Source organism: Anolis carolinensis, unplaced genomic scaffold, assembly GCF_035594765.1.
Source record: "Anolis carolinensis isolate JA03-04 unplaced genomic scaffold, rAnoCar3.1.pri scaffold_13, whole genome shotgun sequence".
Lineage (NCBI taxonomy): Eukaryota > Metazoa > Chordata > Lepidosauria > Squamata > Dactyloidae > Anolis > Anolis carolinensis.
The window spans coordinates 14,547,013-14,691,191 of NW_026943824.1; the positions used below are offsets into that span (position 1 = coordinate 14,547,013).

At 41.4% G+C, this 144,179-nt stretch overlaps 3 protein-coding genes and 1 long non-coding RNA gene across 6 annotated transcripts; 2 read left to right on the top strand and 2 right to left on the bottom strand.

Annotated features, from left to right (window-relative positions):
- The first annotated feature begins 248 nt into the window (after nucleotides 1–248).
- Nucleotides 249–40,175, top strand: gga2 (golgi associated, gamma adaptin ear containing, ARF binding protein 2). The gene is made up of 15 exons (XM_062964528.1): nucleotides 249–792; nucleotides 10,879–10,963; nucleotides 16,346–16,421; nucleotides 18,244–18,342; nucleotides 18,454–18,577; nucleotides 18,885–18,988; nucleotides 20,351–20,431; nucleotides 20,632–20,763; nucleotides 20,999–21,080; nucleotides 22,321–22,428; nucleotides 22,593–22,703; nucleotides 31,474–31,581; nucleotides 31,727–31,896; nucleotides 34,986–35,096; nucleotides 38,517–40,175. The coding sequence occupies exons 1-15, from the start codon at nucleotides 750–752 to the stop codon at nucleotides 38,625–38,627; spliced, it is 1,545 nt and encodes a 514-aa protein (XP_062820598.1). The 5' UTR covers nucleotides 249–749; the 3' UTR covers nucleotides 38,628–40,175.
- Nucleotides 14,042–15,185, bottom strand: LOC134294207 (uncharacterized). Its single transcript, XR_010001179.1, has 2 exons — nucleotides 14,622–15,185; nucleotides 14,042–14,536 (listed from the first exon to the last, which is right to left on the bottom strand). It is a non-coding gene; the product is annotated as an uncharacterized LOC134294207 (long non-coding RNA).
- A 1,334-nt stretch (nucleotides 40,176–41,509) lies between the features above and the next one.
- Nucleotides 41,510–75,405, top strand: cog7 (component of oligomeric golgi complex 7). The gene is made up of 18 exons (XM_062964524.1): nucleotides 41,510–41,701; nucleotides 44,903–45,087; nucleotides 46,888–47,036; nucleotides 47,145–47,261; nucleotides 49,035–49,203; nucleotides 51,298–51,380; nucleotides 52,830–52,952; nucleotides 60,506–60,704; nucleotides 65,003–65,130; nucleotides 66,782–66,936; nucleotides 67,026–67,142; nucleotides 69,304–69,369; nucleotides 69,499–69,682; nucleotides 71,967–72,104; nucleotides 72,239–72,322; nucleotides 72,577–72,694; nucleotides 74,703–74,846; nucleotides 75,007–75,405. Exons 2-18 carry the CDS (start codon nucleotides 44,922–44,924, stop codon nucleotides 75,171–75,173), a joined length of 2,307 nt encoding a protein of 768 aa, XP_062820594.1. The 5' UTR covers nucleotides 41,510–41,701; nucleotides 44,903–44,921; the 3' UTR covers nucleotides 75,174–75,405.
- Nucleotides 75,406–88,989: 13,584 nt separating this feature from the next.
- scnn1b (sodium channel epithelial 1 subunit beta) lies at nucleotides 88,990–137,730 on the bottom strand. Of its 3 annotated transcripts, none has more exons than XM_062964527.1 (14): nucleotides 136,423–137,730; nucleotides 130,368–130,667; nucleotides 118,500–118,830; nucleotides 114,721–115,021; nucleotides 109,766–109,956; nucleotides 102,187–102,290; nucleotides 101,000–101,163; nucleotides 99,441–99,539; nucleotides 98,413–98,523; nucleotides 94,793–94,910; nucleotides 93,942–94,017; nucleotides 93,691–93,810; nucleotides 92,695–92,770; nucleotides 88,990–91,316 (listed from the first exon to the last, which is right to left on the bottom strand). In XM_062964527.1, the coding sequence occupies exons 2-14, from the start codon at nucleotides 130,411–130,413 to the stop codon at nucleotides 90,897–90,899; spliced, it is 2,157 nt and encodes a 718-aa protein (XP_062820597.1). In that variant the 5' UTR covers nucleotides 130,414–130,667; nucleotides 136,423–137,730; the 3' UTR covers nucleotides 88,990–90,896. The 3 variants fall into 3 exon arrangements, with proteins under 3 accessions (XP_062820597.1, XP_062820595.1, XP_062820596.1); XM_062964525.1 differs by having other exon boundaries at nucleotides 136,414–137,730; XM_062964526.1 differs by having other exon boundaries at nucleotides 136,405–137,730.
- Nucleotides 137,731–144,179: the final 6,449 nt, after the last annotated feature.

A 144,179-nucleotide genomic window follows, 5' to 3' on the forward strand; every position in this document is an offset into this window, starting at 1 on the left:
TGGTTTCTGCCAGAGTCTTTGAAGTTCAATCTTGAGGTCCTGATAGCGGCTGAGTTTTTCCTGTTGTTTTTCATCTATGCGACTGTCACCTGGGATGGCAACATCAATGATCCAAACCTTGTTCTTTTCCACAACTGTGATGTCTGGTGTGTTGTGTTCCAGAACTTTGTCAGTCTGGATTCGGAAGTCCATTATTATTATTATTATTATTATTATTATTATTATTATTATTATTATTATCCAATCTGGACACAGAATATCGAGAACACAGATATTCTGGACCATGCTGACAACCATTATATTGCAGGCTGTTATGAATAATGTGAGTTGAAGTCCAAAACACCTGGAGAGACAAAGTTTTCCCATGTCTGCTTTAAAGTAAACATGAATGTTGCAGACTGAAATGAGTGGATGATGAAAGGAAAGGGACGGCTGCCGTCACAGACTGGCTCTCGACCCAAAAGGTCCAGCTGTTCCACAATCGCCTTTTGAGTGGGCAGCTTTGGGAAGTAGGGATGGCTTCCCACGAGCATCTGGAGAGGAAGGAAAAGGGAAACTATGACTCTTAGGGCCACCAAAGTGACTCCAGGGACTTCCTCATTGCTTTGCCAAAGAAGGAGGGCTTTTCCTGAGCAGCTGGAAGCCCCGCCTGATGTAGGGCTGGGCAGAGGGACAGTGGGCGGTCAGTCTGGGCCCGAGAGGGCAGCTGACCCCTGGCTCGGCCTCCTCCTCTTCTTCCTCTTTGGGCCATGGCTCGGGCGGCTCCTCCAGGGGCCCTGGAGCTCCTCCTGCGTAAGTCCCGGGAAGGGGTGGGCAGAGACCCCGGGGACCCCTTGGGAGGCTGGACCTCTTCCTCTCTCCTCTGGATCCTGGTTTCAGAGGGTCACAGAATCTCCCCAGAAGGATCCCATCTGCCCTTCTGTAGATTGGGCCCCCTCCCACTGAAGAAAATTAGAGTTGGAAGGGGCACCCAAAGGTCATCCAGTCCAACCCCCTCCTGCCATAAAGAAATCCTTGGATTTGTCGTCGAAAGCTTTCATGGCTGGAATCACGGCGTTGCTGTGAGTTTTCTGGGCTGTATGTTGGCGCAGTGTGTTAAAGCGCTGAGCTGCTGAACTTGCATACTGAAAGGTCGCAGGTTCGAATCCGGGGAGCAGAGTGAGCGCCCGCTGTTAGCTCCAGCTTCTACCAACCTAGCAGTTCGAAAACATGTAAATGTGAGGAGATCAATAAGGAAGGTAATGGCGTTCCATGCAGTCGTGCCGGCCACATTTTTTTTTTCGTGTCAAGAGTAACCTGAGTTGCTTCTGGAGTGAGAGAATTGGCCGTCTGCAAGGACGTTGCCCAGGGGACGCCTGGATGTTTTGATGTTTTTACCATCCTTGTGGGAGGCTTCTCTCATGTCCCTGCATGGAGCTGGAGCTGACAGAGGGAGCTCATCCGCACTCTCACCGGGTGGGATTTGAACCTGGCAGCTTTCAGGTCAGCAACCCAACCTTCAAGTCACGAGGCTTTTATCCTCTAGGCCAGGGGTCTTCAAACTTTTAAAGTGGAGGGCCGGTTCATGGTACCTCAGATTGCTGAGGGGCCGAATTATCATTTGGAAAAAAAAATGAACGAATTCCTATGCACACTGCACATGTCTTATTTGTAGTACAAAAAACCCCAACAACAATCATTTATTTATTTATTTGCTAGATTTATACTCCACCCTCTCTCACCCCAAAGGAGACTCAGAGCGGCTTACAAGTTGTATGTACATACACTATATTATATTATTAGCATAGCACAATATTAGCATTATATATTACTACATTGTACTATACCACTGTACCATATTATTATTAGTAATATTACATTTAATATATAATATATAATTAATATTATTATATTATACAATATTATTACATTGTATTAATATTATTATTAGCCGCCCTGAGTCCCCTACTGGGTGGGAAGGTCGGGGTAGAAATACCGTAATAAATAAATATTATATTGGATTACATTATAATATTATTATTATATGTATACACAATATATTATATTATTACCATAGCACAATATTAGTAAATGAATGAACAATACAATATTTAAAAATAAAAACAATTTTAACCAATATAAACCTATCAGGATTTCAATGGGAAGTGTGGGCCTGCTTCTGCCCAATGGGATAGTCAAGTTAAGTAGGATTGTTGTTGTTGTGTGCCTTCAAGTCATTTCAGACTTTTGGCAAGCCTAAGTCTAAAACTGAGGGCGGGGGCCGGGTAAATGACCTTGGAGGGTCGCATCCGGCCCCCGGGCCTTAGTTTGGGGACCCCTGCCCTACAGGGTAACCTTTTCTGCTTGGGATTTCTAGAGGAACATATTTTAGGAAACGCCTAAGTCCTCCGATCTAATTCTATGTCCAGCTTCCAGCCGATGTTGATTATAAAGTCATGCTGCTTAAGGTCAGGGGAAACCTTTACCTTTACCTATGTTGCAATTAATCACATTGATTGGCATTGAAAAGCCTTGCAGCTTCAACGCCTAGCTGCTTCCTCCCTGGGGGAATCCTTTGCTGGGAGGTGTTAGCTGACCCTGATTAATAATCTGTCTTATATGGCAGCGTAGAAGGGCCCTAAGACATTTCCTGGAGACCAGGGTTCAAATCCCTGTATGGCCTTGGAAACCTTGGGCAAGTCACACTCTCTCAACCTTTAACGAAGACAGTCCATTTTGGACATAGCACTCTTGCATAAAAGCGGACCTGCAAATGTCTCAAAAGGGTTGGATAAACCTCCTTAAGGCTGCGTTGTTGAAGGCTTTCATAGCCGGAATCATTGGGTTGCTGTGAGTTTTCCGGGCTGTCTGGCCATGTTCCAGAAGCATTCTCTCCTGATGTTTCACCCACATCTATGGCAGGCATCCCCAGAGGTTGTGAGGTATACTGGAAACTAAATCAGTGAGGTTTATATATCTGTGGAATAATGTCCAGTGTGGGAGAAAGAACTTTTTTATGTTGCTGTGAGTTTTCCAGGCTGTCTGGCTATGTTCCAGAAGCATTCTCTCCTGATGTTTCACCCACATCTATGGCAGGCATCCCCAGAGGTTGTGAGGTATACTGGAAACTAAATCAGTGAGGTTTATATATCTGTGGAATAATGTCCAGTGTGGGAGAAAGAACTTTTTTATGTTGCTGTGAGTTTTCCAGGCTGTCTGGCTATGTTCCAGAAGCATTCTCTCCTGATGTTTCACCCACATCTATGGCAGGCATCCCCAGAGGTTGTGAGGTATACTGGAAACTAAATCAGTGAGGTTTATATATCTGTGGAATAATGTCCAGTGTGGGAGAAAGAACTTTTTATGTTGCTGTGAGTTTTCCAGGCTGTCTGGCTATGTTCCAGAAGCATTCTCTCCTGATGTTTCACCCACATCTATGGCAGGCATCCCCAGAGGTTGTGAGGTATACTGGAAACTAAATCAGTGAGGTTTATATATCTGTGGAATAATGCCCAGGGTGAGAGAAATAACTTTTTTATGTTGGATACAAGTGTGAATTTTGCAATTAATCCACCTTGATCAGCATTGAAAAGCCATGCAGATTCAAGGCCTGTCTGCTTCCTGCCTGGGGGAATCCTTTGTTAGGAGGTGTTAGCTCACCCTGGTTCTCTTGCCTGCTTCCCTCAGCCTTCCTCTCCTCCAAAGTAAACATCCCCAAGTACAGTAGAGTCTGACTTATGCAACACTCGCTTATCCAACGTTCTGGATTATCCAACGCATTTTTGTAGTCAATGTTTTCAATACATCGTGATATTTTGGTGCTAAATTCGTAAATACAGTAATTACTACATAGCATTACTGCATATTGAACTACTTTTTCTGTCAAATGTGTTGTATAACATGATGTTTTGGTGCTTAATTTGTAAAATCATAGCCTAATTTGATGTTTAATAGGCTTCTCCTTAATCCCTCCTTATTATCCAACATATTCGCTTATCCAACGTTCTACCGGCCCGTTTATGTTGGATAAGTGAGACTCTACTGTAATTATATTCTCCTGCAGAAGCAACATGTTGCATTCACCTTTTCCTTGTTGTGATCGAGGTGACCTCCCCTCCAGGACTTTGTAAAAGATAGTTCAAAAATCAAGACTTTATGTTCTATATTCCATATATTTATAGTAGAAGGTGATTGGGACTTTTTACTGGAGTTACTGTGGATTATCCCTGCACTCTGAGGCAAGAGATAACAACTTCATGAATTGTGAAATCATACTGTTAGGACTCCACTTCTATATTGGGTTCCCCAGATGTTGTAAACTTCGTTTTTATCAAATGTTTTCTATTGTTTATATCATTCATGATTCCCCTTTATGCAATGTCACCTACCTTTATGGATTCTCCTTTATTTCCTTGAAATCTACCTATCGGCTAATATGTATTTATACTCTTTGGGATCCCCGGAAAATATGTGTTTTTCCCAGCTGGGTTTATATTCCAACTTTATTTTTAATTTTCATTTTATCCCATATAATTGTCAGATCATGAAATCAAATGGGAAATATTATGACCCCAACCTGAACTCTAGCCCCATGACTCAGACCTCCCTTCCCAAAAACAAAAGGATAATCTGCCACAGTTTAATCCCATCTCATTCCGATCGCATGGACAATATAGGGCGAGTCACCAAACTCCTAAAAGTGACTCGCCCCCAAGGCAAACATTGTCACATCTCAGGCCAGGACGCCGCTGGAAGGCACCCTGTGGGGCCGTCAATGATGGCTCATCACCACCCATCACCACTTCCCGTCTGACACCCCAAAGACATATCTAAAATCTGTGAACGTGACAGGACCCCGGACATCCTTGATGGGTGTCATTAATTCCTTTAGAAATCGGCTGGGCCAGAATTAATCAGATATTTCCTGTCCGGTCACCCCATTGTCTCAATAGCTCCCGCCTCCTCCTCTCTGATTGGCCCGAGAGGGGACAAAAAGCGGCTCCCCATTGGGCCAGCAGAGCAAGGCGGGAAACGAAAGCCCGCCTCGTTCAACCTCTCAGCCTATCCGCGATCAGATGGGCAGGGAAGCGGGGCGGGAGATTCAAAGGGCTGTCAGACCGAAACATTGTATAAATATGGCTTTATTTGAAACATATGTTACGCTAGTAGATTGAATGATCACTATTAGCGTCCTTTTCAGCTGAATTGCTCAATAAAAACTCCTTGGCGGATTTTCCTTCAACTTGGCGGACCTTCTTCATTTCAGGCTTCAGGTTGTATTGCGGCTTATATTCTCCTTTTGGCTTCGCCAAGGTCCGTTCCCTCAGGACCGGATCGGCTCTCTCCTTAAGGGGCCCGATCCCCTAAAACGCGGTCGATAACATAATTTGGCTTTACCACGAAGGGACTTGCTTGGAAGTTCCAAAAACCAATTTTTTTAGGCTAAAATTCCAAGCGGCGACCTTGGTCCAGATATTCTGGGACAGGTTGGGGAGAGAAACGGCTGCAAGGAGGGCCCTCCGACCAACAATTTGACCTCATTTCACATCCAAATTTCTCTGGCAGTCCCTTTCTCTCTCTAGATCTGATTCAGGGTACTGAACAAAGGAGCCAGATAGGAGGAAGCAGATTTTTAGCTCCCCGAAGGAAAGGCGCCAACGTGAAACAGGGGACGCCCTGTAAAAATAAAAGGGAACCGGCCCCGTTGTTGAGACCCAGGTGGGCGGAGTCCTGGAGGTATTGCACTTCGGATCAGGGCTCGGTAACAAATTCCTGGTGAAACACGGGAAGATCTGGCACCCGGGGGACGTGTGAGAACAGTCTGGCTTGTAAGATTACAGGTTCAAGAATCGCGGGGTAGGGGAACGGTTGTGTTCCCGGGGCACCTGCGGATTCCACGGACGCCAGCCATCCAGTCTTGGTGAAGGGAACTCTCGGTAGGACGAGCTGACCTGGCCGGTTGGGTGAGTCGTTACTCTGTTAACTGTCAGGTACTGGGCAGGGGATGAGCCAAGAATGGGTGTTTGTTCAAGCACGTCTAGGGTGTCCCACCCCAGCAGACATCCCCAGGGATTCTCCATTGGGAAAGATCCTGGCCAATTGGGGTGGGCTTTGCATCGAAAAACATGGTGCAGGCCAGGTTGGGCTAACTCAGAGCACATAAGTGGCCCCTTGTGGCCCTTGAAGGGGGAACAGCTTGCCCCCCCCTTTTGCTCGAGTCGCCGAATTCGGAGTGTTGACCTAAGGTGACTCGCCAGGGGGAGGGCAAGTGGTCCCAACTTGCTTATGCTGCAATGTTCATGGCCCTAAGCCAGGGAGAGAATCGGAGGGGGGGAGGGGGGCCCACGTCTTCCCATGCAGAGATTTGGGCTCCAAAAACAGCCCCCCAAAGATTCCCCCCTAGACCCTTTTCCCCTTACCCCCTCCTCCAGAGGATTTTCTGGACACATTTGCTTGCCTTCTCCCCACCCCATCAGCCCCCTCCTCCAATCCCCATCCCCACCTTTTCTCCTCACCCTGAGTCCTACACTGATCCAGGACTCCCAAATTGGCCTTCCAAGGGAACCCTTACTTCAGGGATCCCCCCCCCCCAAGAAATTCCCCTCCAGAGAGTTCAGCCCAGTCTAACGTGAAGGAGGGCTCCCAGCCCCCTCCCCTCTCACCCCGAAACACACCTGATCCAAAACACTGTTCACACTCTCTCAGCCCCCATCCCAGCCGTTCCTTTGAAGCCTGATGCCCCCCCCCCCAAATTGTATCTGCCCCTGCCACTCAACTCCTGCCACATTCTGAGTTTTCCTCAGATGGGAAGAATCGCCCCACCATCCCCCTCCTTCTCTTGCCCCCACCAGGCTCTCTCTCTCTCTCTCTCTCTCTCTCTCTCTCTCTCTCTCTCTCTCTCTCTGCGCTCATTCCTCTCTTGGAGAGACAGGAGAAGGAGGGGCCGCGGGGAGATTGTGCAAAGAGGACACTTTTTTCCTCTTCCTGTTTTTGGAGGGGCAAAGGGGGGAGAAGATTCAGTCCTGAAGCCTGCCATCAAGATCTATAGTTCTCCAAGGATTGCTTCCTTCTTTCAAATCAAATCTTCTCCAACTTGATATTCTGCCTTGCCTACCCTCAAATTGTACCCTTTTTTTCTTTTCTCTCTCTCTCTTCCCCGGCCTGAGTGAAAATCTCTCTCTCTCCCTCAAATCTCAAATCCATTTCTCCTCTCCTTCCTCTCTTCTCACCTTTTAAAATCCCTTATTTCCCTTTGTTCCCATTTTCTAGACACTATCCCTAAGATTTTACCTCAGTGTTGTCTTATATTTCCTTTGGTCCTTACAAAAGGGGGGAGGGGGGCCATTCCTTTAGCCGCTTCTGTTTCTTAATTTCCCCTTTTTCTTTCTTTCCCATCTGGGAAGCATGGCAAAGGATTTGGGTGGGGGAAGGGGACTCCCAGAAAAGTGTTGATTAAATTTTGTGTGTTTATGTAATGTGTGGGCTGTAAACTCTTCTCTACTCATCCCTTTGCCTTAAAAGCCACCAGTGATATATAGTTTTCTGGGAAGGAGGGCTGGAATGGACTAGCTTAGTGCTATGCTCTCTCTCTCTCCCTTTTCTTCTGTGCCATCTCACCTCCCTATTTTCAAAGGTTCAAGCCCTAATATTTTGTGAGACCCCCCCCCCCCCAGAGAAAACCTGCTGCTTCTGTGGTTTTAACTTTTTCTTGTCTCTCTCTCCTCAAGCCTCCCTTATCTTAGAGAGAAAAGGGGGGGATGGAAGAATTGATGTATTTTTCTATATGTGAGTTTTTTTTCTCTCTCTCTCTCTCTCTTCCACTTCATGTTTTCCTAGGCCGAAATGCACTTCAACATTCTCCTTTTTCAAAGCTCCCCCCCCCTTCCTTCCCAGCATCCCCATTTCTCCTTATAAACATTCAGTCAAAATCCTGGTTTACTTTTATAGTGAAGGCACTCTTTCACTCTCCACAGTTCCCCAACAATCTCCTTTCTTCCTTTCGGGTCCTTCTCCCTCCCTTTCCCTGAGTGCATGCGTGTGAATGTTTTAAAAAATCCCTCTAACTGCCTTTAATTATGAGGGGGGTCAGTACAGAGTCCAGGGGACCTTCCAGGCACAGCTGAAGAGATCCAGAGGACCGGACCCAACCACCTGACTGAGGACATCAGACCAGACTGCAAGACCCATAATCCATACCTGCCATCATGAACAGTTCTAAGACCTGGGTAGGGGCTCTCGGAGTGCGCTGTGGATTTCATGCAGCAGCTAGAACCCAGAGGCCATTGGAGATGGTCCTGTGAGGGTAAGCCCGGACCCCCAGTCACCCAGAAGAGACAGCCCCACCTGTGGCTGATCTGAGACCCCCACGGGGGAAGCAGCCCCATCTGCCTGGCTCAGGGGCTAGAGACTAAGACACTGCTGAAAGGATTCTTGCACATGGCAGGCTTTTATGGCCAGACCACCGTATGGTGCCCTCCAGCTGGCCTGGTTCTGCCCTGGCAAAGGGCTACTGAGTGCAGGTCTGCCTTTGACGCTGCCAAGGAGGCCCTCATGACATCACCAGGGGACAGAATTGGCCGCCATGGCAGAAGATGTCCCAGAAGAAATGAACAGGATTCTACCAGTGACCACCATGAGGGAAGGATGTTCCACTTTCACCAGAGCTGTGCCAAGGAAGGACCCCAGGACTGCTGGAGCCCTCACAAGGTATGAGTGACTTCCCTGACTAACCCCACCACGGGAGGGAGGGGGGCTTATAATCTGTCCTTAGTTTCCCTAGGCACTCTCTCCTTTCCGTCTCCTCTGTTGGAGTGCTGGACCTGCCTGCAGTCACCAGGAGGCGCCGTGCTGTGAGGCGCAGAAGCTGTGCCCAGTTGCCCCCAGCTGCCAACTACAAAGGGGGGCCCAAGCTGCAGCCAAGAAAAGGCAGCCAAATGGGAGTACTGCATCACAGCCTCCATCATCCCCAGCCCTCACCACCTCCACCTTCATGCTCCATTTCCCATGACTCCAGACCAAGGGACATCTGTTTCAACACCATGGGATCACCCACCACTGACTGAACCTCAGCTTTCACCTCTTCAAGCTCCTGCCCTCCAACAAAAAGGCACAATCTGATCTACCAAGGCAGAGGCCCTGCATGCAGTGAAATGTCGGGGCTTTGGGAAATGTTCATAGCCATTTCCAAGCCCCGAAGGGGGGAAAATGTGATCGAGGTGACCTCCCCTCCAGGACTTTGTAAAAGATAGTTCAAAAATCAAGACTTTATGTTCTATATTCCATATATTTATAGTAGAAGGTGATTGGGACTTTTTACTGGAGTTACTGTGGATTATCCCTGCACTCTGAGGCAAGAGATAACAACTTCATGAATTGTGAAATCATACTGTTAGGACTCCACTTCTATATTGGGTTCCCCAGATGTTGTAAACTTCGTTTTTATCAAATGTTTTCTATTGTTTATATCATTCATGATTCCCCTTTATGCAATGTCACCTACCTTTATGGATTCTCCTTTATTTCCTTGAAATCTACCTATCGGCTAATATGTATTTATACTCTTTGGGATCCCCGGAAAATATGTGTTTTTCCCAGCTGGGTTTATATTCCAACTTTATTTTTAATTTTCATTTTATCCCATATAATTGTCAGATCATGAAATCAAATGGGAAATATTATGACCCCAACCTGAACTCTAGCCCCATGACTCAGACCTCCCTTCCCAAAAACAAAAGGATAATCTGCCACAGTTTAATCCCATCTCATTCCGATCGCATGGACAATATAGGGCGAGTCACCAAACTCCTAAAAGTGACTCGCCCCCAAGGCAAACATTGTCACATCTCAGGCCAGGACGCCGCTGGAAGGCACCCTGTGGGGCCGTCAATGATGGCTCATCACCACCCATCACCACTTCCCGTCTGACACCCCAAAGACATATCTAAAATCTGTGAACGTGACAGGACCCCGGACATCCTTGATGGGTGTCATTAATTCCTTTAGAAATCGGCTGGGCCAGAATTAATCAGATATTTCCTGTCCGGTCACCCCATTGTCTCAATAGCTCCCGCCTCCTCCTCTCTGATTGGCCCGAGAGGGGACAAAAAGCGGCTCCCCATTGGGCCAGCAGAGCAAGGCGGGAAACGAAAGCCCGCCTCGTTCAACCTCTCAGCCTATCCGCGATCAGATGGGCAGGGAAGCGGGGCGGGAGATTCAAAGGGCTGTCAGACCGAAACATTGTATAAATATGGCTTTATTTGAAACATATGTTACGCTAGTAGATTGAATGATCACTATTAGCGTCCTTTTCAGCTGAATTGCTCAATAAAAACTCCTTGGCGGATTTTCCTTCAACTTGGCGGACCTTCTTCATTTCAGGCTTCAGGTTGTATTGCGGCTTATATTCTCCTTTTGGCTTCGCCAAGGTCCGTTCCCTCAGGACCGGATCGGCTCTCTCCTTAAGGGGCCCGATCCCCTAAAACGCGGTCGATAACATTGTTATGCTTTAAAAACTATTTTAAGTTCATTGTTTGGCTTAAAACATACTTTATTTAATCACAGTTGCAACCTAGTTTTTGTTGTTCCTTATGTTGCCAGATTGCATTTCCCCCTTGCTACGTTTTCCATGCATTCTTGGTCCAGTTATTGTTTAAATATAACACTTTATGTAATTGCTATTGCTTTCTAGCTCAGGTTTGTTGTCTCCGATGTTGCGAAACTAGCAGGCATGGGCAAACCTCGGCCATCCAGATGTGGACTACAACTCCCACAATTCCTAACAGGGATTTCATAGCCTTGAGTTAAAGCACAACAAGAGGTTCCAAACTGCATTAATTGCATAGTGTAGATGCGTCTTTCAACTGCCACCCATAAACTGCCACCCCTTTTTTTCTTTGGCAGATAAAGTCACCGACCCTGGCAACTCCGAAGAGAACTGGGAGGCCATCCAACGCTTCAGCGACCAAGTCAACGCAGAAGCCGACGGGTGAGAAAAGCAAAACTTTGGATACAGTTTGCAAAAATAGCCGGGGTGCATCTACATTGCACAGTTAGTGCAGTTTGATGCCACTTTAACTGCCAGGATTGTATGCAACAAAGTTGTGGTTTGACACTCTTTGGCAGAGAAGGCTCCAAACCTTTTTTGCAGCTCTCAAAATCCCATTGTGCTGAGTCATGGCGACTCAAGTACAGTAGAGTCTCACTTATCCAACACTCGCTTATCCAACGTTCTGGATTATCCAACGCATTTTTGTAGTCAATGTTTTCAATACATCGTGATACTTTGGAGCTAAATTCGTAAATAAATGAATCAATCTGGAGATCAAGCCATAAGAAATAAGATACAAATGTTATATAGTATATAGGATGGAATGGATAAAGATACAGTAAAGTCTCACTTATCCAACATAAACAGGCCGGCAGAATGTTGGATAAGCGAATATGTTGGATAATAAGGAGGCATTAAGGAAAAGTCTATTAAACATCAAATTAGGTTATGATTTTACAAATGAAGCACCAAAACATCATGTTAGACAACAAATTTGGCAGAAAAAGTAGTTCAATATGCAGTAATGCTTTGTTGTAATTACTGTATTTATGAATTTAGCACCAAAATATCACGATATATTGAAAACATTGACTACAAAAATGCGTTGGATAATCCAGAACGTTGGATAAGCGAGTGTTGGATAAGTGAGACTCTACTGTATGTAAAAAGAAAACAATCCTCGTGGTGGTGGTGGGAATTGTAAATGTTTTGTATGTCTACAGTATGTATTTTTTGTGTTTTTAAAAAAATTGTATTATCAATGTTTTCAATACATCGTGATATTTTGGTGCTAAATTCGTAAATACAGTCATTACTACATAGCATTACTGCGTATTGAACTACTTTTTCTGTCAATTTTGTTGTATAACATGATGCTTTGGTGCTTAAGTTGTAAAATCATAACCTATTTTGATGTTTAATAGGCTTTTTCTTAATCTCTCCTTATTATCCAACATATTTGCTTATCCAACAGTCTGCTGGCCCGTTTATGTTGGATAAGTGAGACTCTACTGTAGTATCAAACTGCATTAATTCCACAGTCTGTCCACAAAAGGGAAGTCAAACTCTGCGGCTTTGATAGTCTAGGCTTCGCTTCCTTCAGAGCAAAGAAAATATCTTTGTAGCTGTTTGCAAGAAGGGAATTGGCTCTTTGGGAACTTTTTTGTCTTTAAAAGTAGCATAAAGGGCTGGCAAAGGGCCTTGACCTATATTAGATGCCAAGGCCCCTTCTTCACTGCCAGATAAAATCCATATTATCTGCTTTGAACTGGATTATATGGCTGTGTAGGGTTAAGTCCAGTCGTGTCCAACTCTGGGGGTTGGTGCTCATCTCCATTTCTAAGCCGAAGAGCCGGCGTTGTCCATAGACACCTCCAAGGTCATGTGACCAGCATGACTCCATGGAGTGCCGTTACCTTCCTGCCAAAGCGGTACCTATTGATCTACTCACATTTTCATGTTTTCGAACTGCTAGGTTGGCAGAAGCTGGGGCTAACAGCAGGAGCTCACCCTGCTCCCCGGATTTGAACCTGCGACCTTTTGGTCAGCAAGTTCAGCAGCTCAGCGCTTTAATACACAGCACCATCGGGGCCTCTACCGGGGGCTCATTATATGAGTCTACGGCTGTGTAGACTCATATAATCCAGTTCAAAGCAGGTACAGTAGAGTCTCACTTATCCAACGTTCTGGATTATCCAACGCATTTTTGTAGTCAATGTTTTCAATACATCGTGATATTTTGGTGCTAAATTCATAAATACAGTACAGTAGGGTCTCACTTATCCAACATAAACGGGCCAGCAGAATGTTGGATAAGTGAATATGTTGGATAATAAGGAGAGATTAAGAAAAAGCCTATTAAACATCAAAATAGGTTATGATTTTACAAATTAAGCACCAAAACATCATGTTACACAACAAATTTGACAGAAAAAGTAGTCCATTACATATTAATGCTATGTAGTAATTACTGTATTTACGAATTTAGCACCAAAATATCATGATATATTGAAAACATTGACTACAAAAATGCGTTGGATAATCCAGAACATTGGATAAGTGAGACTCTACTGTAATATGATAATCTGGATTATATGGTAGTGTAGAAGGGACCTAACAGTTCCATTGTATTTGATGATGATGATGATGGTGATGATAATTTATGATATTTCCCAAAATATGTTTTCTTGATCTCAGCAAAACAAACACAAAAGTGTGGCTCAGGCCCCTTCCACACTATCCCTATATCCCAGGATCCGATCCCAGATTATCTGGCAGTGTAGACTCATAATCCAGTTCAAAGCAGATAATCTGGGATCAGATCCTGGGATATAGGGCAGTGTAGATCCAGCCCCAGTGAGACCCAGTGAAGGTTTATCCTTGCAGTGAAATGGCAGACAAAGGTTTGAGGCAATGAGACAAAGAGAGTTCCGGTGGCTGTAGAAAAAATGACGTTTATTCTCAGTGGCCAGAGAAAATCTATATATATAAGAGAGTGATGGCATCAGGGCAGCGGACAAAACAACAAAACTACAGGCCCCCCAACCTCGAAATTTGACAACACAACCCATCATCCACGCCTCTAGGTTGATACAACAAAAAGAAAAATAAAGTCCTAATTAGAGGGAGAGGAATAATTGTTTTTATCCAATTGCTGCCAGTTTGAAGACTAAGCTTCGCCCACTTGGTCTCCTAGCAACCTATTCAGCCCAGGGGACAGGCACAGTTGGGCCTCACTTAGGCCTCTTCCACAGATTATCACATTTTAACTGGATTATATGGCAGTGTAGACTCAAGGCCTTTCCACACAGCTATATAACCCGTTTAGAATCTTATATTATCTGCTTTGAACTGGTTTATCTTGACTCCACACTGCCATATAATCCACTTCAGTGTGCATACTAAACATAAAGACAACCATACAACAGACATTCAATACCACCACTACCTCAACAATTTCTCACCAACACCACCAGACAACGCCACAGCAACTGTCAAGGACAGAACACCACAAGATTCAAAGTAACAGAGTTTATTAGATTACAGAACTCAAAAAATGCCCGTAAAACACAAGGGCCAGGCAGTATTTGCCTTTAGGAGCAAAAAGGGACAAAAATAAATGTTCAAAAGATAAACCGGATTAAACCGGAGTTTAATCCGGGTAAAAACAAACTACTTGCTTCAGCCTGGAGATAAACAAACGAAAGCCAAGGAACAAAAGATACAAAGAATGCAACTAATTGGCAGCAGATTCCTCTCTGCTGCCAACACTGTGCTTAGAGTAACTTGCGTCGCTCCCACACACACACAGCAGACAGGATTTCCAACACGAGCAGATCAGCCAAGGATTGTAGCAGTAGAGTAGACCAGTTCCGTTCCGTAGATCAAAGCCAGAAGCAGACGTTTGTAGTTTTCCAAGTCCAAGAAGGGGGGAAGACAAGCCGTGGTCAGTTCAGTCCGAGTTTTCAAAGCAGGAGATGGCGTCCGTCAAGAAGACGACGGAAGGTCAAGCTAATAAGAGTAAGCACAGGTTTGCACAAACAAATGCCCACACAATTCCTCCCGCCGTCTGACCCTGAATTCCAAAACCACTTACGTCTCAGCACAGGAAAACACACCAGTCTTCAGGAAAGCGTCCCACACACACAGATCCCAAGCGTTTGTCCAGATTACCTTGCCCAACGCAATTTGCAATTGCTCCCAAGCCCCATTTTATGCCAGTTACAAATCCTCATCACTGTCAGCTGTCCTCCTTAACCCGGGCGTTTCCTCATCACTTTCCTCGTCAGAGCTGGAACACCTCTGACTACGCCCAACAGCATCTCCAGCTGTGGATCCCGTCCCATCCCTCCAGCTAAGCCATGGGTCTAATCCTGAAGGTCCCCATTCATCTTCTATCCCATCATGGCCAGTGGCACCCAATTCCTCCCTTACCCGAGTCCAATCCATCTCATCCTCCTCTGAGCTAACCAGCCCCTCCTCCATTCTCTCCGTAAACCCCTCGAAAGACTCTTCGTCAGATGGTGCTGCAAATATGTCTCGCAGTCTTTTTCTCTCTCGCTCCTCGAGAGTATCTGACTCTCGAGGAGTCTTACGCCCACGTCTGTCAGTAACAGAGCCATGAGGCTCAATCATAACAGCAACGCGTGGCTGGGCACAGCTAGTACAATATATTATATTATTAGCATATCATAATATTAGCATATATTACTATAATGTACTATAGCACTATACTGTAACATTATTAGTAATATGACATACAATATCTATATATATAAAAGGGTAATGAAATTTCGGCCTAGGACAAAACAATAAAACTACACATCCCAGAAACACTAAACTTGGCAACACAACCCCTCATCCATGCCTCTACATTCATACAAGAAAAAGCTCCAGCTACTCTAGAAAACGGCCAGGCTTTAAGAATGCAAAGCTATTCACTGCTATTCCACCTGGCCAACTAAGGATTCCCATAAGCCACAGCAACGCGTGGCCGGGCACAGCTAGTAAGCAAATAAGAAAAGAGACCTTCCCCTGTAATCAGGAAAGCGAAGGTGCCTAGACAAAGAAACACAGATCCTTATATACTATTTTGGCCTGCCTCTATCTACGTCACATAGGTATTATCCATCACCAATTAGTGTCAAAAAAGTCTTACTTGGCACTTAACTAAAAAGCTACCTTTGCATTTTCCTAAAATATAGACTTCTTCAAGACCTCTGACCCTCCATTAGGCGTTACCTCTGGAATTTCCTATCTAAGCTCTTAGGGGTTTTCATTAATTAAGGAGTCCCCCCTTATCTTAGCTGTCAGAGAGCCATTAGCACTCCCCCCATGGCGCCAGGTCTTACCTTGACATCCCAAAAAGCCTTAATTTGTCTCTTGTCCATTAGCTTATCTATTCTTGTTGACACTTAACATATGTCCTTGGAACACAGTGTGAACTTTGGTCTTTGCTATGGGGAGAGATCTATTTGCTAGGGCAGAATGTATTTTTGGCTATAGGCACACAATTCTGCTTGGGATTATATTTTTCCTATTTCTATTTCTTAACATGATTACATTCAATATATAGTTTCCAATACAAGCATTATATTTTCCCAATACACCTTCATCAGCAGCATTGGGTGAAAATATATTTTAGCAACAATAAAAAGCGCAGACTCCAAATAAGTATTTTGTCTGCTTCTCCGCTTGCAACAATCCCATGAAGGTTTCCTTAGTCGGAGGTGGCTTTGGCCAGTTCCTCTGTTAATTTCCACTTTGGAAGGATAGAACGTAGAAGAAGAAATGCTGATCTCTTCTTCCCTTTTTCCTCAGCCCTTCCGTCGCTCTCCGTTTGCTGGAGCATAAGATCCAGTCGCCACAGGAAATCGAGGCACTCCGAGCCCTGACCGTAAGTGGCACCACAATATTGAGCCTTCTTTGCTTCCTTTGACCCCAAAGAAATGAGATGCACCAGGGCTGTATGGCCATGTCCCAGAAGCATTCCCTCCTGACATTTCACCCACATCTATGGCAGACATCCGCAGAGGTTGTGAGCTCTGTTGGAAACTTGGCAAGTGGGGTTTATATATTTGTGGAATGTTCAGTGTGGGAGAAAGAACGGTCTGCTTTGAGGCAAATGTGAATGTTGCAATGATTAGCATTGAATGGCCTTGCGGCTTCAAAGCTTGACTGCTTCCTGCCTGGGGGGGGGAATTCTTTGTTAGGAGGTGTTACCTGCCTCTGATTGTTTCCTCCCAACAAAGGATTACTCCAACCAGGAAGCAGCCAGGATTTGAAGCTGCAAGGCTTTTTTTGGTGCTAATCAATGTGATGAATCACAACATTCACACCTGCCTCCAACAGACAAAAGTTCTTTCTTCCGTCTTAGATGTTCCACAGATATATAAACCCCACTTGCCTAGTTTTCAACAGATCACACAGCCTCTGAGGATGTCCGCCATAGATGTGGGTGAAACGTCAGGAGAGAATGCTTCTGGAACATGGCCATACAGCCTGGAAAACTCACAGCAGCCTAGTGATTTTGGCCATGAAAGCCTTCGACAACATAAGAGTGCAAATTGCAATTCCCAGGCTTCCACAGCAGTGAGCTATGGTGGTTAAAGTGGCGTCAAACTGCATCAGTTCTATTGTGTAGATGCACCCTGGTGGGCTGAAAGAAACTGTTGTGATGCCCTTGCGAAGGGTGGCCCCCATAGACATCAGTGAACCTAGGTTTGAAAAATGGCCTCTGCATCCCATTTGTTTCAAGGTTTTTCTTCCTTCCTTCCTTCCTTCCTTCCTTCCTTCCTTCCTTCCTTCCTCCTTTCCTTCTCCTTCCTTCCTTCTTCCTTCTTCCTTCCTTTTCTCCTTCCTATTCTCCTTCCTTCCTTCCTCCCTTCCTTCCTTTTCTCCTCCCTCCCTCCTTTCCTTCTTGCTTTTTCTTCCTTCCTTCCTCCCTCTCTTCCTTCTTCCTTTCCTTCTCCTTCCTTCCTTCTTCCTTCTTCCTTCCTTACTTCCTTCCTTCCTATTCTCCTTCCTTCCTTCCTCCCTCTCTTCCTTCCTCCTTTCCTTCTCCTTCCTTCCTTCTTCCTTCCTTCCTTCCTTCCTTCCTTCCTTCCTTTTCTCCTTCCTATTCTCCTTCCTTCCTTCCTCCCTTCCTTCCTTCCTTTTCTCCTCCCTCCTTTCCTTCTTGCTTTTTCTTCCTTCCTTCCTTCCTCCTTTCCTTCTCCTTCCTTCCTCCCTCCCTTCCTTCCTTTTCTCCTCCCTCCCTCCTTTCCTTCTTGCTTTTTCTTCCTTCCTTCCTCCCTCTCTTCCTTCCTTCTTTCCTTCTCCTTCCTTCCTTCTTCCTTCTTCCTTCCTTCCTTCCTATTCTCCTTCCTTCCTTCCTTCCTCTCTTCCTTCCTCCTTTCCTTCTCCTTCCTTCCTTCTTCCTTCTTCCTTCCTTCCTTCCTTTTCTCCTTCCTATTCTTCTTCCTTCCTTCCTCCCTCCCTTCCTTCCTTTTCTCCTCCCTCCCTCCTTTCCTTCTTGCTTTTTCTTCCTTCCTTCCTTCCTTCCTCCTTTCCTTCTCCTTCCTTCCTTCTTTCCTTCCTCCCTCCCTCCCTTCCTTTTCTCCTCCCTCCCTCCCTCCTTTCCTTCTTCCTCCTCCCTCCCTCCCTTCCTTCCTTCTCCCCTTCCTTCCTTCTCTCCTCCCTCTCTCCTTCCTTCCTTTCTTCCTTCCTTTCTTTCCAAGGTCCTGGAGATGTGCGTCAACCACTGCGGGGAGTCCTTCCACCACGAAATGGGCAAGTTCCGCTTTCTGAACGGTCTGATCAAAGTCCTCTCCCCAAAGGTGAGCCAAGGGGCCCTGTGCAAGGCTGCATGGAGGACCAAAGTGAGGCCAAACTGTCTTCGTTCCACCGTGTAGATGCGCCCTCTGAGCGTGAGCTTCTCTCCTTCTCAGTATCTGGGCTCCTGGTCCACGGAGCAAGTCAAGTCCCGCATCGTGGAGACCCTCTTCAGCTGGACCGTCTGGTTTCCTGAGGAAGTGAAGATCCGAGACGCTTATCAGATGCTGAAGAAACAAGGTCTGTGTTTTATTTTCCCTTCCCTCTTCGGTCACAAGTAGCGTCTGTCCACAAGGCGCCTGACCCAGAGTTTCCGGCCACTCGCTTTGCTTCTTTCCTCTTTGCGGAAGAAGGAGCATGCAGTTCTGCTATATGAACTTGGTGCAATTGGCACAACATTAAATGACATTTTCTTTGTATTTTAGGCTATATTTTGTATCAGTCCCCTGGTGCTAATCCTGCCCTTCTCAGTTTGTTGTCTTTGGGGCTGCATGAGCATGTTAAGAGTGCAATTCCAGCTGTAATACCTCCATCTTCTTTGGCCCAGGAATCGTAAAGCAAGACCCCAAATTGCCAGAGGACAGAATCCTTCCTCCTCCTTCGCCAAGACCAGCGGGATCCATTTTTGATGCCGATAATGAGAAATCCCAGGTAATCCCACCTTTTGCTCGGCGTCTTTATTATCTGCATCTATCTTTATTGTATTTTGCCTTATGTTATTTTAATAAGTGTTCATTTTAGCGGCTGAGTTTTTCCTGTTGTTTTTCGTCAGTGTCACCTGGGATGGCGACATCAACGATCCAAACCTTTTTCTTTTCCACAACTGTGATGTCTGGTGTGTTGTGTTCCAGAACTTTGTCAGTCTGGACTGGGAAGTCCCACAGTATCTTTGCATGCTCATTTTCCAAGACTTTTGCAGGTTTGTGATCCCACCAGTTCTTTGCTGCAGGGAGGTGGTACTTGGGGCATAAGTTCCGATGGATCATTTGGGCCACATAGTTGTGCCTCTGTTTGTAGTCTGTCTGTGTGATTTTCTTACAGCAGCTGAGAATATGATCCATGGTTTCGTCGGTTTCCTTGCACAGTCTGTATTTTGGGTCATCAGCTGATTTTTTGATCTTGGCCTGAATTGCCTTTGTCCTGTTGTCTTGCTCCTGGGCTGCAAGGATCAGGCCTTCTGTCTCCTTCAGGGACCCATTCGTGAGCCAGAGCCAGGTCTTCTCCTTGTCAGCTTTTCCTTCAATTTTGTCAAGGAACTTTCCATGCAATGTTTTGTTGTGCCAGCTGTCAGCTTTAGTTTGTAGTGCGGTTTTCTTGTACTGGTTTTTTGTCTGCTGTACTTTGAGGAGTTTCTGATTTTTGACTTCAATCAAAGCAGGTTGTTCACTTTGCTTTACATCTTCTGCCAGGGCATGTTCTCCTTCTTTGACTGTTTGTTTTACTTGTAAGAGTCCTCTGCCCCCTGATCTTCTAGGCAGATATAGCCGGTCAACATCACTGTGAGGGTGCAGTGAATGATGAATGGTCATGAGTTTTCTGGTTTTTCTGTCCAAATTGTCCAGTTCAGCCTGTGTCCAATTTATGATGCCAGCAGTATATCTTATGACAGGTATGGCCCAGGTGTTTATGGTCTTGATGGTGTTGCCTCCATTGAGCTTGCTTTTGAGAATTTTTCTGACCCTTTGTGTGTATTCTTTACTGACCACAGTCTTCACATGTTCATGCTTGATGTTGTCCAGCTGTAATATGCCCAGATATTTATAGGCCTCTGGCTGGTGACACTTTATTGTTTGGCCATTGGGCATATTTATGCCCTCACTTTCAATGATTTTCCTTTCTTCAATGCCACTGTCAAACATTTGTGCAAGCCAAACTCCATGCTGATATCAGTGCTAAAAATTCGGACAGTGTTAGTCAGAGATTCGATTTCAGTTTCCGTTTTCCCATACAGCTTCAGGTTTCTATGCAATGTTTTGTTATTGTTGTTGTTATTCCTATTTATTTTTTCTGCAGCTCTTAGCCAGGCTCTTGAAAAGCAAAAACCCGGAGGACTTGCAGGCAGCCAATAGGCTGATCAAGGGGCTGATCAAAGAGGTATGTGGACATTGATCGCAAAAGGGTCTGAGAGCCACCAAACGGCCAGGGAATGCATCACAATGTTATGCCCCTTGGACCCTGGCCCTAACTCCTGGAGTGCTGGAAGTGGCCAAAATGGGACCACTTGTATCATCCTGGGGTTTGCCCTATTGTCCCGGTGATGTGGGCTTCTGAAATGGCCTTGTTGGACCATTCAGGAGCAGGAGAAGTCCGCGAAGGTCTCCAGGCGCATGAATGCCGTCAAGGAGGCGCACAATTCTGCCGTGGCTCTGGAGGAGATGCTGAGGAGGAACAAGGCCAAGGAGGAGCCGGCCATGGAGGCCTTGGAGGTGTGTGATCTTTGGGATGTTTGGAGGCATCTCTGAAGTCTGTGCATGGGGAAGAAGGGGAGAGTCACCTCTGTGCACACGGACCCTGCAACCTAGGGTTTGCCTTTGTCTCTGGGCGTGTGCAGAGTGCTTCTTCATCACCTTGAGCCTTTGTCTCGCTGCATGAGGCTGTGCGGCTGAGCCTGGAGAGAGTCTTCTGCAAGCATTTGCATGCCCCATCTTCCTTCTTCCACAGGAACTTCGTGCCAAATGTGAAAAACTGAAGCCTCTGATGTTCCGGGTGGCCAGCGAAACGGTGGAGGACGAAGAAGCCCTGGGTAAGATGGGGGTAGTTCAGAGACTCTTAAGAAATACATGAGAAGTTTGTCAGAGTGATGGTTTGTGTAGTGTGAAATGTTCACTCATTGATTAAAGCAAGTGTGTGCAATGCTTCGGTAAGCATTCCAGTAGAGAAATGGTTAAACACACAGAGCTTCCATTCTTTTTTATTATTATTATTTAATAAATTTTTATTGCAAACATTTACAATAATGTGATTTACAATGAGATGACGAAGGTTTGACAGTGACAGTAAGTGAATACATAACCCTCAAAAACAAAACAAAACAAACAGATAAAAGTCAAAAGAAAATCTGTGCTAAATGAAAACATGAATCTAATCTAACAGACAACTTTACATACCCTGTTTCCCCAAAAATAAGACATCCCCAGAAAATAAGACCTAGTAGAGGTTTTGCTAAATTGCTAAATATAAGGCCTCCCCTGAAAGTAAGACCTAGCAAAGTTTTTGTTTGGAAGCATACGTATCATAGATTGTAGAACATGGAAATGATGGTAGTAATAAATTCTTGATAGGATTCACAGTTTTTCTGGTTATGCTGGTTTGAGATAACAACTATTGTACAGTATATAATAAATGTTCAATTTTTGTTCAACAATAAATGTAAATTCTTCTTCATGGAAAAATAAGACATCCCCTGAAAATAAGACCTAGCACAACTTTGGGAGCAAAAAATAATATAAGACACTGTCTTATAGCTTCGGTCACCATCGATCTTGCCAGACATGTGTGTTTGCTTCTCCAGCTGTGCTTATGTAAATAGCTGTAAAGTAGAGAAATAAAAGTTCTGAACCGCCTGGCTTGGCAGACAACTATGTGTGGATGTTTGTTTGTGCATCTGCTAGATTGCCGACGGAGGGGAGATTGAGACGGAGAGCTGTAAGTGTCTCAATTCAACCCTCACACCAATAAAGTTGGCCTGTTGTGAGTTTTATAATCATCATCATCATCGTCATCATCATCGTCCTTCTGGTTTTTAGCCGATAACTTTCCTTTTTTTGGCACATCAGTTCTATCTTGTTGGAGATGCAGGAAACTCAGTGGCAGTGTGACTGTTTCTAGTTCAGGGAAACTGATACCAAGACCCTTCCGGCAGAGTCCCTTCTTCAGGCGTTGAGTCTGAATGTGGTTTGGGAGTCTGGGACCCTAAATGGAAGGGATGAGGCTCAGAGATGCCATCTTTCTGAGATGTAAACACTTCACTCTTCTGTTTGTAGCTGAGATTCTCCAAGCAAACGACCGGCTCATTCAAGTACTCGCCTTGTACAATCAGGTTGTGGGATCTAGATGTGGGGATCCTGAGCCAATATCTGCTGAGACCTCTGGTAGGTCCTCTGCCAAGGGCAATTTGGTGCTACTCCTGCACGATGTCTCCCCAAAACAGCCCTGTTCTCGGACTGTTTGTCAAATGCGGCTGGAGGGAAAGTGGTCTGCTGTCCAACGTGGAGCAATGACTCTTTTTCCAAACCCTTTTTGGCTTCAATTCCAGCTCCATCTTCAAAGATCCTCCCGTTAATTGACTTCTCAGAGCAGGGTCCGGAGCGGATCCCGTCCTCCCCTTCTGCCCATTTGCTGGACGAGGAGATGATGTCCGTAGTCGGTGAGTGTTGAGTCCAGGGCTCATGGTGTGCCGCGGGGAGTACGCATGCTTTCCCTACAGATCTGGGAAAGGAGGAAAGCCCTTTGTCTCATGACTATGGCTCAGACTTTCCTCTCCTGCAAACCTATCTCCATGGCACTTAAATTAGCAAACACAGGGTAATTTTACAATCGTCTAATTTCTTAACCAGGATGCCACTTGTCTGAGTCATGCGTCAGAGATAGGCGAGGCAAGCAAACCTCGTGAGCATGCTTTGTTGTTGCTCCTCTGAATCAGTGAAGCTGCATTTCTCATATACTGAGCACCATTATTACCAGCTGAGAGCTGTGTTTCAGGCTTGAGCCTTTCTAGTTTCTACCTGGAGAGGCTCCTTTAGGGAACTGAACTAGAACCGTCTGCACTTGGATATACCAGTAAGAAGTCGCCTTTCTCCAGAATCAAACCCTTAAGAGCCCAGCTGTTATGGCCCAAGGCAGCGAGAGCACCGAAAACCAACACAGAGACCAATCTATATATATAAAAGAGTGATGGCATCACGGCGATTCACAAAACAACAAAAGTACAGCCCCCCCAACCTCAAAATTTGACAACACAACCCATCATCCACGCCTCAAGGTTGATACAACAAAAAGAAAAGAAAAATAAAGTCCTAATTAGAGGGAGAGCAATAATTTTTTTTATCCAATTGCTGCCAGTTTAGAGGGCTAATCTCTGCCCACTTGGTTACCTAGCAACCAAGGGACAGCCAGGCTTCAGTTAGGGGAAAGGCAGATTTAGGCCTCACTGAGTCTTCTTCCACAGATTATCTAATTTGCACTGGATTATATGGCAGTGTAGACTCAAGGCCCTTCCACACAGCTATATAACCCATTTATAATCTTATATTATCTGCTTTGCACTGGATTATCTTGACTCCACACCACCATATAATCCACTTCAGTGTGCATTTTATACAGCTGTGAAGAAGGAGCCTCATATAATCCAGTTCTGAGCAGATAATATAAGATTAGAAATATACAGTAGAGTCTCACTTATCCAACGTAAACAGGCCGGCAGGATAAGTGAATATGTTGGATAATAAGAAGGGATTCAGGAAAAGCCAATTAAACATCAAATTAGGTAATCGTTATACAAATTAAGCACCAAAACATCATATTATACAACAAATTTGACAGAAAAAGTAGTTCCATGCGCAGTAATGCTATGTAGTATTTACGGTAGAGTCTCACTTATCCAACACTCGCTTATCCAACGTTCTGGATTATCCAACGCATTTTTGTAGTCAATGCTTTCAATATATCGTGATATTTTGGTGCTAAATTCATAAATACAGTAATTACTATATAGCATTACTGTGTACTGAACTACTTTTTCTGACAAATTTGTTGTCTAACATGATGTTTTGGTGCTTAATTTGTAAAATCATAACTTAATTTGATGTTTAATAGGATTATCCTTAATTCCTCATTATCCAACATATTCACTTATCCAACGTTCTGCCGGCCCGTTTATGTTAGATAAGTGAGACTCTACTGTACTGTATTTACAAATTTACCGCTAAAATATCACAATGAATTTAAAACACTGACTACAAAAACATTGATTATGAAAAGGCAGACTGCGTTGGATAATCCAGAACATTGTATAATCGAATGTTGGATAAGTGAGATTCTTCTTTAATATGAAATAATTACTGGGATAGAATAATGCAGAACAATATAATCTCTAAAACCAGGACAGTAAATAAACAGGGGAATTCCACACAGGAAACAATCAGGGCCAGCTAACACCTCCCAACAAAGTATTCCTATCATCAAAGTCTGGCAAATCCTGTTTTCTCAGGGCCACAGACAATAGAAGCACATAAAATATTGCAAACAACACCACTCTGAAAACAAGGGAATTCCAAACAGGAAAGAATCAGGGCCAGCTAACACCTCCCAACAAAGTATTCCCATCATCAAAGTCTGGAAAATCCTCTGTTTTCTCAGGGCCACAGACAGTAGAAGCACATAAAATATCGCAAACAACACCACTCTGAAAACAAGGGAATTCCAGACAGGAAACAATCAGGGCCAGCTAACACCTCCCAACAAAAAATTCACTCAGGGAGGAAACAGCCAGGCTTTAAAGCTGCAAGGCCATTACATCCTAATCATTTTTCCTAATTGCAGCATTCATACTTGCCTCCAACAAACAAAAAAAACCAATCAGAAATATTGTATATTCACAACCTTTAGGAAATAATATCCCCTGATGGCGCAGCGTGTTAAAGCGCTGAGCTGCTGAACTTCTGGACCGAAAGGCCACAGGTTGGAATTGGGGGAGCGGAGAGAGCCCCCACTGTTAGCCCCAGCTTCTGCCAACCCAGAAGTTCAAAAACATGCAAATGTGAGTGCATCAATAGGTACTGCTCCGGCGGGAAGGTCACGCCGCTCCATGTAGTCATCCCACATGACCTTGGAGGAGTCTACGGACAACGCCGGCTCTTCGGCTTAGAAATGGAGATGAGCACCAACCTCCAGAGTAAGACACGACTGGACTTAATGTCTGGGGAAAACCTTTACCCTTTATCTTAACTACCACCAATTCCTCAATACTTTATTTCCCATAACACCATACTTCGCCACAGCAACGCGTGGCCGGGCACAGCTAGTCTATATATATAAAATGATAAAGTTGTTTGCGCAGTGACTATAACAACAAAACTAAACATCCCAGAAATACGAAATTTGGCAACACAATGCAAAAGGCTTGCCTCCAGGTTACAACAACACAACCACACCACAAAACCACAATCCAGACCCACAAAACTCACAACAACGCATCATGCGATAACAACACAACTAAACGCCCCAGAAATACAAAACTTGGCAACACAATGCAAAAGCCTTGCCTCCCAGTTGTAACAACACAACCACACCACAAAACCACACAGGACCCACAAAACTCACAACAACGCATCATGACTATAACAACACAACTAAACGCCCCAGAAATACGAAACTTGACAACACAACGCAAAAGCCTTGCCTCCCAGTTGTAACAACACAACCACACCACAAAACCACAATCCAGACCCATAAAACTCAAACAACGCATCGTGACTATAACAACACAACTAAATGCCCCAGAAATATGAAACTTGGCACACAACTAAACACCCCAGAAATATAAAACTTGACAACACAACGCAAAAGCCTTGCCTCCCAGTTGTAACAACACAACCACACCACAAAACCACAATCCGGACCCACAAAACTCACAACAATGCATCGTGACTATAACAACACAACTAAACGCCCCAGAAATACGAAACTTGGCACACAACTAAACGCCCCAGAAATACAAAACTTGGCAAAACAATGCAAAAGCCTTGCCTCCCAGTTGTAACAACACAACCACACCACAAAACCACACTGGACCCACAAAACTCACAACAACGCATCATGACTATAACAACACAACTAAACGCCCCAGAAATACGAAACTTGGCAACACAACACAAAAGCATTCCCTCCCAATTGTAACAACACAACCACACCACAAAACCACAATCCGGACCCACAAAACTCACAACAGTGCATCGTGACTATATCAACACAACTAAATGCCCCAGAAATACAAAACTTGGCACACAACTAAACGCCCCAGAAATACAAAACTTGGCAACACAACACAAAAGCCTTGCCTCTCAGTTGTAACAACACAACCACACCACAAAACCACAATCCGGACCGACAAAACTCACAACAACGCATCATGACTATAACAAATACAAAATTTGACAACACAACTCATCCACCTCCCCAATCCCTACATTCACACTTGGCCTCCAAAAAAACAATTACAATAATAACAATGACAACAACAACAACAATAAGAATCAACACCATCACAGGCAAGAAAGAGCCAGGCACTGAGGCTGAGAGGCCAGTCAGTGCTACACTGGGCCTCCAAAAAACAATACAGTAGCATCTAACTTATCCAACCTTCATGACCACTACAACAACAATAATAATAAACACCTACACAGGCAAAACAAAAAAAAGACTATTGTACCACAATAAAAATATAAACCGCACTCAGCAGAATCAGACATTACAACTAACAACAAACAAAAGACAACAGGGATCTCAAGCAATTATCAATCAACACAAAAATTGAAGAAGGTAACAGACTTCAAATACTACTACTAATGTGAGTATAAAGAAGGTGGAGCTCACAGCATAAATACAACCTAATGTAGACTGACCAGCACCACCAGACTAAGCCACAGCAACGCGTGGCCGGGCACAGCTAGTCTATATATATATAAGGGTAATGAAATTTCAGCCTAGGACAAAACAACAAAACTACACATCCCAGAAACACTAAACTTGGCAGCACAACCCCTCATCCATGCCTCTACGTTCATACAACAAAAAGAAATGAAAAATAAAGTCCTAATTAGAGGGAGAGGAATAATTGTTTTTATGCAATTGCTGCCAGTTAAAAGGATAAGCTCCACTCACTTGGTCTAGCAACCCGCTCAGCCCAGGGGACAGGCAGACTTAGGCCTCACTTAGGCCTCTTCCCCACTGCCTATAAAATACAGATTATCTAATTTGCACTGGATTATATGGCAGTGTAGACTCAAGGCCCTTCCACACAGCTATATAGCCCATTTATAATCTTATATTATCTGCTTTGAACTGGATTATCTTGACTCCACACTGCCATATAATCCACTTCAGTGTGCAGTCGGACACAACTGGACTTAATGTCAGGAGAAAACCTTTACCCTTTATCTTAACTACCACCAATTCCTCAATACTTTATTCCTCCATATTTCTCCATTTCACCATCCTTCGCCACAGCAACGCATGGCCAAGCACAGCTAGTAACAATATAATATCTTTATTAAAGCAAATAAAGTTCCAAAAGGAAATAAGCAGCAAAGTTGAATAAGCAATTGACCTTTCAGAAAAGATCAAAATTAGTCCAATAAGTGAAAGTCTTATGTCCAGTATTAGAGTCCAAAGTCCCAAAACCGAAACTCACTCAAACTCGGCCCGAGTATTGAGTAGGGAAAAAGGATCAAAGAGGCAATAAGAGTTCTCTGGAGCAAATGCCCAAAAGCAGGATTTCAAAGCAAGGCAGGAACTAGATGAACAGGAGCTGAAACACAGTCCAAACTGTTAATGTGGGATTTGTGTATTGATATTGTTTAAATGCAATTTGTGTCTTGCCTGTATTGCACACTGATTGCATCATCCAGAGTGTACTATAGTCTAGAAAGAGTTAATTGCTAAGAAGCTGTGATGTCCTTGATGTGTGGCTGGAACTGGGGAGTGTCCAGACACAAGTGTGTATGCATTACTGATTGCATCAGTTCTGTTCTGAGTTGAGCCGAGTTCTGTCTGCCTAGAGTGAGAGTCCTGTGTCTATTGTCTGCAAGTCTGTTTGTCTTTATTACTGCTTTCAGTAAAACTTGTATATAGTTTTACCATCGTCTCTGATGTCTCTTCGTTTTGCGTTCCACTGATTCCATCCAACTACTGCTGCGCTGCTGTTACTCTGACACAAACTTGGGCAAGGAGGTAGACTGGTGCCCGGTCTACTCAAGAGTAGCGCACCTTCCGGCTGCCTGAATTCCAGGAGCTAGAGACGATGTTGCTTTCCAGTCAGAAGTAAAGTTGACACCGCAAAGGAAAGTTCTCAGCACAACACTTTTATTGAACTTCATAAGCTCCCCCAATCCAGGTGCCTGACTCCCTAAAACTTCCCAAGAGAACTGAGCTTGTCACAGTCACCGCGCCAGGTGTCTAACTCCCAAATTCTTCCCAAGAGAACAGAGTTTAGCCATAGTCTCCACGCTCCGCTAATCTGGCGCTTCTCCGCAAACTTTGTCTTTGCGATCTTTCTGTTTGTACAAATGCCCTACGATCAAACACTAAACCTTCCGGAGAATCTGGGAGAGCCGGCACAGTTTCAAGGGCATCCTTAATTGGCTCTGGCTCGGAGATGTCAACATGAGGCATCTAGAAAGGAGTTGAATCTTGCTGACATGGGAAAAAACCCAAGTCTTCTTCGTCCTGGACAGTAATGGCCACAGGGTCCCGGGCCAAAGGTGTCCTAGGCATCACACCAGCATCACCAATTCCTTGTGGCTGCCCAAAGGAGAAGACCCTCCTGGGTCCCATTTCCTGCATTAGATAGAAGTTGACAGATCGCGATTTTGTCAATGTTTATTTTTTTCAAATGCCAACTGAGATCTTTTGGCACGGCACCCAGTGCACCAATTACGACTGGGACCACCTGTACTGGTTTATGCCAGAGCGTTTGCAATTCTATCTTGAGGTCTTGAACAGTTGAATTTTTCTTGTTGTTTTTCGTCAATTTGACTGGCAACATCAATAATCCAAATGTTTTTCTTTTCCACAACTGTGAGGTCTGGTGTATTATTATTATTATTATTATTATTATTATTATTATTATTATTATTATTCAATAGCATTATGAAGCTGCCTTGTATGGCAGTGTGTTTGGGATGACACCCTTAACTCTTTCTGAATTGTGTATTATATTATTATTATTATTATTATTATTATTATTATTATTATTATTATTTGTATGACACAGCAAACAAGATAGATATGCTGGATATGCCCAGTAGGGTGGCCTTTTGCAGTTGGCAGATCGTAATTTTGTCAATGTCTATGTCTATCTTTTGGCACGGCACCCAGTGTGCCCATCACCACCGGGACCACCTGCACTGGTTTCTGCCAGAGTCTTTGAAGTTCGATCTTGAGGTCCTGATAGCGGCTGAGTTTTTCCTGTTGTTTTTCGTCAATGTGACTGTCCCCTGGGATGGCAACATCAATGATCCAAACTTTTTTTCTTTTCCACAACTGTGATGTCTGGTGTGTTGTGTTCCAGAACTTTGTCAGTCTGGATTCAGAAGTCCCACAGTATTTTTGCATGTTCAAACTCCATGCTGATATCAGTGCTAAAAATTTGGACAGTGTTAGTTATTATTATTATTATTATTATTATTATTATTATTATTCGACAGCATTATGCAGCTGCCTTGTATGGCAGTGTGTTCAGTGCTATACTCTTTTTCTGTATTATTATTATTATTATTATTATTATTCGACAGCGTTATGCAGCTGCCTTGTATGGCAGTGTGTTCAGTGCTATACTCTTAACTCTTTCTGTATTATTATTATTATTATTATTATTATTATTATTATTATTATTATTCAACAGCGTTATGCAGCTGCCTTGTATGGTAGTGTGTTTGGGGTGACACTCTTAACTCTTTCTGTATTATTATTATTATTATTATTATTATTATTATTATTATTCGACAGTGTTATGCAGCTGCCTTGTATGGCAGTGTGTTTGGGATGACACTCTTAACTCTTTCTGTATTATTATTATTATTATTATTATTGTTATTATTAGACAGCATTATGAAGCTGCCTTGTATGGCAGTGTGTTCGGCGTTACACTCTTAACTCTTTCTGTATTATTATTATTATTATTATTATTATTATTATTATTATTATTAGACAGCATTATGCAACTGCCTTGTATGGCAGTGTGTTTGGGATGACACTCTTAACTCTTTCTGTATTATTATTATTATTATTATTATTATTATTATTAGACAGCATTATGCAGCTGCCTTGTATGGCAGTGTGTTTGGGATGACACTCTTAACTCTTTCTGTATTATTATTATTATTATTATTATTATTATTATTATTATTAGACAGCATTATGAAGCTGCCTTGTATGGCAGTGTGTTCGGCGTTACACTCTTAACTCTTTCTGTTTTTTTTTTATTATTATTATTATTATTATTATTATTATTATTAGACAGCATTATGCAACTGCCTTGTATGGCAGTGTGTTTGGGATGACACTCTTAACTCTTTCTGTATTATTATTATTATTATTATTATTATTATTATTATTATTATTAGACAGCATTATGAAGCTGCCTTGTATGGCAGTGTGTTCGGCGTTACACTCTTAACTCTTTCTGTTTTATTATTATTATTATTATTATTATTATTATTATTAGATAGCATTATGCAGCTGCCTTGTATGGCAGTGTGTTTGGGATGACACTCTTAACTCTTTCTGTATTATTATTATTATTATTATTATTATTATTATTATTATTATTATTATTATCAGACAGCATTATGAAGCTGCCTTGTATGGCAGTGTGTTCGGTGTTACACTCTTAACTCTTTCTGTATTATTATTATTATTATTATTATTATTATTATTAGACAGCGTTATGCAGCTGCCTTGTATGGCAGTGTGTTTGGGATGACACTCTTAACTCTTTCTGTATTATTATTATTATTAACACAACGACGTTGTATGACACAGCCAACAAGATAGATATGCTGGATTTCGTTTCACAAAATCACAAGTCGAACACTTCCCAAGTGTCTAGGACTGTGTGATGTATTTTCGGATGATGTGTGCAGATCCCAGTAAGGTGGCCTTTTGCAGTTGGCAGATCGTAATTATTATTATTATTATTATTATTATTATTATTATTATTATTATTATTATTATTGTTAGACAGCATTATGAAGCTGCCTTGTATGGCAGTGTGTTCGGTTTTACACTTTTAACTCTTTCTATATTATTACTGTATTATTATTATTATTCGACAGCGTTATGAAGCTGCCTTGTATGGCAGTGTGTTTGGGGTGACACTCTTAACTCTTTCTGTGTCCGTCTGTCTGTCTCTTTACCAGACCTTCCCAGCAGCCCAGTGTCCATCAGGGTCTCTGAAGGGCTGCTTCCGCTGCCCAACCCCGATTCTTTGGCCACCCTCTTCGTCCCACTGGAGTCTATTACTCTGAGTAAGTCGGAAAGGAGGGCACAGCACACTTTGGGATTAGTCTGACAGCTCCAAATAGGTTGTCCATGAATGAAAAGGCTATCAGGGCTGAGCATCTTCCTTTGGTGTTGGTCTTATTTACTGTGTGTGTTTCCACCTCCGAACAGGCACCATTCCTGCAGTCACCATCTTTGCCGAGAATGGCTTGCAGGCCCTGCTCCACTTCTCCCGGACGCCCCTCCTTGGCTTCCCTTCCGTCCGGCCACTGGTCCTCTCCCTGCTTAGCACGGCTCCCCATCCGGTCCAAGGCATCGTCTTCCAGGCCGCTGTGCCCAAGGTGCGGGGATTCAGATTTGGGCCGTAATGCAAAAATCCCAGTGGTCCATTCCTTTGGTTTGACATTGAGCCTTGAATGGGGGACTCTATGCTTAAATGGCATGATGCCAACTTGATTTTAACTTAGGACGACCCTGAAAATCAGCATCTCACTGTTCCCTGCCCTCCTGAAGCCTTGCAAACTCAGGGCCGATGCTAATGGCTACGTTATGGGGCTGTTTGTCTGTGTGGCTTCCCACTTTCCTGGAGATCATGCTCCCCATGAGACCCTTCCAAAGTGCCATTGAAGTCTTTGGGGAAGAAAAGAGTGGCAAATAATTAAGAATTTTAAGATATTATTATTATTATTATTATTATTATTATTATTATTATTATTGTTGTTGTTGTTGTTATTATTATTATTACCCTTCCCAAAGTGCTATTCTTTGGGGAAGAAAAGAGTGGCAAATATTTAGAAATTTTAAGATATTATTATTATTATTATTATTATTATTACCCTTCTCAAAATGCCATTGAAGTCTTTGGGGAAGAAAAGAGTGGCAAATAATTAAGAATTTTAAGATATTATTATTATTATTATTATTATTATTATTATTAGTATTATTATTATTACCCTTCCCAAAGTGCTATTGAAGTCTTTGGGGAAGAAAAGAGTGGCAAATATGTAGAAATTTTAAGATATTATTATTATTATTATTATTATTATTATTATTATTATTATTATTATTATTACCCTTCCCAAAGTGCTATTCTTTGGGGAAGAAAAGAGTGGCAAATATTTAGAAATTTTAAGATATTATTATTATTATTATTATTATTATTATTATTATTATTATTACCCTTCTCAAAATGCCATTGAAGTCTTTGGGGAAGAAAAGAGTGGCAAATAATTAAGAATTTTAAGATATTATTATTATTATTATTATTATTATTATTACCCTTCCCAAAGTGCTATTGAAGTCTTTGGGGAAGAAAAGAGTGGCAAATATGTAGAAATTTTAAGATATTATTATTATTATTATTATTATTATTATTATTATTATTATTATTATTATTATTATTACCCTTCCCAAAGTGCTATTGAAGTCTTTGGGGAAGAAAAGAGTGGCAAATAATTAAGAATTTTAAGATATTATTATCATCATCATCATTATTATTATTATTGTTATTATTATTATTACCCTTCCCAAAGTGCTATTCTTTGGGGAAGAAAAGAGTGGCAAATATTTAGAAATTTTAAGATAGTATTATTATTATTATTATTATTATTATTATTATTATTATTATTACCCTTCCCAGAATGCCATTGAAGTCTTTGGGGAAGAAAAGAGTGGCAAATAATTAAGAATTTTAAGATATTATTATTATTATTATTATTATTATTATTATTATTATTATTATTATTATTATTATTATTATTACCCTTCCCAAAGTGCTATTGAAGTCTTTGGGGAAGAAAAGAGTGGCAAATATTTAGAAATTTTAAGATATTATTATTATTATTACTACCCTTCCCAAAGTGCTATTGAAGTATTTGGGGAAGAAAAGAGTGGCAAATATTTAGAAATTTTGAGATATTATTATTATTATTATTATTACTATTATTACTACCCTTCCCAAAGTGCTATTGAAGTCTTCGGGGAAGAATAGAGTGGCAAATATTTAGAAATTTTGAGATATTATTATTATTACAGTAGAATCTCACTTATCCAACATAAACGGGCCGGCAGAATGTTGGATAAGCAAATATGTTGGATAATAAGGAGGGATTCAGGAAAAGCCTATTAAACGTCAAATTAGGTTATGATTTTACAAATGAAGCACCAAAACATCATGTTATACAACAAATTTGACAGAAAAAGTAGTTCAATATGCAGTAATGCTATGTAGTAATTATTGTATTTATGAATTTAGCACCAAAATATCACGATATATTGAAAACATTGACTACAAAAATGCGTTGGATAATCCAGAATGTTGGATAAGCGAGTGTTAGATAAGTGAGACTCTACTGTATTACTATTACTACTACCCTTCCCAAAGTGCTATTGAAGTCTTTGGGGAAGAAAAGAGTGGCAAATATTTAAGAATTTTAAGATATTATTGTTATTATTATTATTATTATTATTATTATTATTATTAGTAGTAGTAGTAGTAGTAGTAGTAGTAGTAGTAGTAGTAGTAGTAGTATTGAGACCCTTCCCAAAGTGCCATTGAAGTCTTTGGGGAAGAAAGAGTGGCAATTATTTAAGAATTTTAAGATATTATTGTTATTATTATTATTATTACTACTATTATTACTGTCTTGATTTATATCCCACTTTTCTCCCCGTAGGGACTCAAGGTGGCTAACAATCCATACTAGACTAGTTTAAAAAGTGCAATACCAAAGTTTAAAAAACAATTAAATAGTAACAGTAATACAGTAGAGTCTCGCTTATCCAACAGAAACGGGCCAGCAGAACGTTGGATAAGCGAATATGTTGGATAACAAGGAGAGATTAAGGAGAAGCCTATTAAACATCAAATTAGGTTATGATTTTACCAATTAAGCACCAAAACATCATGTTATACAACAAATCTGGCAGAAAAAGTAGTTCAATACGCAGTAATGCTATGTAGTAATTACTGTATTTACGAATTTCGCACCAAAATATCATGATATATTGAAAACGTTAACTACAAAAATGCGTTGGATAATCCAGAATGTTGGATAAGCGAGTGTTGGATAAGTGAGACTCTACTGTAGTAATAAAACGGGATTAAAATACTATAAATACACTTAAAATGGCCTTGAAAACCCATATCCCCTCCCCAAGATACCATTGAAGAAGATCCATCTTTGAGTTTTCCGGGCTGTATGGCCATGTTCCAGAAGCATTCTCTCCTGACGTTTCACCCACCTCGCAACCTCTGAGGATGCCTGCCATAGATGTGGGTGAAACGTCAGGAGAGAATGCTTCCGGGCTGTATGGCCATGTTCCGGAAGCATTCTCTCCTGACGTTTCGCCACATCTATGACACTGGGATGTCTCCGGTGGATGGAGTGACCCTCCTTGTTTTTTCCTTTTTCCGTTTGACGGACGGCAGTCGATGGCCATCAAGCTGCAGCCCGCGACCGGATCAGAGCTGCCGGCCTTCAACCCGTTTCTGCCTCCGTCGGTCATCTCCCAGGTCTTGCTGCTGAGCAACCCACAAAAGGTATGTGTCCGTTTGTGGGGCAAAGGGGCTTGTGGATGATGTGATGCTCAATATGTTCCAATTGCAGTCTGGGGATCAGTGGTGGGATGCTTATGTACCTCCCTTAGAGGAGGATAAGCCCACCTAAATGAGGTCTGTCTAAAGGAGAGCGGATGCATCGTCTTGGCAGCGATACCTCCCAACAGAGGACCATTCAGCCTGTTTATATGAAGGAACCATAAGCCAGAAAATAGTCAACTTTTGCCTATGTAGCTTTGCCTCTGCATATGCCCCTCCTTTCCTGTGAGCTGGTGCCTTTCTCTAGGAAGTTCCAAGGAGAGAACAAAGCTCAGAGTAAACAAGTGGTATCATTTATACCAAGTAGGTGTGGAAGGTGAGGAAGACCCTCAGCCATTGGTCAATTTTAGATAAGCCAAAGGTATATAATCTTTGTTTGCTACGCACATGTTGCAATGGCCATTTGCATAGTACAGACCCACTAAAGTGAGTGCCTATGGCTGTTTACCTTATCATAAGCTGTGATAACAATAAAAGGCTTGTTTTATTGCTCTCCTGGAATTCTCTCCTTTACTTCCCTGCCGGGCTAGTCTCCAACATATAGACCAGGGGTCCCCAAACTTTTAAATCAGGGGGCCAGTTCATGATTCTTAAGACCGTTGGAGGGCCGGACTATAGTTGGCCACCGAGCAATAATCTATATATATAAAAGAGTGATGGCATCACGGCGACCCACAAAACAACAAAACTACAGGCGCCATAACCTCGAAATTTGACAACACAACCCATCATCCACGCCTCTAGGTTGATACAACAAAAAGAAAAGAAAAATAAAGTCCTAATTAGAGAGAGAGGAATAATTGCTTTTATCCCATTGCTGCCAGTTAGAAGGCTAAGCTCCTCCAACTTGGTCTCCTAGCAACCCAATAAAAAATAATAAAAAACACTAAAATTAATACAATAAAATACTATAATAACAGAAAATAACTAAAAATAATACAAGAAAATAATAAAATATAATAAATAAAAATATAACTTACAATAAAATTAATAAAAAATTGCAAATAACGTCAAATAAAAATTACACAACAATTTTTAACCAATACCACCACCACTTTGCCACAGCAACGCGTGGCCGGGCACAGCTAGTAATTACTAAAAATAATAATAACAATAAATAAAAAACAAAAGGCTTGTTTTATTGCCCTCCTAGAATTTTATTTATTTATTTATTTATTTATTTACAGTATTTATATTTTGCCATTCTCACCCCGGAGGGGACTCAGGGCGGATCACATTATACACACATTGGGCAAACATTCAATGCCCATAAACACATCAAACAGAGACCGAGACAGACAGACGCAGAGGCAATTTAACCTTCTCCTGAGTGGATGTTCGATTCTGGCCACAGGGGGGAGCAGCTGCTTCATCATCCACTGTGACGGCACTTCCTCATTCCAGGTTGTAAATTAGTTAAACTTGCCTCCCCACTTTTATAAGTGGTACCTTATTTCCTACTTGATAGAAGCAACTATCTTTCGGGTTGCTAGGTCAGCAACGAGCAGGGGCTATTTTTTCTATTTTTAATTGATGGGTGCTCACCCCGCCACGGGCTGGCCTTAAACTCATGACCTTATGGTCAGAGTGATTTATTGCAGCAGGCTGCTCACCAGCCTGCGCCACAGCCCAGCCCCTTTTACGACAGCCATTTGCATAGTACAGACCCACTAAAGTGGGTGCCTATGGCTGTTCTGCCTTATCATTAGCTGTGATAACAATAAAAGGCTTGTTTTATTGCTCTCCTGGAATTCTCTCCTTTACTTCCCTTCCGGGCTAGTCTCCAACATATAGACCTCCAGAGAATGATCATAGAATCATAAGAGACCCCAAAAGCCATTCAGTTCAAACAGGAAGACACCATCCAAACCCTCCCGACAGATGGCCATCCAGATGGCTACTGTACTACCCTGTTTCCCCTAAAATAAGACATCCCCAAAAAATAAGACCTAGTAGAGGTTTTGCTGAATTGCTAAATATAAGGCCTCCCCCGAAAGTAAGACCTAGCAAAGTTTTTGTTTGGAAGCATGCCCACCGAACAAAACACCAGAGCATGCAGGATTAGTATATGTACATACTACAGTAGAGTCTCATTTATCCAACGTAAGCGGGCCAGCAGAACGTTGGATAAGCGAATATGTTGGATTATAAGGAGTGATTAAGGAAAAGCCTATTAAACATTAAATTAGGTTATGATTTTACAAATTAAGCACCAAAACATCACGTTGTACAACAAATTTGACAGAAAGAGTAGTTCAATATACAGTAATGCTATGTAGTAATTACTGTATTTACGAATTTAGTACCAAAATATCATGATATATTGAAAACATTGACTACAAAAATGGCTTGGATTATCCAGAACGCTGGATAAGCAAGTGTTGGATAAGTGAGACTCTACTGTACTTGTATATGGAAATAATGGTACAGTAGAGTCTCACTTATCCAACATAAACGGGCCGGCAGAATGTTGGATAAGCGAATATGTTGGATAATAAGGAGGCATTAAGAAAATGCCTATTAAACATTAAATTAGGTTATGATTTTACAAATTAAGCACCAAAACATCATGTTGTACAACAAATTTGACAGAAAGAGTAGTTCAATATACAGTAATGCTATGTAGTAATTACTGTATTTACGAATTTAGCACCAAAATATCATGATATATTGAAAAAATTTGACTACAAAAATGTGTTGGATAATCTAGAACGTTGGATAAGCGAGTGTTGGATAAGTGAGACTCTACTGTACTTGTATATGGAAATAATGGTAGTAACAAGAAATTCTTGATAGGATTCACAGTTTGTCTGGTTATGCTGGTTTGTGATGACAACTACTGTACAGTACAGTAGAGTCTCACTTATCCAACACTTGCTTATCCAACGTTCTGGATTATCCAACGCATTTTTGTAGTCAATGTTTTCAATACATCGTGATATTTTGGTGCTAAATTCGTAAATACAGTAATTACTACATAGCATTACTGCATATTGAACTACTTTTTCTGTCAAATTTGTTGTTAAACATGATGTTTTGGTGCTTAGTTTGTAAAAGCATAACCTAATTTGATGTATAATAGGCTTTTTCTTAATCCCTCCTTATTATCCAACATATTTGGTTATCCAACATTCTGCCAGCCCGTTTATGTTGGATAAGTGAGACTCTACTGTATATATAAAATGTTCATTTTTTGTTCAATAATAAATGTGAATTCTTCTTCATGGAAAAATAAGACATCCCCTGAAAATAAGACCTAGTGCATCTTTGGGAGCAAAAATTAATATAAGACACTGTCTTATTTTCGGGGAAACATGGTAGTTTGGACTACTGAATATCAACCTCTCTTTCCTTTCCCTTTAGGCTCCCTTGCGCCTGAGATACCGGTTGCTCTTCACCCAGAACGGGGAGTCCCACAGCAAACTTGGAGAAGTGTCCAATTTCCCCCATGAAGATCTATGGGCTTCGAACTGAAAACGGATTGCCTTGGGCCGGATCGGGGCCTCCGCCACGGACGTTGTGCCCATCTGTTCACTCCAGATGCACTAAGCCTTTTGCAATGGTTGCTTCTTCTTTCTATAAACCAATCAGTACAATTTTTTTTTGATAAAAACAGGCCATTTGGCATTTATAGAAGGGCTGCTGGATGTTGTTCCTCCCTTAATCCCAAAGGGATTATTAATTCATTTCTACTTCATAACATCACGACACGTAGCTTAAGCTACAAATAATATCCTTTTCATGTGTTTTATGATCCAAGAAGGGGGCAGATGCCCTTTGCAAAACGACGACAGACAAAGCCAGACATTCAGCCTCCAAATTGTTGGCAAATTCACTGCGATCGCATGCGAGGCTTGTGACCCAAACTTCCCCAAAACGTTGGCCTGGATTGCAGTTTCTTTAAAAATGGAATAGAGTCTCACTTATCCAACAGAACGTTGGATAAGTGAATAAGTTGGATAATAAAGAGAGATTAAGGAGAAGCCTATTAAACATCAAATTAGGTTATGATTTTACAAATTAAGCACCAAAACATCATGTTAGACAACAAATTTGACAGAAAAAGTAGTTCAATACGCAGTAATGTTATGTTGTAATTACTGTATTTATGAATTTAGCTCCAAAATATCACGATATATTGAAAACATTGACTACAAAAATACATTGGATAATCCAGAATGTTGGATAAGTGAGACTCTACTGTATTTTAACTCTGTTGTGCCTTGAGGCATAAGGAGAGGTGGGTAAATAATAATAATAATAATAATAATAATAATAATAATAATAATAATAATAATAATAATGCTATGTAGTAATTACTGTATTTAGCTCCAAAATATCACGATATATTGAAAACATTGACTACAAAAATACATTGGATAATCCAGAATGTTGGATAAGTGAGACTCTACTGTATTTTAACTCTGTTGTGCCCCGCCTTGAGGCATAAGGAGAGGTGGGTAAATAATAATAATAATAATAATAATAATAATAATAATAATAATAATAATGTTATGTAGTAATTACTGTATTTACGAATTTAGCACCAAAATATCACGATGTATTGAAAACATTGACTACAAAAATGCGTTGGATAATCCAGAACGTTGGATAAGCGAATGTTGGATAAGTGAGACTCTACTGTATTTTAACTCTGTTGTGCCCCGCGTCGAGGCATAAGGAGAGGTGGGTAAATAATAATAATAATAATAATAATAATAATAATAATACAGTAGAGTCTCACTTATCCAACATAAACGGGCCGGCAGAACGTTGGATAAGCGAATATGTTGGATAATAAGGAGAGATTAAGTAAAAGCCTATTAAACATCAAAATAGGTTAGGATTTTACAAATTAAGCACCAAAACATCATGTTTTACAACAAATTTGACAGAAATAGTAGTTCATTACACATTAATGCTATGTAGTAATTACTGTATTTACGAATTTAATCCAGATACGTTGGATAAGTGAATGTTGGATAAGTGAGACTCTACTGTAATAATAATAATAATAATAATGCTATGTAGTAATTACTGTATTTATGAATTTAGCTCCAAAATATCACGATGCATTGAAAACACTGACTACAAAAATACGTTGGATAATCCAGAACGTTGGATAATTGAGACTCTACTATATCTATGGGAAAACTCATAGAGGAACAAGAAGAGTCTTGTGAGACTTGTGAGAAAAATAATTTTAAAAATTTTTTGATTCTGCATTTGGAAGAATTGACTTCTAGGCATGAAACAATCAGGACCAGCGAACACCTCCCAACAAAGGATTCCCCTCCAGGCAGGAAGCAGCCAGGCTTTGAAGCTGCAAGGCCATTCAATACTAATCAAGGTGGCCAATTGCAACATTCACACTTGTTTCTGGAATATAGCCAGACAGCCCGGAAAACTTACAGCAATCCAGTTATTCTGGCCATGAAAGCCAGAATAACACAGAATTGTCTTTAGTTGGGACAATGGGCAAATTTCACAGTCTAGTTTATTATTACAGTAGAGTCTCACTTATCCAACATAAATGGGCTGGCAGAATGTTGCATAAGTGAATATGTTGGATAATAAGGAGAGATTAAGGAAAAGCCTATTAAACATCAAAATAGGTTATGATTTTACAAATTAAGCACGAAAACATCATGTTATACAGCAAATTTGGTAGAAAAAATAGTTCAATATGCAGTAATGCTAAGTAGTAATTACTGTATTTATGAATTTAGCACCAAAATATCACGATATATTGAAAACATTGACTACAGAAATGCGTTGGATAATCCAGAACGCTGTATAAGCGAGTGTTGGATAAGTGAGACTCTACTGTATTATTATTAATATTAATATTATATTATATTTATTCATAGCCAGCTTTCTCTCTCAGAGCAGCTTAAAATAAATGCATGAGCATACCACTTGAAATATGCAAATATACAAACATTCAAACAGGATTAAATATAAAATGCGTTGAAAAAAATTCCCAGATAAAATCCATTAAATGATATTCAAAGTTAAAAGCGAGGTTTCCAAAGTGTACAATCCTAGATTTGGGAGGGATCCCTAAAGGCCAGCCAGTCCAACCCCTTTCTTCCAGACAGGAAGACACAATCCAATCCCTCCTGACAGATGGCCATGCAGTCTCTGCTTAAAAACATCCAAGGAAGGGGACTCGACTATATTCAGAAGGGAGCTGATTCCACTGTTGAACAGTTCTTATCATTTGGGGTTCTTCCTAATATTAATCAGATAGATAGATAAATAGATAGATAGGAAACTGCAACACAGTCTTAAAGGCGCAGGACCCTAATAAGAAGCGTGGCTTTATCCTCCTTCCCAAGGTGGGCGGGGATGCCCAATCAGAATGAGAGATGATAGCCGTGAACCAATCAAAAGGGAGAACACGTTCCCGGAAATTCCTTTCAAGAAAGGGCAGGATGACTCCGCAGGGGGCGGGGCTTAGTCCGAGGCAGTCCCGGGGCCAAGATGGCGGAAGCAAAGAGTAGACGTTTGCAGTGAGGAAGGCAACACAGTGCGCCTGCGCGCAGGTGAGTCTTGACAACAGGGCAGGTAGGCAGGTGAGGGGCAAAATATACCCCTCTCAATGTTGTCCGGGCAGGAGAGCCGAGAAAAGTTACTTTTGTGCCAATAACATGCTGACTGGGGGATTCTGGGAATTGCAGTGGTTCTGGGGATGATGGGAATTGAAATGAAGGGACTGGTTATTATTTCTGCTGCTTCTTTATCCTCCACCCCGGCTGATTTCTCTGGAACTATAGCATTTCCTGGAGTATTTTAGGCTCCTCTAGGGGTGTATCTACACCAGGCGAGGGCAAACATGGGCCCTCCATATGTTTTGGACTACAACTCCCACAATTCCTGGCGTAAGCACAACAGATGGCCATTCAGCCTTTGCTGTAGTAATAATAATAATAATAATAGGAGCAATCCCAGGGGCCATCCAGATCAGCTTCCTACTGCCAACCTTTGTAATAATAATAATAATAATAATAATAATAGCAACAACAACAACAACAACAGGAGCAGTCCCAACAACAACAACAACAATAGGAGCAATCCCAGGGGCCATCCAGATCAGCTTCCTACTGTCAACCTGTGTAATAATAATAATAATAATAATAATAATAATAATAGGAGCAATCCCAGTGGCCATCCAGATCAGCTTCCTACTGTCAACCTTTGTAATGATGATGATGATGATAATAATAATAATAATAGGAGCAATCCCAGGGGCCATCCAGATCAGCTTCCTACTGCCAACCTTTGTAATAATGATGATGATGATGATGATGATGATGATGATGATAATAGGAGCAATCCCAGGGGCCATCCAGATCAGCTTCCTACTGCCATACTTTGTAATAATAATAATAATAATAATAATAATAATAGCAATCCCAGGGGCCATCCAGATCAGCTTCCAACTGCCAACCTTTGTAATAATAATAATAATAATAATAGGAGCAATCCCAGGGGCCATCCACATCAGCTTCCTACTGCCAACCTTTGTAATAATGATGATGATGATGATGATGATGATGATGATGATGATGATGATGATGATGATGATAATAATAATAATAATAATAGCAATCCCAGTGGCCATCCAGATCAGCTTCCTACTGCCAACCTTTGTTATAATGATGATGATAATAATAATAATAAGAATAATAATAATAATAATAATAATAGGAGCAATCCCAGGGGCCATCTAGATCAGCTTCCTACTTCCAACCTTTGTAATAATAATAATAATAATAATAATAATAATAATAATAATAAAAAAAAATAATAATAGAAGCAATCCCAGGGGCCATCCAGATCAGCTTCCTAATGCCAACCTTTGTAATAATAATGATAATAATAATAATAATAATAATAATCCAATATGAGGATTTAAAGATTGAATTGCAAAGACTGGCACAAGCCAGTCAAGGGGGGCCCAATGGTGATCGGCACATTGGGTGCGGTGCCTAAAGACCTTGGCGAGCACTTAAAAACAATTGTCTTGGAGAAATAAAGAAATTCTGGAAACAAAATGCTGGATTAATAAGATCCTAGAAATAATGAACATGGACAAATTGACGTACCTGCTAGCGAACAATCAAGATCATCCTAGAAAACAAACGGACTGGGAAATGATTTAAAAATATTTAAAAGATGAAAAAATGAAGATTTTAATTTGAGATCTAAGAAAACTAGATTATGTCCTAAACCTCACAACAGGAGAAAAGGAATAATCTGGGCTATCAGGTTGAATTTGATAACCAGGAAAGGGGGGGAAAATGAGACCCAAAGACACCATGCAATAGTTGGAAGTTTATTTTATATTCTACATGTTCTTTTTTGTCTATTTTTGTCTATTTAATTTTTACCCTTTTCTTCTTTTTCCCCCTTCCCTTCTGTTTTTCTTTTTTTCCTTCCTTTCCCCCCTTTCTTTCTGAATTCTGTAATTTATTTTATTGTATGTTTTTTGTCTGTGTTTATGTTGAAAAGAACACTAATAAAAAATTATTTTAAAATAAAAAAATGACATATGCCAAATACTGGAAAAGGAAAGAAACCCCCGAGTTAGATTGTTGGTTAAATAAGGTGTTGGAAATAATGAACATGGATAAGCTGACGTATTTATTAAAAAATAATTTTGGCAGACCGAAAAAACAAACTAATTGGGATTTGATAAAAAACTATTTGAGAGAAAAGCAAATGAAGGTGTTAATTTAAACAGAAGTTTGGTTAAATACAGATTGAAAGTAAGAAGATGCTGACACTAAAGAGACAAGAAACAAGAAAAAGTAATCAAAATTTTTCTAAGTAATTGTGTAAGAGATGGAGGTCATTGTATATATCTTTTTTGTTGTTGGTTTTTGTTTATGTTCTTGTTTTATATATATATATATATATATATATATATACACACAGTAGAGTCTCACTTATCCAACATAAACGGGCCGGCAGAATGTTGGATAAGCGAATATGTTGGATAATAAGGAGGGATTAAGGAAAAGCCTATTAAACATCAAATTATGATCAAGTTATGATTTTACAAATTAAGCACCAAAATATCATGTTATACAACAAATCTGACAGAAAAGTAGTTCAATACGCAGTAATGCTATGTATTACTGTATTTACGAATTTAGCACCAAAATATCATGATGTATTGAAAACATTGACTACAAAATGTGTTGGATAATCCAGAACGTTGGATAAGCGAGTGTTGGATAAGTGAGACTCTACTGTATATTTATCAGTTTTGCTCTTATTTTTATTTTATTTTTCTCTCTCTCCTCTTTATTTATCTCTCTTTGGGTTCTACTTACTTCTTTCACCCTTCTTTACTATAAATACATTTGTTCTCACACTTTAAAAATAAAATAAAATAAAATAAAAAACTATTGGCGCTGACCAAATTACCATTCGTCAGCTGCAAAAGGCCACCCGAATCGGATCTGCACGCATTATTCGTCAATACATCACATAGTCCTAGACACTTGGGAAGTGTCCGACATGTGATCCAATACAACATCCAGCATAGTGATCTTTTTTCTGTGTACTAATCTTGTTGTGTATCAAATAATAATAATAATGATAATAGGAGCAACCCCAGGGGCTATCCAAATCAGCTCCCTTCTGCCATGCAACAAAAGCAAGAAATGTCCACTTTGAGAACCGCTGCTGTAACCGCTTCCGCATTTATCCCTGTGCTCTTCTTTCCTTCCTTGCAGGTCTGGACTCCTCATCGCCATGGACTTTTCCAAGTTCCTGGAGGAGGACTTTGAGGTGAAGTCCTGGGTGAACGGAGCCTTCCGGGCCATGCAGCAGGAAGCCCCTGGCAAAGTGGATGCCCACGCGGCCACTCTGGTCATGAAGCTCCAGCTTTTCATCCAGGAGGTCAACAACGCTGTGGAGGGTGAGCAAAGAGAGGCTCTTCCAGGGCTCCCAGGGCAGAGGCTGTCGGTGCCTCCAGACATCGTCAAAATCCGTGTTTTAAATCTAAGACCAAAAATCCCAGGACCTGACAGCAGATCCATACAAATAATAATAATAATAATAATAATAATAATAATAATAATAATAATAATAACAACTGCACTGGTTTCTGCCAGAGTCTTTGAAGTTCAATCTTGAGGTCCTGATAGTGGCTAAGTTTTTCCTGTTGTTTTTCGTCAATGCAACTGTCACCTGGGATGGCAACATCAATGATCCAAACCTTTTTCTTTTCCACAACTGTGATGTCTGGTGTGTTGTGTTCCAGAACTTTGTCAGTCTGGATTCAGAAGTCCCACAGTATCTTTGCGTGTTCATTTTCCACAACCTTTGCAGGTTTGTGATCCCACCAGTTCTTTACTACAGGGAGGTGGTACTTGAGGCATAAGTTCCAATGAATCATTTGGGCCACATAGTTGTGCCTCTGTTTGTAGTCTGTCTGTGCGATTTTCTCACAGCAACTGAGGATATGATCCATGGTTTTGTCGGTTTCCTTGCACAGTCTGCCTTTTGGGTCATCAGCTGATTTTTCGATCAAAGGCCTTAATTGCCTTTGTTCTGATGGCTTGCTCCTGGGCTGCAAGGATCAGGCCTTCTGTCTCCTTCTTCAGGGTCCCATTCGTGAGCCATAGCCAGATCTATTATTATTATAGTCAGGTTATTATTATTATTATTATTATTATTATTATTATTATTGTTATTATCTAAAGCTTTGTAGCATCCTTCAGACTAAGACTTTATCTCCAGTTTCCTAAACTCTGGTCCAGTGAACAAGCTGGCAACAGGGGCTTCTGGGTGCTGGAAGTTGAAGAGGCCTGGGCTAGCTTTCCGGTTCCGGTCCAACTTACCTATCCGAACGTATCTCCTCCTATGAGCCCATGAGAACTTTAAGATTGTCTGGGGAGGCCCTGCTCTCGGTCCCACCTGCCTCACAAGTGGGAACGAGGGACAGGGCCTTCTTGGTGGTGGCTCCTCGGCTGTGGAACTCCCTCCCCAGTGACATCCAGCAGGCTCCATCCCTTCTGAGTTTCAGAAAAAAGGTGAAGGCCTGGCTTTGCAAACAAGCGTTTAATGAATGAATTACGATGGCTTTAACTCGGTCCGGACTAAGGTTTACGTGCAAGGTTTATGTGGACGAATGGATTAAGTATTTTATTATACTGTTTTAAATGTCTTTCTTGGATTGTTTTAAATTGATTGTTTTAATTGCTATGTTTTATTTTTGTACTGTATACCGGCATTGAATTTGCCAGACTGTGATCCGCCCTGAGTCCCTTCGGGTGAGAAGGGTGGCATATAAATGATGGAAATAAATAAATAATAAATAAATAAATAGCTTTTCCCAGCCCAGCTTTACTTCCACCTTGAGTGCCTGTGCAGAGAAAGGCAGCATATGAATAAAGTTCATAATTTTTTTTTCGTGTCAGGAGCAACTTGAGTTGCTTCTGGAGTGAGAGAATTGGCCGTCTGCAAGGACGTTGCCCAGGGGACGTTGCCCGGATGTTTTGATGTTTTTACCATCCTTGTGGGAGGCTTCTCTCATGTCCCCACATGGAGCTCATCTGTGCTCTCCCCTGGTGGGATTCGAACCTGGCAGCCTTCAGGTCAACAACCCAACCTTCAAGTCACGAGGCTTTAGTCCACTACACCATTGGGGGCTCCAAAATTCATAATAATACTTCTCCAGCCCTGGCAGCTCAGCTTTTGCCGCTCTCTTGCCCAGAAACCAGCCAGCAGGCCCTGCAGAGCATGCCCAGGGTCCTGCGGGAGGTGGAGGCCCTGAAGCAGGAGGCGGCCTTCCTGAAAGAGCAGATGGTGCTGGTGCGGGAGGATATCAAGAAGCTGGAGCAGGACACGGCTCAGTCCATGCAGGTATGGGCTTTGTTAAGGCCTGGCTGGGAGCAATGCAAACGATGGCAGTGGCCTATGGAGTGGAGGGATAGTGTGGGCCAGGGACCCTCATAGCTTTATCTCTCCCAGGTCTTAGTCCAACTGGACCAGGTGAAATCCCGGATGCAGATGGCCGCAGACTCGCTCCAGGAGGCAGACAAGTGGAGCACCCTCAGCGCCGACATTGAGGAGACATTTAAGACCCAGGTAGGGTGGCCTGTGCCCCAAAGAAGGGGACGTGTGACCAGCGCTCCTTTCCTAAAGACAGGGGTGGGATGCCTGGAGTGTTTGTATTTGGGACAGTAAGTAAGTAGTAAGTAAAAGTTTATTTGTATACCGCCCTCTCTCCCGAAAGGGACTCAGGGCGGTTCCCAATATAAAATCAGCATAAAACATTGTAGAATAAAACACTGAAAATGTCATGAAGACTTTTAAAACAAAAGTTAAAACATCCTGCTCAGACTGAACAGAATATCCCACTTCTGACATCAAAAATGTTATGAATAACTTTTCAATAACTTTAAAGCATAGGTTCTTTTTATTGCAATTTCAGTCTGAGAGGTATAGCAGAATTTTTACAGAATAACAAAGAACAACATTTAGACATACAAACATACAGATTCTATGCAACTACATTGGATTCACAAACAACCTACAGTTACATTGGCTAAGAAACAAACAAGGGGGGGGGTTACATTTTCATTCTTCATTCACACACAACATGCATCCATCTTCATGCACACAAATATTACCATATTCTTTCTCCCTCCTTGGAAAAGCACCTGTTTAGGCCAGACTCAGCTTCCACTGCTGCCTGCCAAGACATAGTTCCAAAACGCCAAAACTTCAAAAAGACCATGACTTCAAAATGCACTCTTTTCTCTTCCCATGAGAAAAAGAGGCCCCAAACAGTGAACAGAATCCTGCTTTCCCAGAGCAGATCTGCCACTCCCAAGTACACCATCTCCACTGAGCATGGCGGGTGAACAGCGTCGCTGTCTGTCACACCTTCTGGACTGTCATAATGTCACTTATATAGCAATATTTTGCTGATGATGTTGTCCCAAAGTTGTAAATGAGTGATAGACGTCTTCCATCCTGGAATATCCTCAGTTTCCTGGACCAGATGTTGATTCCTCTTGATTGGTGTTAGCAAACAAGCAGCTCTGCCCCAGAAGTTCATCAAGTTAGCAAATGTTGACAGATGTTAACAGATGTAAACATTTCTCTTATCAGTCGCAGTTCTTATCACAGTTTGCTGGGCAGATCAACTATTTCAGGTCTCATTAGCAGGTTTTAATTACAATTCCTGAACAGGTAGTTAATGGTTTGCAGGCTTTACAGACTGGTGTCTTCAAATTTCTAGCTCTCTTTCACTCTTCCATTCATACCATATCATATATGCATATTTTGGTCACAAAAACACTATAAAACGCTATAAGAATTAAAAACAAAACATAACAATTGACTAAAACAATCATATAAACAGAAGGAATATAATCACTCAAATAACATATGAATCTGAAAAGAAAAAAGACCACTGGGATGGAGGAGAGGATGGCCTGGAGGGACCACTAGAACTAAAATACAATGTTATATTCTAAGGTGCTTTGGGGCAGAGGAATAAAGTGCAGTGTTTCAAGTCAAAGAGATGGCCTGTGCAACTACTATAGCTATGGGCTTGGTTATCCAAAGGCGCAGCGGAAGAGCCAGGTTTTAAGCAGCTTTTTGAAGGAAGCCAGGGTGGGTGCTTGCCGGATCTCCTCCGGAAGGGAATTCCAGATCCGGGGAGCAACAATAGAAAAGGCCCGCTCCCTCGTCCCCGCCAACCGAGCCTGGGATGGTGGCGGGAGCGAAAGAAGTGCCCTACCGGATGAACGAAGAGGACGAGTGGGTTCATAGCGGGAGATGCGGTCACAAAGGTAGGCGGGTCCCAAAACGTTTTGGTCCCAAACAGAGACTTCTTTGTTTAACCTGCAGGACGTCTCAGTCATCTCGGCCAAGTTGACCAGCATGCAGAGCAGCCTGGCCGTGCTGGTGGACACCCCGGATTACTCTGAGAAGTGCGTCCACTTGGAGGCTCTCAAGAACCGTCTGGAGGCCCTGGCCAGTCCCCAGATCGTGGCAGCTTTCAACGCTCAGTCTGTGGGTGAGGACCGGGGTGTGGGGCTTTGATGAAGCGGAGATGGGTAAAGAGTCCCTTGTGGAAGTCCAGATTATTGCTATAAGACAGGGAATTGTTGGAGCACATGGCTATTCAGTCAGAAATATTAAAAATTAAGCATTTTTAATTACAAAAATTTAATTCATACACTAAAAGGGTTAAATGGATGTAATGGTCTTGCTTTGTCTTAAGCGTCCGGATGGGGGCAGGCTCTTCCCATACGAGAGCCTCAGTCTATGGGGAAATCTTAGCAAACCCTGGAGACAGAGTAGCTCTGTGACAAAACTGCCAGCAGGAGGCATCCCAGAACACAGCTTGGTTACTTTGGAGGAGCCATAGTCTTGTCTGTCCCAGTAGCACCCAAACTCTCCTCCTCCTTGGACTCTGGATATGTCTTTCCCACCAAGAGTGACATTCACCTTTCATAGCCGGAATCACTGGGCTGCTGTGAGTTTTCCAGGCTGTATGACAGTGACACGCCTAGCCATTTTTGCTGACACGCTGCCGCATGCAGATTGATTGGATGACTATGTCTTTTGTGGCCAAATTTGGTATGATCTAGTCCAGTGGTTTTGTTGTTTACACCATGGGAATTATGCACATTACATTTATATATATATTACATCATTCTATTATTATTCTATTATTATTGTAGTATATTATCATACTAGCTTTGCCCGGCCACGCGTTGCTGTGGCTTATGCTTTCAGAGTGTTGCTCTTTATTTACTGTCCTGATTTTAGAGATTATATTGTTCTGTATTATTATATCACAGTCATTATTACATATTATATTTATAATCTTATATGATCTGCTTAGAACTGGATTATATGAGGCCCCGTCTTCACAGCTGTATAAAATGCACACTGAAGTGGATTATATGGCAGTGTGGAGTCAAGATAATCCAAAGCAGATAATATGAGATTCTAAATGGGTTATATAGCTGTGTGGAAGGGCCTTGAGTCTACACTGCCATATAATCCAGTTAAAATCAGATAATCTGTGGAAAATGCCTAAATGAGGCCTAACTGTGCCTGTCCCCTTGGCTGAGTAGGTTGCTAGGAGACCAAGTGGGCAGCGCTTAGCCCCCTAACTGGCAGCAATTGGATAAAAACAATTATTCCTGTCCCTCTGATGAGGACTTTATTTTTCTTTTGTTTTTGTTGTATCAACCTAAATTTCGAGGTTGGGGGGGCCTGTAGTTTTGTTGTTTTGTCCGGTGCCCTGATTCCATCGCTCTTTTATATATAGAGATTATTACCATTATATTATTATTATATTATTCATTATTCATGACTACATTGAAACTAGAATAGAGAGAAATCAGCGTGGAAACTGCAAGAGGTACCATAGATTGTTGTACATGGAAATAATGGTAGCAAATAGTTTTTGATTTATTAAATACAGTTATATATTACAATTATACACTTTTGTTATTTAAACTATACATATTGTGAAATTACGGGTTTTTTCTCAAAGTGACACACCACCCAAGTCATGCTAGGTTTTTTGGTGAATTTTGACACACCAAGTGCAAAAGGTTGCCCATCATTGCTGTATGATCATGTTCCAGAAGCATTCTCTCCTGACATTTCGCCCACATCTATGGCAGGCATCCTCAGAGGTTGAGAGGTATATTAGAAACTATGTCAGTGAGGTTTATATATCTGTGGAAGGTCCAGGGTGGGAGAAAGAACTCTTGTCTGTTGGAGGCAAGTGTGAATGTTGCAATTAATCACCTTGATTAGCATTGCAAAGCCTTGTAGCTTCAAAGCTTACCGGATTCCTGCCTGAGGGAATCCTTTGTTGGGAGGTGTTAGCTGGCCCTGATTGTTTCTTGTCTGGAATTCCTTTGTTTCCTTTGACAACACATTTTATTAACTGTTTGCAGAATTGGATGTATTTTGACATTAATTTAAAAGCATGGATTTCATAAAGTATAGCTTTAAAACATTATATAAAGGCAGTTTGTTCCTGGGATAGAAAAGATTTCTCTTGGGAGCGAAAGGAGGGGGTCAGACAAGTGGGAACTGAGGGAATTTAATCCACTTAAACCCCCAAAATTTGCTGTCTTTCCAGACCAGTCCCGAGTGTTTGTGAAAGTTTTCACAGAAATCGACCGCATGCCCCAGCTGCTGGCTTACTATTACAAATGCCACAAGGTAAGCCTTTTTTAAAGCCATTTTTATGTAATTGTATCTTAATTGCTTTTAGGGTATACGTTGTAATGTTTTGCTCATATTTTAGTTTCCTATGTCTTATTGGATTGTTTTTGGTTGTTTTCATCTCGATACTTAATTCTTTGTTGTAAGTTTACTGTTGTTACTTTGCATTATTTTGTATTATTTTGATACGTTTGTAATCATTTGAGGCATTGAATGTTTACCTTTTTGTTTTGCGTCTGTAAACCGCCCTGAGTCCCTTCGGGGAGAGAGGGGGGGTGTTTAGAAATGGGAAAAACACATTACAGATTTGTTGATAATGGATAAAATAACTATACTCTTAAGAGGAGAACCTTTAGGTAAAGGGTAAAAGTTTTCTCCTGACATTGAGTCCAGTTGTGTCCGACTGCACACTGAAGTGGATTATATGGCAGTGTGGAGTCAAGACAATCCAGTTCAAAGCAGATAATATAAGATTATAAATGAGTTATATAGCTGTGTGGAAGGGCCTTGAGTCTACACTGCCATATAATCCCGTTCAAATCTGATAATCTGTATTTTATAGGCAGTGTGGAAGAGGCCTAAGTGAGGCCTAACTCTGCCTGTCCCCTGGGCTGAGTGGGTTGCTAGGAGACCAAGTGGGCGGAGCTTAGCCTTCTAACTGGCAGCAATTGGATGAAAGCAATTATTCCTCTCCCTCTAATTAGGACTTTATTTTTCTTTTCTTTTTGTTATATGAACGTAGAGGCATGGATGAGGGGTTGTGCTGCCAAGTTTAGTGTTTCTGGGATGTGTCGTTTTGTTGTTTTGTCCTAGGCCGAAATTTCATTACCCTTTTATATACAGAAGAGTCTCACTTATCCAACACTTGCTTATCCAACGTTCTGGATTATCCAACGCATTTTTGTAGCCAATATTTTCAATATATCGTGATATATTGGTGCTAAATTCATAAATACAGTAATTACTACATAGCATTACTGTGTATTGAACTACCTTTTCTGTCAAATTTGTTGTTAAACATGATGTTTTGGTGCTTAATTTGTAAAATCATAACCTAATTTGATGTGTAATAGGCTTTTCCTTAATCTCTCCTTATTATCCAACATATTCGCTTATCCAACGTTCTGCCGGCCCATTTATGTTGGATAAGTGAGACTCTACTGTATATAGATTATCTGCTTTGAACCTACAATAAAATTCATTTAAAAAATACAAATAACGTCAAATAAAAATTCCACAATTTTTAATCAATACCACCACCATTTTGCCATAGCAACGTGTGGCCGGGCACAGCTAGTAATGTAAATAATATAACAGCATATTCAGTTGCAGAATGTTAATCTGGAAGGAGAAATCTTTCCCAAGTGTCCCTTCAGAGATCCTGAGCGATGCCCAGCATGTGCTGCCCCTTTTATGACAATGGTCCTGCCTCTCCCTTTCTTTCAGGTGCAGCTGGTGTCGGCTTGGCAAGACCTGTGCCAGTCCGACCTCCCTTTGGACCGTCAGCTGACGGGGCTCTATGACCTGCTGCTGGAGACCTGGCATACGCAGCTGCAGTGGGCCATGCAGGTAAACGGGCAAAGGGAAGCCCCAAGGCCGTTGCCGTTCCTTGTGTGGAGGGTCACATGGGGCTAAAGGCCCGGTTGTAAGCCGCGAACAGGAAGGCTCCCCCAGAGTGCGGTTGTCATGGTCCTAACCATGACCTATCTCACTCATCTCTTCGAAACGATGTGCCTGAGTTGCTCGTGGATGGCTGCAACATTTCTGGCAAATTCCCTCTCCACTTCTGGCCTCCAGCATTTGGCAAACTAGTTGAAACAGCTGAGCTGGATTACTGTTTTTTTTCTGGGTTTTTTTCCTTGCAAAATCCTTAGCCGGTTGTGTCTCACTCAAGGTTTGGATGCAAACCAGGTCCTTGGTGCTAGCGGGGGAATGTGCGCCTTTCCAAAAAGCTGTGACGAGTATTTTCTGTACATCTGCAACCGCACTGTACCTGCTTCAGATTTTGTAGGGATAAATTCAGTATCAGTGCTGTGAGTTTTCCAGGCTGTATGGCCATAATAATAATAATAATAATAATAATAATAATAATAATAATAATAATAATAATAATAATAATAATAATAATAATAATAATAGCAGCCTAGCTCTGGCTCACAAATGGGACCCTGAAGAAGGAGACAGAAGGCCTGATCCTTGCAGCCCAGGAGCAAGACATCAGGACAAAGGCAATTCAGGCCAAAATCGAAAAATCAGCTGATGACCCAAAATGCAGACTCTGCAAGGAAACCGACGAAACCATTGATCATCTCCTCAGCTGCTGTAAGAAAATTGCACAGACAGACTACAAACAGAGGCACAACTATGTGGCCCAAATGATTCATTGGAACTTATGCCTCAAGTACCACCTCCCAGCAGCAAAGAACTGGTGGGATCACAAACCTGCAAAAGTCTTGGAAAATGAGCACGCAAAGATACTGTGGGACTTCCGAATCCAGACTGACAAAGTTCTGGAACACAACACACCAGACATCACAGTTGTGGAAAAGAAAAAGGTTTGGATCATTGATGTTGCCATCCCAGGTGACAGTCGCATTGACGAAAAACAACAGGAAAAACTCAGTCGCTCTCAGGACCTCAAGATTGAACTTCAAAGACTCTGGCAGAAATCAGTGCAGGTGGTCCCGGTGGTGATGGGCACATTGGGTGCCGTGCCAAAAGATCTCAGCCGGCATTTGGAAACAATAGACATTGACAAAATTACGATCTGCCAACTGCAAAAGGCCACCCTGCTGGGATCTGCACGCATCATCCGAAAATACATCACACAGTCCTAGACACTTGGGAAGTGTTCGACTTGTGATTTTGTGATACGAAATCCAGCATATCTATCTTGTTTGCTGTGTCATAATAATAATAATAATAATAATCTTTATTTTTATATCCCGCCCCATCTCCTCGAAGGGACTCGGGGCGGCTCACAACAGGGACAAGCCCGAACATCAACAACATATTTAACATAAACTTAAAACATTCCAACAATACGCAAAATAAAATAATGGACAAAAACATTAAAATCCAAGCAGATAAAATCAGAGTACAGTAGAGTCTCACTAATCCAAGCCTCGCTTATCCAAGCCTCTGGATAATCCAAGCCATTTTTGTAGTCAATGTTTCCAATATATCGTGATATTTTCGTGCTAAATTCATAAATACAGTAATTACAACATAACATTACTGCGTATTGAACGACTTTTTCTGTCAAATTTGTTGTATAACATGAAGTTTTGGTGCTTAATTTGTAAAATCATAACCTAATTTGATGTTTAATAGGCTTTTCCTTGATCAGTCCTTATAATCCAAGATATTCGCTTATCCAAGCTTCTGCGGGCCCATTTAGCTTGGATTAGTGAGACTCTACTGTAATTAAAAGCAACCCAGTGGGGACAGGTTTCATAAAGTGCTGTATCATGGAAATAAGTAGCAGTGATAAAGTACCATATGCTTTTAAAACAGAAAGAAGTATTCTAATAACAGCTCTATTGGGCCTGTTCATTTAAACCCGCTCTGGAACAACCATGTTTTCAGTTCCCGACGGAAAATGGGCAGAGAAGGAGCTAATCTGATCTCCTGATCTAGCCATTCTCTCCTGACGTTTTGCCCACATCTACGGCAGGCGTTCTCAGAGGTTGTGAGGTCTGTTGGAAACGAGGCAAGTGAGATGTGTTGTCGAAGGCTTTCATGGCTGGGATCACAGGGTTGTTGTATGTCTTTCGGGCTGTGTGGCTGAAAGACAACACAACCTCTGAGGATGCCTGCCATAGATGTGGGCAAAACGTCAGGAGAGAATACTTCTGGAACATGGCCACACAGCCTGAAACACTAAAGTACACAGAAATCTATAATACGTGTAAAGATACAGTTGTCCTATTACTAATATAAAGAATAAAACAATAGTAACAGACAAATTATAATCGTTACAGGCGCATGAGTAATACACAAATACAAACTGTTTACAGCATTACATCAAACATTATATTCATGTTTGTATGTTTTTTCAGTAACATATAATGTTTGATGTAATGCTGTAAACAGTTTGTATTTGTGTATTACTCATGCACCTGTAAGGATTATAATTTGTCTGTTACCATTGTTTTATTCTGTATATTAGTTAGTAATAGGACAATTATATCTTTACACACAGCCTGAAAGACATACAACAACCTTGAGGCAAGTGACGTTTATATATTTGTGGAAGGTCCAGGGTGGGAGAAAGAACTCTTGTCTGTTGGAGGCAAGTGTGAATGTTGCCATTGGTCGCCTTGATTAGCATTTAATGGCCTTGCAGATTCCTGCCTGAGGGAATCCTTTGTTGGGAGGTCAGCTGGCCCTGATTGTTTCCTGCCTCAAATTCCCCTGTTTTCAAAGTGTTGTACTTTATTTACTGTCCTGATTCTAGAGTTTTTTTAATACCGGTAGCCAGATTTTGTTCATTTTTATAGTTCCCTCCTTTCTGTTGAAATTGTCCACATGCTTGTGGATTTCAATACTTCTCTGTGTCCTGCCACAACATGGTGGTTGTGAAAGTGGTCGAGCATTTCTGTGTTAAATATTCTGCTGTGTCCAGGTTGGTTCATCAAGTGCTCTGCTATGGCTGACTGCTCTGGTTGAGTTAGTCTGCAGTGATTCGTGTTTGAGCAATGCTGCTGCGTTTGGTGGTTCCTATGTAAACTTGTCCCTAGCTGCATGGGGCCGGGCTGTGGCGCAGGCTGTTGAGCAGCTGCTGCAATAAATCACTCTGACCATGAGGTCATGAGTTCAAGACCAGCCCGTGGCAGGGTGAGCACCCGTCAATTAAAAATAAAATATAGCCCCTGCTCGTTACTGTCCCAGCAACCCGAAAGATAGTTGCATCTATCAAGTAGGAAATAAGGTACCACTTATAAAAGTGGGGAGGCAAATGTAACTAATTTACGACATTGGAATGAGGAAGTGCCGTCACAATGGATGATGAAGCAGCTGTTCCCCCTGTGGCCAGAATCGAACATCCCCTCAGGAGAAGGTTAAATTAACCCAAATGGGGATTTTAATATTATTGTGTATATTGACTTTTATGACTGTTTTTAATCATGTTGAAGTTTTACTGCTCGGTTTAATGTTTTATCTGATTTGTGCTGTCGTGTCTGGGCATGCCCCATGTAAGCCGCCCCGAGTCCCTCCGGGGAGATGGGGCGGGATATAAGAATAAAATTATTATTATTATTATTATTATTATTATTATTATTATTATTATTATTATTATTATTATTATTATAATAAATTGCCTCTGTGTCTGTCTCTGTCTAGGTTCTGTGTGTATATTGCCCTGTATGTGTATAATGTGATCCGCCCTGAGTCCCCTTCGGGGTGAGAGAGAAGGGCGGAATATAAATACTGTAAATAAATAAATGGTAGACGGTAGACTTCTGCAGAGCGGGGAAGATCCCTCTTGTCCTTTGCGAACGGTGTGCAAGCATCAGAGTTTTTAAAGCAAGCTCCTCGTTGCGAAAGGGTCAGTCGCTGTGCTTGGAGAATGGCTGCCTTTGTGCCTTTGCTCTTGAACCTTGAGCATCTCCAAGCACAGTCATTGGAGAGAGAAAAGCTGTATTTGCTTGGGATAAACAGGACCAAAGCCTTTCTATGGAGAAGTTCTGCCTGTATACTGAAGGTTTGTATCAGCAAAGGCCTGGGGTGCCTCATTGGCATCTTGGAGGCCAAACTGGTTCCTTGTCGTGGGGTCCTTTGTCTCCAACTACCAGCTCCATCAGATTAGCTTGATGGAGGCTTTCACCCATGAAGGGGAAGGCTGATCTTATCTGGGGCAACCTCTGGTAGCTCCCCGGAGGCCTTTTCGGCAAAAAACCTGGAATGAGTCCCCCCTTGATGACCATTTTTCTACCTGTAATTCCTCCCGGAATGGTCCGTGTTTCCCACGAAAGGAGCTGCTGTGTTTCTTCATTGGGATCCACTTAATTTTTATTTCCATGTGACTGGGCAAAGGGAAGTCCTCAGCAAACATTTGCCTTCTGTGAAAAGCTCAGGTGGATAAAAATAATGCATTGGCCAACGTAAATAGTGTTCGGTATAATCTCCCATTAAACCCTCTGTGAATAGGGGATATGTCCGCGACAGGACATTTTAACAGGGGATAAATCTGACAGGGGGAATCCGTCGTCACTCGCTTTGGTTTTCTCTTGATCTCTTTGTTTTGTTTAGTTTTCTCCTTTGACTGGTTCACCAGCGTCTTGTTTTCTTCCTGCGTCTTCCTTTATTGTTTACTAGCTGTGCCCGGCCACGCATTGCTGTGGCAAAGTGGTGGTGGTATTGGTTAAAAATTGTTGTGTAATTTTTATTTGACGTTATTTGTATTTTTTTATTAATTTTATTGTAAGTTATCTTATTATTTATTATATTTTATTGTTTTCTTGTATTATTTTTAGTTATTTTCTGTTATTATAGTATTTTATTGTATTAATTTTTTAGTGTTTTTAATAATTTTTAGTGTTTTTTATTATTTTTCATTGGGTTGCTAGGAGACCAAGTTGGAGGAGCTTAGCCTTCTAACTGGCAGCAATTGGATAAAAGCAATTATTCCTCTCTCTCTAATTAGGACTTTATTTTTCTTTTCTTTTTGTTGTATCAACCTAGAGGCGTGGATGATGGGTTGTGTTGTCAAATTTCAAGGTTGCGGGGCTGTAGTTCTGTTGTTTTGTGGGTCGCCGTGATGCCATCACTGTTTTATATATATAGATTTATTTATTAGCAACATTTATATCCCACCCTTCTCACCCCTAAGGGGACACAGGGCGGCTTACAAGTTATATGTACATACAATATATTATATTATTAGCATAGCACAATATAAGCATTATATATTACTACTAGGCAGTGGGGAAGAGGCCTAAGTGAGGCCTAAGTCTGCCTGTCCCCTGGGCTGAGCGGGTTGCTAGACCAAGTGAGTGGAGCTTATCCTTTTAACTGGCAGCAATTGCATAAAAACAATTATTCCTCTCCCTCTAATTAGGACTTTATTTTTCTTTTCTTTTTGTTGTATGAATGTAGAGGCATGGATGAGGGGTTTAGTGTTTCTGGGATGTGTAGTTTAGTTGTTTTGTCCTAGGCCGAAATTTCATTACCCTTTTATATATATAGATTATATTATTATAATATTATTATCAATATTATATGTATATACAATATATTATATTATTGGTATAGCATAATATGAGTACAATATATTATTATATTGACACAGGAGACATGGTGAAATGATGTCTTCCTGGCCCCCTTCTTCCTATGTCCACTTCTCTTTATGAAAGATTATGTGATTCTGCATGTATATTCCTGTTTTCCTCTTGACCACACTAAGGTGCCATCTCAGTGGTGTTTTGATTCATTTACCCAGGGATTTAAACAGAGATTAGGGTCAGATTTTACAGGCTCTCCATAAAGGGATTCGAAAATAGCTTCTTGAGCAGTTATCATTTGAGACGCAAATCAGGTGTCGCTGCAGTCTTCCTGCACAGTCACACTGTTTGTAAGCAAATATTTTCACCTATAAAACTCTCTCTCTGGCTTCATCTTGTTTTGAACCGGTCTGAGGCCACTGTAAGGCTGGGCCCATTTTACAGCTTCCAGGAAAGGGCAGGTTTTGCACCTTTGTCTTCCTCATAAAACCTTCGATATGAGTTCATTTCCATCTTTCCACAACTAGAAGAGCCAAGGCCTCACACATTTCTGTGTTCTCAAATAATATGTTGTTTCCAGGTTGGTTCATCAAATGCAATGCTATGGCTGACTTCTCTGGTTGAATTAGTCTGCAGTGCCCTCCATGTTGATTTGTGTCTGGTCAATGCTGCGTTTGAGAATAATAATAATAATAATAATAATAATAATAATAATAATAATAATAATAATAATATTGCACAGACAGACTGCAAACAGAGGCACAACTATGTGGCCCAAATGATTCATTGGAACTTATGCCTCAAGTACCACCTCCCAGCAGGAAAGAACTGGTGGGATCACAAACCTGCAAAAGTATTGGAAAATGAGCACGCAAAGATACTGTGGGACTTCTGAATCCAGACTGACAAAGTTCTGGAACACAACACACCAGACATCACAGTTGTGGAAAAGAAAAAGGTTTGGATCATTGATGTTGCCATCCCAGGTGACAGTCGCATTGACGAAAAACAACAGGAAAAACTCAGCCGCTATCAGGACCTCAAGATTGAACTTCAAAGACTCTGGCAGAAACCAGTGCAGGTGGTCCCAGTGGTGATGGGCACACTGGGTGCCGTGCCAAAAGATCTCAGCCGGCATTTGGAAACAATAGACATTGACAAAATTACGATCTGCCAACTGTAAAAGGCCACCCTGCTGGGATCTGCACGCATCATCCGAAAATACATCACACAGTCCTAGACACTTGGGAAGTGGGCTGAGTAGGTTGCTAGGAGACCAAGTGGGTGGAACTTAGCCTTGTAACTGGCAGCAATTGGATTAAAACAATTATTCCTTTTCCTCTAATTAGGACTTTATTTTTCTTTTCTTTTTGTTGTATGAATCTAGAGTCGTGGATGATGGGTTGTGTTGTCAACTTTCGAGGTTGGGGGGCCTGTAGTTTTGTTATTTTGTCCGCTGCCCTGATGCCATCACTCTTTTATATATATAGATTTGTTGTTGTTGTTGTTGTTACTATTATTTGTGGGTGTTTTCCAAAGAGTCTGGTTGAGGACTTCTTTACTTCTGCAGGCCATGGGAAAATATCCTTTCCCATGACGTTATTTGTTGTTGTCTTTTTTAATAGTAATGTTTTAAACTGGATGTAATCTCATTGATTACCCTATTGATGCATTCCTCAGACCTGGCACTCACCGGCAGCATTGACAATTATCTAGCTACATAAAGCGGGAGAGAATTCGAGGGCAACCTACAGGCAGCTGCCTTTCCCTCTCCTGGGTTAAACCATCCCAGACCCTGTTGTTTCTTGGCATTCTAAGTGGGGGGCTCCTGCTTTGGTTTGTGACTCCCAACCCCTCTCCTGTCTCTTCCAACCCTCTTTATTATCCCTCTTCCAGGTTTTCAAGTCCCCGCATCAGGTGGTGACCGTGCTGCTGCTCCAGGCCTTGGGGGCCTTGGCACCCCCCATCCCGGCCTGCCTGAGTTTGGCGATGGAGCGTGCCGGACCCGAGGTCAAGCTGGGCCTCCTGCTGAGCCTCTATGAGACCACCACCTTCTTTGCCCAGGGCCTGGAAGCTGCCATGATGCCTTGCCTGAGTAAGTAAAAATAAAGATTTCCCCTGACGTTAAGTCCAGTCATGACCGACTCTGGGGTTGGGTGCTCATCTCCATTTCTAAGCCGAAGAGCCAGCGTTGTCCGTAGACACCTCCAAGGTCATGTGGCCACTGGCATGACTGCATGGAGCGCCCTTACTTTCCCGCTGGAGCGGTACCTATTTATCTACTCACATTGGCATGTTTTCGAACTGCTAGGCTGGTAGGAGCTGGGGCTAACAGCAGGCACTCATTCCGCTCCCGGGATTTGAACCTGGGACCTTTTGGTCTACAAGTTCAGCAGCTCAGCACACTGTGCCACCAGGGCCCCCGAACTTTAGCTTATGGAGATCTGAAACATCTTAATATTACCTCGTTGGATGCTGGAAACCGTCCCAGGTTCTGTTGGTGGTTATCAACCACACCATAGTTTTAATGCACTTAAGCAAATTTTTATTATGATAAGTTGTATATGGATTTCACTGTGTAACCAGATTTGGAAAACGTGTTGCTGGCTCGATAGTGTTAGAAGGTAAAGCTTTTCCCCTGACGTTAAGTCCAGTCGTATCCAACTCTGGGGGTTGGTGCTCATCTCCATTTCTAAGCCGAATAATAATAATAATAACTTTATTTTTATTCCCCGCCCCATCTCCCCGAAGGGACTCTGCTAGGATTATTAACATATTTTTATCTTGGGAACTGTCCCTAAATAACTGCATGACCTGATTGTTAATATATTAGTCAAGAATGAACAGTTTTAATTACTTCTGGAGCTAATTTTCTTAACGTTTGTCATGTAAAACTTTCCCAATTTAAATGTTATTCTGTCCATATCAGGGAGCCATTGAGTAGACAGTTGACATGATGAGGATAAATAGCCTAAAACATTCTGATATCATCGATCTGTTATTGTTGTAGTGGTGGGGTCTTTGAAATGCTTTATGTTTGTAGCGGGTTGTAATGTATTTGATGGAGCAATACATTTTTAACTTTTGTTTTGTGTGAATTTTTAGCTATTTTTTAAATTGTTGTCACCAGTCTTGGGTTCGAAACAGTAAAAGAAGGTAATAATAATAATAATAATAATAATAATAATAATAATAATAATAATATAATAACTTTTTTCTTATACCCTGCCCCATCTCCCCGAAGGGACTTGGGGCGGCTTACATGGGGCCTTGCCCGACACAACAATATAATAACAACAGCAAGACAATAAAACAAATATCCCAACAATAAAACATCAGCATCAATAAAAACAGTCATAAAAATCCACATACAGCATAAAATGTTAAAAACAGGAGACTAATACACAGATCTGGGCCAAATTGCAGAATATTTCAAAATGGGGAGAGGTAGTTTCACAGATAAAATGGTCAATAAAGTGCAATGTAATATGGCAAAGCACCAACGATGGAGCTATTGTTAAATGGGCAGATAATCATAGAATCATAGAATAGTAGAGTTGGAAGAGATCTCATGAGCCATCCAGTCCAACCCCCTGCCAAGAAGCAGGAAATCGCATTCAAAGCACCCCTGACAGATGGCCATCCAGCCTCTGCTTAAAAGCCTCCAAAGAAGGAGCCTCCACCACGGCCCCGGGGAGAGAGTTCCACTGTCGAACAGCCCTTCTCACAGTGAGGAAGTTCTTCCTGATGTTCAGGTGGAATCTCCTTTCCTGTAGTTTGAAGCCATTGTTCCGTGTCCTAGTCTGCAGAGCAGCAGAAAACAAGCTTGCTCCCTCCTCCCTATGACTTCCCTTCACGTATTTGTACATGGCTATCATGTCTCCTCTCAGCCTTCTCTTCTGCAGGCTAAACATGCCCAGCTCTTTAAGCCGCTCCTCATAGGGCTTGTTCTCCAGACCCTTGATCATTTTAGTCGCCCTCCTCTGGACGCTTTCCAGCTTGTAAATCAAACCTACAACGATTAATCATCGAAGGCCTTTTGGAAGAGCCAGGTTTTTAGGCTCTTCCGGAAGGAGAGGAGGGTAGGGGCCTGCCTGATCTCCCTGGGGAGCCGGCATTGTCCATAGACACCTCCAAGGTCATGTGGCCGGCATGACTGCATGGAGTTGCCTGAGTAAGTCCCCCCTTTATTTCCTATGAGACCCTCTTCTCAGGCCTTGCTTTTCATTCTTTCTCATAGTCCTCTCTCCCTTTTTCTAAATAGCAATGCCATTTGTCCTCCTGGCACTGGTGGCATTCAGTGGTTACATAACATTTGTCCCAAACGGTGTTTGACTTGCCCTGAGCCTTGTTGACACAGTCCTTTGGGTGTTTGCTGAAGCCGAACACGATGGAGCCTATCTTGAGTAAACACCACTTAGCGCTTTTTTGTGGCCTCTTGGTTCCCATCGCCTCTGAGTTTGGCAAACTCGATCACATTGCCAGCCTTTTAATACCTCCTCCCCATTCTTAAAAGGTTGAACAACTTCTGCTAAGGCTTAATTCCCGGCCATAAGTGTGTTGGGTTTGAGCCAGACTAGGGCAGGGTTTTCAGTGTTCTTCTAGGATTCCAGGAAACCAGGGTTCCAATCCTCAGCTGGCCATAGGGTCCCACATTCTCTCAGAGGAAGGCTCTGGAAAAGCCTTGCCAAGAAAATTGGGTGGGGGTCACGTGAGGTCAGGCACGAACCCGACCGTAGGGTCATCTGAGGTCAGGCTCAGCTTGCATCAATGTGGGAACAATAGATATTGAATGTGTTGTCGAAGACTTTAATCACCAGAATCATTGGGTTGCTATGAGTTTTCCAAGCTGTATAGTCATGTTCCAGAAGCATTCTCTTCTGCCGTTTCGCCCACATTTATATATTTACCATATATACTCGAGTATAAGCCGACCCGAATATAAGCCGAGGCACCTAATTTTACCACAAAAAACCTGGGAAAACATTGAGAATGGTAAATTTTAGAAATAAAAATAGAGACCAAGAAAATTACATTAATTGAGGCATCAGTTTGTGAATACAGTAGAGTCTCACTTATCCAAGCTAAACAGGCCGGCAGAAGCTTGGATAAGCGAATATCTTGGATAATAAGGAGGGACTAAGGAAAAGCCAATTACACATCAAATTAGGTTATGATTTTACAAATTACGCATCAAAACATCATGTTCTACAACAAATTTGACAGAAAAAGTAGTTCAATACGCAGTAATGTTATGTTGTAATTACTGTATTTACGAATTTAGCACCAAAATATCATGACACAGTAGAGTCTCACTTATCCAACACTCGCTTATCCAACGTTCTGGATTATCCAACGCATTTTTGTAGTCAATATTTTCAATACATCGTGATATTTTGGTGCTAAATTCGTAAATACAGGAATTACTACATAGCATTACTGCGTATTGAACTACTTTTTCTGTCAAGTTTGTTGTATAACATGATATTTTGGTGCTTAATATGTAAAATCATAATCCCAGTGGCACAGTGTGTTAAAGCGCTGGGCTGCTGAACTTGCAGACCAAAAGGTCATAGGTTCGAATCCAGGGAGTGGAGTGAGTGCCCGCTGTTAGCCCTAGCTTCTGCCAACCTATCATGGACATGTGAGTAGATCAATAGGTACTGCTCCAGTGGAAAGGTAATGATGCTTCATGCCAATGGCCACATGACCTTGGAGGTGTCTTGCAGTTTCTCAAGTCGCTCCTGACACGAAAAATAATCCTCAGAGGTTGTTGAGGTCTGTTGGAAACTAGGCAAATGAGGTTTATATATCTGTGGAAAGTCCAGGGTGTGTGAATATTTCAATTAATCACCAAGTGTGAATATTTCAATTAATCACCTTGATTAGGATTTAAAAGTATTGCAGCTTCAAATCCTGGCTGCTTCATGCCTGGGGGGAATCGTTCGTTGGGAGGTGTTAGCTGGCCCAGATTATTTCATGTCTTGAATTCTCCTCTTTTCAGAGTGTTGTTCTTTATTTACTGTTCTGATTTGAGATTTTTTTTTAATACTTGTAACCACTTGCCTCAAACAGACAAGAGTTCTTTCTCCCACCCTGGACCTTCCACAGATATATAAACCCCACTTGCCTAGTTTCCAATAGACCTCACAACCTCTGAGGGTGCCTACCATAGATGTGGGCGAAATGTCAGGAGAGAATGCTTCTGGAACATAGCCATACAGGCCGGAAAACTCACATCAATCCAATAGATATTGACTTTGCAAGGGATGGGTCATTCTGGCACTCTGTTTGCTCCTATGCTATTCACTGTAGTCTTAGAATCATGTAGGGGAGAAATGTGATCTCTGAAGCCCCCTCCTCGATTGTGATCCGTTTTTCTTGGTCTCCCAGAGGACTGCAACCTGGTGAAGGTGGGGGAGCTGGTGGAAGCCACGTACGGCCCTTACAAGCCCTTCCAGTTGCAATACAGGGCCTTGGAGGAGGAGAACCTGCTCATCCAAATGAGCGCCGTCCCACTGGTAAAGCCAAATCCGCATCCCTCCTTTCTCTTGTATTCACTTGGCATTAAAGTAGGGAGCGGCAGGAGTTCTTTTCAGAGCCATTATCAAGTCAGAAGTGTACACTGTAAGCCTGAGGGCAAAGGAACCTTTTGTAAGCCTCTCTTGATTGCTTTTGTGACTAAAGAGCAGGGCAAAAAATCTCTTAAATTTGATAAGAATAAGTAAAACATAATACCAACAACAGTAGCAATCTCCCTGGACAATAACAGCAACAATAATGGTTCAGGGCGATTATTATTATTTTTATTGTATGACACAGCAAACAAGATAGATATGCTGGATTTTGTTTCACAAAATCACAAGTCAAACACTTCCCAAGCGTCTAGGACTGTGTGATGTATTTTTGGATGATGCACGCCGTTCCCAGTAGGGTGGCCTTTTGCAGTTGGCAGATCGTAATTTTGTCAATGTCTGTTGTTTTCAAATGCTGGCTGAGATCTTTTGGCACGGCATCCAATGTTGTTGTTGTTGTTATTTTATTACGACACAGCAAACAAGATAGATATGCTGGATTTCATATCACAAAATCACAAGTCGAACACTTCCAAGTGTCTAGGACTGTGTGATGTATTTTCGGGTGATGCCGCAGATCCCAGTAGGGTGGCCTTTTGCAGTTGGCAGATCGTAATTTTGTCAATGTCTATTGTTTCCAAATGCCGGCTGAGATCTTTTGGCACTGCACCCAGTGTGCCCATCACTACTGGGACCACCTGCACTGGTTTTTGCCAGAGTCTTTATCTTGAGGTCCTGTAATTTTTTTTCCTGTAATTTTTCGTCAATGCGACTGTCACCTGGGATGGCGACATCAATGATCCAAACCTTTTTCTTTTCCACAACTGTGATGTCTGGTGTGTTGTGTTCCAGAACTTTGTCAGTCTGGATTCGGAAGTCCCACAGTATCTTTGCCTGCTCATTTTCCAATACTTTTGCAGGTTTGTGATCCCACCAGTTCTTTCCTGCTGGCAGGTGGTACTTGAGGCATAAGTTCCAAGGAATCATTTGGACCACAGAGTTGTGACTCTGTTGTAGTCTGTCTGTGCGATTTTCTTACAGCAGCTGAGGATATGATCAATGGTTTCGTCGGTTTCATGATGGTTTCATGATGCGTGCAGATCCCAGTAGGGTGGCCTTTTGCAGTTGGCAGATCGTAATTTTGTCAGTGTCTATTGTTTCCAAATGCTGGCTGAGATCTTTTGGCATGGCACCCAATGTTGTTGTTGTTGTTTTTTTTTTTGTTGTTGTTATTATTATTATTACTTTATTTTTGTATCCTGCCTCCATCTCCCTGATGGGGCGGCTTACATATGGCACAAGGTGCCTAAAATAATGCATAAAGTAAACACACAGTGCAATACAAAATAAAACCACTATACAAAATAAAACAACAATTTGAACTCAGAACAGTGCCCAATAACCTATAGTGTCGTCGGTCGTAAAAACGTGACCGTCTCGTATCCTCTGTGATGGTCTCATATCCGCTGTTGTCCGGACGCAGGCCCTGGCCCTTGTGTGTCCATGTTGCCTTCCCACTCCAAGGGTGCCTTCCTTCAAGGCAGGGCCGGGTAGTGAGTGTGGGTTTTGTGTGTCATTGTGGGGTGTTCCTCCCCAGGAGCATGGAGAGATCCTCGACTGTGTCCAGGAGCTGAGCCACTCGGTTAGCAAGCTCTTTGGCCTGGCCTCGGCCGCCGTGGACCACTGTCTCCAGCTGACTGATGGCCTCGGCGTGGGTGGCCTCCTCAAGGCCCTGAGGGCCCTCTTCCACAAGTGAGTCCTTTGCTTTGGGTGTCTCTTGTGGTCCTTTCCCAGTGGGCAAGACCCTGAGCTCTGCTTTTTGGCTTTGCCCCATTCTGCAGATACTCCTCGGACTTCAGCAACGCCTTGCTCTCCATCCGAAAGAAATGCCAGTTGGATGAGATCCCATCGGATTCGCTCTTCCAGGAAGACTGGGGTGCTTTCCAGACGGCCGTCCGGTGAGGAAACTGGAAGTAGGGTATATGTGTCTGCTTCCTCTGGTCCTGCCTTGATATATTAATATACTAGCTGTGCCCGGCCACGCTTTGCTGTGGCTAGGACTTAATTTTTCTTTTCTTTTTGTTATATGAACGTAGAGGCGTGGATGAGAGGTTGTACTGTCAATTTTCAAGGTTGTGGGGCATTTAGTTTAGTTGTTTTGTCTGGTGCCATGATTCCATTACCCTTTTATATATATAGATTATTACTAGCTATGCCCGGACACACGTTGCTGTGGCGAAGTGTGGTGGCATGGGAAATAAAGTATTAAGAAATTGGTGGTACAGTAGAGTCTCATTTATCGAAGACTCGCTTATCCAAGGTTCTGGATTATGCAAGGCATTTTTGTAGTCAATGTTTTCAATATATCATGATTTTTTTTTCGTGTCAGGAGCAGTTGCTTCTGGAGTGAGAGAATTGGCTGTCTGCAAGGATGTTGCCCAGGGGACGCCCTGATGTTTTGATGTTTTACCATCCTTGTGGGAGGCTTCTCTCATGTCCCCGCATGGAGCTGGAGCTGACAGAGGGAGCTCATCCACGCTCTCCCCAGGTGGGATTCGAACCTGGCGGCCTTCAGGTCAGCAACCCAAACTTCACCGGAGCCTCCGATGGCCTAGGGGATAAAAGCCTCGTGACTTGAAGGTTGGGTTGCTGACCTGAAAGCTGCCAGGTTCGAATCCCACCCGGGGAGAGTGCGGATGAGCTCCCTCTATCAGCTCCAGCTCCATGCGGAGACATGAGAGAAGCCTCCCACAAGGATGGTAAAAACATCAAAAACATCAGGGCGTCCCCTGGGTAACGTCCTTGCAGACGGCCAATTCTCTCACTCCAGAAGCAACTCCAGTTGCTCCTGACACAAAAAAAAATCATGATATTTTGGTGCTAAATTCGTAAATACAGTAATTACAACATAACATTACTGTGTCTTGAACTACTTTTTCTGTCAAATTTGTTGTATAACATGATGTTTTGATGCTTAATTTGTAAAATCATAACTTAATTTGATGTGTAATAGGCTTTTCCTTAATCCCTCCTTATTATCCAACATATTCGCTTATCCAACGTTTTGCCGGCCCGTTTACGTTGGATAAGCGAGACTCTACTGTATTATAATTATATCATTCTATTATTATTCTATTATTATTGTAGTATAATATCATATTATTACTATTATATTATTCATTATTCATGACTATATTGAAACTAGAATAGAGAGAAATCAGTGTTGAAACTTTGTGAAGCTTAAAATGCAAGAAGTACCATAGATTGTTGTACATAGAAATAATGGTAGTAAATAGTTTTTGATTTATTAAATACAGTTACCGTATATACTCGAGTATAAGCCGACCCGAATATAAGCCGAAGCACCTAATTTTACCCCAAAAAACTGGGAAAACATTGACTCCAGTATAAACCGAGGGTGGTAAATTTCAGAAATAAAAATAGATACAGTAGAGTCTCGCTTATCCAACGTAAATGGGCCAGTAGAATGTTGGATAAGCGAATATGTTGGATAAGAGCTTAAGAAAAAAACTATTAAACATCAAATTAGGTTATGATTTTACAAATTAAGCACCAGAACATCATGTTATAGAACAAATTAGACAGAAAAAGTAGTTCAATACACAGTAATGCTATGTAGTATTTACTGTATTTACGAATTTAGCACCAAAATACCATGATATATTGAAAACATTGACTACAAAAATACATTGGATAATCCAAAACGTTGGATAAGCGAGGGTTGGATAAGTGAGACTCTACTGTACTAATAAAATTACATTAATTGAGGCATCAGTAGGTTAAATGTTTTTGAATATTTACATCAAAATCCCTCCTTATTATCCAACATATTTGCTTATCCAGCGTTCTGCCGGTCCGTTTATGTTGGATAAGTGAGACTCTACTGTAATAATTGTAATAATTAATATAATTATAATCATTAATAATTTCCTTGCACCATTATTATTAGAGATCGGTCTTCAGTTGTCATACAGCTGATTGAGTTGTTGGATCGCTTCCATTGGGATCCAGTAGTGATGGGTAACTCAAGTAAGTGAGCCAAGTTGCATGCCGCATTGTCTCTGATAGAGATTGTGACTGGTGTTTTTTCTGCCACAGCATCATTGGGACCTGTGGGGAGCTCCTGTGCCAGTGCGGAGACTTTGAGCAACAGCTGGCAAACAGGTAAAGCTGGAGAGGGGACAAAGGCATCGGTGGGCCAGAAAGCATTGCAAAGTGCAGTTCCTGGGCACAATTTTGGAGCTCTCCCCTGACTCATTGTTGGGGCTGAGGACACTTTGGGCTTTCTTGCAGGATCCTCTCCAGGGCGGGCAAGTACCTCTCGGACTCCTACAGCCCCTGCAGCCTGAGCGGCCTCCAGGAACCCTCTCCGGAGAAGCACAGCCCCTTCAAGAACCCCTGGCAGGAGCACAACTACCTCCAGGCAGAGAGCCCGGCTGAATACGCGGCCCTCCTGGAGACCCTCTACACGCTCAAAGTAAGCCTCTTCCTCCCATTGGTCCCAGCTCCTACAAATCCCAGCTGGGTTTCGGGGAAAAATTGTCTTGCAGAGCCTGTGCCACCCAACCGTGCCTTCCACCCTCATTATCCATCACTGTATGTACTTATTAGCCAATTCATGTGATACCTCTCTTGTGGTTCATGTAGATACAAAAGGTATGAAGGCGGCAACACCCTCCAACGTACTTTCCCCAGCAAATGTTGCTAATAATAACTATTGAGAAATAGCCATTCCCAGTGGTGCAGGTTGGCAGCCCTTTGCTATATCTTGTGGCAGTGAGTTCCACTGTTTCACTATGGAGAGTTGAAATGTTAAGATGCAGAATTAAAATTTCCTTAAAAAATCCAGCCCACGGTAACTGCCAATGTAAACATTTAAACTAGAGGCAGGAGCCTAAATCCCTAGTGCAATATTATTATTATTATTATTATTATTATTATTATTATTATTATTATTATTATTATTATTATAATATTTTATTTTGACACAGCAAACAAGATAGATATTCTGGATTTCATATCACAAAATCACAAGTCGAACACTTCCCAAGTGTCTAGGACATTATTATTATTATTATTATTATTATATTTTATTATGACACAGCAAACAAGATAGATATTCTGGATTTCATATCACAAAATCACAAGTCGAACACTTCCCAAGTGTCTAGGACATTATTATTATTATTAGTAGTAGTAGTAGTTATAGTAGTAGTAGTATTATGCAGTTGGACTGGATGGCCCTTGGGGTTGCTCCTATTATTATTATTATTATTATTATTATTATTATTATTATTATTATTATTGTTATGTGGTTGGACTGGATGGCCTCTGGTGTTGCTCCTCTAATTATTATTATTATTATTATTATTTTATTATGACAGCAAACAAGGACACAAAATCACAAGTCGAACACTTCCCAAGTGTCTAGGACTGTGTGATGTATTTTTGGATGATGTGTGCAGATCCCAGTAGGGTGGCCTTTTGTAGGTCGTAATTTTGTCAATGTCTATTGTTTCCAAATGCCGGCTGAGATCTTTTGGCACGGCACCCAGTGTGCCCATCACCACCGGGACCGCCTGCACTGGTTTCTGCCAGAGTCTTTGCAGTTCAGTCTTAAGGTCCTGATAGCGGCTGAGTTTTTCCTGTTGTTTTTCGTCAATGCGACTGTCACCTGGGATGGCAACATCAATGATCCAAACCTTTTTCTTTTCCACAACTGTGAGGTCTGGTGTGTTGTGTTCCAGAACTTTGTCAGTCTGGATTCGAAAGTCCCACAGTATCTTTGCGTGCTCATTTTCCAATACTTTTGCAGGTTTGTGATCCCACCAGTTCTTTACTGCTGGGAGGTGGTACTTGAGGCATAAGTTCCAATGGATCATTTGGGCCACATAGTTGTGCCTCTGTTTGTAGTCTGTCTGTGTGTTTTTTTAACAGCAGCTGAGGATATGATCCATGGTTTCGTCGGTTTCGTTGCACAGTCTGCATTTTGGGTCATCAGCTGATTTTTCAATCTTGGCCTGAATTGCATTTGTTCTGATGTCTTGCTCCTGGGCTGCAAGGATCAGGCCTTCTGTCTCCTTCTTCAGGGTCCCATTCGTGAGCCAGAGCCAGGTCTTCTCCTTATCAGCTTTTCCTTCCATTTTGTCAAGGAACTTTCCATGCAATATTTTGTTGTGCCAGCTGTCAGCTCTAGTTTGTAGTGCGGTTTTCTTGTACTGGTTTTTTGTCTGCTGTGCTTTGAGGAGTTTCTGATTTTTGACTTCAATCAAAGCAGGTTATTCGCTTTGCTTTACATACTCTGCCAGGGCATGTTCTTCTTTGACTGCTTGTTTTACTTGTAAGAGTCCTCTGCCACCTGATCTTCTAGGCAGATATAGCCGGTCAATTTCACTGTGAGGGTGCAGTGAATGATGAATAGTCATGAGTTTTCTTGTTTTTCTGTCCAAATTGTCCAGTTCCTTCTGTGTCCAGTTTATGATGCCAGCAGTATATCTTATGACAGGTATGGCCCAGGTGTTTATGGCCTTGATGGTGTTGCCTCCATTGAGCTTGCTTTTGAAAATTTTTCTGACCCTTTGTGTGTATTCTTTGCTGACCATTATTTGAAACACAACAAGATGAGTCCACAGCAGACACTCTGCTGGCTGTTGTATTGGATCACATGTGATATTATTATTATTATTATTATTATTATTATTATTATTATTATTATTATTTATTTGTTTATCTTTTCCGCCTCTCCTTGCTCAATTGAAAAGGAGAAAGGGACCAGCCATAACTTGCTTTCGTCCTCGCGCTCGGCCCTCGCCCGCCTCAACCAGTCGGCCCACCAGCTGGCCTTCGAGTCCGTTTTCCTTCGCATCAAGCAGCAGCTCCTGTTGGTCCCCAAGATGGAGGTGAGCCAGTCCATGATGGACTTGAATAGGAGGGAACAAAGCCCCCAAAAGTCCTCTTTTAGGAGTCATGGGCAGAGTAAAGAATAGAGGGAAGAGGTCCGCCTCCTTCTCCTTCTGTCTCCTTTCGAACCCAGGCCTGGAGTACCGGAGGCAGCGGAGAGATGCTCACGGACGATCTGCCCAACTTCAGCCTCACCCCCCTGGAATACATCAGCAATGTGAGGAAAAAGGGAAGGGTTTATTGAGGTGATATCTCAGACACACAAACCTCCAGTGTGTTGTCTTTCTGGATCAGAGTAGAGCCTGGAAAATCCCTTGGTTTGGGATTGTCTCTGTGTCCTAAGGTTGTTGTGGGTTTTGTATTGCAACGGGGGCACAGCCAGTGCCGAGAGTCACGGAGTGGCTGTGCTGGGGCCTGTTCTTCTCAGTGTTGCTGCCCCCAAAGACCCTCTCGCTCCACTTGTCATTCCAGATCGGCCAGTACTTGATGTCCCTCCCGCTCCATCTGGAGCCCTTTGTGACGACCCAGGAGGACTCGGCCCTGGAGCTGGCCCTGCACGCCGGGAAGCTCCCCTTCCCCCCGGAGCAAGGTGGGTGGCTAATAAATAAATAATCATATTTATTTATTAGCGGCATTTATATCCCGCCCTTCTCACCCCGAAGGGGATTCAGGGCGGCTTACAAGTCATTATGTACAAAAATATATTATTTTATTCATATAGCACAATATAAGCATTATATATTACTATATTGTACTATAACACTATATTGTAATATTACTAGTAATATTACATGCAATATAAATATACCATTATAATAGTGTATTATTATTATTATTATATTTTATTACATTATAACATTATTATGATAAGCATATAAAATATATTATATTATTAGTTCCTGCCAACCTAGCAGTTCAAAAACATGCAAATGTGAGTAGATAAATAGGTACCGCTCCGGCGGGAAGGTAACAGCGCTCCATGCAGTCATGCCAGTGGCCACATGACCTTGGAGGTGTCTACGGACAACACCGGCTCTTCAGCTTAGAAATGGAGATGAGCACCAACCCCCAGAGTCGGTCACGACTGGACTTAATGTCAGGGGAAAACCTTTACCTTTTATTACTATATTGTACTATACCATTATACTGTAATATTATTAGTACAGTAGAGTCTCGCTTATTCAACACTCGCTTATCCAATGTTCTGGATTATCCAACGCATTTTTGTAGTCAATGTTTTCAATACATTGCGATATTTTGGTGCTAAATTCGTAAATACAGTAATTACTATATAGCATTACTGCGTACTGAACTACTTTTTCTGTCTAATTTGTTGTATAACATGAAGTTTTGGTGCTTAATTTGTAAAATCATAACCTAATTTGATGTTTAATAGGCTTTTCCTTAATCTCTCCTTATTATCCAACATATTCGCTTATCCAACGTTCTGCCGGCACGTTTATGTTGGATAAGTGAGACTCTACTGTAATATTAGGAAAGGTAAAAGGTAAAGGTTTTCCCCTGATGTTAAGTCCAGTCGTGTCTGACTCTGGGGGTTGGTGCTCATCTCCATTTCCAGAGCCGGCGTTGTCTGTAGGCACCTCTAAGGTCATGTGGCCGGCATGACTGCATAGAGCGCCGTTACCTTCCAGCCGGAATGGTACCTATTTATCTACTCACATTTGCATGTTTTCGAACTGCTAGGTTGGCAGGAGCTGGGGCTAAAAGCGGGCGCTCATTCCGCTCCCGGGATTTGAACCTGGGACCTTTTGGTCTGCAAGTTCAGCAGCTCAGCGCTTTAAAACACTGCGCCACCACCAGGGGCCCCATTAGTAATATTACCTGTAATATATAAATAATATTATTATTTTGTACTAGCTGTGCCCGGCCACGCGTTGCTGTGGCGAAGTCTGGTGGTGTTTTTGAGAAATTGTTGAGGTAGTGGTGGTATTGAATGTCTGTTGTATGGTTGTCTTTATGTTTAGTATGCACACTGAAGTGGATTATATGGCAGTGTGGAGTCAAGATAATCCAGTTCAAAGCAGATAATATAAGATTCTAAATGGGTTATATAGCTGTGTGGAAGGGCCTTGAGTCTACACTGCCATATAATCCAGTGCAAATCTGATAATCTGTGGAAGAGGCCTAAGTGAGGCCTAACTCTGCCTGTCCCCTGGACTGAGTAGGTTGCTAGGAGACCAAGTGAGCAGAGCTTAGCCTTGTAACTGGCAGCAATTGGATAAAAACTATTATTCCTCTCCCTCTAATTAGGACTTTATTTTTCTTTTTTTGTTGTTGTATCAACCTAGAGGCATGAATGAGGGGTTGTGCTGTCAATTTTCGAGGTTGTGGGGTGTTTACTTTAGTTGTTTTGTCCACTGCCGTGATGCCATCACTCTTTTATATATATATATATAGATTATTATTAGTATTATATCCCCTCTCGGCACCATGGCGGTCTTGCGTTCACATCTTGGCCTTGAACCAGATCAACGGGAAGAGAGGAGACAGTAGGGTTGACCCTGGAGGGCCTAAAGGGATGGGACGGCAGGAGAAGCCTTTCTGCTCCAGACACGTTCTTTCTCCCATCCCAAAAGGCGATGAGCTTCCAGAGCTGGACAACATGGCTGACTACTGGCTAGGCTCCCTGGCCAGGGCCACCATGCAGACGTACTGCGAGGCCATTCTCCAGATCCCTGAGCTCAGCCCGCACTCCGCCAAGCAACTGGCCACGGATATTGGTAAATAAGGGCAAGGGAGGGCATGCTTTGCTGGGTTCCCAAATGCTCCTTGCCTCTTTCTTCCTCTCTGGGGACCCACCTCCTCCTCCTCCTCCTCCCTTGGGGTCTCTCCTTTGCTTCTTGGCCACCCTGCATACACCAACCTTCTTTGTTCTTCCAGACTACCTGGCCAACGTGATGGACGCGCTGGGCCTCCAGCCCTCCAAGGCTCTCCAGAACACTGTCACCCTCCTCAAGACCAAACCCGAGGACTACAAGCAGGTGGCCAAGGGCTTCCCCCGGCGCTTGGCCAGTACTGTCGCATCCATGCGGAGCCTGGACTATTGAGTCCGCAGCGGGGCTTTGGGGCAGAGCCCTCCGGGGCCCCACTGTTTGTGCCTGGAGTTCCCCCGTCCTGCCTCGCAGTGTCGTCGTGCGTCTTCCTGGCGCTGAACTGCAGAGAAACTGTGCTGAGCAACCCAGAGACTTCGCAGCACAGATGTCGCCTTTTGGAAAGGGCTTGGTTGGTTATTTGAGTGAACTGTTGAGATTTGTAAATTAATAAAACTCTTTAGCAGTGCAGCAGTGCAGGTCTCAAACCTGGGGTAAAGGTGAAATATTTTGTTTCCTGCTAGAGAAGGTACGCCAGGGGTCCCCAAACTAAGGCCCGTGGGCCGGATGTGGCCCTCCAAGGTTATTGACCTGGCCCCTGTCCTAAACTTTAGACGTAGGGTTGACCTAAATCTACCTGGTCTTTGGAGGTCTCTTTGCTTACCTATGGTCTTATGAGATTGTCTAGATGGTCTTTGAAGGTCTCTGTGATTAGCTATGGCCTTATGAGACCATCTAGATGGCTTTTGGAGGTCACTTTCCTTACCGATGGTCCTATGAGACCATCTAGATGGCCTTTGAGGGTCCCTTTCCTTAACCTATGGTTTTATGAGATTGTCTAGATGGTCTTTGGGGACCCCTTTCCTTATCTATGGTCTTCTGAGACCATCTAGATGGTCTTTGGAGGTCTCTTTGCTTACCTATGGTCTTATGAGACCATCTAGATCAGGGGGCCCTAAGGCCCGGGGGCCAGATGTGGCCCTCCAAGGTCATTTACCTGGCCCCCGCCCTCAGTTCTATAATATAATATTTTTATATCAGTTTTAATAATATAATATATTGTATATACATATAATATTGATGATAATAATAATATATTATACAATATAATACTAATAATAATATCATATAATAATATTAATTATATGTTATATATTACGTATAATATTACAGTATAGTGGTATAGTTCAATATAGTAATATATAATGCTAATATTGTGCTATGCTAATAATATAATATATTGTATGTATATACAGCTGCTTTGAGTCCCCTTCGGGGTGAGAAGGGTGGGATATAAATGTAGTAAATAAATAAATAAATAATTTTAGACGTAGGCTCGCCCAAAGTCTGAAATGACTTGAAGGCACACAACAACAACAATCCTAATTAACTTGACTATCTCATTGGCCAGAAGCAGGCCCACACTTTCCATTGAAATCCTGATAGGTTTATGTTGGTTAAAATTGTTTTCATTTTAAAATATTGCATTGTTCTTTCATTGTTGTTGTTGCTGTTTTGCACTACAAAAGATAAGATATGTGCAGTGTGCATAGGAATTTGTTTGTATTTTTTTTTCTAAAATGATAATTTGGCCCCTCAACAGTCTGAAGGATTGTGGACCGGCCCTCTGCTTCAAAAGTTTGGGGACCCCTGATCTAGATGGTCTTTGGAGGTCTCTTTGCTTACCTATGGTCTTATGAGATCATCTAGATCAGGGGTCCCCAAACTAAGGCCCATGGGCTGGATGCGGCCCTCCAAGGTCATTGACCTGGCCTCTCCTAACTTTATACTTAGGGTTGACCTAAGTCTGAAATGACTTGAAGGCACACAACAACAACAATCTTAATTTTTGGACAATTTCATCATAGTCTGGCCCCCTAACAGTCTGAGGGACTGTGAATCGGCCCTCCACTTAAAAGGTTTGAGGACCCCTACTATAAAGATGTCTGGATGATGATTTAATTATTATATATTTAACTATCTTCGTTGCCACCAATAGAGGCGATGTCAGGCAGAGGATACTTGTTCTTTTTAAGCTTTCTTTGTTTATTTCACTTTTGATGATGATGTTACTTAACTTAGAATATGAGTGTGACAGAGACTTAGATGGTTTTAAACAGAGGTCCCCAAACTAAAGCCCGGGGGCCGGATGCAGCCCTCCAAGGCCATTTACCTGGCCCCCGCCCTCCGTTTTAGACCTAGGCTCACCCAAAGTCTGAAATGACTTGAAGGCACAACAACAATCCTACTTGATTATCTCATTGGCCAGAAGCAGGCCCACACTTCCCACTGAAATCCTGATAAGTTTACAGCAGGGGTCCCCAAACTAAGGCCCGGGGGCCGGATGCGGCCCTCTAAGGTCATTTACCTGGCCCCCGCTCTCAGTTTTATAATGTAATATTTTTATATCAGTTTTAATAATATATATTGTATATACATATAATATTGATAATAATATTATGTTATACAATATAATACTAATAATAATACCATATTAATGGCACAATACACATATTAATTATATGTTATATATTACATATAATATTACAGTATAGTGGTATATTTCAATATAGTAATATATAATGCTACTATTGTGTTATGCTAATAATATAATATATTGTATATACATACAGCTGCTCTGAGTCTCCTTCAGGGTGAGAAGGGTGGGATATAAATGTAGTAAATAAATGCAGTAAATAAATAATTAATTTTAGACTTAGGCTCGGCCAAAGTCTAAAATGACTTGAAGGCACACAACAACAACAACAACAACAATCCTAATTAACTTGACTATCTGATTGGCCAGTAGCAGGCCCACACTTTCCATTGAAATCCTGATAGGTTTATGTTGGTTAAAATTGTTTTCATTTTAAAATATTGTATTGTTTTTTCGTCGTCATTGTTGTTGCACTACAAATAAGACATGTGCAGTATGCATAGGAATTTGTTTTGTTTTTTTCAAATGATAATTCGGCCCCTCAACAGTCTGAAGGATTGTGGACCGGCCCTCTGCTTCAAAAGTTTGGGGACCCCTGGTTTACAGTATGTTGGTTAAAATTATTTTTATTTTTAAATATTGTATTGTTCTTTCATTTACCAATATTGTAAATGAAATATTGTAAATGAATGATATGGTAATAATATAATATATTGTGTATACATATAATATTGATAATAATATTATAATGTAATACAATATAATATTTATTTATTTATTTATTTATTACAGTATTTCTACCCCACTCTTCTCACCCAATAGAGGACTCAGGGCGGCTAATAATAATAATACAATATAATAATATTGTATAATATAATAATATTAATTATATATTACAGTAGAGTCTCACTTATCCAACACTCGCTTATTCAACATTCTGGATTATCCAACACATTTTTGTAGTCAATGTTTTCAATATATCATGATATTTTGGTGCTAAATTCGTAAATACAGTAATTACTACATAGCATTACTGCATATTGAACTATGTTTTCTGTCAAATTTGTTGTTAAACATTATGTTTTAGTGCTTAATTTGTAAAATCATAACTTAATTTGATGTGTAATAGGCTTTTCCTTAATCCCTCCTTATTATCCAACATATTCGCTTATCCAACGTTCTGCTGGCCCGTTTATGTTGGATAAGTGAGACTCTACTGTATATATTAAATGTAATATTACTGATAATATTACGGTATAATGATACAGTACAATATAGTAATATGTAATGCTAATATTGTGCTATGCTAATAATATAATATATTGTATGTACATACAACTTGTAAGCCGCTCTGAGTCCTCTTCGGGGTGAGAGATGGTGGGGTATAAATGTAGTAAATAAATAAATAAGTAATTGTTGCTGTGGGGGTTTTTTTGCACTACAAATAAGACATATGCAGTGAGCATAGGAATTTGTTTTGTTTTTTCCCCAAATGATAATTTGGCCCCTCAACAATCTGAGGGACCATGAATCGGCCCTCCACTTAAAAAGTTTGAGGACCCCTGGTTTTAAAGAACAAAACAAGTTTATTTTATGTACAAAGCTTATGGTTTCTATAACTTCTTTGAGGCACTTAAAATAACGGTTACAAATAGATGTGAGGTGTTCCAACTTTCAAAATACTTCTTTCTCTCAAGACTAAACTAGAACCTGATCACTTGGATCCACTGGGATTAATTTCCCTTATTCCACAGCCCCTATAAATAACCCTAAACAAGTCACCCAACTTGCTTAGTCTGGCCTATTAGAGGTCTGCCTCCCTGGTTTCCTTAAACTAGGAACCAGTCTGTCCCCTGTGACTAGAAATCACAGACTAAACTGGGTTTTTAAACATTCCCTCTTTCCTTTTCCAAACGGCGGTTGGCTCATAATGCTGAGCTGGTTACCCTCTGGTATTATCAGCTCTAATACTTACCATTTTAAACTTAACCAAACCTGACTGTTTAAACCAGTGGTCCCCAAACTAAGGCCTGGGGGCCAAATGCGGCCCATCGAAGCCATTTATCCAGCCCCCACGGCACAAGGGCAGAAGGGGGTTGGTCTAAATGGCCCAAGGGGTCTCTTACAACCATTATTATTATTATTATTATTATTATTATTATTATTATTAACATTGAGGCTGGGTGGCCATCTGTCAGGGGTGCTTTGCTTGTGCTTTCGGTGCACAAAGGCAGAAGGGGGTTGGGCTAGATGGCCCAAGGGGTCTTTTCCAACCCTCATTATTATTATTATTATTATTGTTGTTGTTGTTGTTGTTGTTGTTTTATTATGACACAGCAAACAAGATAGATATGCTGGATTTCGTATCACAAAATCACAAGTTTTATTATTATTATTAACATTGAGGCTGGGTGGCCATCTGTCAGGGGTGCTTTGCTTGTGCTTTCGTGCACCAAGGCAGAAGGAGGTGGGACTAAATGGCCCAAGGGTCTATTATTATTATTATTATTATTATTATTATTATTATTATTATTATTATTATTATTATTATGACACAGCAAACAAGATAGATATGCTGGATTTCGTTTCACAAAATCACAAGTTGAACACTTCCCAAATGTCTAGGACTGTGTGATGTATTTTCGGATGATGCGTGCAGATCCCAGTAGGGTGGCCTTTTGCAGTTGGCAGATCGTGATTTTGTCAATGTCTATTGTTTCCAAATGCCGGCTGAAATCTTTTGGCACGGCACCCAGTGTGCCCATCACCACCGGGACCACCTGTACTGGTTTCTGCCAGAGCCTTTGCAGTTCGATTTTGAGGTCCTGATAGCGGCTGAGTTTTTTCTGTTGTTTTTCATCAATGAGACTGTCACTTGGGATGGCTTATTATTATTATTATTATTATTATTATTATTATTATTATTAGAGTCTCACTTATCCAACACTCACTTATCCAACGTTCTGGATTATCCAACGCATTTTTGTTTTCAATACATCGTGATATTTTGGTACTAAATTCGTAAATACAGTAATTACTATATAGCATTACTGTGTATTGAACTACGTTTTCTGTCAAATTTGTTGTATAACATGATGTTTTGGTGCTTAATTTGTAAACTCATAAACTAATTTGATGTTTAATAGGCTTTTCCTTAATGCCTCCTTATTATCCAACATATTCACTTATCCAACGTTCTTGCCGCCCGTTTATGTTGGATAAGTGAGACTTTACTGTATTATTATTGACATTGAGACAGGAAGGCCATCTTTCAGGGGTGCTTTGCTTGTGCTTTCGGTGCACAAAGGCAGAAGGGGGTTGGACTAGATGGCCCAAGGGGTCTCTTCCAACCCTCTTTTTTATTATTATTATTATTATTATTATTATTATTATTATTAATTATTATTGCTCGGTGGCCAACTATAGTACGGCCCTCCAACGGTCCGAAGGATCGTGAACTGGCCCCCTGTTTAAAAAGTTTGGGGACCCCTGGTTTAAACAAAATCAAATAAACATGTCATCCATAAATCAAAATAAAATCACACACTTCTTTACAGGGCAGACCAGGAGCATGGCTGGCTCTCATTGGGGAAGGGACACCATAGTGTCCCATAATGAAAGATCTGTCCAGTGGGCAGGCAAATGGGTCCCTGTTGCCTTCTCTCTCCTTCACCTTGTCTTGGGAAAGGGCCGGCGTGTGCTGTGTGCCTGGGAGGCCGGCCCTTGCGTGCGCCGGGGATGCTTTGTGGGCACCTGCCTCTTGCTCAAGGCTCTTTTTTCAGAACAGGCAGGACGGCCGCTGCTCCCGCTTCTGAAGGGGAACCAGTTTGGTAGGTTGGTTTCAGCAACGAGGCCGGTGTTCCCTGCCTTGGATTCTACAAAGCAGGACGGGACCTCGGTGCTTCTTCTTTCTAGGGTCCGAATCCGCCACTGGCCAGGCCAAGCCGGCCCCGTCTCTAGGGCTTGGGAAAAACCAGAGCCAAGAGGCTGCCCAGACTGGATCCTACTGCCCCAAACAGGCTCCGTTGGCCCTCGCCAGGCACCTGCCAATCTTTATGGGCTCTTGGTCCCCCAGGGGAGGTGGGCAGGGCCTCTGCTTGGAATGGGCTCTTCTCCGTCCAAGTCCCATCCAAGTCTTGGCAGGAGGCAAAGAGCCCAGTGCCTCCCACAGACCAAGCTGGGTGCCTCCCCAGTGTGGAATGCCCAGATCCGTTTATGGGTTCTTTCCCAACGCTTTTCACAAGCCTTGTGTTGTCAAAGGCTTTCATGGTTGGAATCACAGGGTTGTTGTGTGTTTTCCGGGCTGTATGGCCCTGTTCCAGAAGTATTCTCTCCTGACATTTTGCCAACATCTATGGTAGGCATCCTCAGAGGTTGTGAGATATATACCACACAACTTCCGAGGATGCCTGCCATAGATGTGGGTGAAACGTCAGGAGAGAATACTTCTGGAACAGGGCCAGACAGCCTGGAAAACTCACAGCAACCCAATAGATAATGTTTTTCAAGCAATGGGTCGTTCTGGCACTCTGTTTGCTCATTTTTATGGCTGTTCTATTGGCTGTTCTAAAGGGTAATGCAGTAAGCCTTCCTACTGCTCAAACAAGGCTAGGTGGATAGCAAGGCCTCTGAGAATTGGAAAGTCTTTGGGGATCCTGGTGGACTGCAACTCCCACCAGCCACCTCTACAAAGCCCCCACTGAGGAATGGTGGAAGTTGCCCTTTAGTAGTGCCTGGAGATGTTGACAAGCTGGAATGTATCCAGAATAGGGCGATTAAAATGATCAAGGGTCTGGAGAACAAGCCCTATGAGGAGCGGCTTAAAGAGCTGGGCATGTTTAGCCTGCAGAAGAGAAGGCCGAGAAGAGACATACTGTATATATTCGAGTGTAAGCCTAGTTTTTCAGCCCTTTTTTTAAGACAGAAAAAGCCCCCCTCGGCTTATACTCGGGTGAGGGTCCTGGTTGGCTTATATTTGGGTCAGCTTATACTCGAGAATATATGGTACATTTATTACTTTTCTCTATTATTGTTGCTACTATTACATTTATTTTACTCTATTTTTATTATTATTAATACATTTATTATTTCACTCTCTTATTATTATTATTGCATTTATTATTTTACTCTATTTATTATTACTTGTATTATTTTCCTGTATTATCATTATTATTACATGTACTATTTTAATCTATTACAGTAGAGTCTCACTTATCCAACATTCTGGATTATCCAATGCATTTTTGTAGTCAATGTTTTCAATATACAGTAGAGTCTCACTTATCCAACGTAAACGGGCCGGCAGAATGTTGGATAAGCGAATATGTTGGATAATAAGGAGGCATTAAGGAAAAGCCTATTAAACATCAAATTAGATTATGATTTTACAAATTAAGCACCAAAACATCATGTTAGACAACAAATTTTAAAGAAAAAGGAGTTCAATACACAGTAATGCTATGTAGTAAATACTGTATTTACGAATTTAGCACCAAAATATCATGATGTGTTGAAAACATTGACTACAAAAATGCGTTGGATAATCCAGAACATTGGATAAGCGAGTGTTGGATAAGTGAGACTCTACTGTATTGGTATTATTACATTTATTATTTTTCTCTATTATTGTTGCTACTGTTACATTTCTTTTACTCTATTATTATTATTATTATTATTACATTTATTATTTCACTCTCTTATTATTATTATTATTGCATTTATTATTTTACTCTATTTATTATTACTTGTATTATTTTCCTGTATTTATTATTATTATTATTACATGTACATAGATGAGAATAATGATTTGATTGGAGTTGGAGAGTCTTATCGTAAATTTGAGCTTGATGTAAATATTCAAAAACATTTAACACACTGATGCCTCAATTAATGTAATTTTATTGGTATCTATTTTTATTTCTGAAATTTACCACCCTCGGCTTATACTGGAGTCAATGTTTTCCCAAGTTTTTTTGTGGTAAAATTAGTTGCCTCGGCTTATATTCGGGTCGGCTTATACTTGAGTATATACGGTATGTATAAATGTGAGGGGAAGTCATAGGGAGGAAGGAGCAAGCTTGTTTGCTGTGCTGGAGACTAGGATGAGGAGCAATGGCTTAAAACTACAGAAAAGGAGATTCCACCTGAACATGAGGAAGAACTTCCTCACTGTGAGAAGGGCTGTTCAGCAGTGGAACTCTCTGCCCCGGAATATGGTGGAGGCTCCTTCTTTGGAGGCTTTTAAACACAGGCTGGATGGCCATCTGTCGGGGGTGCTTTGAATGTGATTCTCCTGCGTCTTGGCAATGGGTTGGAGGTCTCTTCCGACTCGATGATTCTATGGTCCACCAAGTCAAACCATTTAGACGAAGTCCTTGATTCCAGAAGTTCAAAGCTCATGTGATCTGATCCTGTTTGGCAGGATCCGGGATTCCGAAGAAACTAGAAGGACCAGAAATTAAAACCCAGAAAAAACAACCCCAATGTAGTTGGACAAGAAGGCGATTGAAGATAAAATCTTTGCGATGTATGCATCTGACAACCTGCGGACTAGTAAACAGCAGGGTTTCACCACTTGGTATCCTCTACTCAAGAGTGGCCGATATTGTCAACAATATCTTCAAGACTTAAGGGAAAATACAGAGGGATCTGTCATGCCCAATGACTTTTTATTTATGAGAAAGAGAGGATTTAATACACTATCTGTTACATTGCCCTTTGTATAATGACCCTAGATGCAATCTTTTGGAAGAAAGTAGAGCATGGCAACAGTCAGCAGTTATCTATGACTTGTTAGCAGATTATTCCATAATAATAATAATAATAATAATAATAATAATAATAATAATACAGTAGAGTCTCACTTATCCAACACTCGCTTATCCAACGTTCTGGATTATCCAACACATTTTTGTAGTCAATGTTTTCAATATATCATGATATTCTGGTGCTAAATTCGTAAACACAATAATTACTACATAGCATTACTGCATATTGAACTACTTTTTCTGTCAAATTTGTTGTAAAACATGATATTTTGGTGCTTAATTTGTAAAATCATAACCTATTTTGATGTTTAATAGGCTTTTTCTTAATCTCTCCTTATTATCCAACATATTCGCTTATCCAACGTTCTGCCGGCCCGTTTACGTTGGATAAGTGAGACTCTACTGTAATAATAATAATAATAATAATAATAATAATAATAATAAACCAGTGCAGGTGGTCCCGGTGGTGATGGGCACACTGGGTGCCGTGCCGAAAGATCTCAGCCGGCATTTGGAAACAATAGGCATTGACAAAATCACGATCTGCCAACTGCAAAAGGCCACCTTACTGGGATCTGCACGCATCATCCGAAAATACATCACACAGTCCTAGACACTTGGGAAGTGTTCGACTTGTGATTTTGTGAAACGAAACCCAGCATATCTATCTTGTTTGCTGTGTCATACAACGTCGTTGTGTCAATAATAATAATATTAAAGGTTGCCACGTTTGCAGTCGCATCACAAAAAATCCGAGCTAAATTAGTAAGAAATGGAAATAGTTTGGGATGATACAAATGAGACGTTGTTACTGTTATCACGTCCCTGCTACTGTAATTTTAAAGAGCCAGTATATGGAATATGTGTCGATGTCGTTTATATTGGAAAGTGCCTATTGTATTTATTATTATTATTTTATTTATTTCAGACATTTATATCCCATCTTTCTCACCCTCCAGGGCAGGGGGGACTCGGGGGTGGCCTTGCAATCAGCAATCATTATTTATTTATTTATTTATTTATTATTAACTACATTTATACCCCGCCCATTTCACCCCAAAGGGGACTCAGAGCGGCTTACAAATTATATGTACATACAATAGATTATATTATCAGCATAGCACAATATTAGCATTATATATTACTACTAGCTGTGCCCGGCCACACGTTGCTGTGGCAAAGTGGTGGTGGTATTGGTTAAAAATTGTTGTGTAATTTTTATTTGACGTTATTTGTATTTTTAAATTAATTTTATTGTAAGTTATCTTTTTATGTATTATATTTTATTATTTTCTTGTATAATTTTTAGTTATTTTTTGTTCTTATGGTATTTTATTGTATTAATTTTTTAGTGTTTTTAATTATTTTTTAGTGTTTTTTATAATTTTTTATTGGGTTGCTAGGAGACCAAGTTGGAGGAGCTTAGCCTTCTAACTGGCAGCAATTGGATAAAAGCAATTATTCCTCTCTCTCTAATTAGGACTTTATTTTTCTTTTCTTTTTGTTGTATCAACCTAGAGCCGTGGATGATGGGTTGTGTCATCAAATTTCGAGGTTGGGGGGCCTGTAGTTTTGTTGTTTTGTGGGTCGCCGTGATGCCATCACTCTTTTATATATATAGATATTGTACTATACCACTATAATGTAATATTATTAGTAATATTACATTTATTATATAATTGATATTAATATAATCATTAGATGCCAGGAATATAATATTTAAATCAGTTATGATTAAAACAAATTAAAACATTAATTTTAGGCTTTTAAAGTAACTGTTACTGTATGTTATGTTGTTTATACCTTTGTTATATTGTTTTAAACTTCTGTTTTAGTTACTGTTGTATGTAATGGTATGTTGTTGTTTTTGGGCTAGTCCCTATGTAAGCCACCTCGAGTCCCTTCGGAGAGATGGAGGCGGGATACAAGGATAAAGTTATATTATTATTAATTATTATTAATTATTAATATATCATTAAAAACACCCATTTAAACATCTATTTAAAAAACACAGTTCAAGTCATGATCCAGGTTTGTCCATAAAATCACTTTAACTATTAAAGCTGTGTCTGCTGCTCAAATGCCTGGTTCCACAACCAAGTTTTGACAAAAGTACACAGACGTCGGGCCACCACTGAGAAGGCCCTGTTTACTTCCAAACAAAGTAAACAGACGGTTGGTCATGTTGCTGTATACTGGAATGAAGAAAATAATGATGGAGCACCACTCTCAAGAAAGTCTTTGCAAGTACTTGCGAAGTATACAGCAACATGACCCATCGTCTGTTTACTTTGTTTGGAAGATATTTTCATTGATTATGTATCCCTGAAGCCTATATACATTGGAACCAATATCAGACTTGGATAACTTTTGTGTTGGTGCTGTTGCTCCTTTTCATTTTGTCTGGTACTACCAAATTGAGCTTTGTACGGGGAACTTTAATACAGTAGAGCAGGGGTCCTCAAACTTTTAAAGCAGAGGGCCGGTCCACAATCCTTCAGATTGTTGAGGGGCCGAATTGTCATTTGGAAAAAAACGAACAAATTCCTATGCACACTGCACATGTCTTATTTGTGGTGCAAAACAACAACAACAATGAAAGAACAATACAATATTTAAAAATGAAAACAATTTTAACCAACATAAATGCATCAGGATTTCAATGGGAAGTGCGGGCCTGCTTCTGGCCAATAGTCAAGTTGTTGTTGTTGTGTGTGCCTTCAAGTCATTTCAGACTTTGGGCAAGCCTAAGTCTAAAATTAATTATTTACTGCATTTATTTACTACATTTATATCCCGCCCTTCTCACCCCGAAGTGGACTCAGAGCAGCTGTATGTACATACAATATATTATATTAGCATAGCAAAATATTAGCATTATATATTACTATAATGATCTATACCTCTATACTGTAATATTATATGCAACATATAACATATAATTAATATTATTATATGGTACTAGCTGTGCCCGGCCACGCGTTGCTGTGGCAAAGTGGTGGTGGTATTGGTTAAAAATTGTTGTGTAATTTTTATTTGACGTTATTTGTATTTTTTAATTAATTTTATTGTAAGTTATCTTTTTATTTATTATATTTTATTATTTTCTTGTATTATTTATAGTTATTTTCTGTTATTATAGTATTTTATTGTATTAATCTTTTAGTGTTTTTAATTATTTTTTAGTGTTTTTTATTATTTTTTATTGGGTTGCTAGGAGACCAAGTTGGAGGAGCTTAGCCTTCTAACTGGCAGCAATTGGATAAAAGCAATCATTCCTCTCCCTCTAATTGGGACTTTATTTTTCTTTTCTTTTTGTTGTATCAACCTAGAGGCGTGGATGATGGGTTGTGTTGTCAAATTTCGAGGTTAGGGGGCCTGTAGTTTTGTTGTTTTGTCGGTAGCCGTGATGCCATCACTCTTTTATATATATAGACTAGCTGTGCCCGGCCACGCGTTGCTGTGGCTTATCGGAATCCTTTGTTGGCCAGGTGGAATAGCAGTGAATAGCCTTGCAGTCTCAAAGCCTTGCTGTTTTCTGGAGTTGCTGGATCTTTTTGTTATATGAACGTAGAGGCATGGATGAGGGGTTGTGCTGCCAAGTTTAGTGTTTCTGGGATGTGTAGTTTTGTTGTTTTGTCCTAGGCCGAAATTTCATTACCCTTTTATATATATAGATTATTATTAGTATTATATTGTATAACATTATAATATTATTATCAGTATTATATGTACCCTGTTTCCCCGAAAATAAGACATCCCCGAAAAATAAGACCTAGTAGAAGTTTTGCTGAATTGCTAAATATAAGGCCTCCCCTGAAAGTAAGACCTAGCAAAGTTTTTGTTTGGAAGCATGCCCAGCGCCTGCCAAACAGAACACTAGAGCATGCAGGATTGATAAATGTACATACCAGTTGTACATGGAAATAATGGTAGTAACAAGAAATTCTTGATAGGATTCACAGTTTGTCTGGTTATATTGGTTTGTGATGACAACTACTGTACAATATATAATAAATGTTCATTTTTTGTTCAACAATAAATGTGAATTCTTCTTCATATCAAAATAAGACATCCCTTGAAAATAAGACCTAGCACATCTTTGGGAGCAAAAATTAATATAAGACACTGTCTTATTTTCGGGGAAACACGGTATATACAATATATTATATTATTAAAACTGATATAAAAATATCATATTATAAAACTGAGGGCAGGGGCCAGCTAAATGACCTTGGAGGGCCGCATCTGGCCCCCGGGCCTTAGTTTGGGGACCCCTGCAGTAGAGTCTCACTTATCCAACATAAACGGGCCAGCAGAATGTTGGATAAGTGAATATGTTGGATAATAAGGAGGCATTAAGGAAAAGCCTATTAAACATCAAATTAGGTTATGATTTTACAAATGAAGCACCAAAACATCATGTTAGACAACAAATTTGGCAGAAAAAGTAGTTCAATATGCAGTAATGCTATGTAGTAATTACTGTATTTATGAATTTAGCACCAAAATATCACGATATATTGAAAACATTGACTACAAAAATGTGTTGGATAATCCAGAACGTTGGATAAGCGAGTGTTGGATAAGTGAGACTCTACTGTAATACTATATGCTATTTGGACATATTTTCTTTGTACATAGACCATCTTGTGTTTGTGTATATTATTTGATGCCGTGGCCTATGGCTGGCGCAATAAACAATTCAATTCAACCCAGAAATTTGAAGACGTGAGCTTTGGGTGTGCAGAGGTTTCTCCCGCGGCTAAAAGGACTCAAAAGGCCAGAAGAGTCCCGAGGGGGAGGCGGCACTTTTCCACAAAAGAAGGAGCAGAGAGGCAGGGAGGAGTTTGGGAAAGAAAAGTGAATTTTAATGAGAGAGACAGAGGGGTGGGTTGGCAGCCTGTGCCAGGCCAGGGCCCATTGCTGCTGATGAGGGTCACTTGCAGTTGTCCCCCTAAACAAATGGCCTGGGCCAGCTTCAACTGGGAAAGGGACCCCTTTGAATTCCCTTCCAAGCTTGCGATTCTCACTGTGGGGCTGGAGTTGGGTTTAAAGTGGGTCCAAGGTGCAGACCCCATGGAAATCACAAAGAGCTAGCTGATGACCTTGGCCTTACAACACAAGTGAAGGATTTTGAAACAGTTGAAAAGCAACTCACGAATGCCTTGAAAGATCTCTCCAGCTACTACAAAGAGAACCACCTGAAGCCCAACCCTTCCAAGACACAAGTGTGTGCTTTCCACCTACGTAACCGTGAAGCCAACAGGAAACTGAAAGTTACTTGGGAAGGCCAAGAGCTCGAACACTGTTTCCATCCTAAATATCTTGGTGTCGCCTTAGATCGAACACTAACATATAGGAAACACTGCGTGAACACCAAGCACAAAGTAGCTGCATGCAACAACATCCTGTGGAAACTGTTGGATTTTTGGTTGTGTGTATATGAAATGTAAATCAAGTGTTCCTGCTGTTTTGCAAGTGTGTTTCAGCAATGAAACAGTTAACAGCAGGCCAGTTTGACTGACAGCCTGCTGTGACCTATGAGATGTGATAGCATCCTCTCATAGACTTTATATAGATGACATAAGAGGGAGATTGGACGCCTTGGAGGTCAGGACTTCCTTCGGACTAAGGAATGTGCCTTCTTATCTCTCTTGTTGAACTCTGTGAGAGAAGAGCCGAGCCGAAGAATGCCAGCTTCGAGCGATGGACTTTGCAGCAATTGTAAATATCTCTGTAAATATTAAAAAGATGTTTGAACTTCAGACTGCAGATGTCTTTGAGTCTGACATTGGAGGAATTGGTGAGGGTAGAAGTTCACCAATTCATCAGGGTGCTAGTCCGGAGCTGTTGATCGATGGTGTTTGAAGAAACCCACCCATCACACACCCTGACCCCTGGTATTGATCCTGACAGAAACTGATTGGCAGCACAAGTAATAAGAACCTCAGCCCTGGTCTTGTCTTTCTCAACTGCTGAGTACGCCTGTCCTGTCTGGCATAAGTCTCCACATGCGAAGTAGGTGGACATAGCACTGAACGAAACATACAGAATCATCACAGGATGCCTTAAACCTACACCTGTTGATAAACTCTACAAGTTAGCTGGCATTGCCCCTCCTGACGTGCGACGGGAAGTTGCTGCTAACGGTGAGAGAAAAAAGGTTGAACATTGTGAAAGCCACCCACTGCATGACTATCAGCCTCCTCTCAACAGACTCAAATCAAGGAAGGGCTTCATGAAAACCACCACTCCTCTTCAGGTTCCTCCAGCAGCAGCAAGGGTGTCTCTCTGGGCAGCTAAACCAGGCAGTTCCAACTGGATGGCCCCCCATGAGGGTCAACCAAGAATGGGCAACTTGGAAGTCCCTGAACAGACTCAGAAGCGGAGTGGGCAGATCTAAAGACAACTTGGCAAGGTGGCACTACCTGGAGGAATCCTCCACCTTGTGTGAACAACAACTCCGCATATGTCTGCTTGCCCACAATGTCCTGCCTCATGCACGGAGGAGGAGTTGTTCAAAGCTACGGACAATGCGGTTGCTATTGCCCGCTTTTGGTCTAAAACTATTTAGTAGCTTGTGATTTCCTTTTTTTTCATCATTTTAAAATGTATTTGTTATGCAATGCTTTTGACACGAAATAAATAAATGGTCTCCTGTGGCTTTTTTCTTCCTGCTGATGTGTGGCTATCACCAACAAGATAAGAGCCGCGGAGCACATCCCGCCTTCCTTCCTTCCGACCTTTGGGGTCTTAGACCGCCGTCCTACTGGACACAGAGGCCTCTCCATCGTCGCTCTCCGTCTCCATAGGGCCCAGGGGGCAAACGCGGAGGGAGTCGTATTGGGGCGGCGGGGTCCCTGGTTCGGGTAGGGCACCCGGGAGGCACCCTGCTTGGCCCGCGGCCTCCTCTTCCTTTTCCCCGCTTTCGAAGGCCGGGTTCGTGTGGGACCCCCTCTTTGCGGAGATGGTGGTGGCGGGGAGCCCCTCGTTCTGGGGGTCCAGGCCGTTGGGGTGCCACTTCCTGCGGACGCCCCGGCACCAGCCGATCAGCTGGAGGAGGAAGATCCACAAAAAGTCGATGATGATCTCGCCAAACTCGATGAGGCACAAAACGGAGCCACCCATCCAGAAGCCAAACTGGCCGCCCAGGCTGGAGAGGAGCCAGACGATCTGCCAAAGAGAATACAGAAAAGATGGAGGTGCTTCCCTCCCAATACCATTCCTGGGAAACCACTGGTCTTTTGGGGTGCTGTGAGTTTTCCGGGTTGTATGGTCATGTTCCAGAAGCATTCTCTCCTGACGTTTCGCCCACATCTATGGCAGGTAATCCTCAGAGGTTGTGAGATTCTCTTGGAAAGTAGGCAGGTGGGGTGGAAACTAGGCAAGTGGGGTATATCTGTGGTATGTTCAGGGTGGAGAGAGAACTCTTGTTTGTTTGAGGCAAGTGTGAATGTTGCAATTGAACAGTAAATTAGAAATAAATAAATAAATAATACCCCCGCAGGTGCCACTATGACGTAGTGGGGGGCCTTAACTGCTCCAATGATGACTGAGGAATTGAAGTCAAAAATCAGAAATTCCTCAAAGCACAGCAGACAAAAAACCAGTACAAGAAAACCGCACTACAAACTAGAGCTGGCAGCTGGCACAACAAAACATTGCATGGAAAGTTCCTTGACAAAATTGAAGGAAAAGCTGATAAGGAGAAGACCTGGCTCTGGCTCACGAATGGGACCCTGAAGAAGGAGACAGAAGGCCTGATCCTTGCAGCCCAGGAGCAAGACATCAGAACATCAGTCCTAAACACTTGGGAAGTGTTCGACTTGTGATTTTGTGATACGAAATCCAGCATATCTATCTTGTTTGCTGTGTCATACAATGTCGTTGTGTCAATAATAATAATAATACTTTATTCTTATATCCCGCCCCATCTCCCCAAGGGGACTTGGGGTGGCTTACAAAAGGACCATGCCCAAACAATATAAAAATACAACAGGAAAAACTAATCCAAACACAGCAATAAATACATCAATTAAAAGGATACAACAACAACAATTTGGAAACAATTAAAACATGTTCAATAAATAACACAGCTCAGAAATCAGAAGAATTCCAGACATGAATTAATCAGGGCCAGCTAACTCCTCCCAACAAAGGATTCTCTTAGGCATAAAGCAGCCAGGCTTTGAATCTACAAGGCCATTCAATGCCAATCAAGCTGGCTATTTGCAACATTCACACTTGCCTCAAACAGACAAGAGTTTTTTCTTACACAGATAAGTAAACCCCACTGTCTAGTTTCCAACAGACCTCACATTATATGAGGATGCTTGCCATAGATGTGAGTGAAACATCAGGAGACAGTGCTTCTGGAACATGGCCAGACAGCCCAGTAAACTCACAGCAACCCGGTGCTTCCAGCCATGAAAGTTTTCGACAACTTTTGACAATTGGTGAAAGGAATCTCTAGAGAAAGAGAGCCAGTGGGCAGAAGAGGAGAACAAACAAAGTGTGGCCAAGGGTTCAAGCTCCTGGTTGCTCCACTTACGGTGGTTGCTGCCGACTCGGAGATGGTCCGGTAGTTGTACTCTTGGAAGTAGATGTTCAGCTTGATGATCCCAGATCTGCAGGAGGCAAATGGAGACGAGATGAGTCAAGCACTCTCCAACTCTATTGAGATCCAGGCACTTTCTGGCACACTCTGATCGGTAATAGCTATTAGGTATGTCCAAAAAATCGTTTTGATTCTTATATCGGAATTATATCGGATTGTTCTCGCTTTTTGAGACGCATTCTGAGATGTTGTCTCACAGCACAACCAGCAATGTAATTCGAACCATCGTTGGCCCATTCTCTAATTGTCTCTTAATATTTTGTTTATTCCCCCCCCCCCAATTTTTTTAAAATATATTTTTATATATTGGCATTGGCCAGCTTGCTCACAGGTACATTTCCAAAGGAAGGCATTGAGTTTGGGGCTTATGGTAGTACATAGCAAGACATAGCATTGAATTCCAGTGTCCTTTTTCTATAAAAATATTACAAAGGGAAAATCGGACACAGAAACAAAGTTACACAAGTAGAAGAAGGACTTTCACATTGAAAAACACACAATTGAACAGGAAATAAAGCTTTCAAACCAGGAACAGGTTTCTTCAATTATTAAAAAATAATTTATTATAAAAGCTATGAAAATTCGCCAAAAATTGGAGGATACAGGAAACGTTCTGCAATTTGGTGAGCTAGGAGGGTTGAATGTGTTCTCCCCCTGTACCAAATTTGATCAGGATAGGTCAAGAAATGAGGGCAGGAGAGCCCCATAAAAGTCCCCCCGGGTGCTGTTTTTTTGGCGATTGCGCATGCACGTCCGCCATTTTAGAAACATTTAGAAACATTACAAATTTTCGGAAATATCTGAAATTTTTGAGGGAAAAAATTGGAAATAGTTTCTATATCGAAGCGCCGGCGCCCCCTACTTTAGAAACGAGAATTGAAACATTTTTTTCATCGAGCGGACATGCCTAATAGCTATGGTTTAACTCACTTCTCCAAAGTCACATTGGTCACGGTCTTCCTTTCGTAGAGTAAAATATTGAAAATCCATTCCTCTGAAGCCTCGGAGGGCCAGTCGGCCATGGAGATGGTCATCTTGTACTGGGTGTTGCTGGGAGAAGAAAGAGGGATCTGAGTCACACTTGCAGCCAAGGAGGAGCCTCAGAGAGGCCCAGACGGTGAGCCTGAACTCCCATCCCCCCCGAGCCCCCAAATCTTTGCCCGAACTGTCTCTGGACTCACTTGCAGGTCTCCTTGCACGTTTCAATGCAAAACTGCCGGTGCTTCAGGCTGGAACGCAGGGAGGAGAAGCAGTGTGCTGCAGGTAGAAAACAAAGCTCAGACAACAGAACAAACCACTTTTTTATGTTTATCACCCTATCCACACTATTTTTATTTTTTGTTTGGAATCCTTTGTACCAGCTTCTGGTTCCCAGTTAGCATTTTGGACCGAAAGCAGAATGCATGTCACCTTCAAAATGTAGCTGAAGTGTTTAAGGTTTGTTGGTTAGAAAATGCCCAACAACGAGTCTTCCAATGCCCATGATTGCTTGGAAACCGGCTCATCTCTGCCAGGCAGCATGGATTTTATAGGGCCCTTTATGAAATACGTTGGCTAAGTAGCAAGTTGGAGAGGAAGCCTATCCATCCTGACTAGCAATCACATGAAGTTGTTCAAGGCACTTTCTGTCAGTTCCTGTAGGACACAAAGATAGGCTCACACAGCTTGGAGCTATGGAAAACTTTATTGAATCCGCCTTGCCAAGATGACCGCAAAGCTTCTACTGCCCCTCTTCTGCTCTTTCCCCTGTATATTAAGTTGTTGCTTCCCTCCTCCCCTCACGTCTCTTCTTCCCCATTCACACCTCCCCTTCAATTGTCCTTTCCCACGTTTGAAGACCAGATCAAGTCATAAATCAGCCTTCCCAACCAAATGGTCTTCCTTATCCGGCTTGTTAAAAAAGGGCAGCTTGGAGAATGCTGATCTTTTTTGCATCCTGACACTTTCGGAGCTGTCCAAGTTGGCAACCATTGCAAGGCAGTGAGTTCCTTCAAGTGGCAAAGCCCTCCTCCCCGTAGCTGGCCCTACTCACCCCAGTCTGGGAAGCCTTCGTTGTTGCAGTACTTGGCTCCTTTGGGGAGCGGGACGGAGTAGTGGCCGCAGCCGCATTTCTCTACCATCTCAGCCTGGAAGCAGGAGCGCAGGCAAGCCTGGAAAGAGGAAGGGTCCCGGTTGGAGATTGGTGGGGACAATGGCAGCTAGCATGCTCTGAAGATAATGCCCAAAGGCTCAGAGTTCAAGTCTGGTAGGGTCCTGACTCTATACCCATTGCATGGCCTCACTCTGGCCCCTTTCCTTCCTGCCCTCCAACAAGGAGGACCCTTTGCGCAGCCACAAGTACAGCCGCAGACAGAAGCTATTTGGATTTGCAAAGCCACTTATTTCCAAGTCTGAAGGCCTGGAGTCCTTTCTCCACTCTGCAGGGCAAAGGAAGGAGTCTCAGGGTCATAGCAGCGCCTTGCAAATCTATATATATAAAAGGGTAATGAAATTTCAGCCTAGGACAGAACAACAAAACTACACATCCCAGAAACACTAAACTTGGCAGCACAACCTCTCACCCATGCCTCTACATTCATACAACAAAAAGAAAAGAAAAATAAAGTCCTGATTAGAGGGAGAGGAATAATTGTTTTTATCCAATTGCTGCCAGTTAGAAGGCAGAGTTAGGCCTCACTTAGGCCTCTTCCACACTGCCTATAAAATACAGATTATCTGATTTTAACTGGATTATATGGCAGTGTAGACTCAAGGCCCTTCCACACAGCTATATAACCCATTTATAATGGACTTAATGTCAGGGGAAAAGCTTTACCCTTTACCTTAACTACCACCAATTCCTCAATACTTTATTTCCCATACCACCAGACTTCGCCACAGCAACGCGTGACCGGGCACAGCTAGTCTATATATATAAAAGGGTAATGAAATTTCAGCCTAGGACAGAACAACAAAACTACACATCCCAGAAACACTAAACTTGGCAGCAAACCCCTCATCCATGCCTCTACGTTCATACAACAAAAAGAAAAGAAAAATAAAGTCCTAATTAGAGGGAGAGGAATAATTATTTTTATTCAATTGCTGCCAGTTAGAAGGCTAAGCTCCGCCCACTTGGTCTCCGAGCAATCCACTCAGTCCAGGGCACAGGCAGAGTCAGGCCTCACTTAAGCCTCTTCCACACTGCCTATAAGATACAGATTATCTGATTTTAACTGGATTACAGTACATGGCAGTGTAGACTCAAGGCCCTTCCACACAGCTGTATAACTCATTTATAATCTTATATTATCTGCTTTGAACTGGATTATCTTGCCATATAATTCACTTCAGTGTGCATTTTATACAGCTGTGTAGAAGGGGCCTCATATAATCCAGTTCTAAGCAGATAATATAAGATTATAAATATAATATGTAATAATTACTGTGATATAATAATACAGAACAATATAATCCCTAAAATCAGGACTGTAAATAAAGAGCAACACTCTGAAAGCATAAGCCACAGCAACGCATGGCCGGGCAAAGCTAGTCTATCTATATAAAAATGTAATGTGCGGTTTTCCCATGGAGTAAACAACAAAACCGCTGGACCAAATCACACCAAATTTGGCCACAAAAGACATAGTCATCCAATCTTTCAATAAAAAACCTGGAAAAATAAAGTCCAAATTACAGAGGAAGAGCCGTTCTCCCTGGCTGCAAGTCAGAAGGGTAGGCCCCGCCCCTTTAGGCTCCATCCACTTCATGTCATAGCAACCTCCTCAGCCACAATGGCGCCTGGGGAACAGGCAGAGTTCACTTAGGCATCTTCCACACTGCCTATAAAATACAGATTATATTATTTGAACTGGATTATATTCCAACTCAGAATGCCAAGGTAGGTAATCCACAGTATGTGCTTTGAACTGGATCATCTTGAGTCCACACTGCCATATAATCCAGTTCAGTGAGGATTCTATACAGTTGTGTAGAAGAGGCGTCATATAATACAGTTCAAAGCAAGTAATATAAGATTGTAAATAGAATATATAAAAATTACTGTGGTATAACAAAACAGAACAATATAATCTCTTAAATCAGGGCAGTAAATAAAGAACAACATTCTGAAAACAGGGGAATTCCAGACATGGAGCAATCAGGGCCAGCTAATGATGAAGATGTATTGGGAAAATATAATGCTTGTATTGGAAACTATATATTGAATGTAATCATATTAGCAATAGGAATAGAAAATATATATAATCACAAGCAGAATGTGTGCATATAGCCCCAAAATACACGCTGCCTAGCAAATACCTCTCCTCATAGCAGAGACCAAAGTTGACCCAAAGTGACAGAGACATCTGTCAAGTGTCAACAAGACTAGATAAGCTCCATGCTAACGGACAAAAGACAAATTAAGGCTTTTGGGATGTCAAAATAAGCTTAAGGTAACCTGGCGCCATGAGGGGTGCGAATGACTTCCTAAAAGCTAAGATAGGGGAAATTCCTCAATTAATGGAACCCCAGAAAGCCTAGATAGGAATTCCTTAGATAAGGCCTAATGGAGGGTCAGAGGTCTTGAAAGTAGCCTATGTTATAGGAACATGCAAAAGTAGCTTTTAGTAAAGTGCAAATTAAGACTTTTTTTGACACTAATTGGTGATGGATAATGCCTATATGACGTAGGTAGATGAAGGCAAAATGGTATAAAAAGGCCTGTGTTTCTTTGTTCTGTACCCTTGCTTTCCTGATTACTGGAGAGGGTCCTTCCTATGCTTATTCTTTGTAGCCACTGAGAATAAACGTCATTTTTCTTCAGCGCTCGGTACAGTAGAGTCTCACTTATCCAAGCCTCGCTTATCCAAGCTTCTGGATTATCCAAGCCATTTTTGTAGTCAATGTTTTTAATATATCGTGATATTTTGGTGCTAAATTCGTAAATACAGTAATTACAACATAACATTAATGCGTATTGAACTACTTTTCTGTCAAATTTGTTGTATAATATGATGTTTTGGTGCTTAAATTGTAAAATCATAACCTAATTTGATGTTTAATAGGCTTTTCCATAATCCCTCCTTATTATCCAACATATTCGCTTATCCAAGCTTCTGCCAGCCCGTTTATGTTGGATAAGCGAGACTCTACTGTATCTATCTATCTATCTATCTATCTATCTATCTATCTATCTGTCAATCTATCTATCTATCTATTATTTTTTTCACCCTCTCCATTTCTTCCTTTTCCCTTCTTCAGTTTTTCTTTGCAACAACTTCTCTTTTCAATCTAGATTTTTTTTGTTCTTTTTTATAAGATATTCAGTTACTTGTTTCCAATCAGTTTCTTTCATTATCGTACCCTTATTCTTTGCTATGAGGAGTGTGAGCTTATCCATATTCCTGATCTCTAATATTTTTGTTATCTACATATCTTCTTCCGTTGCTTAAGGAATGCTTTGAAGAGGATGTGCTTGTCCCTCCAAAGGTCCTCTTGAGATAAAATCACTTGGTCTTAAGAGTTTGGGCCCTGAAATCTGAAAGTTTGAGATACTTCTTGCATGGCTTCCCTGTTTCTAAGTATGATCTTGGAGACTGCAAAGAGAAGAGCCTATGAAAGAGGAGTCCAATGGGAAGGCTGGACATGGAGGGAAGGCTGGACATGACTCACCTGGATGGAGTAGATCGTTCTGTAGGGTCTGCCCGAGGAGTCATTTCCACTGCTGGCCTCTTGTCCGTCATCCGTGCAGTTTATACAAAGCTTGTGTGGCTCTGTCTGGCCCTGAAGGAGGCAAGAACGTGGTCCAGCTGAGTCCCCTTCCCATCTTGTTGCCAGGGAAAGGGGCCACCAAGACAGATTAGGACCTGGCCCTTTTAATTTTGGTGCCTAAAAGTACCCAAATCACTGGATTTTCAGGTTTTCAGGAAGAGCCTGAAAACCTGGCTCTTCACACAGGCCTTTGGTTAAAGACTGCCCATCCCCATCACAATTATGTTCCTTGACCATTTCTGCATCGGTTGCACTTTTCCTGGCTAATTTGACATGAACTCAGGGCCTCGTCAATCCCAAATTGATCTCCAACAAATTTGCAGCACTTTATTCTGTTATCTTGAGTTTACAACTTTTATAATGTGCACTTTACTTAGTCTATTGTCATAACCTCGCTGATTTTAATTCCATATTTTATTAAGTGTGGTTTTTTTTATTTCTATAGGTTAATGTTCAAAATTTTATAATTTGTGTATGTTTTTTGTGTATTGATGTATTGTATATTCTTATTGTTTTTATTTGGTATTATCTGTAAGCCGCCTTGAGTCCCCTTTGGGGGAGATGGAGGCGGGGTATAATATTTTTTTTTCGTGTCAGGAGCAACCTGAGTTGCTTCTGGAGTGAGAGAATTGGCCGTCTGTAAGGATGTTGCTCAGGGGACATTGCCCGGATGTTTTGATGTTTTACCATCCTTGTGGGAGGCTTCTCTCATGTCCCCACATGGAGCTGGAGCTGATAGAGGGAGCTCATCCGTGCTCTCCCCAGGTGGGATTCAAACCTGGCAGCTTTCAGGTCAGCAACCCAACCTTCAAGTCACGAGGCTTTTACCTCCTAGGCCACCGGAGGCTCCTCGGGTATAATTAAACTTGTTGTTGTTGTTGTTGTTGTTGTTGTTTTGGGTGGTTGTTTTGGTTGTTTTGGCTGCTCACCTGGAAGGCAAGATAGTCCTCATAAAGGTTGTGAACGGGGATGTCGGAGCCGTTGTTCGTGCAGTCGCTGTAGGGAGACCCCAAACGCTGGAGCTCATCCTGGGAACGAAAAAAGGAATGTGCATCTAAATACATGTCTGGGTGGCAACTGCCTACCTCTTCCATTGTAAAACGCCATCGACTGTAAGACACAACCTAATTTCAGCACTACCACCACCAGCAAAAATACACTGAGCCAACGGTTGAGTAGAGGACTGGCACCGAAATCCTCAAAACAAGAGGCCTGTGCTGGTACGGCTGTACCAGAAGCTCCAACTTTATTTTCTTTCTGCTAATGTTTGCAGTCATAGGGCAGGCCGCCTGTCAATCACCATTAAGTTTGGTTTCGCCCCTTGTTCAGGGCTCTGGGAGGGAAGGAGCCATTTTTAAGTCAGTCTCACTTAAGGAAGCTAAGCTATAGGACGTAGACCAGCTCGTCCCGTAGAAAAGCTTCATATCTCAAGAACATCCGGGGATATAGAACATCCGAGGAATCAGAAACAGAAATTCTAGGGGAAAGGTCCCAAAGGTTCTGGCTAAGAGCGCACAGCCTCTCAGCCTCTGACGGAAACAGCCCTAAAGTTAAAAAAAAAAAACCTCAGAGAGGGAACAGCACTACAGATCCACGGAACCCCAGCTGAAACATCTGCAAGCCTTGGTTGGTAGGTCCACTCGATACCCAGATGCATTTGGAATCGGTAGTGGGTCCCACATCAGCTAGGCCCATATAATAGACAGCCTGGGAGAGGTTATATGGCCCCCCGATCATGGAACTCACTGCCCATTGAGATGAGGCAAGCCCCCACATTAGTAGCCTTCAAGAAAGACTTGAAAACATGCTCTTCCATTGTGCTTTTGGAGAGTAACTACTTTATATTTCTTTTCTGTTGCTCCCTTCTAATATCAATCCTCTAGACTGCACCACTTTCTTTGACCCTGTTCTCTATGATTTTATTCTTATGTCTTTCTCACCCGAGTTTTAACTTAATGTTCATGTGGCCCGCCCTCGTTTTTATTTTTTTGCATTGTAATGGATATTATTATTTATTGTATTGTTCACTGTGTTGTGATGTGTTGTTCTTTTATATGCTGTTTATATTGTATTGTTCTGGGCATGGCCCCATGTAAGCCGCCCCGAGTCCCCGTTGGGGAGATGGTGGCGGGGTATAAATAAAGTTTTATTATTATTATTATATTATAAGGTGTTTTCTTCTTATAGAGAAAGCACAGTTATCCAAAGCCAATTGTCTGTCCCCTGGGGACAAGACTGAAAAGGCCAACAGTTTATTAAGGAAACCTTGAAGTGTTATTTGTTCAATAATAAAGACTTTGTTATCTCATGAAAAACTCAAAGGACTATCCTTTTCAGGAAAACCCTCAAGAACCTCTCTTTGAGGCACCCTGGCTTCCCGCTGGGCATAAAGTATACGTCCGATAGACAATAGCTACAGGCCCAGCAAGTGACAGAACAAGGCCTGTTGGCTGCTTTCCCCCCGGTTGAACCCCAACCCCCTCCGTACCACCATGATGCCGATGGACGTCTCTGTGCCGGCCAAGGCGTAGATGCCCTGATCATTGAGGAAAGGGAAGCTCTCCTGTTCGTGGAGCATGAGCCGGGCCCCGGCCGTCGTGGTCAGGAAGGGAATGTAGTCCTTTTGGCTCACGTCCAGGATGAGCTTCAGCCCTGAGGAGGAGGAAGAGGAGGAGGAAGATTACAAGGATGCTATAACAGACACCCCTCACTCTACACTCTTCTCACGTATGTGAGAGGCGAGGGAACACAGTTTGATTTTAGATTTTCTTTTAAAATGGTAGCTGTCACCAAAATGTGGCACTAAAATGTTTTTAGGATTTTTGTTGATAAATGTACTTGAGATAAGTTTCTCCCATTCCCTGCCCACACTGTTTCCACCCCCTGGCTCCCAAACTGATGTTTACTATGAGGCTTTTCTGTGCTATTTAATTGTTCTATTGCTGGAACTATTATAAAGGCTTCTTAATAGAAAGATATACTGTAGAGGCTTTTGAAAGTTGAAAATAGAATAAAAATTTATTTTCTTAAAACAGGCAAATAATTACTTCAGAGAGGTACATAAGCATAAACGGTTACAGAAGTTCTTCAGCTTAACTTAGTTGTATGTTTCAGATTACTTCACTTAGTTTCAAACAGTTCCAATCAAACCAAACTATCTATTGGTCACAGAAACCCTCGCTCTATTTGCTGAGAATAGTCACAAGTTTGACTAACCTAATCTAGATAGCCCCCTGGGTTGTTAACTAACTCTAACCTAGAGTCCTTCTATTAACCAGCCCAGTAGTGAGAGTCAATCTCTTGAGTTATCTCCCCCAAGAGGTCCAAACTGCCTGACCTATCCTGTCAGTTTCACAGCTCTCAGTTCTCTCACACACAACCAAAACTCCAAACAGCACTTTCTTCTCCAAAACCCAAAACCGAACTGCCTTGGAGCTCTTTTTTCTCTGCCTTCTAAGTCTTGGCTCCTCCCATCTGCACCGGCCAATCCTGGGATTCTCTTTAAGCTCCTCCCTCTTGCTAACTACACTCAAGATGGCTGCCTGGCATTCCTCTAAAAAATGGAGGCCTGCCTCACTCACTGTTACCCAGGCTTCATTCCCGGCCTAATAGGTAAGGTTCACTATCGAGGCCTTCCCAGGACCACCATATTCCTGTGGGGGAAGGGGCACCTACCGAACTCTGCTCCGGGGTTGGAGGAAATGAGCGACTCCTTGTCCATGACCCAGTTGAAAACGAAGCAGTTGCCGTGGTCCGGGTGGTAAAGGCGGGTGAAGTTCCTGGAAGGGGAAAGAATGTTGGAAATAGCCTTTCACTATGTATATATTTGCTAACCTGTACTCTATGTGTATGTTGATTTGCCAGTTTTGGTGTGGGAGGGATTATAGACATGTGATTGTACTGAGCATGTTCAGACTCAGGACTCCATTTTGTATTCAGTGTGCATCAGTGGAGGGGGATGCATGCTTTGAGCCAGACCTCAGTGGAGGTGGATGCATGTATCTGTTTGGAGTAGAGAAGTATGATTTTTTGACTTCAGTGAGTACACTGTTTGTAGTCTGTCTGTGAGATTTTCTTACAGCAGCTGAGGATATGATCAATGGTTTCGTCAGCTTCCTTGCAGAGTCTGCATTTTGGGTCATCAGCTGATATTTTGATCTTGGCCTGAATTGCCTTTGTCCTGATGTCTTGCTCCTGGGCTGCAAGGATCAGGCCTTCTGTCTCCTTCTTCAGGGTCCCATTCGTGAGCCAGAGCCAGGTCTTCTCCTTATCAGCTTTTCCTTCAATTTTGTCAAGGAACTTTCCATGCAATGTTTTGTTGTGCCAGCTGTCAGCTCTAGTTTGTAGTGCGGTTTTCTTGTACTGGTTTTTTGTCTGCTGTGCTTTGAGGTGTTTCTGATTTTTGACTTCAATCAAAGCAGGTTCTTCACTTTGCTTTCCATCTTCTGCCAGGGCATGTTCTTCTTCTTTGACTGCTTGTTTGACTTCTAAGAGTCCTCTGCCCCCTGATCTTCTAGGCAGATATAGCCGGTCAACATCACTGCGAGGGTGCAGTGAATGATGAATGGTCATGAGTTTCCTTGTTTTTCTGTCCAAATTGTCCAGTTCTGCCTGTGTCCAGGCTATATTCTACAGTCATGGAACCCTAGAGTTGGAAGAGATCCCAAAGGCCATCCAGTCGAACCCTCTTTATTCAGGCAGGGAATGTACCATCAAAGCACTCCCAAGAGATGGCTTCCTTGTCAATTCTTCGGGCATCTTTGAGGGAATATTGCAGCTCCCAAATCCCTGAGTGCAAAGTTAATTGACTCAGCATAACACAGACAGCCAATTTCCAGCCTCAGTTTCTCTGCAGGGTTTCAGGAATTTGACACCAGCCTTGCACTGGGAAGAACTGGACTTGTGACTGGCTTGGGTGGGCATAGACCATGATGGGCCAGTGAAGAAATCCAGATGCTGGTAGGACTGTCCCGACCTAAGGGTTTACTGGGCAATTGGGTGGGTCTGGGAGGAGGCACTCGAAAGGGAGTCCGTCCAACTGGGCATCGTCCTGATTTTGCTCAGCCCTTCCTTGTTTGCTCAGTGGCTTTGAAGGCCAGTAAACAGAACAAGAGAAGACTGCTGACAGAAGGCGGCTGCTCTGAAGGCAAAGAAACCAAGGCGGCAAACAGGAGGATTGGTTGGCAAAGGTTTATCCCATTGCTTGGGCAGAGAAGAGCTCTCGTTCAAGAGTTTTATCAAAGAGGAATGTCAAGTGCGGCAAAGTAGGAGAAGTCACGGAGAGTGGGCAGCACAACGAGAAAGAGGGAGGGAAGCCTTTTTTGGTTCCATTCTGCAAAACTGTCTGGCCTTTTTGCCTCTATCTCCCAGAAAAAGCTCCCAAGTCCATCTCTTCGATGTCTCTGGCATTCGCCCAGGAGCCGGCTGGAGCGCCAAGTCCAGGTCACGGCATTAGCCTGGAGCTGTGATAACCAATCTGTTCCTGGTTTAATTAAATAAGCCCATGTTTGCTGATGGATAGATCGGTGGCAAAGTTAAGTCAGCAAGCGGCAAGGTGGGGAGGATCAACCCTTTGCAACAACAACAAACTTTATCAAGATTTAATGAACTGCAAATAAGGAACAAGCAAGCCCCATGAACCTGATGCAACATTGTCTGAGAAACGATTCAGTTAACTGAAAACATCCAGCTTTCTAAACCATATTATTACGCTATGTAACCAAAATTGATTTTTTTCTGTTCCTGGATTGGAAATCTTATTTTCTGTTTAATTGAGCAGTGTTTACTTTGACAGTGGTTGTTCTACTCCAGAAACTTCATTTTTGTGGCTGCTACAAACTATGTCGAATTGGTTGAGATTCAATGAGATACTCATGGAAAAACTATAGCAAAATGTGCTACAAGATATCCATCCCGCAAAAACAACGTTTTTGCAATTTAATAGACTTAAATGTTTTTTTATGATAGAACCAATTAGGAAATGACATTTATAACCCAGGAACGACAATTGTGTTATGTAGTATTATCATTAAACCACTTGGATTGTAATAAATGTTGCCCTTTGTGTGCTTATATGCCTCCAAGTCACTTGTTGACTTAGAGACTCCACGAATTTCGTGTTTTATTAGGCAAGGAATATCCCAAGTTTTGTCAGTTCCTTCCTCTAAAACAGTGGTTTTCCAGAAGCATTCTCTTCTGATGTTTCGCCCACATCTATGGTAGGCATCATCAGAGGTCGTGAGGTGTAAACTTCAAACTACAGGAAAGGAGATTCAACCTGAACATGAGGAAGAACTTCCTCACTGTAAGGAAAGCTGTTCAGCAGTGGAACTCTTTGCCCCAGAGTGTGGTGAAGGCTCCTTCTTCGAAGGCTTTTAAGCAGAGACTGGATGGCCATCTGTTGGGAGGGCTTTGCATGCAATTTTCCTGCTTCTCGACTGGATGACCCACAAGGTCTCTTCCAACTCTAGGATTGTATGAATCTATGAATTTTGCAAATTCGCAATTCTGTACATATAATGCCTTTAGAGCAGCATTCTCTGTGTTTTATAATCTACAGTAGAGTCTCACTTATCCAACCTTCGCTCATCCGACATTCTGTATTATCCAATGCAGTCTGCCTCCTGCCCAAATCCACAGCTGTTTCTCTAGGCAGCAAGTCTAGCTTTATGTTTTCAGTACATTGCAATGTTTTGGTGCTAAATTAGTAAATACAGTAATTGCTACATAACGTTACTGTGTATTGAACTGCTTTTTCTGTGGATTTGTTGTAAAACATGATGTTTGGGTGCTTAATGTGATGTCTCAGGTACCTTTGGCCCCTGATCCAGAAGCCATTGTGGAGCAAAATGAAGAGAATTTGGGTTTTTTCCCACCGCAGCAAGATTCTATCCCTTTCCAGATGTCTCCTGTTGACATTGCAGAGCCAGAGCCAATTAGGAATGCCCTTGAAATGTTGCCGGCTCTTCCCGGATATCTGGAGAGTTTAGAATTTGATAGAAGGGCTACTTTCCAAACAGATCGTTCTCGAAGACAAAGTTTAAGGAGAAGTGTGAGATTAGCGGAGCGAGGAGATTGTGGCCAAGCCAGTTCTCCTGGGAAGAATTGAGGACGTAGGCATCTGGCGTCTCGTTGTTAGCAGCTCGTTCTCTCGGGAACTTTTGGGGAGTCATGGACCTGCTTGGGGGAAGCTTTTGGACTTCAATAAAAGTTCTGTGCAGAGAATCTCTGTTGTGGTGTCAACTGGACTTCTAACGGAAGAATACATCGTCTCTTGATCCTGTGCTTCTAAGCTGCCCGTTGGTGCGCTTACTCTCAAGTAGACCGGGCGTAGCGGCTCGTCCCTTGCCAAGTTTGGACTGCGTTTCAGATCCACCACGGATTGCCTTGCCTTGCCTTGAACCCTGGTTCTGGATTATTATTTCAAGTACTTTCCTAAGGAACTTTGCTCCTTTCCCCACTCAAACTTCCAATAGGTTTGAGTGTGTTTCAGTTATTGGATTTTGGACTTTGGACTCTAATATTGGACATATAACTTTCATTCTTTGGACTAATTCTGATCTTTTCTAAAAGGTCAACTGTTTGACTATCTACTCTGCTTATATTTGTTTGAAACTTTTATTGCTTTAATTAAGATATTAGAATGTATATTGGCCTCCGTGTTGGTTCCAAGTGTTTGCGCTGCCTAGGGGTGTTACACTTAATTTGTAAAATCATAACATAATTTGACGTTTAATAGGCTTTTATTATCCAACATTTTCGCTTATCCAACGTTCTGCCGGCCCGTTTATGTTGGATAAGTGAGACTCTCCTGTATTTGACTGGGCTGGCCTCACTCTGAGAAGTGTTTAACGCTATATTTTCCTTTTATTAGGAGGTTTCTTATGAATGTTTCTGGTTGAAGAGTTTTGTGAAAGCTGAAAGCTCAGGCCTTTGGAGGAATAGGATATCCATGATCTAGATACCTGATCTAGATAATATGGGTATTATTTTGCATCCAAGACGACTTGATTTCTCTCCTAATCTTAGCAACCCATGAGCCTTCCTCGCCTCCTGCAAACCGATCTCTGCTCATCCTGGCCTTTGTCTCTTTGGCTTCAAGTTCTGGGCATTTGAGATTAGTTCTAATCCGACTCTGGAATGCCGAAGGTTATTATTTGGGGAGTAACATAACTCAAAAACTGGGAGAAATTTAATTAAACCAAACATGAAACCATGAACGGGAGGAAAGCAGAAAGCCTCGCAAAATTGCACCCATAGATTTTGCATGGACCAGAGCTTGGCCGTGCACTTTGCATGCACTTCTTGTTGCATATTTATATTTTTCCCCCCCTGAATTTATATTTAATTCTCTCCACATTCATGGTTAAGCAGTTATTCACACCAAGAAATGCACATGATGGAGTTGTGTGTCTTCCGGGCTGTATGGCCATGTTCCAGAAGCATTCTCTCCTGACTTAAGCACCAAAACATCATGTTATACAACAAATTTGACAGAAAAAGTAGTTCAATATGCAGTAATGCTATGTAGCAATTACTGTATTTACGAATTTAACACCAAAATATCACGATATATTGAAAACATTGACTACAAAAATGCGATGGATAATCCAGAATGTTGGATAAGCGAGTCTTGGATAAGTGTGACTCTACTGTATATGTTTTCGATTTAGATATTTGGTATATTTTTATACATATGTGAGGCATTGAATTTTGCCATTTAATAACAACAACAACAACAACAACAATGCAGTATTATAATGGTTTATTTATATTACATGTAATATACCAAGAAATAACTAATAAGATATGTATAGTGATATGGTTCCTTCTACAGTGACTTCCAACATACGTTATATCTACCCATTTGTATAAAGCATTCCTGGAAGAACTGATGTGTTTTACATGCACTGGGTTGCTGTGAGTTTTCCGGGTTGTATGGTCATGTTTCAGAAGCATTCTCTCCTGATGTTTCGCCCACATCTATGGCAGGCATCCTCAGAGGTGGTGAGGTCTGTTGTAAACTAGGCAAGTGGGGTTTATATATCTGTGGAATAATGTCCAGGGTGGAAGAAAGAACTCTTTTGTGTTGGAAGTAAGTATGAATTTTGCAATTGGCCAACTTGATTAGCATTGAATGGCTTTGCAGCTTCAAAGCCTGGCTGCTTCCTGTCTCTGAGGATGCCTGCCATAGATGTGGGCGAAATGTCAGGAGAGAATGCTTCTGCAACATGGCCATACAGCCCTCAAAACACACAACAACCCTGTGATCCCGGCCATGGAAGCCTTTGACAACACAATGCACATAATGTCCATCGTGGGGATGGAAAACTAAATCTATGAACAGTGGAAGTAACATTTTCTTCTGAGTGGCGTTACAAGGAAATGTGTTCTTCACGTGTGCCAAACATTTGCACTTTGGCACAGATGTTCTAAGAAAGGAAACGCTCATAAAGCAGCTCACACCATTGTAAACGCAAGCGGCTCAAATGTGCATCATTGGAAAGAGCGCATCGGAAAATGCTTCAGGCCATGGCTGAATAGGGCAAACGTTGCCATAATTGAGCAAAGAAAAGTGCACAGATTCCTGTGCCAGATGAAGACACAGAATGCCTTTGTACCCCATTTAATCTGCTATTAGTGTTCTAAATTGTTTTAAAATTGATTTTGCCCCGAGATTCTGGAGAAAGTACGGAATAAAAATCCTTTCATAGGATCATAAGAGACATAGTTGAAAGATATTGCAAAAGGCTATTTAGTTTGACCACTTTCTGCCATAAAGGAAGACATCATCTAAGCCCTCCCGAAAGATGGCCATCTATGCTCTGCTTAAATGATGATAATCATTATCATCATCATCATCATCATCATCATCATCCTGAAATCCAGCATATACATCAGAGTATGACATGCTATGTCATACTCTGACAGATGGCCATCCAGCCTCTGCTTTAAAGTCTCCAGAGAGAGAAGAGACTCCACCAGACTTAGGCGCAGAAGCATATTATAGAACAGAATCATAAAAATTATAAAATCATACACGAGGATTTTGGATGAACGGATTTTTAACCATATGTTTTATATTTTTATATTGTTTTAATTGTTATAATTGGATTTTCGTTGCTATGTTTTAGTTATGTGTAGGCATTGAATTGTTGCCAATTGTGTACCCTTCGGGTGAGAAGGGCAGGATATAAATGTTGGAAATAAATAAATAAAATATTATTGGACCCTTAGAGGCTATCCAGCCTGACCCTTTCTGCCATAAAGAAAGACACAAAGCCATCCCAACAGATGGCCACCCGACCTCTGCTTAAAAACTGTCCAATGTTAGAATCATAGACCCTAAAGATCATCCAGTCCAACCCGTTCTGCCATAAAAGAAGGCATAATCTAAGCCAGGGGTCCTCAAACTTTTAAAGCAAAGGGCCGGTCTACAATCCTTCAGACTGTTGAGGGGCCGAATTATCATTTGAAAAAGAAATACGAACAAATCCCTATGCACACTGCACATGTCTTATTTGTAGTGCAAAACAACAACAACAACAACAACAACAACAACGAAAGAACAATACAATATTTTAAAATGAAAACAATCTTAACCAACATAAACCTATCAGGATTTCAATGGAAAGTGTGGGCCTGCTGCTGGCCAATAAGATAGTCAAGTTAATTAGGATTGTTGTTGTTGTTGTGTGCCTTCAAGTCATTTTAGAATTTGGGTGAGCCTAAGTCTAAAATTATTTATTTATTTACTTACTACATTTATTTACTACATATATATCCCACCCTTCTTACCCCGAAGGGGACTCAGAGCAGCTGTATGTACATACAATATATTATATTATTAGCATAGCACAATATTAGCATTATACATTACTATATTGAACTATACCATTATACTGTAATACTATATGTAATATATAACATATAATTAATATTATTATATGGTATTATTATTAGTATCATAATGTATAACATTATAATATTTTTATCAATATTATATGCATATACAATATATTATATTATTAAAACTGATTTAAAAATATATTATAAAATTGAGGGTGGGGGCCAGGTAAAGGACCTTGGAGGGCCGCATCCGGCCCCCAGGCCTTAGTTTGGGGACCCCTGATCTAAGCTATCCAAACAGCAGCTGCATAGAAAGAAGGAGATGCCACTGGACTCCCAAGAATATTCCACTTATTTTAATAAATAACAATAGGTCAGGTGTGTAAATCCCAAATGTCCGGCTCACCTGTAGCTGCAGGGCTCGGCCCCATAGAGGCAGGCCAGGATGACCTCCTCCGCCTGGTACCCCATCTCGATGCGTTTCTGGACCGGCACTTGCGACAACAGGCTGGTGGCTTGGAGCACGTACCACTCGCTTACGGCCTGCGCTGCGCTGGAGAAGTTGCGGTAGCCACAGCTGGAGCCATTGTCAGCACACTGCGGGATCAAAGAGACACACAAGAGGGTGGCATGACTGTATGGCCATGTTCCGGAAGCACTCTCTCCTGACGTTTCGCCCACATCTATAACAGGCACCCTCGGAGGTTGTGAGGTCTGTTGCAAACTTATCCAATATCCCCCATGTTGTTTAACATCTACATGAAGCCGTTGGGAGAGATCATAGAATCATAGAATAGTAGAGTTGGAAGAGACCACATGGGCCATCTAGTCCAACCCCTTGCTAAGAAGCAGGAAATCGCATTCAAAGCACCCCCGACAGATGGCCATCCAGCCTCTGCTTAAAAGCCTCCAAGGAAGGAGCCTCCACCACGGCCCCGGGGAGAGAGTTCCACTGTCGAACAGCCCTTCTCACAGTGAGGAAGTTCTTCCTGATGTTCAGGTGGGATCTCCTTTCCTGTAGTTTGAAGCCATTGTTCTGTGTCCTAGTCTAAAAAACAAGCTCCCTCCCTCCTCCCTATGACTTCCCCTCACGTATTTGTACATGGCTATCATGTCTCCTCTCAGCCTTCCCTTCTGCAGGCTAAACATGCCCAGCTCTTTAAGCCGCTCCTCATAGGGCTTGTTCTCCAGACCCTTCATCATTTTAGTCACCCTCCTCTGGACGCTTTCCAGCTTGTCAACATCTCCCTTCAACTGTGGTGCCCAAGATCATCCGGAGTTTCGGGGTCCGGTGTCATCTGTACGCAGATGATGTCCAGCTCTGTCACTCCTTCCCACCTGTCACTAAGGGGGCTGTCCAGGTCCTGAACCGGTGTCTGGCCGCTGTGTCGGACTGGATGAGGGCTAACAAATTGAAACTGAATCCAGACAAGACAGAGGTCCTCCTGGTCAGTCGCAGGGCTGAACAGGGAATAGGGTTACAGCCTGTGTTGGACGGGGTCGCACTCCCCCTGAAGACACAGGTTCGCAGTCTGGGGGTGATCCTGGACTCATCGCTGAGCCTGGAGCCTCAGGTTTCAGCGGTGGCCGGGAGAGCCTTTGCACAACTCCGCCTTGTGCGCCAGCTGCGCCCGTTCCTTGGGAGGTCTGACTTGGCCACGGTGGTCCACGCTCTGGTCACATCCCGTTTATGTTTTCAATATATCGTGATATTTCAGTGCTAAATTGGTAAATACAGTAATTACAACATAACATGACTGCGGATTGAACTACTTTTTATGACAAATTTGTTGTATAACATGATGTTTTGGTGCTTAATTTGTAAAATCATAACCTAATTTGATGTTAAATAGGCTGTTCCTTAATCCCTCCTTATTATTCAAGATATTCACTTATCCAAGGTTCTGCCGGCCCATTTAGCTTGGATAAGTGAGACTCTACTGTATTATTATTATTATTATTATTATTATTATTATTATTATTATTATTATTATTATTATTTTATTTTATGAGACAGATATGCTGGATTTCGTTTCGCAAAACCACAAGTCGAACACTTCCCAAGTGTCTAGGACTGTGTGATGTATTTTCGGATGATGTGTCGTTTGGATTACTGCAACGCGCTCTATGTGGGGCTGCCTTTGAAGACGGCCCGGAAGCTCCAGCTAGTACAACGGGCGGCAGCCAGATTAATAACTGGGGCGGCTTACAGGGAGCGTACTACCCCCCTGCTAAGCCAGCTCCACTGGCTGCCAATATGCTACCGAGCCCAATTCAAAGTGCTGGTTTTGACCTACAAAGCCCTAAACCAGGGGTCCCCAAACTTTTTAAGCCGAGGGCCGGTCCACAATCCTTCAGACTGTTGAGGGGCCGAATTATCATTTGGAAAAAAATACAAACAAATTCCTATGCACACTGCACATATCTTATTTGTAGTGCAACAACAACAACAACAAAAGAACAATACAATATTTAAAAATGAAAACAATTTTAACCAACATAAACCTATTAGGATTTAAATGGAAAGTGTGGGCCTGCTTCTGGCCAATGAGATAGTCAAGTTAATTAGGATTGTTGTTGTTGTTGTGTGCCTTCAAGTCATGTCAGACTTTGGCCGAGCCTAAGTCTAAAATTAATTATTTATTTACTGCATTTATTTACTACATTTATATCCCACCCTTCTCACCCCGAAGGGGACTCAGAGCAGCTGTATGTCCATACAATATATTATATTATTAGCATAACACAATATTAGCATTATATATTACTATATTGAACTATACCACTATACTATTATATAATATGTAATATATAACATATAATTAATATTATTATATGGTATTACTATTAGTATTATATTGTATAACATAAGATTATTATCAATATTATATGTATATACAATATATTATATTATTAAAACTGATATAAAATATATTATAAAACTGAGGGCAGGGGCCAGATAAATGACCTTGGAGGGCCGCATCCGGCCCCCGGGCCTTAGTTTGGGGACCCCTGCCCTAAACGGTTCTGGTCCAATTTACCTGTCCAAACGCATCTCCTCCTATGAGCCCACGAGAACCTTAAGATCATCCGGGGAGGCCCTGCTCTCGATCCCACTGGCCTCACAAGCACGGCTGGTGGGGACGAGAGACAGGGCCTTCTCGGTGGCGGCTCCTCGGCTGTGGAACTCCCTCCCCAGTGACATCCGGCAAACCCCATCCCTTTTGGGGTTCAGGAAGAAGCTGAAGACCTGGCTATGAGCGCAAGCGTTTAATGAATGAACTCAGTTAGCATTGACATGGATCGGATTAAGGCTTTTGCACAAGGTCTGATGGATGATTGGTATATATATTTGGTGTTGCATTGTTTTAAATTTTTATATATTGTATTTTATTGTGTTATTTAATTATTTTAACTGTTTTATTCTTATTTTATTGTATTATGATGTACTGGTAGTGATCCTACCAGTTGTGTAAGCCGCCCTGAGTCCCCTCGGGGAGAAGGGCGGGGTAGAAATATTGGAAATAAATAAATAAATAAATAAATAATCCAAGACTCGCTTATCCAAGGTTCTGGATTATCCGAAGCATTTTTGTAGTCAATGTTTTCAATAGTTTGTGATATTTTGGTGCTAAATTCGTAAATACAGTAATTACAACATAACATTACTGCGTATTGAACTGCTTTTTCTGTCAAATTTGTTGTAAACCATGATGTTTTGGTGCTTAATTTGTAAAATCATAACCTAATTTGATGTTTAATAAGCTTTTCCTTAATTCCTCCTTATTATCCAAGATATTTGCTTATCCAAGGTTCTGCCGGCCTGTTTATGTTGGATAAGCAAGACTCTCCAGTATTATTATTATTATTATCCTTTGTTGGGAGGTGCTAGCTGGACAATCTCAACAGAAATTTCATCAGAAAGGAGGAAACCATGAAAATGAACAAAATCTGGCTACCAGTATTATTATTTTTTTTAAAAAAAACAACTCTAAAGTCAGGACAGTAAATAAAGAACAACACTCTGAAAACAGGAGTATTCCAGACATGAAACAATCAGGGCCAGCTAACACCTCCCAACAAAGGATTCCCCCAGGCAGAAAGCAGCCAGGCTTCTTATGCAAGGGATACTCAGAGGTGGTCTATTTCCTTCCTCTGAAAATAGAGCCTTCAGTTGTTCACAGCCCAACAAAAGTGAAGAATCTGAATCCTCATTTCCCAGTTGTCTATAGCAGGGGCCCCCAAACTTTTTAAACAGGGGGCCAGTTCATGATTCTTCGGACCGTTGGAGGGCCGGACTATAGTGGGCCGAGCAATAATAATAATAATAATGAATAATGAATAATAATAATAACAATAATAACAACAACAACAATAAAAAGAGGGTTGGAAGAGACCCTTTGGCCCATTGAGTCCAATCCCCTTCTGCCTTTGTGCACCGAACACACAAGCAAAGCATCCCTGACAGATGGCCACCCAGCCTCAATGTTAATAATAATAATAATAATAATAATAATAATAATAATAATAATAATAATTCTCAATTAAAAGACAAAGTATGGATTGTCGATGTCGCAATCCCAGGGGACAGCAAGATTGAGGAGAAACAATTGGAAAAGCTAACACAATATGAGGATTTAAAGATCGAACTGCAAAGACTGGCACAAGCCAATCAAGGTGGTCCCAGTGGTGATCAGCACACTGGCTGCAGTGCCTAAAGACCTTAGCATGCACTTAAACACAATCGGCACTGACAAAATTACCATCTGTCAGCTGCAGAAGGCCACCTTACTTGGATCTGCCTGCATTATTCACCAATACATTATACAGTCCTAGACACTTGGGAAGTGTCCGACGTGTGATCCAATACAACAGCCAGCAGAGTGTCTGCTGTGGACTCATCTTGTTGTGTTTCAAATAATAATAATAATAATAATTGACAAAATTATGATCTGCCAACTGCAAAAGGCCACCCTACTGGGATCTGCACGCATCATCCGAAAATACACAGTCCTAGACACTTGGGAAGTGTTCAACTTGTGATTTTGTGATACGAAATCCAGCATATCTATCTTGTTTGCTGTGTCATAAAATAATAATAATAATAATAATAATAATAATAATAATAATAATAATAATAATAATGATGATGATGGTTGTAAGAGAAGAAGAGACCCCTTGGGTCATTTAGCCCAATCCCCTTCTGCCCTTGTGCCGTGGGGGGGGGGCGGATAAATGGCTTCGATGGGCCGCATCCGGCCCCCGGGCCTTAGTTTGGGGACCCTTGGTCTATAGAATATAATATTCATGTGTAATGCATGTACTTTGGGGTGTTGTCCGCTCCTTCTCCGCCCCACTTACCAGCTTGAGCGCCAGCCTGTACCTCTTCTCTTCTGGATTGAAGGAGGAGAGGTCAGAGATGTTGTGGCTGTTCAGGCCAAGGTCAGAGTCCCGGAGGATGTCGCGGACGATGGGTTTGGTGCCATCGCCCTCCACGATCATCACCAACGGGATCTGGTCCCATAAGCGCATGTTGAGGCCCTCCAAATCGCTGCTGTTGTATGCGGATGCTTCTCCCTCCCATCCGGTCTGCAGGATGCGCTTCAGGGCGGCCTCGATCAGGGAGTCCAGGTCCTCCAGGTAAGGCTTCACCTTGGAGTACCTGAAAGGACCAATGAGGGGTCAGGACAGAATCCTTTCCCTAGACTTTGGAAGCTGTTCATTGCTATCCCCCTGCTCAAGCAATGCATAGATTAAAGTACAAACCATCCAAATATATAAATATCCGGATGTGGAGATACACCACACCAACATGATGGATCTCCCAATCGAAACACTGCAACCTTCCAATAGATTAGGTACCATTGTGCAAATGCCCGACTGCATTACGCAACACGTTCATACACTATGACAAAAATATTGCCCTGCATACATAGGGTAACTTATGCATATTAGACATGTCCAAAAAAATCATTTTGAATCGTATATCGGAATTATTTCGGATTCTTCTCGCTTTTTGATACGCATTCTGAGACATTGTCTCACAGCGCAACCAGCAATGTAATTCGAACCATTGTTGGCCCATTCTCTAATTGTCTCTTAATGTTTCGTTAATTCTCCCCCCCCCCAATAACATTTTTTAAAATATATTTTTAAAAATATTTTTTTAAAAAATGTTTCTGCAACCTACCTAGAATGGGAGCTTAGCACAGCCTAACATGGCTGCCGCTCCCCGGCCAATCAGAAGCTTCCATGATGGACGCAAAGGTGGGGGCTAACGTCCTCTGTGTCCACATGGAAGATTGCCATACAAGCCCAGTGTGCAGCGATTGCGCATGCGCGTCCGCCATTTTAGAAACATTTAGAATCATTACTAATTTTCGGAAATATCTGAAATTTTTGGGTGAAAAAATCGGAAATACTTTCTATATCGAAGTGCCAGCACCCCCTACTTTAGAAACGAGAATTGAAACATTTTTTTCATCGATCGGACATGCCTAATGCATATGTCTGTTGCTAGCAAAGTGCAGCCCAAACTGTTGGATTATGGTTGTATGTGTATGAAATGTAAATCAAGTGTTTTCTGCTGTTTTGCAAGAGTGTGTGTTTCAGTAATGAAACAGTTAACAGCAGGCTAGTTTTGACTGACAGCCTGTTGTGACTGCTGTTGACCTATCAGGCATGGTTTCCGGCTTTGGAGGTCGGAGCTTCCTGCAGACTGTGGAATGTGCTTTCTTATCTCTGTGAGTTGAGCGGTGCTTGCCGAGCGAAGAGGCTATAAAGAATGCCAGCTCAGAGCAATGGCTTTTGCTATGCTTTGTAAATATGTATTATAGATATTGAATAAATGTTTGGACTTTAGACTAGAGATGTTTTTGAGTCTGACTTTGAACAGAGGAATTGGTGAGGCAGCCGACTGCAACCAATTCATCAGGGTGCTGGAGAAGATGATTGATGGTGTTTGAAGAAACCCACCCGGCTCGCACCCTGACCTACCCACGCTGACACAAACTTCCAGAAAATGAGGCTCCACCACACTCTGAATATGCTCCCTGGGAATCCATTGCTATCTCCATCTCGGGAGGTTTTTAAATAAAGGCGAGATGGTCATCTGTTGGGAGGGCTTTAACTGTGTCTTTCTGTTTGGCAGAAGGGGGTTGGAATGGATGGCCCTTGGGATCCCTTCCAATTCTATGAGTCAATAATAATAATAATAATAATATAGAAATACTATCGTCCTGCTTGGCAGAAGGGGCTGGACTAGATGACCTTTGGGATCCCTTCCAAATATCTAATAATAATAATAATAATAATAATAATAATAATAATAATAACTATCTTGCTGATAGGCAGAAGGAGGTTGGATTGGATGACCAATAATAATAATAATAATAATAATAATAATAATAATAATAATAATAATAATAATAATAATATAGTAATGCTATCTTCCTGCTTGGGGCTGGACTGGATGACCTTTGGAGTCCCTTGCAAATCTCTAATAATAGTAATAGGAATTCTATCTTGCTGCTTGGCAGAAGGGGCTGGACTAGATGACCTTTGGGGTCCCTTCCAAATCTCTAATAATAATAATAGTAATAGTAATTCTATCTTTCTGCTTGGCAGAATGGGCTGCACTGGATGACCTTTGGGGTCCCAAATCTCTAATAATAATAATAGTAATACTAATTCTATCTTTCTGCTTGGCAGAAGGGGCTAGAATGGATGACCTTTGGGTCCCTTCCAATTCTATGAGTCAAGTAAAAATAATAATAAGTCCTAGACACTTGGGAAGTGTTCGACTTGTGATTTTGTGATATGAAATCCAGCATGTCTATCTTGTTTGCTGTGCCATACCATAACATAATAATAATAATAATAATAATAATAATAATAATAATAATAATAATAATAATTGCTGCTTGGCAGAAGGGGGTTGGACTGGATGACCAATAATAAAATAAAATAAAATAAAATAAAAGATCTCAGCCAGCATTTGGAAACAATAGACATTGACAAAATCACGATCTGCCAACTGCAAAAGGCCACCCTGCTGGGATCTGCAGCATCATCCGAAAATACATTACACAGTCCTAGACACTTGGGAAGTGTTCGACTTGTGATTTTGTGATATGAAATCCAGCATATCTATCTTGTTTGCTGTGTCATAATATAATAATAATAATAAATAATAATAATACAGTCCTAGACACTTGGGAAGTGTTGGACTTGTGATTTTGTGATATGAAATCCAGCATATCTATCTTGTTTGCTGTGTCATAATATAATAATAATAATAAATAATAATAATACAGTCCTAGACACTTGGGAAGTGTTCGACTTGTGATTTTGTGATATGAAATCCAGCATATCTATCTTGTTTGCTGTGTCATAATATAATAATAATAATAAATAATAATAATACAGTCCTAGACACTTGGGAAGTGTTCGACTTGTGATTTTGTGATATGAAATCCAGCATATCTATCTTGTTTGCTGTGTCATAATAAAATAATAATAATAATACAGTAGAGTCTCACTTATCCAACATAAACGGGCCGGCAGAATGTTGGATAAGCGAATATGTTGGATAATAAGGAGGGATTAAGGAAAAGCCTATTAAACATCAAATTAGGTTATGATTTTACAAATTAAGCACCAAAACATCATGTTAGACAACAAATTAGGCAGAAAAAGTAGTTCAATATGCAGTAATGCTATGTAGTAATTACTGTATTTATGAATTTAGCACCAAAATATCACGATATATTGAAAGCATTGACTACAAAAATACGTTGGATAATCCAGAACGTTGGATAAGCGAGTGTTGGATAAGTGAGACTCTACTGTAATATAGTAATGCTATCTTCCTGCTTGGCAGAAGGGGGCTGGACTGGATGACCTTTGGGGTCCCTTCCAAATCTCTAATAATAATAATAGTAATAGTAATTCTATCTTGCTGCTTGGCATAAGGGGCTGAAATGGATGACCTTTGGGGTCCCTTCCAATTCTATGAGTCAAATAATAATAATAATAATAATAATAATAATAATAATAATAATAATTCTATCTAGCTGCTTGGCCTCTTCCTATGGCTCTATGGCTGACCACGTGACAGCGGCCAAGGTGCTGGGACTGACCGGAAAGGACTTGCGCTGCAGATGGTGACGGCCGGGAAGATCATTTTCTTGAAGCCGATGGCCAGGGAGGCGGTGACGTTGTAGGAGAGGTAGGTGTCGATGAGGATGCCCCACTGCCAGATGACCAGGGCGGCAAAGAGCAGGGTCAGGAAGAACCAGATGAGCTTCTTCTTGGGGCCCTCGCGGATGATGCGCTTGGGGCCGTGGGTGTTGGTGTTGTCGCAATACCAGACCAGCAGCTCCCGGTAGGAATAGCCGGGGCCCTTCTGCAGCCGGTGCAGCGCCTTCACAAAATACTTCTTCACCACCATCGTCCGGGACTCTGCAGCACCTAAACATTGAGAAGAACCGATTGATTGTAACATCAACTGGAGGAGTCTCCTTCCTTCTCTGGAGGCTTTATGGCATCTGCTCATAGAATCATAGAATGATAGAATCATAGAATAGTAGAATTGGAAGAGACCACATGGGCCATCCAGTCCAACCCCCTGCTAGGAAGCAGGAAATCGCATTCAAAGCACCCCCGACAGATGGCCATCCAGCCTCTGCTTAAAAGCCTCCAAGGAAGGAGCCTCCACCACGGCCCCGGGGAGAGAGTTCCACTGTCGAACAGCCCTTCTCACAGTGAGGAAGTTCTTCCTGATGTTCAGGTGGAATCTCCTTCCCTGTTGTTTGAAGCCATTGTTCCCTTGCGTCCTAGTCTGCAGGGCAGCAGAAAACAAGCTTGCTCCCTCCTCCCTATGACTTCCCCTCACGTATTTGTACATGGCTCTCATGTCTCCTCTCAGCCTTCTCTTCTGCAGGCTAAACATGCCCAGCTCTTTAAGCCGCTCCTCATAGGGCTTGTTCTCCAGACCCTTAATCATTTTAGTCGCCCTCCTCTGGACGCTTTCCAGCTTGTCAACATCTCCCTTCAACTGCGGTGCCCAAAATTGGACACAGTGTGATTCCACGTGTGGTCTGACCAAGGCAGAATAGAATAAGGGGGAGCATAACTTCCCTGGATCTAGACGCTATTCCCCTATTGATGCAGGACAGAATCCCGTTGGCTTTTTTAGCAGCCGCATCACATTGTTGGCTCATGTTTAACTTGTTGTCCACGAGGACTCCAAGGTCTTTTTCGCACGCACTGCTGGGAGGGATTTGACAGCAGAATGGGGTTGGGGCCGGGCTGTGGCGCAGGCTGGTGAGCAGCCTGCTGCAATAAATCACTCTGACCATGAGGTCATGAGTTCGAGGCCAGCCCTTGGCGGGGTGAGCACCTGTCAATTAAAAAAATAAAAAATAGCCCCTGCTCGTTGCTGACCTAGCAACCCGAAAGATAGTTGCATCTATCAAGTAGGAAATAAGGTACCACTTATAAAGTGGGGAGGCAAATTTAACTAATTTATGACATTGGAATGAGGAAGTGCCGTCACAGTGGATGATGAAGCAGCTGCTTCCCCCTGTGGCCAGAATCAGACATCCCCTCAGGAGAAGGTTAAATTGCCTCTGCGTCTGTCTCTATGTGTATATGGGCATTGAATGTTTGCCCTATATGTATACAGTAGAGTCTCACTTATCCAACACTCGCTTATCCAACGTTCTGGATTATCCAACGCATTTTTGTAGTCAATGTTTTCAATACATCGTGATATTTTGGCGCTAAATTCGTAAACACAGTAATTACTACATAGCATTACCGCGCATTGAACTATTTTTTTCTGTCAAATTTGTTGTCTAACATGATGTTTTGATGCTTAATTTGTAAAATCATAACCTAATTTGATGTTTAATAGGCTTATCCTTAATCCCTCCTTATTATCCAACATATTTGCTTATCCAACATTCTGTTGGCCCGTTTATGTTGGATAAGTGAGACTCTACTGTATATAGCAGTGTGGAGTCAAGATAATCCAGTTCAAAGCAGATAATATAAGATTCTAAATGGGTTATATAGCTGTGTGGAAGGGCCTTGAGTCTACACTGCCATATAATCCAGTTCAAATCAGATAATCTGTATTTTATAGGCAGTGTGGAAGAGGCCTAAGTGAGGCCTAACTCTGCCTGTCCCCTGGGCTGAGTGGGTTGCTAGGAGACCAAGTGGGCGGAGCTTTGCCTTCTAACTGGCAGCAATTGGATAAAAACGATTATTCCTCTCCCTCTAATTAGGACTTTATTTTTCTTTTCTTTTTGTTGTATGAACGTAGCAGCATGGATGAGGGGTTGTGCTGCCAAGTTTAGTGTTTCTGGGATGTGTAGTTTTGCTGTTTTGTCCTAGGTCGAAATTTCATTACCCTTTTATATATATAGATTTATATATATAGACACTTGGGAAGTGTTCGACTTGTATTTTGTGATATGAAATCCAGCATATAGATCTTGTTTGCTGTGTCAAACTATGTCTTTGTGTCAATAATAATAATAATAATAATAATAATAATAATAATAATAATAATAATGGTGTTTGACTTGTGGTTTTGTGATACGATATCCAGCATATCTATCTTGTTTGCTGTGTCATAATAAAATTAATAATAATAATGGGACACTGCCCTGAAGTAGCCTTTGGGGTCCTTTGCGGTACCTTTGCTCTTAAAGGTGGATGGGCCATGTCTTTCTTTCTTTCTTTCCTTCCTTCCTTTCATCCTTCCTTCTTGTCTCCGCCAGCCAAAGAGACCCTCCCCAGCCTCCCTTTCTTTCCTCGGAGACAAGTGGAAGATTCCTCGGAGGCAGGCGGCTGCCTGGCGGGGAGGAAGAGGGCTATAGGTTAGGCCTTTTGTCAAAATTCCTCGAGTCTTTCAGATACCATCGGTACATTTTGTTCTGCCATACTTCGCGTGGGTCTCGCTGCGAGCGAGCGAGCACTCACGGTACACCTTGTCCTCCTCCGGCGAGGCAAGAATCTCTCTATCCTGGGGTGGAATTTCATAACAAGAGCGAGGAAAAGAGAAAGAGGAGAGAAAAGAGACCGGACTGAGGTTCAATCTCGGGGATTCTGGGCAACTCAATGCACCGGAAGTCATTCTTGCATTCGGATGCATTTGTGTCCTGGCTTCAGGTTTTGCACCTGACGATACATCTATATATATAAAAGAGTGATGGCATCACGGCAGTGGACAAAACAACAAAAGTAAACACCCCACAACCTCGAAAATTGACAGCACAACCCCTCATCCATGCCTCTAGGTTGATACAACAAAAAGAAAAGAAAAATAAAGTCCTAATTAGAGGGAGAGGAATAATTGTTTTTATCCAATTGCTGCCAGTTAGAAGGCTAAGCTCCGCTCACTTGGTCTCCTAGCAACCCACTCAGCCCAGGGAACCCTTTACCTTAACTACCACCAATTCCTCAATACTTTATTTCCCATACCACCATACTTCGCCACAGCAACGCGTGGCCGGGCATAGCTAGTCTACTCTATAGTCTCTCTCTCTCTCTCTCTCTCTCTCTCTCTCTCTCTCTCTAAGGGTAATGAAATTTCAGCCTAGGACAAAACAACAAAACTACACATCCCAGAAACACTAAACTTGGCAGCACAACCCCTCATCCATGCCTCTACATTCATACAACGGAGAGGAATAATCGTTTTTAGCCCATTGCTGCCAGTTAGAAGGCTAAGCTCCGCCCACTTGGTCTCCTAGCAACCCACTCAGCCCAGGGGACAGGCAGAGTTAGGCCTCACTTAGGCCTCTTCCACACTGCCTATAAAATACAGATTATCAGATTTGAACTGGATTATATGGCAGTGTAGACTCAAAGCCCTTCCACACAGCTATATAACCCAAAGCCTGAACCCTGGCTGTAGCCCCGGTGCCATTGTGGCCGAGGGGGTTGCTAGGAGATGAAGTGGGTGGGGCCTAAAGGGTGCAGGGCCTACCCTTCTGACCAGCAACCAGGGTTGAAAACGGCTCTTCCTCGTTCTCGAATTTGGACTTTATTTTCCAGGTTTTTTGTTTGAAAGACATAGATTGGATGACTATGTCTTTTGTGGCCAAATTTGGTGTGATTTGGTTCAGTGGTTTTGTTGTTTACTCAGTTCTACTAATGTACTATATATATATATGGAATGGTTGCAGGTTCAAATTCAAGGAGCGGAGTGAGCACCTGCTGTTAGCCCCAGTTTCTGCCAACCTAGCAGTTCGAAAACATGCAAATGTGAGTAGATCAATAGGTACTGCTCCAGCGGGAAGGTAACGGCGCTCCATGCAGTCATGCCAGCCACATGACCTTGGAGGTGTCTATGGACAATGCCAGCTCTTTGGCTTAGACATGGAGATGATGAAATGCATATTATTATTATTATTTTAATATGACACAGCAAACAAAATAGATATGCTGGATTTTGTTTCACAAAATCACAAGTCAAACATTTCCCATGTGTCTTAGGACTGTATGATTATTATTATTATTGACACGACGACGTTGTATGACACAGCAAACAAGATAGATATGCTGGATTTCGTTTCACAAAACCACAAGTCGAACACTTCCCAAGTGTCTAGGACTGTGTGATGTATTATTATTATTATTATTATTATTATTATTATTATTATTATTATTATTATTTAGAAACACAAGATGAGTCCACAGCAGACACTCTGCTGGCTGTTGTATTGGATCACATGTCGAACACTTCCCAAGTGTCTAGGACTGTGTGATGTATTATTATTATTATTATTATTATTATTATTATTATTATTATTATTATTATTATTATTATTTAGAAACACAAGATGAGTCCACAGCAGACACTCTGCTGGCTGTTGTATTGGATCACATGTCGGACACTTCCCAAGTGTCTAGGACTGTGTGATGTATTATTATTATTATTATTATTATTATTATTATTTAGAAACACAAGATGAGTCCACAGCAGACACTCTGCTGGCTGTTGTATTGGATCACATGTCGGACACTTCCCAAGTGTCTAGGACTGTGTGATGTATTATTATTATTATTATTATTATTATTATTATTTAGAAACACAAGATGAGTCCACAGCAGACACTCTGCTGGCTGTTGTATTGGATCACATGTCGGACACTTCCCAAGTGTCTAGGACTGTGTGATGTATTATTATTATTATTATTATTATTATTATTATTATTATTATTATTATTATTTAGAAACACAAGATGAGTCCACAGCAGACACTCTGCTGGCTGTTGTATTGGATCACATGTCGGACACTTCCCAAGTGTCTAGGACTGTGTGATGTATTATTATTATTATTATTATTATTATTATTATTATTATTATTATTATTATTATTATTATTTAGAAACACAAGATGAGTCCACAGCAGACACTCTGCTGGCTGTTGTATTGGATCACATGTCGGACACTTCCCAAGTGTCTAGGACTGTGTGATGTATTATTATTATTATTATTATTATTATTATTATTTAGAAACACAAGATGAGTCCACAGCAGACACTCTGCTGGCTGTTGTATTGGATCACATGTCGGACACTTCCCAAGTGTCTAGGACTGTGTGATGTATTATTATTATTATTATTATTATTATTATTATTTAGAAACACAAGATGAGTCCACAGCAGACACTCTGCTGGCTGTTGTATTGGATCACATGTCGGACACTTCCCAAGTGTCTAGGACTGTGTGATGTATTATTATTATTATTATTATTATTATTATTATTTAGAAACACAAGATGAGTCCACAGCAGACACTCTGCTGGCTGTTGTATTGGATCACATGTCGGACACTTCCCAAGTGTCTAGGACTGTGTGATGTATTATTATTATTATTATTATTATTATTATTATTATTATTATTATTATTTAGAAACACAAGATGAGTCCACAGCAGACACTCTGCTGGCTGTTGTATTGGATCACATGTCGGACACTTCCCAAGTGTCTAGGACTGTGTGATGTATTATTATTATTATTATTATTATTATTATTATTATTATTATTATTTAGAAACACAAGATGAGTCCACAGCAGACACTCTGCTGGCTGTTGTATTGGATCACATGTCGGACACTTCCCAAGTGTCTAGGACTGTGTGATGTAGCAGTGAATAATAATAATAATAATAATTACTATTATTCAGAGTGTTTTCAGTTCTTGCTGGAAGTACAGAGCCAGGTTCTTTTTTACGAGACCAGTTAGCGTTTACAATGCTAGGAGAATGAGAATGACATGGAGGTGTTTGCATGCATCAATGGGTGCCAAGGGTTTGTCCCCAGGCTGGGCTCCGTCCAACGAAAGGAAAGCAAAGAAGCAGAAAACCCAGCCAGATCTTGCTGAAGGGCGAAGTTACCTAATCGTCATGGACGGCAAGTAAAACATTTCCAGAAAGATAAAGAGGTGGCACGACCAGATGCCTTCTCACCTCCAGTCACTGATCTTATCTGATACCATCTTCCAGACCATCTTTCATTTCTCTCTAGCTTTGAATGGAGTCCTTTCAAGAGAGGTTTGACCGGCTTCAGCGTGAGCAAACGGGCGCGGAAAACGTTGCGACTCTTTGCAAAATGACATCGGAATACAATTCCCAGGTCGTTCTGGGGGCAAAAGGAGCCCACGATGGCGCAGTGGGTTAAACCACTGAGCTGCTGAACTTGCTGACCGAAAAGTCGGCAGTTCAAACCGGGGAGCGGGGTGAGCTCCCGTTGTTGTAAAACATGATGTTTTGGTGCTTAATTTGTAAAATCATAACCTAATTGGATGTTTAATAGGCTTTTCCTTAATCCCTCTTTATTATCCAAGATATTCGCTTATCCAAGCTTCTGCTAGCCCATTTAGCTTGGATAAGTGAGACTCTGCTGTATATATATATATATGTGTGTATGTGTGCATAATATATATATATCAGAATGGTCGCAGGTTCGAATTCGGGGAGCAGAGTGAGCACCCGCTGTTAGCCCCAGTTTCTGCCAACCTAGCAGTTCAAAAACATGCAAATGTGAGTAGATCAATAGGTACTGCTCCAGCGGGAAGGTACCACATGACCTTGGAGGTGTCTATGGACAATGCCAGCTTAGAAATGGAGATGATGAAATGATGATGATGATGATGATTATTATTATTATTAGAAACACAACAAGATGAGTCCACAGCAGACACTCTGCTAGCAGTTGTATTGGATCACACGTCGGACACTTCCCAAGTGTCTAGGACTATTATTATTATTATTATTATTATTATTGTTATTATTATAAACACAACAAGATGTCAGAATATATCAGAATGGTCGCAGGTTCGAATCCGGGGAGCGGGGTGAGCTCCAGTTGTTAGCCCCAGCTTCTGAAAACCTAGCAGTTCGAAAACATGCAAATGTGAGTAGATCAATAGGTGCTGCTCCAGCAGGAAGGTAACAGCACTCCATACAGGCCACATGACCCTGGAGGTGTCTATGGACAATGCCGGCTCTTCGGTTTAGAAATGGAGATTGAACACCAACTCCCAGTGTCGGACACGGCTAGACTTAATGTCAAGGGAAAACCTTTATGTTTCTGGGGGCAAAAGGGGGTCCTAAATGCCCAGATTTGGGAGGAATCCCATTGCAATGATTCTTAGAATAATAATAATAATAATAATAATAATAATAATAATAATAATAATAATACCACCAGTACAGGTGGTCCCGGTGGTGATGGGCACACTGGGTGCCTAACTGGGATCTGCACGCATCATCCGAAAATACATCACACAGTCCTAGACACTTGGGAAGTGTTCGACTTGTGATTTTGTGATACGAAATCCAGCATGTCTATCTTGTTTGCTGTGTCATACAATAAAATAATAATAATAATAATAATAATAATAATAATAATAATAATAATAATAGTCCTAGACACTTAGGAAGTGTTCGACTTGTGATTTTGTCATACGAAATCCAGCATGTCTATCTTGTTTGCTGTGTCATAATAATAATAATAATAATAATAATAATAATAATAATAGTCCTAGACACTTGGGAAGTGTTCGACTTGTGATTTTGTGATACGAAATCCAGCATGTCTATCTTTTTTGCTGTGTCATAAAATAACAATAATAATAATAATAATAACTGACAAAGCATGTCTATCTTGTTTGCTGTGTCATAGTAAAATAATAATAATAATAATAATAATAATAATAATAATAATAATAATAATAATAGTCCTAGACACTTGGGAAGTGTTCGACTTGTGATTTTGTGATATGAAATCCAGCATGTCTATCTTGTTTGCTGTGTCATACAATAAAATAATAATAATAATTTATTTATATACCGCTGTATCTCCCTGAAGGTTTCCAAGGTGCAGAACATCATACAAAACTTAACACAACAACAATAAATCAATTAAAAACACAGCAATTTCAGTTAAAACGAGAGTCACAACAAAGGAGGGAGAAGTTTGGGATCAGTATCAAGAGAATACTGACCCAAACCCAAGGGAAGCGGTTCCTCTATTGTCCGTAAATCCGGGGGAAACAGCTATCTGTGATTCGCCCTGAAACCCTGAAACCAGTTGCAGTATTAATTCAGCTTGCACTGAATAAAAAATGGGATTTTAAAACCCTCGAACAACAGGGCTCAGTGAAACGACACTCCGCGAAACGCTTGCGGGCCAAGAGAATGGATTAGCTGCCCAGACATAACCGGTACTAATAGGGCAACCATTATGTGCCATAGATCTTCAGGCTGTTTCATGAGACCAAGATAAACGCAGCAGAGACAAAGTCCCGCCGGGGGTTTTGTTGCAAATAATCGATCAGAGGCGTTTGATAGATGCGTGAATCAATTAAGTCCAGGCAACTTGGCCTCCCGATCCAACTCAACTCCGGCAATGCGATCAATGTTTACGGCAGAACAATGCTCTGCATCCGTTGCAAAATGTTAGGGATTATGTTAGTTTCTTGTAGATGGTGGGATATCTGAACTAAATGGTCTCCTTTGGGAGAGGAAAGTGTGATGACGACGACAACGATGAAGATGATGATAATAATAATAATTGTTGGTGATCAGTACATTGGGTGCTGTGCCAAAAGATCTCAGCCGGCATTTGGAAACAATAGACATTTTATGACAGAGGGGGTTGGACTGGATGGCTAATAATAATAATAATAATAATAATAATAATAATAATAATCTTCAAAGACTCTGGCAGAAACCTGTGCAGGTGGTCCCAGTGGTGATGGGCACATTGGGTGTCATGCCCAAAGATCTCAGCCGGCATTTGGAAACAATAGACATTGACAAAATTATCATCTGCCAACTGCAAAAGGCCACCCTACTGGGATCTGCACGCATCATCCGAAAATACATCACACAGTCCTAGACACTTGGGAAGTGTTCGATTTGTGATTTTGTGAAATGAAATCCAGCATGTCTATCTCGTTTGCTGTGTCATACAACAACAACAAAACAACAACAATAATAATAAGGCCAAGATCGAAAAATCAGCTGATGACCCAAAATGCAGACTGTGCAAGGAAACCGACAAAACCATTGATCATATACTCAGCTGCTGTAAGAAAATCGCACAGACAGACTACAAACAGAGGCACAACTATGTGGCCCAAATGATTCATTGGAACTTATGCCTCAAGTACCACCTCCCAGCAGCAAAGAACTGGTGGGATCACAAACCTGCAAAAGTCTTGGAAAATGAACATGCAAAGATATTGTGGGACTTCGGAATCCAGACTGACAAAATTCTGGAACACAACGCACCAGACATCACAGTTGTGGAAAGGAAAAAGGTTTGGATCAGTGATGTTGCCATCCCAGGTGACAGTCGCATTGATGAAAAACAACAGGAAAAACTCAGCCGCTATCAGGACCTCAAGATTGAACTTCAAAGACTCTGGCAGAAACCAGTACAGGTGGTCCCAGTGGTGATGGGCACATTAGGTGCCGTGCCAAAAGATCTCAGCTGGCATTTGGAAACAATAGACATTGACAAAATCACTATCTGCCAACTGCACAAGGCCACCCGACTGGGATCTGCGCACATCATCCGAAAATACATCACACAGTCCTAGACACTTGGGAAGTGTTCAACTTGTGATTTTGTGATACAAAATCCAGCATATCGATCTTGTTTGCTGTGTCATAATAAATAATAATAATAAAGGCTCTGGCATAAACCACTACAGGTGGCCCCAGTAGTAATTGGTGCACTGGGTGCTGTGCCAAAAGATCTCAGCCCGTATTTGAAAACAATAAACACTGACAATATTACGATCTGCCAACTGCAAAATGCCACCTTACTAGGATCAGCGCTCATCATCCGAAAATATATCACACAATCCGAAATGCTTGGGAAGTGTTCGATTTGTGATTCTGTGAGACGAAATCCAGCACATAGATCTCGTTTGCTGTGTCTTACTCTGTCTTTGTGTCAATAATAATAATAATAATAATAATAATAATAATAATAATAATAATAATAATAAGGGATTGCAGCATCTGATTTGCATTGTGATGCTGATGAATCCGTTCCAGGTCTTAGCCTGAACTTCCAAGGTACTTCTTCCAAAAGTTCAGACTAAAACCAGGAATGGATTCATGCCACTTCAAGATTACGGCACCTACCGGTGGGCCCAGTCCAGAGGAAGACATGCTGCGATATAATAATGACAACAACAACAATAATATATGTAATAATAATAATAATAATAATAATAATAATAATAATAATATATGTCTTTGTGTCAATAATAATAATAATAATTTGCACTGGCAGATCTGTCTCAGATTTTAGCCTGAGCTTCCTAGGAGCTTTCCAAAGTGCTGGTCCCAACCTCCTTCAATAGACATACTAAAGTTCGCACTAAAACCAGGAACGGATCCACGCCTCTTCAAGATTACGGCAGCTACCTTAGGCCCCAATCCAGAGAAAGACATGCTGCTATGCACTCCCATAAATGTCTTCTATTTCAGCCGGTGTGTACTGGAAACAACCTGTTTGCTAACTGAACTATCTGCAGGAAGTAAGTCTTTGGACGTGGAGGACTGGGTTTGCTGAGCCCAGGGATGACCCTTGATGATGTCATAAAGGGAAGGGGACAGCCCCCTCACCCTGAGATTCCTCCTCCTTCAAGGCCCAGAACCTTGCTTGTCCCAAAGCAGCCTGTAATGAAGTATGAGTTTTGTATTCATGTTTGTTGTGTTTAACTATGTGCTTGTGGTTTGGTTAGGTAGGTATGAGTCGGCGGCAGCCATTTAGTGGCTTTCCTCCGAAGTAGTTGCCATGGAGATGTGGGCGGAGCCATCTGCGGAGGGGAGGAGAAGTGAAGAAGTTTTTAAAAGTCTGTGCTCTGATGAGGCACAGGGAAGATTGATTCCAGGTTGATGGGATCAAGGAGACTCAATTGTTCATTTTGAGTCGGTTTTAAATAAGTTTGATGACTTATTTAATGTAGTCTGTGTCCTGTAAAGGCACAGAGAATCTGTGATAGTATACCACGGGGGTGACTGTGGGTTGAAGTCACTGGATAGTCCAAGTTTCAGACTTTGGGAACCAATCCCAGCTGGACTCACAGAGATCCATTGAAGTAACAGTTAGAAAGGAGCAGAGGAAGAAGTTTTAACTACTTTAAGTAAAAGAAGTGATACTTTAGAGAGTTTGAGTCATCTCATTCTAGTATTGTAACTGTTAATAAGAATACCTCTAAGTGAAACATCTTTTGTAACCACCAAGCTTGTGCCTGAATAAATTTGATATTGTTCTTTCAACATCGTCTATAGACTCCCTCAGCATCATTGCGCTACCATTTTAACACCGAATAAAGTAAAGGGCTTCCTCTGAGCTATTGGGTGGTTGAGCACTTTTATAATCTAAAGGTTATAAACCCTAACCCCTCTGCCTGAAAGAGCCTTAGTCGTTTTTAGTCCTTTACGAATTCTTTACACAGCCTTACCTGGCGATTGTGTGCCGTCCGACCCAAGAGCGAGTGCCGGATCCATCTCCACCTGGAGCTGCCTCTTGCTTTGCCTCTTCAGCTCCTTTTGCACATCTATCCAAGGAATGTGAATACTTTGCAAGCCCAGGAAGGGATATATGTGAAGTGGTGGTGGGGGAGATTGGGCAGTAGCTAAAAATTCTTAAGCCTCTGCAGGGAACATACCCCGAGGCGATATGCACTATGTCACACACACAACAAGGGCAATCCCTGGATGGAGTAGTTGCTGCTAGAAGTCGATACCTGGACGGAAGGCACCTATAAGAAAGAGAAGGGTCCATTAGCCATAGTTCTACCTTCGTCTCGCCATACAAGAGACTGTAGGACAATCCAGCCCAACCCCTTTTCTGCCAGGCTGGAAGACACCATGAAAACCCTCCCGACAGATGGCCATCCATTTCTCCAGAGAAAGAAAGGACTCCACCAGACTCCCATGCAGAAGCGTATTATAGAACAGAATCGTAACAATTGGAGGGTCATATTATTGGACCGCCAGAGGCCATCCAGTCTGACCCCCTCTGCCATAAAGACATAAAATTATTATTATTATTATTATTATTATTATTATTATTATTATTATTATTATTATTATTATAAGTATGACACAGCAAACAAGATAGATATGCTGGATTTCGTATCACAAAATTCCAAGTGTCTAGGACTGTGTGATGTATTATTATTATTATGACACAATAATCCAAATGTTTTTCTTTTCCACAAATGTGAGGTCTGGTGCATTATTATTATTATTATTATTATTATTATTATTAGATAGCATTATGAAGCTGCCTTGTATGGCAGTGTGTTTAGGATGACACCCTTAACTCTTTCTGTATTGTGTATTATATTATTATTATTATTATTATTATTATTATTATTATTATTTGTATGACACAGCAAACAAGATAGATAAGCTGGATTTCGTATCACAAAATCACAAGTCGAACACTTCCCAAGTGTCTAGGACTATGTGATGTATTTTCGGATGATGCGTGCAGATCCCAATAGGGTGGCCTTTTGCAGTTGGCAGATTGTAATTTTGTCAATGTCTATTGTTTCCAAATGCCGGCTGAGATCTTTTGCCATGGCACCCAGTGTGCCCATCACGCTGTATTATTATTATTATTATTATTATTATTATTATTATTACTACTACTACTACTACTACTATTACTACTATTAATAGGGAAAATTCTGTAAAGAAATCTCTAGGTCCTCCAAGGTATTATTATTATGGAGGGATGATGATGATGATGTTGTTGTTCTTGTTGTTATTATTATTGTTATTTTATTATGTCACAGCAAACAAGATAGATATGCTGGATTTCGTATCACAAAATCACAAGTTGAACACTTCCCAAGTGTCTAGGACTGTGTGATGTATTTTCGGATGATGCATATCTATCTTGTTTGCTGTGTCATACAATGTTGTTGTGTCAATAATAATAATAATAATAATAATAATAATAATAATATAATATACAAAATCCAGCATATCTCTCTCGTTTGCTGTGTCATACAATGCCTTGGTGTCAATAATAATAGAGACTCAACCCAGCTCACATCACAAGCTCTCACTTCCACTAATAAGTATATCTTCCGCTACTCAAGAGACACCAATGGCCCTCCCTCCAATGACACTGCAAGACAGGCTGGGTGGCCATCTGTCGGGAGGGATCGGATGGCGCCTTCCTGCAAGATAGAGGAGGTTGGATTAAATCTGCAATCCTGAATTAACTGCCTCTCCTTGTGGCTCAAGTTGGGGCGCGATAGCGTTAAAACAAAGAGATAATTCACATAGAACAACATACAGGTAAGAGCAAACCAATAAAATGCTGGTCAAGATTGCAATGCAAGCACATGGGCAAAGCTGCAGGATGGGATCTCCTAATCTTGTGTTTGCTCCACACCTTTGCCACAGTTCTTCATGCGCATACAAGGAATGCGCCTGTCATAATGGGTTTCCTATGGCCAGGAAGCTGGGATTCTGCTTCGAGCTTTGTTTTGCAAAGTGACCAGTACATATCCCTTGAGTTTATGATGTCTTTTTTTTTTTACCAATTCTGATCTGGCAGCAAATAAAAATGTGAAAAATGTAAACATGTGTCGTCGAAGGCTTTCATGGCTGTAATCACTGGGTTGCTGTGAGTTTTCCGGGCTGTATGGCCATGTTCAAGAAGCATTCTCTCCTGACGGTTCACGCAGATCTATGGCAGGCATCCTCAGAGACAGGAAGCAGCCAGGCTTTGAAGATGCAAAGCCATTCAATGCTAATCAAGCTGGCCAATTGCAAAATTCACACTTACCTCCAACACAAAAGAGTTCTTTCTTCCACCCTGGGCATTATTCCACAGATATATAAACCCCACTTGCCTAGTTTCCAATAGACCTCACCACCTCTGAGGATGCCTGCCATAGATGTGGGCGAAACATCAGGGGAGAATGCTTCTGAAACATGACCACACAACCCGGAAAACTCACAGCAACCCAGTGCATGTAAAACACATCAGTTTTTCCAGGAATACTTTGTACAACTGGGTAGATAGAAGTATGTTGGAAGCCACTGTAGAAGCAACCATATATCACAATACATGTCTTATTGGTTATTTCTTGGTATATTACATGTAATATAAATAAACCATTATAATACTGCATTATTATTATTATTATTTTATTATGACACAGCAAACAAGATAGATATGCTGGATTTCGTATCACAAAATCACAAGTCGAACACTTCCCAAGTGTCTAGGACTGTGTGATTATTATTATTATTATTATTATTATTATTATTATTATTATTATTATTATTATTAAATGGCCAAATTCAATGCCTCACATATGTATAAAAATATACCAAATATCTAAATCAAAAACATATACAGTAGAGTCTCACTTTATCCAAGGTTCTGGATTATCCAATGCATTTTTGTAGTCAATGTTTTCAATATATCGTGATATTTTGGTGATAAATTTGTAAATACAGTAATTACTACATAGCATTACTGCACATTGAACTACTTTTTCTGTCAAATTTGTTGTATAACCTGATGTTTTGGTGCTTAATTTGTAAAATCATAACCTAATTTGATGTTTAATAGGCTTTTCCTTAATCCCTCCTTATTATCCAACATATTTGCTTATCCAACGTTCTGCCGGCCCTTTTAGCTTGGATAAGTGAGACTCTACTGCATGCGTCTTATTGGTTATTTCTTGGTATATTACATGTAATATAAATAAACCATTATAATACTACATCATCATCATTATTATTATTATTATTATTATTAAATGGCAAAATTCAATGCCTCACATACAGTAGAGTCTCACTTATCCAACACTTGCTTATCCAACGTTCTGGATTATCCAATGCATTTTTGTAGTCAATGTTTTCAATATATCATGATATTTTGGTGCTAAATTTGTAAATACAGTAATTATTACATAGCATTAATGTGTAATGAACTACTTTTTCTGTCAAATTTGTTGTATAACATGATGTTTTGGTGCTTAATTTGTAAAATCATAACCTAATTTGATGTTTAATAGGCTTTTCCTTAATCCCTCCTTATTATCCAACATATTCTCTTATCCAACATTCTGCCGGCCCATTTATGTTGGATAAGTGAGACTCTACGATGTTTTGAAAACATTGACTACAAAAATGTGTTGGATAATCTAGAACGTTGGATAAGTGAGTGTTGGATAAATGGGACTCTACTGTATGTGTATATGGGTCTGGGGTCAAAGAGTTTCTCCAGTTGCAAAAACATTGACTACTAAAAGGCAAACTGCGTTGGATAATCCAGAATGTTGGATAAGTGAGACTCTACTGTACATGTCTTATTGGTTATTTCTTGGTATATTACATGTAATATAAATAAACCATTATAATACTGCATTATTATTATTATTTAATGGCAAAATTCAATGCCTCACATATGTATAAAAACATACCAAATACAGTAGAGTCTCACTTATCCAACATAAACGGGCCGGCAGAATGTTGGATAAGCGAATATGTTGGATAATAAGGAGGCATCAAGGAAAAGCCTATTAAACATCAAATTAGGTTATGATTTTACAAATTAAGCACCAAAACATCATGTTAGACAACAAATTTGACAGAAAAAGTAGTTCAATACGCAGTAATGCTATGTAGTAATTACTGTATTTACGAATTTAGCACCAAAATATCATGATAGATTGAAAACATTAACTACAAAAATGGCTTGGATAATCCAGAGGCTTGGATAAGCGAGGCTTGGATAAGTGAGACTCTACTGTACTGTATTTATGAATTTAGCACCAAAACATCACGATGTTTTGAAAACATTGACTACAGAAATGGCTTGGATAATCCAGAACGTTGGATAAGTGAATGTTGGATAAGTGAGACTCTACTGTACTGTATTTATGAATTTAGCACCAAAACGTCACGATGTTTTGAAAACATTGACTACAGAAATGGCTTGGATAATCCAGAACGTTGGATAAGTGAATGTTGGATAAGTGAGACTCCACTGTACTGTATTTACGAATTTAGCACCAAAATATCATGATAGATTGAAAACATTAACTACAAAAATGGCTTGGATAATCCAGAGGCTTGGATAAGCGAGGCTTGGATAAGTGAGACTCTACTGTACTGTATTTATGAATTTAGCACCAAAACATCACGATGTTTTGAAAACATTGACTACAGAAATGGCTTGGATAATCCAGAACGTTGGATAAGTGAATGTTGGATAAGTGAGACTCTACTGTACTGTATTTATGAATTTAGCACCAAAACGTCACGATGTTTTGAAAACATTGACTACAGAAATGGCTTGGATAATCCAGAACGTTGGATAAGTGAATGTTGGATAAGTGAGACTCTACTGTACTGTATTTATGAATTTAGCACCAAAACATCACGATGTTTTGAAAACATTGACTACAGAAATGGCTTGGATAATCCAGAACGTTGGATAAGTGAATGTTGGATAAGTGAGACTTTACTGTATATACAGTAACTGTAGATTAAACCATTAAAATTATAAAAACATCAAACATAGAGTTGGAAGAGACCTCGTGGGCCATCCAATCCAACCCCATTCTGCCAAGAAGCAGGAAAATCACATTCAAAGCACCCCCGGCAGATGGCCATCGAGGCTCTGCTTCAAAGCCTCCAAAGAACCACACTCTGCGGCAGAGAGTTCCACTGCTGAACAGCTCTCAGAGTGAGAAAGTTCTTCCTCATGTTTTTTGTATATGATCTTTATTCAAAGTTTTATATATAAAAAATGAAAAAAAAGAAACATCTATATATGTATCTTGATAAGAAAATAGTGTTTTTCCATCCAAAGTGGGAGAACATTTATTTTTGTTAGAAAGTAGGAAAAAAGAGTAGAGAGGGGATAAAAATAAAATAAAAAATAAAATAAAATAAAAGCTAATTTTTTAAAAAAAGGAAAAATGTTGACTTCCATCTTCCTTTAACTGGTTCTACAAAAAAAAAAATTCTGATAGTCAATCAAATCCATATCCCCTTTGTCCTTATCCGATTCTAAGATTGAATTTATTCAGCAGATGGGATTAAATTTTATTTGTTTTAAATAGTCCTTTACCAGGTGCCAGTTGGTTTCTTTCTTAGGCAAGCCTTGACTTGAAGATAACCAGTAAGTAAGCCTATCCATGTTCATCACATCCAAGACTTTAATCAGCCATTCCTCCTTATTTGGGGTCTCTTTTTGTTCTTCCTCATGTTCAGGTGGAGTCTCCCTTCCTGTAGTTGCTCCTTCCTCCCTATGCCTTCCCCTCACATGTCTCCTCTCAGCCTTCTCTTCTGCAGCTAAACATGCCCAGCTCTTTCAGCCGCTCCTCATAGGGATTGTACCCCAGACCCTTGATCCTTTGAGCCACCCTTCCCTGGGGTCCTGTGGAAGGAGAGGCATGGCTCAGAGCGACCCTCCTCCCTTCCCTCCCGCCTCACCTGCCGCACCTGTCTTACCTGTCTTACCTGGCTCACCTGGCTCACCTGCTGCCTCTCGCCCTTTGGTGCCACCTGAACCTCTGCCTCGTCGGAAAGGAGGGAAGAAAAGAGGGAGGGAAAGAAAGGAAGAAGGAGGGAGGACTCTCTTGCCCGCCCCTCCCTCCCGGAAGAGGGAGATTTCCATCCTCAGAAGGACCCCTCCCTTACCATTATTTCCCAGGTTATGTTCCTAGTGGCATTCTCTCCTGACCTTTCGCCTGCATCTGTGGCTAATGGCATCTTCAGAGCTTTGTTGGAAATAAGGCAAGTGGGGTGTGTGTGTGTGTATGTGTGTGTATATATCTATATATATAAAAGAGTGATGGCATCAGGGCAGCGGACAAAACAACAAAATTACAGGCCCCCCAACCTCGAAATTTGACAACACAACCCATCATCCACGGCTCTAGGTTGTTACAACAAAAAGAAAAGAAAAATAAAGTCCTAATTAGAGGGAGAGGAATAATTCTTTTTATCCAATTACAAGGCTAAGTTCCGCCCACTTGGTCTCCTAGCAACCCACTCAGCCCAGGGGACAGGCACAAGAGTTTGGAGAGACCCCTAAGGGCCATCCGGCCCAACCCTTTCTACTATGCAGCAGGACACAATCCAAGCATTCACAACACATGGACAACGTATAAATACTATACAATACTACACAGGGACATAGACCCCCTCTACCCTCACCACTTTCACAGTACACAAACAACCAAATGCATACTAAACATAAAGACAACCATACAACAGACATTCAATACCACCACTACCTCAACCATTTCTCACCAACACCACCAGACAATGCCACAGCAACGCGTGGCCGGGCACAGCTAGTCTATATATATAAAAGAGTGATGGCATCACGGCAGCGGACAAAACAACAAAAGTAAACGCCCCACAACCTCGAAAATTGACAGCACAACCCCTCATCCATGCCACTAGGTTGATACAACAAAAAGAAAAGAAAAATAAAGTCCTAATTAGAGGGAGAGGAATAATTGTTTTTATCCAATTGCTGCCAGTTAGAAGGCTAAGCTCCGCTCACTTGGTCTCCTAAGCAACCCACTCAGCCCAGGGGACCCTTTACCTTAACTACCACCAATTCCTCAATACTTTATTTCCCATACCACCATACTTCGCCACAGCAACGTGTGGCCGGGCACAGCTAGTATATATATATATATATATATACACAGTAGAGTCTCGCTTATCCAACGTAAACGGGCCGGCAGAACGTTGGATAAGCGAATATGTTGGATAATAAGGAGAGATTAAGGAAAAGCCTATTAAACATTAAATTAGGTTATGAATTTACAAATTAAGCACCAAAACATCATGTTATACAATAAATTTGACAGAAAATGTAGTTCAATACGCAGTAATGTTATGTTGTAATTACTGTATTTACGAATTTAGCACCAAAATATCACGATATATTGAAAACATTGACTACAAAAATGTGTTGGATAATCCAGAACGTTGGATAAGCGAGTGTTGGATAAGTGAGACTCTACTGTATATATATACACACACACACCTGTAGAATAATGTCCATGTTCCTAGTGGCATTCTCTCCTGACGTTTCACCTGCATCTGTGGCTAATGGTATCTTCAGAGCTTTGTTGGAAATGAGGCAAGTGGGGATACCTGTAGAATAATGTCCATGTTCCTAGTGGCATTCTCTCCTGACCCTTCGCCTGCATCTGCAGCTAATGGCATCTTCAGAGCTTTGTTGGAAATGAGGCAAGTGGGGTGTGTGTGTGTGTGTGTGTATAATTAAGATAGATAAATAGATGCAGGCAAAACGTCAGGAGAGAATGCCACTATGAACATGGATATTATTCCACAGGTGTATATATAGATGCAGGCAAAACGTCAGGAGAATATGCCACTATGAACATGGATATTATTCCACAGGTGTGTGTGTGTATATATATATATATATATATATATACACACACACACACACACACACACATACACACACACACACACATATATACCTGTGGAATAATATCCATGTTCATAGTGGCATTCTCTCCTGACGTTTTGCCTGCATCTGCGGCTAATAGCAAGTGGGGTGTGTATATATCCTTACTTCTTAGCGGGGGGTTGGACTAGATGGCCCATGAGGTCTCTTCCAACTCTACTATTCTATGATTCTATGATTCTATGAATAATGTCCATGTTCCTTGTGGCATTCTCTCCTGACGTTTTGCCTGCATCTGTGGCTAAGGGCATCTTCAGAGGTTTGTTGGAAATGAGGCAAGTGGGGTGTGTATATATCACTGTAGAACAATGTCCATGTTCCTAGTGGCATTCTCTCCTAACATTTCGCCTGCATCTGTGGCTAATGGTATCTTCAGAGGTTTGTTGGAAATGAGGCAAGTGGGGTGTGTGTGTGTGTGTGTGTGTGTATATATATGTGTGTGTGTGTGTGTGTGTATATATATATATATATATATATATACACACACACACACACACACATACACACACCTGTGGAATAATGTCCATGTTCCTAGTGGCATTCTCTCCTGACATTTCGCCTGCATCTGTGGCTAATGGTATCTTCAGAGGTTTGTTGGAAATGAGGCAAGTGGTGTGTGTGTGTGTGTGTGTATATATATATATCCCTGTGGAATAATATCCATGTTCTTAGTGGCATTCTCTCCTGACGTTTTGCCTGCATCTGTGGCTAAGGGTATCTTCAGAGGTTTGTTGAAAATGAGGCAAATGGAGTGTGTATATATCCCTGTGGGATAATGTCCATGTTCCTTGTGGCATTCTCTCCTGACCTTTTGCCTGAATTCGACTGGATGTCCCTTGGGTTCCCAACTCTACGAATCTAATAATAATAATAATAATAATAATAATAATAATAATAATAATAATAATAAGGTAAAGGTAAAGGTTTCCCCTGACGTTAAGTCCAGTTGTGTCTGACTCTGGGGGTTGGTGCTCATCTCTATGTCTAAATCAAAGAGCCGGCGTTGTCCGTAGACACCTCCAAGGTCATGTGGCCATTGGCATGACTGCATGGAGCGCTGTTACCTTCCCACCGGAGCGGTACCTATTCATCTACTCACATTTGCATGTTTTCTAATTGCTAGGTTGTCAGAAGCTGGGGCTGACAGCGGGAGCTCACCCCACACCACAGATCCGACCCGCCAACCTTTTGGTCTATGATTCTGTGATTTGTGACCCTCTCTCTGAGGATTTCCTCCTGACGTGTGGAAGACCTGTTTTGGATTGAACCCAGAGGCATGTGTGGCATCGTCACCAGCTGCATCATTACTGGTGCTGCCTCCGTCATTGTTGATCATCAGATTTCTCGATTATCAGGAAGACTTTTGCAAGACTTGGCAGTTCAGGCGGGTATCATTTGAGATTCAGGAAGATTGCAATTTGCAATTCTGCTCCATGAATGGAGAGAACAGAGCAGAAGGGATTGGATACACCAGATGACACCAAATGGGGAGGGAGAGCCTAAAATGTGATGCAGTGGTGAAAAAAGCCAATGGGATTTTGACCTGCATAAATAGGAGTCTAGTGTCTAGATCCAGGAAAGTCATGCTGCCCCTCTCTTTGCCTTAGTCAGACCACACCTGGAATCATACTGTGTCCAATTCTGGGCACCACAGTTGAAGGGAGATGTTGACAAGATGGAAAGTGTCCAGAGGAGGGTGACTAAAAAAATCAAGGGTCTGGAGAACAAGCCCTATGAGGAACGGCTTAAAGAGCTGGGCATGTTTAGACTACAGAAGAGAAGGATGAGAGGAGACATTTATTCATTTATTTATTTACAGTATTTATATTCCGCCGTTCTCACCCCGAAGGGGACTCAGGGCGGATTACAATGAACACATATATGGCAACCAACAGACAAACAACATACAGTATAGACAGACACAGAGGCATTTAACATTTTTCCAGCTTTACGATTACAATGAACACATATATGGCAAACATTCAATGCCAACAGACAAACAACATATAGTATAGACAGACACAGAGGCATTTAACATTTTCCAGCTTTACGATTACAATGAACACATATATGGCAAACATTCAATGCCAACAGACAAACAACATACAGTATAGACAGACACAGAGGCATTTAACATTTTTCCAGCTTTATGATTACAATGAACACATATATGGCAAACATTCAATGCCAACAGACAAACAACATACAGTATAGACAGACACAGAGGCATTTAACATTTTTCCAGCTTCACGATTACAATGAACACATATATGGCAAACATTCAATGCCAACAGACAAACAACATATAGTATAGACAGACACAGAGGCATTTAACATTTTTCCAACTTTATGATTACAATGAACACATATATGGCAAACATTCAATGCCAACAGACAAACAACATACAGTATAGACAGACACAGAGGCATTTAACATTTTTCCAGCTTCACGATTCCGGCCACAGGGGGAGCTGTTGCTTCACCGTCCACTAGTGGCTGTACTTCCTCATTCCTTTCCTCGTGTTTTGCTGGCAGTTTTATGGTGTTGTAAATTAGTTAAATTAGCCTCCTGCATAAAGCGTACCTAAATTTCCCTACTTGACAGATGCAGCTGTCTTTCGGGGCTGCATAAGTCAACAGCAAGCCAGGCTAGTTAATGGTTGGAGGCTTAACCCAACCCGGGCTTTGAACTCATGACCTCTCGGTCAGTAGTGATTTATTGCAGCTGGTTACTAGCCAGCTGTGCCACAGCCCGACATGATGACTGCCATGTATAAATATGTGAATAATAAATAAATATTTTGGGAAGTCATAGGAAGGAGGGAGCAAGCTGTCCTGGATGCAATGGACAAGGGAAAGGAGATTCCACCTGAACATTAGGAAGAACTTTCTAACTCTGAGAGCTGTTCAGCAGTGGAACTCTCTGCCCTGGAGTGTGGTTGAGGCTTTTAAGCAGAGATTGGATGGCCATCTGTCAGGGGTGCTTTGAATGCAATTTTCCTGCTTCTTGGCAGAATGGGGTTGGACTAGATGACCCATGAGGTCTCTTCCAACTAGGATTCTATGATAGAGGAACTTGGTTGTTTTCATGCCCACAATAATCCATATACAGTAGAGTCTCACTTATCCAATATAAACAGGCTGGCAGAATGTTGGATAAGTGAATATGTTGGATAATATTTTGGACTTCGACTCTCAAAAGCTCCAGCTGCCAGAGATTCTGGGAGCTGAAGTCCAAAACATATGATAGAGCACAGGTTGAGAAAGATATACAGTCGAGTCTCACTTATCCAAGCTATACGGGCCGGCAGAAGCTTGGATAAGCGAATATCTTGGATAATAAGGAGGGATTAAAGAAAAGCCTACTAAACATCAAATTAGGTTATGATTTTACAAATTAAGCACCAAAACATCATGTTATACAACAAATTTGGCAGAAAAAGTAGTTCAATACACAGTAATGCTATGTAGTAATTACTGTATTTATGAATTTAGCACCAAAATATCATGATATATTGAAAACATTGACTGCAAAAATGGCTTGGATAATCCAGAAGCTTGGATAAGCGAGGCTTGGATAAGTGAGATTCTACTGTAGTTTTAATTGCTTAATCTACAGTTATATATTTTTTATTTAGATATGTGATGTTTTTTTATACATATGTGAGGTATTGAATTTTGCCATTTATTATATTGTAAACCGCTTTGAGTCCCCCCAGGGGTGAGAAAAGCGATATAGAAATGCAGATAATAATAATAATAATAATAATAATAATAATAATAATAATAATAATAATAATAATGGAGGATTAAGGAAAAGCCTATTAAACATCAAATTAGGTTATGATTTTACAAATGAAGCACCAAAACATCATGTTATACAACAAATTTGACAGAAAAGTAGTTCAATATGCAGTAGTGCTATGTAGTAATTACTGTATTTATGAATTTAGCACCAAAATATCATGATATATTGAAAACATTGACTGCAAAAATGGCTTGGATAATCCAGAAGCTTGGATAAGCGAGGCTTGGATAAGTGAGATTCTACTGTAGTTTTAATTGCTTAATCTACAGTTATATATTTTTGATTTAGATATGTGATGTTTTTTTATACATATGTGAGGTATTGAATTTTGCCATTTATTATATTGTAAACCGCTTTGAGTCCCCCCAGGGGTGAGAAAAGCGATATAGAAATGCAGTTAATAATAATAATAATAATAATAATAATAATAATAATAATGGAGGATTAAGGAAAAGCCTATTAAACATCAAATTAGGTTATGATTTTACAAATGAAGCACCAAAACATCATGTTATACAACAAATTTGACAGGAAAAGTAGTTCAATACGCAGTAATGCTATGTAGTAATTACTGTATTTACGAATTTAGCACCAAAATATCACGATGTATTGAAAACATTGACTACAAAAATGCATTGGATAATCCAGAATGTTGGATAAGTGAAACTCTACTGTATGTGTATATGGGTCTGGGGTCAAAGACGTTCTCCAGCGGCACCCAAGAACTGACTGTGGTCCCCGGTTTGAAAGCCAACATCTCCCTTTCAACAAATGCCTCTCCGTCACTTTATTTCCTTCCCTCTGAACGTTTCTGGTTACAAAGCCCCAATGGTGCCCACCGGCCATTGCCAAGACATCAGAGCTGCCACGGATGCTGACACGCAGTCGAATGAATGCAGCGTGACACTGCTTTAGAATCCTAGGAGTTGTAGTTTTCCAAGGTCCTTAGCCTTCTCTGCCAAACAGGGCCCTAGCCTTGAGCCACGGCAGTTCAAGTGATGCCAATACATTCATTCTTCGGGCATGGGCAAACTTGGGCCGTGGTGGGAGAAAGGCGGAATGTATTTTCCCTCCAGTCATAGAATCATAGAATAGTAGAGTTGGAAGAGACCTCATGGGCCATCCAGTCCAACCCCCCGCTAAGAAGCAGGAAATCGCATTCAAAGCACCCCCGACAGATGGCCATCCAGCCTCTGCTTAAAAGCCTCCAAAGAAGGAGCCTCCACCACAGTCCGGGGCAGAGAGTTCCACTGCTGAACAGCCCTTCTCACAGTGAGGAAGTTCTTCCTCATGTTCAGGTGGAATCTCCTTTCCTGTAGTTTGAAGCCATTGTTTTGTGTCCTAGTCTAAAAAACAATCTTCCTCCCTCCTCCCTAGGACTTTCCTTCACGTATTTGTACATGGCTATCATGTCTCCTCTCAGCCTTCTCTTCTGCAGGCTAAACATGCCCAGCTCTTTAAGCCGCTCCTCATAGGGCTTGTTCTCCAGACCCTTAATCATTTTAGTCGCCCTCCTCTGGACGCTTTCCAGCTTGTCAACATCTCCCTTCAACTGCGGTGCCCAGAATGGGACACAGTGTGATTCCAGGTAACGTGGTCTGACCAAGGCAGAATAGAATAAGGGGGAGCATAACTTCCCTGGATCTAGACCAGGGGTCCCCAAACTTTTTAAACAGGGGGCCAGTTCACAATCCTTCGGACCATTGGAGGGCCGGACTATAGTTGACCACCGAGCAATAATAATAATAATAATAATAATAATAATAATAATAATAATAATAATAATAATAGGGTTGGAAGAGACCCTTTGGGCCATTGAGTCCAATCCCCTTCTGCCTTTGTGCATCGAAAGCACAAGCAAAGCACCCCTGACAGATGGCCACCCAGCCTCAATGTTAATTAATAATAATAATAATAAAATAATAATAATAAAATAATAATAAAATAATAATAATAATA

Bases quoted from the DNA above. Each gene is read 5' to 3' on its own strand.
- gga2 (XM_062964528.1), top strand. From the start codon at position 750: ATGGCTCGGGCGGCTCCTCCAGGGGCCCTGGAGCTCCTCCTGC. The intron at 18,989-20,350 runs GTAATCCCACCT...TTTTTTCTGCAG, and splicing joins CCGATAATGAGAAATCCCAG to CTCTTAGCCAGGCTCTTGAA. The intron at 20,432-20,631 runs GTATGTGGACAT...TGGACCATTCAG, and splicing joins TCAAGGGGCTGATCAAAGAG to GAGCAGGAGAAGTCCGCGAA.
- cog7 (XM_062964524.1), top strand. From the start codon at position 44,922: ATGGACTTTTCCAAGTTCCTGGAGGAGGACTTTGAGGTGAAGTCCTGG. The intron at 45,088-46,887 runs GTGAGCAAAGAG...TCTCTTGCCCAG, and splicing joins GGTCAACAACGCTGTGGAGG to AAACCAGCCAGCAGGCCCTG. The intron at 69,683-71,966 runs GTAAGCCTCTTC...TCAATTGAAAAG, and splicing joins AGACCCTCTACACGCTCAAA to GAGAAAGGGACCAGCCATAA.
- scnn1b (XM_062964527.1), bottom strand. From the start codon at position 130,413: ATGGATCCGGCACTCGCTCTTGGGTCGGACGGCACACAATCGCCAG. The intron at 102,291-109,765 runs GTGAGCCGGACA...TTCCCCTTCCAG, and splicing joins GCCGAGCCCTGCAGCTACAG to GAACTTCACCCGCCTTTACC. The intron at 98,524-99,440 runs GTGAGCAGCCAA...TGCCTCCTTCAG, and splicing joins AGGACTATCTTGCCTTCCAG to GGCCAGACAGAGCCACACAA.